The sequence below is a fragment of the Suillus paluster genome (genome assembly GCF_016628075.1).
Source record: "Suillus paluster strain FC165 chromosome Unknown EDB91scaffold_49, whole genome shotgun sequence".
Taxonomy (NCBI): Eukaryota; Fungi; Basidiomycota; class Agaricomycetes; order Boletales; family Suillaceae; genus Suillus; species Suillus paluster.
Genome location: NW_024537609.1, coordinates 96,877 through 207,042, shown reverse-complemented (window position 1 = coordinate 207,042; position 110,166 = coordinate 96,877). Strand labels below are relative to the sequence as shown.

General features: G+C 44.5%; 26 protein-coding genes across 26 annotated transcripts; 9 read left to right on the top strand and 17 right to left on the bottom strand.

Annotated features, from left to right (window-relative positions):
* Positions 1-1,515: 1,515 nt before the first annotated feature.
* EDB91DRAFT_1084157 (uncharacterized protein) lies at positions 1,516-3,900 on the bottom strand (the record flags this gene model as incomplete). The annotated part of the gene is made up of 11 exons (XM_041315729.1): positions 1,516-1,902; positions 1,972-2,171; positions 2,339-2,525; positions 2,575-2,874; positions 2,922-2,987; positions 3,038-3,206; positions 3,250-3,303; positions 3,359-3,412; positions 3,463-3,570; positions 3,619-3,754; positions 3,777-3,900. 11 exons carry the CDS (start codon positions 3,898-3,900, stop codon positions 1,516-1,518), a joined length of 1,785 nt encoding a protein of 594 aa, XP_041174683.1.
* A 711-nt stretch (positions 3,901-4,611) lies between these two features.
* On the top strand, positions 4,612-5,816 carry EDB91DRAFT_1084156 (uncharacterized protein; the record flags this gene model as incomplete). The annotated part of the gene is made up of 6 exons (XM_041315728.1): positions 4,612-4,781; positions 4,831-4,890; positions 4,948-5,164; positions 5,264-5,397; positions 5,455-5,488; positions 5,526-5,816. 6 exons carry the CDS (start codon positions 4,612-4,614, stop codon positions 5,814-5,816), a joined length of 906 nt encoding a protein of 301 aa, XP_041174682.1.
* A 13,466-nt stretch (positions 5,817-19,282) lies between these two features.
* EDB91DRAFT_1010152 (uncharacterized protein) lies at positions 19,283-19,536 on the top strand (the record flags this gene model as incomplete). The annotated part of the gene is made up of 2 exons (XM_041312402.1): positions 19,283-19,375; positions 19,420-19,536. Coding segments are annotated over 2 exons (210 nt in total), but the record flags the coding sequence as incomplete, so codon positions are not given.
* Positions 19,537-20,207: 671 nt separating this feature from the next.
* Positions 20,208-21,607, top strand: EDB91DRAFT_1238450 (uncharacterized protein; the record flags this gene model as incomplete). The annotated part of the gene is made up of 8 exons (XM_041321721.1): positions 20,208-20,287; positions 20,343-20,486; positions 20,543-20,651; positions 20,732-20,856; positions 20,926-21,037; positions 21,102-21,129; positions 21,326-21,428; positions 21,484-21,607. 8 exons carry the CDS (start codon positions 20,208-20,210, stop codon positions 21,605-21,607), a joined length of 825 nt encoding a protein of 274 aa, XP_041174680.1.
* A 12,299-nt stretch (positions 21,608-33,906) lies between these two features.
* On the top strand, positions 33,907-37,020 carry EDB91DRAFT_1238449 (uncharacterized protein; the record flags this gene model as incomplete). Its single annotated transcript, XM_041321720.1, has 14 exons — positions 33,907-34,257; positions 34,322-34,485; positions 34,524-34,539; positions 34,612-34,716; positions 34,750-34,797; positions 34,847-34,998; positions 35,143-35,344; positions 35,401-35,558; positions 35,611-35,707; positions 35,760-35,939; positions 35,998-36,207; positions 36,327-36,581; positions 36,631-36,755; positions 36,804-37,020. The coding sequence occupies 14 exons, from the start codon at positions 33,907-33,909 to the stop codon at positions 37,018-37,020; spliced, it is 2,280 nt and encodes a 759-aa protein (XP_041174679.1).
* Positions 37,021-40,409: 3,389 nt separating this feature from the next.
* EDB91DRAFT_1238447 (uncharacterized protein) lies at positions 40,410-43,337 on the top strand (the record flags this gene model as incomplete). The annotated part of the gene is made up of 10 exons (XM_041321719.1): positions 40,410-40,700; positions 40,762-40,888; positions 40,947-41,164; positions 41,317-41,423; positions 41,475-41,770; positions 41,795-41,948; positions 42,081-42,174; positions 42,329-42,437; positions 42,487-42,858; positions 42,958-43,337. The coding sequence occupies 10 exons, from the start codon at positions 40,410-40,412 to the stop codon at positions 43,335-43,337; spliced, it is 2,148 nt and encodes a 715-aa protein (XP_041174678.1).
* Positions 43,338-44,770: 1,433 nt separating this feature from the next.
* On the top strand, positions 44,771-46,603 carry EDB91DRAFT_1251033 (uncharacterized protein; the record flags this gene model as incomplete). Its single annotated transcript, XM_041323315.1, has 6 exons — positions 44,771-44,959; positions 45,029-45,388; positions 45,435-45,692; positions 45,749-46,054; positions 46,105-46,350; positions 46,391-46,603. 6 exons carry the CDS (start codon positions 44,771-44,773, stop codon positions 46,601-46,603), a joined length of 1,572 nt encoding a protein of 523 aa, XP_041174677.1.
* Positions 46,604-47,386: 783 nt separating this feature from the next.
* EDB91DRAFT_1238446 (uncharacterized protein) lies at positions 47,387-51,560 on the bottom strand (the record flags this gene model as incomplete). Its single annotated transcript, XM_041321718.1, has 9 exons — positions 47,387-47,763; positions 47,813-48,094; positions 48,116-48,366; positions 48,400-48,553; positions 49,479-49,806; positions 49,831-50,076; positions 50,260-50,571; positions 50,629-50,919; positions 50,973-51,560. 9 exons carry the CDS (start codon positions 51,558-51,560, stop codon positions 47,387-47,389), a joined length of 2,829 nt encoding a protein of 942 aa, XP_041174676.1.
* Positions 51,561-54,636: 3,076 nt separating this feature from the next.
* Positions 54,637-57,300, top strand: EDB91DRAFT_1084148 (uncharacterized protein; the record flags this gene model as incomplete). The annotated part of the gene is made up of 11 exons (XM_041315727.1): positions 54,637-54,659; positions 54,773-54,864; positions 54,931-54,971; positions 55,152-55,183; positions 55,349-55,656; positions 55,752-55,861; positions 56,020-56,397; positions 56,431-56,661; positions 56,695-56,929; positions 56,983-57,017; positions 57,079-57,300. The coding sequence occupies 11 exons, from the start codon at positions 54,637-54,639 to the stop codon at positions 57,298-57,300; spliced, it is 1,707 nt and encodes a 568-aa protein (XP_041174675.1).
* A 3,417-nt stretch (positions 57,301-60,717) lies between these two features.
* On the top strand, positions 60,718-61,268 carry EDB91DRAFT_1084147 (uncharacterized protein; the record flags this gene model as incomplete). The annotated part of the gene is made up of 3 exons (XM_041315726.1): positions 60,718-60,727; positions 60,806-61,182; positions 61,233-61,268. The coding sequence occupies 3 exons, from the start codon at positions 60,718-60,720 to the stop codon at positions 61,266-61,268; spliced, it is 423 nt and encodes a 140-aa protein (XP_041174674.1).
* Positions 61,269-61,585: 317 nt separating this feature from the next.
* On the bottom strand, positions 61,586-63,737 carry EDB91DRAFT_1084146 (uncharacterized protein; the record flags this gene model as incomplete). Its single annotated transcript, XM_041315725.1, has 7 exons — positions 61,586-61,621; positions 61,648-61,787; positions 61,930-62,449; positions 62,544-62,762; positions 62,819-63,295; positions 63,367-63,436; positions 63,493-63,737. The coding sequence occupies 7 exons, from the start codon at positions 63,735-63,737 to the stop codon at positions 61,586-61,588; spliced, it is 1,707 nt and encodes a 568-aa protein (XP_041174673.1).
* A 3,696-nt stretch (positions 63,738-67,433) lies between these two features.
* EDB91DRAFT_1225736 (uncharacterized protein) lies at positions 67,434-68,794 on the bottom strand (the record flags this gene model as incomplete). The annotated part of the gene is given in 5 exon segments (XM_041320976.1): positions 67,434-67,743; positions 67,802-68,158; positions 68,206-68,457; positions 68,512-68,614; positions 68,631-68,794. 5 exon segments carry the CDS (start codon positions 68,792-68,794, stop codon positions 67,567-67,569), a joined length of 1,053 nt encoding a protein of 350 aa, XP_041174672.1. The 3' UTR covers positions 67,434-67,566.
* Positions 68,795-69,878: 1,084 nt separating this feature from the next.
* EDB91DRAFT_1084144 (uncharacterized protein) lies at positions 69,879-70,796 on the bottom strand (the record flags this gene model as incomplete). Its single annotated transcript, XM_041315724.1, has 1 exon — positions 69,879-70,796. The coding sequence occupies one exon, from the start codon at positions 70,794-70,796 to the stop codon at positions 69,879-69,881; it is 918 nt and encodes a 305-aa protein (XP_041174671.1).
* Positions 70,797-71,431: 635 nt separating this feature from the next.
* EDB91DRAFT_1084143 (uncharacterized protein) lies at positions 71,432-74,181 on the bottom strand (the record flags this gene model as incomplete). The annotated part of the gene is made up of 11 exons (XM_041315723.1): positions 71,432-71,656; positions 71,722-72,602; positions 73,042-73,071; positions 73,139-73,279; positions 73,334-73,353; positions 73,561-73,586; positions 73,626-73,680; positions 73,734-73,824; positions 73,850-73,911; positions 73,940-74,007; positions 74,149-74,181. 11 exons carry the CDS (start codon positions 74,179-74,181, stop codon positions 71,432-71,434), a joined length of 1,632 nt encoding a protein of 543 aa, XP_041174670.1.
* A 2,154-nt stretch (positions 74,182-76,335) lies between these two features.
* Positions 76,336-76,503, bottom strand: EDB91DRAFT_1002344 (uncharacterized protein; the record flags this gene model as incomplete). Its single annotated transcript, XM_041312251.1, has 1 exon — positions 76,336-76,503. A coding segment is annotated over one exon (168 nt), but the record flags the coding sequence as incomplete, so codon positions are not given.
* Positions 76,504-76,650: 147 nt separating this feature from the next.
* Positions 76,651-77,307, bottom strand: EDB91DRAFT_1251022 (uncharacterized protein; the record flags this gene model as incomplete). The annotated part of the gene is made up of 1 exon (XM_041323314.1): positions 76,651-77,307. One exon carries the CDS (start codon positions 77,305-77,307, stop codon positions 76,651-76,653), a length of 657 nt encoding a protein of 218 aa, XP_041174668.1.
* Positions 77,308-78,642: 1,335 nt separating this feature from the next.
* Positions 78,643-79,413, bottom strand: EDB91DRAFT_1000979 (uncharacterized protein; the record flags this gene model as incomplete). Its single annotated transcript, XM_041312235.1, has 1 exon — positions 78,643-79,413. A coding segment is annotated over one exon (771 nt), but the record flags the coding sequence as incomplete, so codon positions are not given.
* Positions 79,414-79,883: 470 nt separating this feature from the next.
* On the bottom strand, positions 79,884-81,328 carry EDB91DRAFT_1084142 (uncharacterized protein; the record flags this gene model as incomplete). Its single annotated transcript, XM_041315722.1, has 4 exons — positions 79,884-80,063; positions 80,109-80,164; positions 80,243-80,962; positions 81,016-81,328. The coding sequence occupies 4 exons, from the start codon at positions 81,326-81,328 to the stop codon at positions 79,884-79,886; spliced, it is 1,269 nt and encodes a 422-aa protein (XP_041174666.1).
* A 2,831-nt stretch (positions 81,329-84,159) lies between these two features.
* On the bottom strand, positions 84,160-84,630 carry EDB91DRAFT_1147087 (uncharacterized protein). The gene is made up of 3 exons (XM_041319276.1): positions 84,444-84,630; positions 84,340-84,391; positions 84,160-84,274 (listed from the first exon to the last, which is right to left on the bottom strand). Exons 1-3 carry the CDS (start codon positions 84,590-84,592, stop codon positions 84,194-84,196), a joined length of 282 nt encoding a protein of 93 aa, XP_041174665.1. The 5' UTR covers positions 84,593-84,630; the 3' UTR covers positions 84,160-84,193.
* Positions 84,631-86,659: 2,029 nt separating this feature from the next.
* EDB91DRAFT_1251019 (uncharacterized protein) lies at positions 86,660-87,481 on the bottom strand (the record flags this gene model as incomplete). The annotated part of the gene is made up of 2 exons (XM_041323313.1): positions 86,660-87,387; positions 87,445-87,481. 2 exons carry the CDS (start codon positions 87,479-87,481, stop codon positions 86,660-86,662), a joined length of 765 nt encoding a protein of 254 aa, XP_041174664.1.
* An 831-nt stretch (positions 87,482-88,312) lies between these two features.
* On the bottom strand, positions 88,313-90,971 carry EDB91DRAFT_1238445 (uncharacterized protein; the record flags this gene model as incomplete). The annotated part of the gene is made up of 10 exons (XM_041321717.1): positions 88,313-88,375; positions 88,397-88,414; positions 88,530-88,538; positions 89,400-89,606; positions 89,628-89,721; positions 89,773-89,962; positions 90,025-90,099; positions 90,147-90,336; positions 90,385-90,581; positions 90,635-90,971. 10 exons carry the CDS (start codon positions 90,969-90,971, stop codon positions 88,313-88,315), a joined length of 1,380 nt encoding a protein of 459 aa, XP_041174663.1.
* A 1,026-nt stretch (positions 90,972-91,997) lies between these two features.
* EDB91DRAFT_1025911 (uncharacterized protein) lies at positions 91,998-92,479 on the bottom strand (the record flags this gene model as incomplete). The annotated part of the gene is made up of 2 exons (XM_041312632.1): positions 91,998-92,165; positions 92,219-92,479. Coding segments are annotated over 2 exons (429 nt in total), but the record flags the coding sequence as incomplete, so codon positions are not given.
* A 1,066-nt stretch (positions 92,480-93,545) lies between these two features.
* Positions 93,546-94,221, bottom strand: EDB91DRAFT_1238444 (uncharacterized protein; the record flags this gene model as incomplete). The annotated part of the gene is made up of 2 exons (XM_041321716.1): positions 93,546-94,009; positions 94,059-94,221. 2 exons carry the CDS (start codon positions 94,219-94,221, stop codon positions 93,546-93,548), a joined length of 627 nt encoding a protein of 208 aa, XP_041174661.1.
* Positions 94,222-94,439: 218 nt separating this feature from the next.
* Positions 94,440-95,952, bottom strand: EDB91DRAFT_1238443 (uncharacterized protein; the record flags this gene model as incomplete). The annotated part of the gene is made up of 6 exons (XM_041321715.1): positions 94,440-94,531; positions 94,707-95,073; positions 95,146-95,257; positions 95,328-95,605; positions 95,663-95,734; positions 95,785-95,952. 6 exons carry the CDS (start codon positions 95,950-95,952, stop codon positions 94,440-94,442), a joined length of 1,089 nt encoding a protein of 362 aa, XP_041174660.1.
* A 1,405-nt stretch (positions 95,953-97,357) lies between these two features.
* On the bottom strand, positions 97,358-98,566 carry EDB91DRAFT_1084137 (uncharacterized protein; the record flags this gene model as incomplete). The annotated part of the gene is made up of 6 exons (XM_041315721.1): positions 97,358-97,597; positions 97,792-97,804; positions 97,873-98,125; positions 98,158-98,249; positions 98,306-98,495; positions 98,560-98,566. 6 exons carry the CDS (start codon positions 98,564-98,566, stop codon positions 97,358-97,360), a joined length of 795 nt encoding a protein of 264 aa, XP_041174659.1.
* Positions 98,567-99,500: 934 nt separating this feature from the next.
* Positions 99,501-103,416, top strand: EDB91DRAFT_1238442 (uncharacterized protein; the record flags this gene model as incomplete). Its single annotated transcript, XM_041321714.1, has 15 exons — positions 99,501-99,824; positions 100,156-100,527; positions 100,589-100,782; positions 100,837-100,887; positions 100,922-101,003; positions 101,054-101,155; positions 101,226-101,634; positions 101,694-101,885; positions 101,935-102,073; positions 102,156-102,261; positions 102,358-102,530; positions 102,561-102,695; positions 102,726-102,829; positions 102,890-103,130; positions 103,326-103,416. The coding sequence occupies 15 exons, from the start codon at positions 99,501-99,503 to the stop codon at positions 103,414-103,416; spliced, it is 2,715 nt and encodes a 904-aa protein (XP_041174658.1).
* Positions 103,417-110,166: the final 6,750 nt, after the last annotated feature.

Genomic DNA, 110,166 nt, shown 5'->3' with positions numbered 1-110,166 from the left:
TAGCAGGGCTAGTCCTGTTGAGATGCACTTCGTGCATTGTCACAGAAGGAGGGATGGAGCGGACAGGGAAACAGGGGGTCAGACCAGTAGTAGGGACATCTTTGAACAGTATTGGGAGTGGCTGAGTCAGGTATATGACAATGCCACCGTCTTCAAAATGATGGCCTTCGATTCTGATGGTGGGCACAAGATCGAGGATGTGTAAGGGGAGCAGAGAAGGGACTCCTGAGGACCAGTAGTTCCAGATATTGTCCAGGACTGAGGAATAATTGTCTGAGTAAGAGCAGAAAAAATTGAGTGACTATGAGAATAAACAATGAAAGGCAAGGTGAGTTCTCTGCAAGATGGGGTGGATGGCCCTCAATGCAGATGCCAGGCAGAATATGAAGGATGTGTACCTCTTGCATCTCATCAACAACATTTGGTACAGCTGAGGACAACCTCATAGCCAGTCCGCCCTGGTACTGCAGTGGGTTAGCTGGCAGCTGTCTCAACCAGGTATGAGACAGATCACTAGTTGTCCTCAGGGAAAGGATGTCAAACCCATGATCAATAATCACCCAGGGCCTTGATCATTCCAAAGATGAAGTAAAGTCACAAGGACAGACATGACAGTACATATGGTCATGCTGTGGGTGGGATGCAGAAGGCCATTGGGTCATTGAGCCAGGGGGTAGCGAAGGTTAGATATTGACAAAGAAATTGGGAGGGAAAGGCAGACACGACCATACATACAGTCATGCCATCAGGAAGGTGGAAGATGGTATAAGGTCATCAACGACAATGGACTCGATGGTACAAATGGTCAAGCCCATGTGAGTAAGGAAATATAAGGATGAGGATACATAAGAGTGAGGAAACTAATCTGGATAAGGATACATAAGACTTAATGACTTTGGCGATGACAGTGCACAATAGTCACAAATAACTTATATAATAATTTCATTCCCAGCCACATTGATAATTTGTACTGTCGAGCTTCACTTCATTGTTCCACACATTCTCTGAGCTCAATGGTATGTACCGTCGAGCTCATTGTACTCAATCACCATGTACCATTGTCCTTTTCATCACTGGGACTTTGACCACCACCTTGCGACCTTCAAGCCAACATTGAATGCCACACCTCGTCTGCAATGCCTCCCAACAGAGCACATCACCTTTTTCTTCGTTTTTCCGCTCGGCAATCCTTTGGATCACGCGGGTGCAGTGATATGCATAATTTTGGTATGCAGTTTGGCCTATAAAAGCCAGTGCCTGACATCCTCAATCCAGCTGTCAACTTCTCAACCATATGTGCGGAGCAGTGGCTCATCGTGCATATCAGTTGACTTGCCTTTTATTTCCAACAGCTATGATCCTTTAGATTGTGTGGATCCATCTATTCTGTCAACCCCTCCACCATACATACAGTGGAGGGGGCAGCGACTATCCATACCCTCTATGCATGTCGGTCAACCTCTGTGATACATTGCCATACCTATACCACATATCCTACACTACCACCACTTTCATCTATCTAAATGTCTCATTCGACATTTCCAACCTCTGAACTTCCCGCTCAGTGAGATCAGAAATCCATTCACCATCATATTGGCCCTTGGGTAATCCTGTCATCGGGCTCCATGAAGTCTCCAGATTACTGGGCACACATATCCTTTTCATTGGCTTTGAGCCCTGGGGCAAGAAAATCTCAACCTCCAATACTCTCTGATGGTTGATAATATTCAGTTCTTTCTCCACCCCACAATGCCATGGCATATTCTTGACCCAGAGTACCGTTTTCACATTGTTCTCCATGTCACTTTCTTCTGAGCTCATCCCATTGTCTCCCACCATTTTGATTAGCTTTTGAAGCCACTGCCAAGTTGGGAGATCCTCTTCAACTTCATCCTTTTTCAGCTCAATGATGTGATGGAGAACTTTTGTTCTTCACATGTATTTCTTTGATGGCATTAGTATCTGAACAACCTTTTGGACTAGCCAATCATCTTTCTTACTCCTCTCCAAATCTTCAAGGAGCATATTGAGAATTCTCACATTCCAGGGAGTTTTAGATCCATTTGCGAGATCAAAGGCAAGTTCCTGGTGGTCAGGGCCTGGACCATTTTCATACTCATATGAGTTCACGACATCACGAGTGGCTGTCTTGTGGCCCAAACAATCGGCATCTTGAGATATGTTCAATTTTTCTCGGATGAGATGCCAGACTTTATCCTGCTCCATGCTCAGTAGAATTCTTTGTGTCGAAGTTCTAGCTCACCAGAAGGAAGTCTCTTTCATGGCTCGACTCTGCAGCCCTTTCTCTTCTAACTTTGTCATCCTGCATTTTTTTTACCTTTCCTTTGAGGACTCCGCTTCATGACTCTCAGGAGATCCTTGTCGATGAGGATGTGTTTGAGTGCTGCCTCTACACCTCTGGAGACTGCATTCTCCATTGCAGACATAGAAGCATCGCCTGATTGCAGTGGCTCTGGCTTGACCATGTGTGATTGTTCTGGACACATTTCTATAGGGTCATTGTCCTGTTATGGTGTGAGTGGAAAACCAGTTCCAACCACATCCAGTACTTACATCTGCCACAGATACCAGACATGTCCTGCGCATTGTTCCATGTGCCTTCTTAATCCTTTTGATTGCATCGAGGGATGGAGTGTTGGACTGTGGTTTCTGAGGCGTTTTGGCCTGCTGCTGAGCGCTCCTGGGGGTGGTGTCTGTGTCCATATCCATAGCTGCATCCTGTTGCCTACCGCATCTCGCAAACTGTTGCTCCATGTTAGTGAGCTCAGCCTGTTTTTCTGCCTTCAGGTTTTCTACTTCTAGTTGCAGCCTTTGTTCTACCTCGGCGCCAATGGATTTCTCATGTTCTTCTAACTGCTCAATATCATTAGTAATTGTCCTGGTCTATTGTTTGCCCTCACCTCTTTTTGTCTTCTTTCGGTTAATTCTGCTTCCTGGCACTGCTGGTGATGTTGTTTGTGAATTACCTATCAGCTTTGTAAACACATGTCTGACTGAGCAGCACAACATAAATCACTTCAAGTTCATTTTCAGCATACTTCAGTTGCTTCTCCCACTCTCTCAAAGCTGCTTCCAATTGCTGAGCCTGCTTGCCAATGTCACGTGCATGACACTTGTGTTCGTCTTCTGCAAGAAGGTATTGTTCCTGAATGTGTTCTTCAGCTTGCTGGCGCACTTGCCAATAACTAGCAAATCAGCAGTGATGCATCCACAGAGTCTCGTGTGTACCACTTCTGCAAGACGGTGTTGTTCCTGAATGTATTTCTCAGCTTGCTGGCGCACCTGCCAATGACCAGCAAATCAGCAGTGATACATCCACTGAGTCTCTCATGCATACCACTTCTGCATGATGTTCTTGTTCCCGGAGGCATTCTTCAACTTGCTGGTGCACCTACCGATGATCATCAGCGGTGATATATTCACTGAGTCTCTTGTGCGTACCATCTGTCCTTCCTCCATGATTTTGTTAATCTGTTCTTCTTGTTTATATACAGTTGTACAAAGTTCTTGTGAATAGTCAACTTCATGAAAGTGTTGTTTTTCAGATGCCTGGATGGGTATGAGTCACTGAAGCTGATTCATACTATCCAAACGTACCGGTTCATTTCTGACCCTCTTGTCAAGTCAAACTGCACTGGCCAAAAGTCATACCTCACTAGCTGAAAGACATGCTCCACTGGCCAAAGGTCATACTGCACTAGCTGAAAGTCATGCTCCACTGGCCAAAGGTTGGCTGCGAGGATCTACAAAGTTACCAGTAGCGCTCTCACAACCATTGTCATCATCAAACAATTTTGAGTCATGAGATGTTTGTGCGTCTTCCGGCCCAATGGGTGGGCACCGTGTGTTAGTGACATTGACACTCATAGGGTAATCCATCGTTTAGTCACACAATAAATGCCGCAGCACAAGTTGGTAAAGGTAATTGCAGCATCGTGAAGGGCAATTGTACAGTACTCTGAGATAATTGGAAGTTGTTACTTGAAAACAAAAGTTCAGAAACAAAAAGTCTTTGATAACAAATGAGAGGTGCAGATAAATATGCCATGAGCAGGCGACTACAGTAGATCACCTTTATCCGCAACAATGCCTCTCTTTGCCACATTTTTCAAAAATCAACACAGCCACAGTGTCGTTACAAGACACTAGCTCATTTAACCACCTACAGTGGTTCCGTTCATGCACTTGCCATTTCTAATGATGGGCATATTCTTGTAAGTGGTGGTGAGTAGGCAGGGACTCAGCCACAGCTAGTGCTAAAAACAGGTAGGCATAAAGGGCATGAAGCTCTGGGATATTAATTCTCGCAAGGAACTCCCATGTTTGTCTCATCATGAATCCTAGGGAACAGTTAGTTGCGCAGTCTGGGTCACAACAAGGCAAACCATAGTAGAGACCCTCTGTTATGGAACAGGCCTGGGTTATATCACATTTTTGTGATGTGGGTTCATAGATGTAAGCATCCAGGCATGTCAATTGACCTTCTATTAACAATTATAGAACAATTTTCAGGAGATTTGCACAAGGAGACTTGGATCAGGTTTTGAGATTACTTGCCTGTCATGTCATCCAACTTCTTCTGAAGGCAACATGCAGATTGCAGTTGGAACAAGAGACCAGATGGTTCAAGTTCTCATGCCAAATACGAGCGTGCAGCTCCAGTCCATCTTTGCAGTGCAGCTTGAAAATACAGTACCCAAGTCTGTAGCATTTGTGGATAACAGAGCCATCTATGTCTTCAGGCTGTATGATGGCAAATTGTTAGTCCCGCTACTGCAAAACTTTTGCCTGATACTAATGATCGAACAGCATGAAACTGGAGGATGAAGATGGTACTATAGTGGAGGAGATTAGCTGTAAATCAATGATGTAAGCTGCCACTGCTCTCAACATGCACGTTACTGACATTATCTAGTGGCCATGCAGTGGTGAACCAAAAGCATGGGGTTTTGTCATAGACAACGCAACTGATGGCTTTACATTGTATCACCTCGAAGGCAAGGGGGAGCCTGTTCGAACATTCATGACTGCTTTGCCAAGCATGTCAGTCCCAAAGCAAGTGGCATTTGGAGAAGAAGGCAAGGTAGTTGCAGGAGGAAGTGATAATGGACTAGCATATATATTCAATAGGAAGATGGGGCAGGTACTTGAAACCCTCCATCACATAGATGCTGGTCTGGTACAAACAATAGCCATAAGTATTAGAATTGGGCACAAATAATGTCACTGAACTGGTTTTCAGACACACAATCTTGATGGCCGCTGCACAATTGCCTGCACTTCGCCGGCATCAGGGCAGGAGAAAACTACAATCAAGATATGGGTGTGTGACTATGCAGCACAGAAGGTATCCAAGACTCCTCCACAGAACTATTGGTCTATCTTGTGAACATTGATGTTCCTGACACAAATACTGGCACTGTTGTCGATGAGTATGTTCCTGGTAAACTATAAAGACGTGATTTATGTAAGTCAACCATTTGTTTGACTAAGTCGCACCTCAGGACAGAGCAATTAATAATCTGCACCAGTATATGACTTCAGCAACAATGGTTAATGCAGCTGTCAACTTTTCCCAACATGTCAAAGTGGCCATGATCTTTAACAACTATGAGTCCTTAGACATGCAGAGGGAAGGCCAAATGGAAGGACCCACGGAAGGACCCAAGAATGACATCAGGATGCTCCAAAAATTGGCAAAGAAGCTCATGGAACTAGCTGAAAAAGCAGGTGGAGAAATCAACAAAGAGAGACACAAGGGCCCAGAGGTGAAAGATCACAAGACTAATCAGTGAGTAGCAATGGCAGATGTAGATAGGAAGGACGTTGCTCTCGTCCTAGCATAGTATGGTTGCACCGTTGCAGAAATAGATTGACCTATGTGTGTAGAAGGTGTGGATAGTCGCTGCCCCCTCCACTGTATGTATGGTGGAGGGGTTGACAGAATAGATGGATCCACACAATCTAAAGGATCATAGCTGTTGGAAATAAAAGGCAAGTCAACTGATATGCACGATGAGCCACTGCTCCGCACATATGGTTGAGAAGTTGACAGCTGGATTGAGGATGTCAGGCACTGGCTTTTATAGGCCAAACTGCATACCAAAATTATGCATATCACTGCACCCGCGTGATCCAAAGGATTGCCGAGCGGAAAAACGAAGAAAAAGGTGATGTGCTCTGTTGGGAGGCATTGCAGACGAGGTGTGGCATTCAATGTTGGCTTGAAGGTCGCAAGGTGGTGGTCAAAGTCCCAGTGATGAAAAGGACAATGGTACATGGTGATTGAGTACAATGAGCTCGACGGTACATACCATTGAGCTCAGAGAATGTGTGGAACAATGAAGTGAAGCTCGACAGTACAAATTATCAATGTGGCTGGGAATGAAATTATTATATAAGTTATTTGTGACTATTGTGCACTGTCATCGCCAAAGTCATTAAGTCTTATGTATCCTTATCCAGATTAGTTTCCTCACTCTTATGTATCCTCATCCTTATATTTCCTTACTCACATGGGCTTGACCATTTGTACCATCGAGTCCATTGTCGTTGATGACCTTATACCATCTTCCACCTTCCTGATGGCATGACTGTATGTATGGTCGTGTCTGCCTTTCCCTCCCAATTTCTTTGTCAATATCTAACCTTCGCTACCCCCTGGCTCAATGACCCAATGGTCCTGGGAACGAAATTATTACATAAGTTATTTGTGACTATTGTGCACTGTAATTGCCAAAGTCGTTAAGTCTTATGTATCTTTATCCAGGTTATAGTTTCCTTACTCTTATGTATCCTCATCCTTATATTTCCTTACTCACAGGGTTCGACCGTTTGTACCGTCGAGCCTATAGTCCTTGATGACATTATACCACCTTCCCAACGGCATGACTGTATGTACGGTCATGTTTTCCTTTCCCTCCCGATTTCTTCATCAATATCTAACCTTCGCTACACCCTGGCTCAACAACCCCAATGGCCTTCCACATCCCACCCACAGCATGACCATATGTACTGTCATGTCTGTCCTTGTGACTTTACTTCGTCTTTGGAATGATCAGGACCCTGGGTGGTTATTGATCATGGGCTTGACATCCTTTCCCTGAGAACCACCCATAATTGGTGATTCATCCATACCTGGTTGAGACGGCTGCCAGCTCTCCCACCACAGTCCCAGGGCGGACGGATATGAGGTTGTCCTCAGCTGTAGTTGGCATCATCGCCACATTCCTCATCACCATTCAGCTATTGCAACTTTGGTTCAAGGTAAGCATCCTTCATATCCTGCCTGGCATCTGCATCAAGGGCCATCCACCCCACCTTGCAGAGGACTTGTCTTACCTTTCATTTCTTATTCTCATGGTCGCTCAAATCTTTCTGCTCTTACTCAAATGATTATTCCTCAACCCTGGACAACATCTGGAACTACTGGTCCTCAGGAGTCCCTTCTCCGCTCCCCTTACACATTCTTGATCTTGCGCCAGCCATTGGAATTGAAGGCCAGCATTTTGAAGACTTTCAGCTCCCCTGCATTCATTTCCTAGTTTGGTAGTTATTATTGAAGGTAACATTTTCATACCAGACCCACTGTTGTTATTGACATTCTGTTGTTTTCTAGCAACCATTGTTGTTATTTTATTGTTTCATCACTACAAATTGTTGTTGTTTTTGCCTCCCTGCACTCAGACCCTGCCACTTCATTGTTTCCCATACATTATCAGTGATCATCCAGAATCAAGTTCCATCGCTGACAAGAGGCTGTCTCATTGTGGCCGCCTCTGCCCTTCATGCCCACATACCGTGTAGTTTATAAATGGTGCACTTGCCAGGAGTGCATCAAAAATGGTGGTTGTACTGAGGATGGTTCCCCTAAGGGGGTGCTCGTTGCAGAGCGTCTCATGGCAGCTCATCTCCAACGTACCCAGTGTGCACAAGCCAAACATGTTGCACTCGCTCGTGCAGATGGCTCCATCGGCAAGGATGATAACACAAATTTGGTAGCCTCTCAACTCCACACACTCATCCTGACTGACAATGATCTGCATATCGCTGCCTCTGCAAGGACAGGCACATCTCATGCTGTTACTCCTGTACATGGCCCTGAGCCAGAGCAACCCAATCCTACTTCACCATCTATTCTAACTCTAGCAGATGATCTTGAGCGACTCAAGTTGTTGGATCCTTCTGTTGCATGACCCAGTGGCACATGTGCTCATACTTATGCCCCTGAACACCCGGAACACCCCAACACCACACCACTAGTATCTATTCCAGCTCTGGTAGATGGTCTTGAGTGACTTACTTTGTCTGCTCCTTTGTTGCACGAGACACCCAAAGGTGCAAAAATTGGTGGACTGTGATGGACTTGAAAGTTCTCAATAATATCAAGTTGTGTGTTCAGCGGTGCTTTCGCTTATTATTTGCTAGTAATTCCAATGATATTCATTGTGAGCTACCTTTGCTTCGCAAAGCTGTGGAGAAAGTGAAATGAAAGGCAGACCTTGTGGTCGCACGGAAGAAGGAAATCATGTTGGAGATAGACGGCTTAGAAGCCCAGTTCAACAGTCACAAGCCGTCCGCAAGGGACTTACACACAGCAGTTGAGTTTGATACCGGTGAGCGTTGACCATCTTAATCATGGTACTGTGCTCATCAATCAATAGACATTCACTATGAATCCCCTGTGAATTGCTATGATGAAATTGCACAAGTCGCATTATTCATCGGTGTGATGTGTAAAGTCATCATGGGGGTCAGTAGATGAGGCTGTGACTTCATCATGGGACTCATTTTAGTCTTGCTATTCCTCATATTCTGGAGATCGGATGGCACCCTTAGCTCTTCCCATGAAAATGTGCTGAGGCAAATTCTGATGACTTTTGAAACCGTGCTCACAAAATTCCATCTCACCAGGAAAACCATCATACATGCGGTCTGCCCCAGCTGCCATTGCACTTACGGCCCCCATTATGCAGAAGGCTCGACTATTCCTACATATCCTGAACGTTGCACACATTGACCCACACCAGAGGCCAAATGTGGTCAGCCAGTACTTGAACATGGCCGCGATGGAGTACTCTGACTGAAGAAGACATTTGTGTACCACAATTTCAAAGACTATCTTGTTGGTCTCCTTTCCCGTTCAGATATTGAAGCTGCAATGGATCAAGCTTGTGATGATTTGCAGGACTCAATCAACTCTCCGCATCCACCCTTGATGAAAAACGCATTCAAAGCTCAATTTCTTCGTCAGTTTTGTGGCCCAGAGCCAAGTTCACTTTGTATTGATAGAGGAGAGGAGGGATGTTATGCCTTTGCCCTACACATTGATTTCTTTAATCTGGAGGGTATGAACTTGCATGGTGCCAGCACCTTGTCTGGAATCATTTCTATGGCATGCTTGAATGTGCCATCAGATATCAGGTACAAGCCTGAAAACTTGTATCTCACAGGTATCATCCCAGGTCCAAAACAGCCTTGGCTCGGGGACCAAATGCAGGAGAGTACCTTGCCTGTTGTGCATTGAGCAAGTGCAGTTATGTTGGTGAGTCACTGGCACCTCTAGGCTGGACAGCCATGACCTATTCAGATTACCTAATGAATCACTTCATTCAGCTTTCATTGAGAAATTGCATAATTCAATTGGGTTGCCCATCACGTGTTATCCAAGACGAAGTGAGCTACATCTCTGTCAAGATGGCAACCATTAGTAGCACCATTGATGTGTTTCATAATGCAGGTCCTGATGAAGCCAGGTCACAAGACATTGTGTTTGTTGATGGGAATGGTACATATGTGAGCAAGCTGGGACTCGGTGTGCAGTACTAAATTGATACTTATTTGTAGACATTGAACTGGCAGATGTTATCAAAAGGCAACAGCTTCAAAGACATGACACTCACACAATGTTCGAGAGGCTTATGAAACTACACTCCTTCACCCGACCTGGTCTCATGCAAGATGAATTCCGTCATTTCCTTACAAGGTGCAATTGCTGTGAGCTCATCATGATGAGGTGCATGTTTGAGTGCCATGACTGCATAGGACAGGAGAAGCAAGGAGATGTCAAAATCATTGATCTGACTACAGGCAACATTTAGTAGCAGACCATTTTTTTTACATGTATGCACCTGATAAATAGTCATGGCACGAAGTCTTGTACTATGAGTTGTCACAATGATCAATTACACACATAGCACATACTACTAATCAATTTGTTGTTCCGCAAGTGAATGATGACATAAATATTATATATATCAAAAAACTGAGTACTTCAAGAAGGAGGTGGGAAAGGCTAAGGTACAAAATGGAGAACAAGTGTACAGCATGTCAATGTGAAAATAAATTATAGTACACACCCTGACCACCGACCGATGGGACACCATCCTGTCAAGATGCATATATGTCTGAATCAGGCACCACACTCAATACATCACTATCTGCATCATCAAATATCATGCCTGCAGGTGCATGGCCAGACATGTGCAGTGCACCCTGGGAGATACCAACCCCAGTGTCAGCTTTGCGAAGTTTGTGACTAATACATTGTTCCATATGACTGTAGAGTTCTTTTTCGATCATGACACACTTCAGACGTCTCCAGGCATTGAGCACTTATGAGAGCAATGTTGAGATCACTATCATGACATGTCTCCCAGTATGGGGGAGGGTATAAGGATTCCATCTAGTTGATTGTCATTGGTTATAATACTTTAGTATCTAACAATGGCACACACAGTTTGTGGTTCTTGCACAGCTTTGTGGGAGATAGGTGGAGAGAGGTATGCATCTGTTAAGACTGTGCTCAGGGGTAAGGCGGAGTCTGAGGGGCTTGGCTTCAGCTTGTGCACTGTGCCCCTTACCTGAGTACCCCTAATTTCGGATTGTAGTCCAACACAAGTTCTACGAGCTCTGACAGGATGTCAGAGCGGAGGTCCTCCAAAGGAGGGCCGATGGACTACTAGATGAGCGCATGTCATATACCTGATCTGACCACTCCAATATTAATATCCGCTCCACCTTCTGACAACCTGCGCTCCATCCAAGTACAGTCCGCATCCGCTCCTATGCTTCTGCTCGACCACCTGACAGGTCACCTTCTAGAATGTCTCCACTCAACTGGAACCTCTTTCCCCTTTTAGATATATACTTTCCCCTTTGGTACATAGACCCTTACTTCCGGATCACCGGTAATTCCTCTTACCGCTTGATCACTGATCCGACATGTAAATATTGATATCCGCTCCAACTTATGTCTTTGCCTGTGTAAGTACTTACAAATTATATCCTTGGTACATAGTTTTACAACATAGTTCTCCTAATCACTGCCTCACACTTGGAAGTATATAACATATCCTGTACTTAGATATTTTCCTCAGTCTTAATATTACTTGTCTTCTCGCAGTTCCTACTTGTGAGAATTCTCAGTAGGGCCTTGCCTCCTTTGGACACAAGTTTCATCTTGTTGTCACCTCCGACTTTCTGCTCCGACTTAGAGCTGTGCTCTAAGTCTCCCCCTTTACTTCTCTGCCCCTATCAATCATCCCCCTTGCTCCTATCCACCCTCCACCTTATCCTCCACCTTCTCCACTCCGCTCCTAGTTGGCCTGCCACTATTAGCACTTACCTCCCGACCCTCCAAGCGGACCAAAGCAGACCACTCATCCTATTGTCGGACAACAGCAGACCCACTCCAAATTCGGGGCACGTACTTGGCTAAGGGCGTAGTGCAAGAGCTGAAGCCAAGCTCTGACCCCTCCGCTTCTTGAGCCTGGCATGGTACCTAACAGCACAGGAAAGTTGGGTGGAGGTTGGTCTGCCTGACAGGAGAGAGGCAGAGGACTACCATGGTCAGAACCAACAGTAGAAGTGGAGTGGATAAGATTGTTTGGACAAAGTCCGAAGCAGAGCAGAAACAAAGAGAACAGATATACAAAAGTACTGGGATCAAGTCTGATGCGCGGGAAAGGCAGCCGAGGCATGGGAAGTCGGATGAGTGGAAGAGGCGGCTGACCTAGGGAGTCAATCCCCTAGGCTGGTAAACAGGAGTTATGACAAGAGCTGGCTCAAGTCCAGGGACAGAAGAACAGGGCTTAGAAAAGGTAATATTCAGACTGAAGATCTACAGACAGATGTACATATGTTTATATACTCTAAGTAAGTAGCATAGCATAGCATAAGGCTATGTGCTGAGTGTACAGAATTACTAGAAAGATGACTGAGACATACAAGAAAGAGGCTTGAAGAACAGTATGTACATGATGGATCAATAATCACTTGGGTATAGGGATTACTGGTGATCCGAAAGCAGGAACTATGATACCAAAAAGAGGTAGGACCAGTTGAGTGGTTCCTAGTCTAGAAGTGGACCGGTGAGGCAGTCAGACGGACTAATAGTCGGGTGGACTGATACAAGAGAAACTGGAGGAACCAAGTGGGTCAGAAAAGCGGAGATGGTGGAGGGAGTAGGAATAGGATTGGGTGGACTGACAGAGCGGAGGAGCGGAGCTCCAGATAGGGTTGGATGGTAGATAATTGGTTCACAATTCAAACTACAAATCCAACTTAGTAATGTTCCCCAAGTATAAATCAAATAAGCCTGTGAATTTGTCACATTGCTATCCACCAGTTGACAGTGAATAGAGTCATGGCATGATGGCATGCTGACCATCTATTCATATTTGTACAGTACGATTACTGGATCTCTCCCAATTCAAGCTGCAAATCTAAATCAGTAATACAGTCATCAATCATGTAAAAAAGCCTGTGAGTTAAAGCTGTGTGTGAAACTAATGAAAATTTTGGGGTGCACGTGACCAAAAAAGAAATCCCCTTGTAAACCATTCAGACAATGCTTGACACCAGCAGATATTGAAAACAACAAATTTTTACTTTGTTCCATTGCCTATACAACATGGTTAACAGATGAACAAGTGAAGATATGAAAGAATGTGCACTTAGCCTCTGGGATCAAGGTTAGGAGCTTGAGGATATCTGTGAGGTGCTCGGTGTTTCTCAGGCTAGCTGCATTCATTAGCGAAAGATCTTTAAAGAACTCAGCACTGTTAGGGCCCCTTCTCCACTTGTCAGCCACACACGAATAATCATGCAACCTCTCATGACAGTGATTGAAGACCTCCGCTGAAGATTCAGACCTCTTCTTTGATGCTTGCAGTCGAACATGACATCATCATCAGCTCATCATCCTTATAGCACAATCTCAATCAAGCTGGCCTCTCGCAAAATGCTTCAGGAGATTGCATCTGAATGTGATGATGTCCATTGACAGGTGTTCAAAAATAGTCTTCAGAATGACTTTGTTGGTGATGGCTCGGAGTTTGTTGTCCTTGATCAAACTAGCAAGAACAATGTGGGTACAACAAGCACAGCAGCGAGAAATTGATCTACTGCACAGTTGGGTCTTTGCTGCCTGCTGCCTCGCTTGAGAACAAGCACGTTCGACCCTAAAGGGGATTGCTACTGGTGAGTACTAGTCTCTGTCTAAACGACCCTAATCAACCCTACCACAGGTAGGATGAGGATCTGCAAAAATGTGGAACAAGCAGAACTCAAGTGGAACTCAAGCAGAACTCAAGCAGAATGAAGCAGAACTCAACTGGATACAATGTGGAATGTACAGATTCATCAGAACTTGCAGATCAAGTCAAAGGAAGTATATCACAAGATTAGATTGATAGTGGGCATAAGTCAAAACAGTCCTCTAGTAAGGTGAAAGGAAAGTGGGAGAAAAGTTGGAAGGTAAAAGATGGGATTCAATAAAAAACACCCAAGCCCTGAGTACCACTACTTATAGGGAACATTATTTTCAAGGAACACTGAGGTATGGGTATTAAGTTCTCAGGAAGCGGAAGTGAAGGCAGGCAGTGCACATGGGCGCAATACTCCGCAATAGGGGTCCATGCCATAAGGGCATGTGTCAGTGTGATCCGGATAATGTTAGAAGCAATGGGAAGAGAGATACAGCGTACCAATGAACCTGGAAGGATGGGGACAGGACATGAGAAGGTTGTCCAAAGTGCGGGTGGGTTCCAAAGGATGCTCGGGAATGCAGAACCCATTAGATGATGCACGGGTAATGCGGAACACGTGGAATATGCGGAACTGATGTGAGATGATGCAGAAAGGACAGGGTTTTACACCTACAGTGGGGGAATTCCCCACAATGAGCATACTTACTACTTATGCGTGGTGTTACAGATGAGCACCCTATGGACAATGTGTGCAGCTTAGTGATGTATTTGTTTGAGGAGACCACTATTTGCTATGTGCTGCCATGATGGTAGACAGCCATCTTGCAACACAGCTGTTGAAGGCTCGTTTGATGCACAAGAGTTCTACAATTTCTGATTTGTCATTAGGCTGTTTGACAGCTGCTGAGAACGCATTATTTTATCGATTTTCTTTTTGGTCATGTGCGCCCCAAAATTTTCATGAATCTCCACACAGCTATAAGGGAGCTCATCTACTGCCTGCAAGTTGCCGCAATCAGTTCCACTTCCAACATTTTGTAAAAACTTGCATAACTCTGCCTCAATATAATATTTTACCCCACTTATGATTGTATACTCATTCTGAAATACATAGTTGAATGGTCAAAATTGGTGGAGAAATGATACTGACATCTGATCTGATAATCATCAAACACCGTGGCTGTTGAGCACTCAGCAGCCAATACCGGAGTTTGCTTTAGGGAGACAGTGAACATGATGTCACTACCCCATTGAACATGGTGTGACTGTCCAATGGAGTGATTCAAGGCTATTGATGTAATGGGTGCCAGCGATAGTCTAGACTTGTGATAAATGATAGCACAGAACCAAGTCTCCTGCTGACCATCATTTGTCAAATGTTGAATTTCCCCTGACAAGTATTCATATTTGTACACCAATCTCGAGCCAGGAATCCAAATTAGTACTCACTCCCAGCACAGAATGAAATAAGTCCATCACTTTTGTTAAAAGAATCAATGAGTGGCACATGCTGGCCAATGCTATTCAATTTTGTGAGTGCTTATCAAGGAATATTAGCTCCTGGATCATACACATGTCTGACTAACCAAGCTTTCTTTTGATGCAAGTACCAACTTTAAAAAAGCTGGCTAAAAATGTAGTCCAACAGCCCAATTCACTGTCTGAGTAACTTGTAATGTCCTCCAAGTCTTGTTCTAAAGTTGGCTACATCTACACACCCCCTTCAAATTTAAACAAATATGTCTTGGATATTTTTTATGATATTCTTGGTTGACTCATGCTATTCCAGCAATTTGACTTTGACAATGTCAAGAAATCATTCTTCAAAGTAGCCTATATAAGGGAGGATATCAAACAGACTTTGGGTGTTGAGACTGTCTTCCCTCCAGTATATGTGGTATTCATATCTCAGTCTACTCTAAAATTCCTATTAAGATCCTTCACAGAATACTGATGAGCTTGTGATGTTGGTAAGTGTTCCCACCAAGGGTGATTAAACTGCTAATTCACTCCTTGTGTTTCCCTGGCAGCCAACTGGATTTATCGTCCCAGAATGGTGGAAAAAAGTGTGCATGTATACAAATGAGGAACTTGTCACACTACCAGCCATACAGGTATTTACATTTAATATTGTGGCAAATGCAATGATTGATTCTTTTGATAGAAGGTTGTCAAGCCAGATGACACAACAATTCCCTTGAGTTACAGCACAGATTTCGGTGACAACGAATTCATGTCAGCCATCAGTTCATTAAGTGAAGGGATATGGATGGACAATGATACATCAGTGTTTGAAGCACCTTCCCATGCCCATCCTACTAGTATAGGCTTTGGGCAACTCTCACTAGCTCCAGAAACACTACCAGCATCCCAACCCCCTGCAGTTGTACCACTGACATATAGTGGGACTGCACTCTTGCTCACCTCTCTCATTCCACCACCGATGTTCACCACAATGCCGGACATCGTTGAGGGGCACTATATCTTATGTGACCCCTAATAGTTCCATATTGGCATCAAGCACACCCAGGAATACCTCAAGAAATACTTTGTTGCAGTGTTGGTGTGCCTTCAAGATGCCAAAACTTGGGGCAAACATTACTTACATACAGTGGCTCAAAAAAGTGTCCGAATGTTTATGCATTTTCAAGTAATTGAACAATAGCAAGGCAGAACCAAACAATGACCAAAGGGTATAGGGACATGTCTGAAAGCCCTATATCATGGCTCAAGTCTGGGATATATAGCGTGTGAACCCGACCATATATGGGCAAGCTATGGTAATTCTAAATATATGACTCATTCGGACACTTTTTTGACTTTTTATTGAAATCACAAAATCAGACCATTCATACATAATACTCTTAATTAAAGCCATGTCATAATGATAATATGGTCTGATTGCAATATTATTTGAATATATAAACCCACATAAGCTCATGAAATTCAACATAATCATCATGAAGCCCATCTCCTCTGCTCACAAGGATAATATCCTTGTTCTCTTTACCTCTGGTTTATCTACTAGGCAAATTGCCTCAAAAACTGGTCTTGGAAAGTCTACTATTACTACAGTCATAAAGCAGCACATGCCAGAGAAGGAAAATCATCAAATGGGATGTCCTCCCAAGCTTACTCCACAGAACAAAAGAGCTATTGTTCACCAAATTCTATCTGGCAAGGCTTCAAATGCTACCCAAGCTACCAAGTTCATCAATTCCATCATCACCACTCCTGTCTCCACCCAAACTGTCAGAAACACCCTCAGGGCAGCCAATCTTAAGGCTGTAACTAAGAAGAAAAGACCTCCTCTCTGTAGCTCATGGGAAGAGAAGACTGGCCTTTGCTTTAAAGCACCAACATTGGAGTGTGGAAGACTGGAAGAAGGTTATTTGGTCAGATGAAATAAAAATCTATAGAATGGAGTCATATGGCCAGGAATATGTGTGGAAAAAGGACAGGAGAACCATTAGGAGAAAGAGAAGTCAAGGGTACACTGAAGTTTGGAGGAGGAAGTATGATGGTATGAGGTTGTATGGGGTGGAATGGTGTGGAGATTCTTTGTGAAGTGGAAGGATGGATGAATGCAGAGCAGTACATCTCCATTCTAGAGGAGTGTCTACTCAAAAGCATGCAGGAGTCAGGAATTGATGAAGAAGACATTATCTTTCAACAAGATAATGACCCCAAGTACACCTCAAAACTGGCTACAACATGGTTTAAAGACCATGATATCAATGTTCTATCATGGCCAGCACAGTCTCCAGACCTCAATCTCATTAAACATCTCTGTGAATTACTCAAAAGACTACTTGCTGCCTATCAAGATCCTCCACAGGGGCTATTTAAACTATGGGAGAGAGTTGCAGCAGAGTGGACAAAGGTTGCTAAAGAGGAGTATCAAAAATTGATAGAAAGTATGCTTAGAAGGATTACAGCAGTTATTAAAGCCAAGGGGGGTAGCACCAAGTACTAGAATCATAGAATAGTCTTGGTTAAATACAAAGTCAAAAAAGTGTCTGAATGAGTCATGTATTTAGAATTACCATAGCTTGCCCATATATGGTCGGTTTCCCACGCTATATATTTCAGATTTGAGCCATGATATAGGGCCTTCAGACATGTCCCTATACCCTTTGGTCATTGTTTGGTTCTGCCTTGCTATTGTTCAATTACTTGAAAATGCATAAACATCCGGACACTTTTTTGAGCCACTGTATGTTCAGCTTGGAGACAACCAACTCTTACAATGACTGATGTTGTCAGGCAGTAGAAGAGTTGATTACCATCTCAATGGGTTGTGGTCAAGCACTAGAGAAAGGTAGGTGCCAACATGAATAAGGTCCTCTATCTCGAGTCACTCATATTATATCAGGGCTTCAATGTAGTCAAACTGGCCAATGAAAGGACTTTGATATCATTGATGCTATTGGATTGGTCTGTATTAGTTCTATTTTAGAAGTTTAGATGGCTCTGAGCATACCTACAGGTAACAAGCGAGTGGTGGGCATTCATCAAGAGTTTGAAAGCCAGCTCAGCTGCCTACATCAACAAGTTGGACAGGGCTTTCATTGGAGGTTATGATCTTCAGAGCAAGCCCCTTGAAATAATTGCAATTTATATCAATGGTCTTACTGGGTTGACGTCCTACAGAAGTCTGGCCTCATCAATTGACTTTACCCATGACACACAAGGGGTACTATCATCTTGTGAACATTTTCTGATCATGTAACTGATATTCAGTGTTTCAGAGACTGTATCGTAGGTTGGCAATATTAATATTGATTGCACAGTGGCTATTGCAACCAGTTCACAATGATTGTTGCTTGCTGAATCTGTTCTTTGATGATTATAATGAGGTTCTGGAACAACTCATATTGGTGGTATGTACTGTTGTTGACAACTTGTATTTGACACACACTCCTTTCTATAGTACATAGTGATGTTCAGGCATCGCCTTGCTACCAACCCTGGCACTTTACACACTGTGGACATGTGTGATGAGGCAGTCCACCAGTTATATTCCCTCAGGATGGCCTGCCAGGGCACTGGTAATGAAGCAGTCAAATTAAATTTCTGGATCACTACTCATGATGGAGAAGTGGCTGGTTGGCTGACCTGTGAGTAAAATTGCTTTAAGTCTTCCCTCACTATGTCTCATGTGTGCATTGTAACCAAAATGCACTTGTGTTAGCAGACAGCCTATGAGGCCCTAGTCGGTCATAGCTGGCATGACTGAATGTTCTCAGGCATCAAAGACAAAGAATGTGTCATGGTGTAGACAATTTTTTTCAGAAGGCTGTCGCTTCAAAGAGCTGCAAGAAGGTTTGGATGTGATCAGTAGTGTTGGTTTAATAGTTGACATAACAATGAAGGAACAATCTTCATCTTCATTTTAGTGTTTGGTAGGGCAGTCTCAATGAACTCATGGTCTCACATGAGCTATTCCATCTAAGCTGTATACAACGAGGATGTGTTTGTGATACCCACTTCCATCTAGACTTTGACTATAATCTGCACACTTTGCAGCCTGCAGTGGAGCAAATTCAGAGTGACAAGTGCCCTGTTACTGTTCCGAACTTGTTCGGCTCTCACCTGCCTTCAACATGTAAGGCATAAAGCCGACTGTGCAACAACAATGCTCTCTCCCAAGGTTGGTATCGCTGTAAGTCAGGAGTTAGACAGTTGACACACTAGTTATCTCTTGAGCAGGTATATATTTTAATGGATTTCTAGAGCAACACGACCTTCATACAGTGCTCTCATACATCATTCAGACACTATTGGCTGAGTCTGCATTCGGCAACAAGCTCTTGTCACCAATGAATATCCAGATACCAACAAAATGGGTATCTCAGGGGTTAGTGAACAAGTAACTTTCACAGTTGTGGAAATTAACCCTTCATAGTCAATATACTCCATTATTGCAACTACTTCAGGCTCCCTGAATTCCATATACACAGCACTTATCATCCCGCTCACGAATGTGGCTCCACATTTCAAAAACCTGTCTATTGTTGCATCTAATCATGAACAAACCAAGATCTGCCCACTCACATCTCCACCTTTGGAGAATATTCCATCAACAAGACCAGGACTATACCAGCTGTATCAGAAAAGGTGAGAGGCAAGATGAAATCTTGGTGGTCATTGTTGTCAGACACAATGAACATAGATTGCATAGCTACAGCATTTTGCTTGAAGGACAGGAAATGCTCATGTCAGACTCGGAGGAATGGTTGATCAACAAGGTAAGCTGGTATTGATCCTCCCTCCATTCAGCGTCCTGATCTCATATCCCTGCTTCACCATGATGATCTGTACTGTCCATTTCCCTGCTTCAAATTTCAATCCCTGCTTGCACCTAGTAGAATCGAGATTACCACAAATCTGAGTTTGGACTTCTTGCCGAGTCCAAGGGATATTTGGCAGTGCCCATCCAGTGAAGTATGTATACAGCGGAGCACACAGCTATACAAAATCTGTATGTGAGTCCTCTTCACCAATGAGAGTGCTCGCTTGGCCACTTAAGGCTGTGGTAAGTCGTTATTTCATTGACCACTATTGCTAAAAAAAGATTTGAGTTGCACCCAACTGCACCAAATACTACTGTAGCTGAAGGGTATTTGAGTTTGAACATCACCAGGGCTGTGGGACTCAGAGCTGATTCTTGTCTTGCCTTGCATTGCACTTGTCATGTCTGAGGAACAGCAATCTTGCAACCAACATCACCAACAGGTTGATGCCTTCAACTTGGTCCCAGGAAAAGGCCATGAGTGATTTTGTACTTGCAGGAGGCAGCTACTACTGATGACTGGGATTATAATACAGGAGTGCAACTGATCTGTTGGTACACTATGAATGTCATTTCAGGCGAACAATCCATGCTCTTTGCAACTTCCAAGCCCTTCTCACCAATGGAATTTTATGGATGGGAGAATTGGCAGAGATTCCAGATGAAAATTTCACTGCAGAGTATTTTATTTTCCTGCAGCGCTATATGCAGTGTCTAATCCTGTGTATTTTACAAGGGAACAGCACGAGCACCGTATTTTTCAAGAGCTCCTCAAGTCTGTAGCAGGCCTGGAAGAGCGGCTGATGCAAGGTGGAGATGATGAGGTTGACCTCATTGCAGAGCTGGCAAGTGTCATGGTTTATAAATCCTCAGGTTAATGATTTATCCCACATTATCAGCTCACCAAAGGCGCATCTGGAGCAAGATCACCCCAAAGGGACAGAGCCTTGTTCCCCCTCTTACCCACAATGTGAAACTTGGCCACAGTTTTCATCATGAACGGACAGGTGTGTTGCTCTGTCTAGCTGGCCTTGACTGGTCTAACTTAGAGTAAGTGATATGTCCCCTGTCTATGGTGTAAAAACTGATGGGGTACAGGACAAAAACCAAGTGACAAAGTGGTGAAATGATTGTGACTGGAGACCAATGGCCATTGTTCTTATATGCTGACTACCATTATGACCTGGAGGATCCATGGAATGGCTTATTTCGAAGTGCCTTGCTAGTCTGTGTATGATACATGCCTCACCTTCGCAGTCGCTTCCAAATTTCTTTGTACTCAACAAGATTCACAGGCATACAAACATGTTTTCATGTCTCTCAGTTCTGTGGATAGAGAACCAAAGGCAACTCATTCAGGCAATGCCTGAATTCACAGAATGACAAGAGTTACTCTGCCGTCCATTGCATACATTGCAACACAGGCATGTCTATCTTTCAGATCCCTACTTTTCTCTGATTGAACATTCCTTCCAGGTCTGATTCGTGCTCACCTCATCCCCTGTGTTCTCACATACAGACACAGTCACCAACTCTGAATGGTTCTACAACTCCATCTTAGATATTTTTGAAGACCCAGATGAGAAACAAGAGGTGGATGACCTTGTTGTTTGGTGGAATAGGTGATCGATGGCTTGGAAGTAACATATTTGTTCTGCTAACCCTCAAATTCTCTAGGCAAATTTTTCCTTCATATTCAACTGCTCAATGTCCTCTTGTTAAGAATAGTGCACTGGCAATAATTCGAGAAAGGCATGCAAGAATGAAAGAGTCAGGTTCAGTCTCTGGTGCGGCTGCTTAAGTGTGTAATGTACAGTTGGCACATGGTAGTAGTTGATTATACCTGGCCAGAGCTAAGACAATCCATGTTCTGTGATCCCACCTTTATGTAGCTTTTGATGCTGATATTGTGCTCTTCAGACTGAAACTTGATCATAACATCTGCTCATCTCTCTATGATTTTACCAATGATGGCAATCCAGATGGTCTCAATGCAGCAATATCATCTTGGTAAACTATGAACTGTGTTGGCTGCCTGACACTGCAGTTATAGTGCACATCATTTTGAAAGTCTTGCTCCGAATTCATCACCCATAACTTTGTTGGTCACAAATGCAAGAAGTGTGTATGTGGCAAATACTTTTAAGAATGATGCCAATTGGACATAGGTTTGTGACACTTGTCTTTTTGATATGTTTCATAAACATGGGCATCCATTATATACTTAGATTCTACAGTTGATGAACATCACAACTACACTGCTTAACTGTTATGACCAACATTCACCAATAATGATGAAGGCGAGCACACAACCACTAGGACTCAGTCAAGAGGATAATGAACAAGATGGTATTGAGCGTGAACGTCTAAGTCACTACAACAGTAGGAAATGAAGAGGTTAAGTCTAAGGAGTACTTACGCTAACTAACCTACTTATATACATAACATTGAATAGGAGTCTGAAAGAAATCAGCCAATGAGAAAAGAGTTGTACGATACTGTGGATGACTAAGTATGACATCATGATATATAAGCAAATGAGTAAGACGGTTACTAAATAGAAACCCAAGATCCGACCAGTTCTTCTTTGGGAAGTGAGATTGTTCTAGCCTGTGGAGTAGGGGAGCCAATCAGAGAAGCAATGGGTGATATATGACGAGGAGTCACGTGACCGGCTTGGGTACTGGAAGTAGCCGAAGGGAAACTGAGAAATGAAAAATGGTTCGTATTTGGAATTCGTGACATTACCCCCTTTCTAGGATGAGCGTCCACGTGAATGTAAGATGGTCGTATATTTTTCTGTCTCCATTCGAGGAAATCAGGGGTCATCAGAATTGAAGCAGAGATTCACACCGATTTAACCGCATTGGGGTTTTCTGCATAAAATTCGGCTACTATGAGCAGCACATTCTTTACATCTTCTTCCGACTGCCATGTTACTGCTTCTATTGCATATCCTTTCCATTTTACTAAATACTGCAACTTGCGTCTGTATAGGCGGCTTTGCAATATTTGCTCTGCTTCATATTCTGGGACTTGGTCAACAATCTCCGGCGGTGGATGCTTTTGTGGTGGGCGATCAACAAGTTGAGAGGTTTGATGCGGGGTGAGCAGCGATACATGGAAGACTGGGTGAATGTGATATTTAATGGGGAGTTTTAACTTGTAGTTTAACTCGCCAGTCTTCTCTTCGATTTCGAATGGTCCCAGACGGCGGTTGGACAATTTCTGGCTCGGATGACATTGTTTGATATTTGTCGCATCTAACCATACCTTGTCGCCTGGCTTGAATTCTGGTGCATCTTTTACTTTATGATCATAAAAGTGCTTCATTCGATCATTCGCTATTTCTAGCATCGCCTTTGTCTCTTCTTGTGCCTCTTTCATCTCAGCTACTCTTTGATCGGCTTGGGGAATCGTGTTGGAAGAATTAGGGGAAATCGTGAACTCGAGATTATAGCCGTAGACACATTTGAATGGGGAATGTCCAGTAACTGTTACAGAGTTGTTATGCGTGAATTCAGCAATTGGAAGCCAAGAAACCCAATGAGATTGACGGTAAGATGTGAAGAGTCGTAGGTACTGCTCGACTTCTTGATTAACTCGTTCTGTTTGTCCGTCAGTCTGTGGGTGATATGCTGTTGACATGGACCACTTGGTTCCTAGTCTGTTCAAGACTTCCTGCATGAACTTGGACACAAACTGTGTTCCCCTATCCGAGATCACCTTCTTTGGTGTTCCATGTAACTTCCATACGTGATTAAGAAATAAGTCTGCGATTCCCTTGGAATTAACATCTTTGGTGGTCGGAGCAAGGTGTGCTTGCTTTGTGAAACGATCAATGACTACCAAAATACTGTCTTTGCCCTGGGAGATGGGTAGATCGGTGATGAGGTCACAGCTAATGGTTTGCCATAGCCCTTCTGGAATTTTGTTTGGCTTCAATGGTCCGTGGGGTTTTGACGGTAGCACCTTCTTTTGTTTGCATCGATCACATCCATCTATGTAGTCGTTGACCCACTTCTGCATCTGAGGCCACCAATAGTTCCGCGAGACAAGTTCAAGAGTCTTGGCATGTCCCATGTGTCCTGCTGCAGGCGAGTCGTGGAAGATCTCTAGCACTGAGTGATGAATTTCCTCATTATTGGGAACGTAGACCAATCCTCTGAACAGAATAAGTCCATCCTCCGTATTCCACTCTTCTCAACTGCATGGGGGCTTTCTTCAGAGTTTCAATAGCATTTCGGACTTCCGGATCTAAATCGGTACAGTTTCTGATATGCTTCAACAGCGAATGCTCTCCTTCTATCAGAATCTGACCTCTTTTTGCGGCTTTGATATGAAAAAACTCTGGTTTTAAAAGCACGTGATCGGAATTGTCATTTTCTACTCTACAAGTTAACTTCTGGCTTGTCATGAAGTACTTGAGGTTTTTATGGTCCATCCAGATCTCTACCGGATGAGGTGTGCCCTGCACATAATGCCTCCACTCCTCCAATGCGCAGATGATAGCTAAAAGTTCTTTATCGTGAATGTCGTAATTACGCTCTGCATCCTGCATTGATTTGCTGAAAAAGGCCACTGGATGCCATAGTCTGTCTTCTTCCAATTGAAAAAGTACGCCACCAGTAGCATAGTCTGATGCATTGCTCTCTATCTTCTGTTTTTTATTTGCATCTGGCATAACTAGCACTGGTGCAGAAGAGAAATTGTCTTTGAGGGTTCTGAAAGCCTTCTCCTGTTTGTCCGTCCATTCTCATGGTACATTCTTCCTGATGAGTTCATTCATGGGCCTGGCAATGTTCGAGAAACCGAGAATGAATCGACGATAAAAGTTCGCAAATCCCATGAATCGTTGAATGTCCTTGACACAGGTAGGAGTGGGCCATTCCTGAACCCATTTAACCTTGACCGGATCCATAGAGACGTGTCCATCTTTGACGATCAAACCAAGAAACTCCACTTCCTTCTTCTCAAAAGAACACTTTTCCGGTTTGAGATAGAGATCATTGTCCTGTAGTCTCTCTAGTACCTTGCGTACCACCTTCCGATGTTTCTCTACATCATCGTTGGTGAAGACCAAGATGTCATCAATGTAGACTACAACGACCTTGCCTTCCTTCAGATCTTGGAAGATTTGGTTCATGATAGTTTGGAAGGTAGCTGGAGAGTTTGTCATGCCAAAGTACATTACGACTGGTTCATGGTGTCCAAAAGGAGTCTTGAAGGCGGCCTTCCACTGGTCTCCTTCTCTCATTCTAATATTGTTATAACCCCAACAAACATCCATTTTCAAAAAGAGTTTTGCACTGGAGAGACGATCAATGAGATCTTGAGAACGAGGGAGAGGGTATGCATTTTGGATGGTTTTCTCATTCAACCTCCGATAGTCCATGACGGGTCTGAGTTTTCCATCCTTCTTAGCATCAAAGAAGAAAGGAGCTGCTCTGGAGATTCGCTATCTCTCAGTCGTCCCAAATCATATTCCTGCTTCAACCACTTCTCACATGCGTCATTTTCGGCAGGGGACAGGGGATATGCTTTCGCATTGGGGGGAAGGTCAGTAGGATCCTTGAGATCTACTTTATGATCCCATTTCTTAGACTTGGGGAATCGAGTAGACTCTTCTTCGGAGAAAACCTTAAGATAGTCATGGAGCCAGTCTGGCACCATTTCTTCTACGGGCTTCTTTTCCTTCTTCTTTTCCTCCTGCTGTGCTAACTCTGACGCAACAGAGCTTTTGTATCTGATCCACACGTTTTGTGATGAATCTTCATCCTCGACCTCCTCCATCTGCACATTCATGGTAGCTCCGTGTCCAACAGTAGTAGCAAGGTCCAATTGTTCTTCTTCCTCAAGCTTGACAGGTATAGTACCCACATGTCTGTACATTTTAGAGCTGAGGCTGTTTGACTGAACCTGATGATGGATAGAGGTTTCCTCAATATCCTCATCTTCATCATCTTCTGCCGGTATCAATTTGGGCAACACTGAAAGGATTGAACTGTTCATGGCTGTTTGCTTCTTTGCCTTGGTCTTTTTGTCTTTGACCTTGACTTCTTGACATTTAACTGGGCAACGGTCTAATGCCACCTTCCCTGCATTCCAATCAATACTGGGGTTGTGGTATCATAGCCAATCTATGCCAATGATAACATCATCGGTACCTAGGTCTGTGATTAGAAAGGCCACTTCTTCCTCATGATCCCCTATTGTAAGCTTTAAATCTGCGTAACTTGTAATTGGTCTGGTGGAATTGTCTGTTTCATCAATATTATAGATCGACATTGCTTGCAACAACTGCTTAGTCTGGACTTGATTCTTTTTGACAAATTTTTCACTAATGAAAAGGTTTGTTGCTCCGCAGTCTACTAGAGCATTGACAGCTGCTTTCTTGTGTTTCCCTTCCAACGTAACTGGCAAGTAGAAATGGTCTTGTTTATTCCCAGAACAAACTTCTGATACTTCTGCAAACATAATTGCCGAGTCACCGAGAATGGAAAAACAATTTCTCTGATCTAAGTCTGCAGTCGACTTCGATCTCCCTAAAAACCCTTCTGCTCCTCTTTCTTCGCTGGGTTGTACATACTGGAGAGGCAGATCCTCTCATTTACGATGCGGTTAATATCTTCCAGGGTGAGTGCTTTCACCGCTGGAACTTCTTCGGTCTTGCCAGCACGGATGGCTGGTCCTTTCCTTGAGGGCGGGGTCTGCCTCCTGCTCTGGTTGCATTCACATCCATTGTGTTTCCTCCCTGTGACGTGGTCTTGGGTGCTCCAGCTGGTGCGGGTGGAACAGCGGAGCCTTGCCAAGGTCGTCGTGGTGCAAAGTTCATCTTCCTCTCGTCGTCAAGCTCCTCGAGGTTCTGTCCAACTAGGAGCGCCTCCCTGATCAATCCCTCCAGGTTATCTTTCCTGTTAGGGTGGATGTTGGCCAAGTAGTTTTTAACTCATTGGTCCAATCCATGGCGGAGTTTGCGCATCAATTCGTAGTCAGAGAATTGACAGAAGGCGACCTTCTGGCGGAAGATGGAGATATACTCCCCGACTGTATGATTGCCTTGTCGGAGAGCTTCCAACTCTCTTGCTGCCTTCTCCTCTTTGTTGACGATGGTCCACATGACCTTCATATCCTTGACAATGCTGTCGTAGGATCCGGTGTAACCGCTGAGAGCCATGAGGGTAACACTTTCCGCCCATTTTGCTGCGGCTCCCCAACAAAAGGAAATGAGACAGGTACATTTCTGTTGTTCTGTCGCTCCAGGGTAACTGGTGAAATAGATGGTGAGCTGGGTGAGGAAGGTGTCGACATCAATGGAGTTTTTCTCGCCCGTGAAGTCCATTGGTTTTGCCATCTTCAGATCAGAGCCTGAAGTCCCAGATGATCTCCGTTGTAGGCGAGGTTTCCAAAAGCGTGATCTTGTCTTCTGTGTCCCTCAGCCTGATTTTCAGGTAGTTGATCTCGTCGTCCGCGTGCACCAGGCCTGCTTGCAGCTCATCGATCTCCTTCTGCAGACTGCTTATCAAGTGTCTGGTGTACTCTCTTTCTGTTACGACAACGGTGTTGATTGCGCGCGAAATGTCCTGATGGGTGATGGTACTCGACCCGGGCCCGGAGATGCTGAAGGGTGCAGAAGGGCCTGCGATTGGGGTGGTGGATGATCCTGCAGGTGCCAATGGGCCTAATGGGTTGATCCATCCTTGCGGCGCTGGAGAGTGGATTGCACCCCTTGGTGGAGTCGCTACTCTTTGTACAGCTGGGGGAGCGTCTATCACTTCCGTATCCTCTGAAGGGACGATCCCAGTTTCTCCTAGATTCTCGGACATGGAAGAAGGAGCAATGGGAATCCAGACAGGAAACATTGTTGTGAAGTGCGAAAGCCCTAGCCTCGACTAGGCGGGATCTGTATGGCGGGGCAATGATGACAAAGGTGTGAATGTAGCGCGTGTAGCGGTTCGTCAACCTAGATGAACTCGAGAGGAGTTCGCGAAAGATGCGGTGAACTTTGGGTCTACTTTTAGCACCCTAGGTTCCTATCGTAATGTATTTAGACAGTGAGAGGACTGTCACGAGTGCCGTTCTGTTACGTAGAAAGCAGATATTGTAGCGTACAGTTAGCAGGGTTTTGGGCCTAACTGCAGACGTGCGGAAACAGGACCTAAGTGTCACTGATCCTTATGAACTGGTGGCTTGTAGTAAGACAAGGGCCTGGTTCACTTCTACTAAAGATGAATTGTAAAGAGATTGAGATAACAAACGCGTTGGGGAATGATGATTGAATTTAAATGTAATCCGCGGAATAAATCTCAGCAGAATAGCACAGTGAAGTTTGTTGAGAATGGTGACGTCCAAGACAAAGTTCGAGTCAGAGTGGTAAGATAGACTTAACCTAATGTTATGACCAACGTTCACCAATAATGATGAAGGCGAGCACACAACCACTAGGACTCAGTCAAGAGGATAATGAACAAGATGGTATTGAGCGTGAACGTCTAAGTCACTACAACAGTAGGAAATGAAGAGGTTAAGTCTAAGGAGTACTTACGCTAACTAACCTACTTATATACATAACATTGAATAGGAGTCTGAAAGAAATCAGCCAATGAGAAAAGAGTTGTACGATACTGTGGATGACTAAGTATGACATCATGATATATAAGCAAATGAGTAAGACGGTTACTAAATAGAAACCCAAGATCCGACCAGTTCTTCTTTGGGAAGTGAGATTGTTCTAGCCTGTGGAGTAGGGGAGCCAATCAGAGAAGCAATGGGTGATATATGACGAGGAGTCACGTGACCGGCTTGGGTACTGGAAGTAGCCGAAGGGAAACTGAGAAATGAAAAATGGTTCATATTTGGAATTTGTGACATTAACTTCCTCGCCACACAGACACTTCCATGCAATCCCCATCACCATGATGATATTTTGAGAGTTCTGCCAGGCCAAGCATCCATTACAATCAAAGGGATTACAGTCCATGGATGTATCAGGATTGCAAGGCATTGGCAATATATATATAATGGAACCTTGATGAGTGAAATCTCACCCTTGTATATTTGGTGTGTCCTGCCATGTCTATCCTACCATATAAGACTTAACAAAGTGACCTATCATTATTGCACTTATTATATTGATTCTACATGCTATAATTATTTATATATCAATATAATTTCACCATTGGATTTCTGATGCAGAGTTAACACTCTGGGCACAGCCCAACCCATCTAGTCGCACCACACAATAACCTAACACCAGCTGGACTGGCTTGGCTTGGCCCATTCAGGCCCGGCTTGGCCCGGCCCACAGCTTGAAGCTGGACCATGCTCATCACTACCCATATGTTGAGCACTAACGTTTCGGAGCACGGACCAGGAGGAGGAAATGAGATGTCAGAGTGAGACATTGCAAGCACAACCAGTCTATGTGACACATGACATTGTGATGTTGGCTGAGACATAGTAATATATTCCTATGCTACCATTTATTCGTATCACTATGCTAACCTATTATACAGTATCGAGTACAGTGTTAGAACATCTCAGTCAAGTATCTCAATACTGAGATGTAAGTCGTTACTATTATTTCCCTTTTGTTATAATGAGCTAACATACCCATAGTATACATTCTTAACAGGTACTACACTAGTTTAGGGAGTTGAGTATCTCAAGACTGAAAATATATATTCTTAACAGCTCCTTGTTCGTCCCTGCTTGCCTAAACTTGCTTTACCATATCCTCAGCAGAAAGCCCTGGCGCATCCACAATCAACATCAGCCTCATTCTCATGGCTTCTATGACAGTAGCTAGGCCTCGGTTTGCAGCTATGAAGTTGTCTGAACGGTGCATACAGCCCTGTATGACCGCAATTATTCATAATTTTCAACAGCCCAAATTAGTGCCTCCAAAGTCTGGTTCGGTCAGGTTCATGGCCCTATATCTGTGAACCCTGAACTCGACCATCGGTCAGGTTCAGGCATGGTGGCAGAACCTTGGACTGAACCCCTTCAAACACGTTCAGAAGGGTTCAGAAGGGTTCAGAATGTGTTCGAACTCTCAAACCATTGTTTTAAATCCAAAAGAATTTTTAAAATTACCAGAAAAATGACAACAAAATTGTATGAATAGCTACTAGAACTCTTCACTGATGACGACGCGGTTATCATAAGGAGCAGCAAACTCAGCCTGGGATGTTGCCGAGATATGTCCTTGATGGTACGCACTCTTGAGCAACTGAAGAGCCTTGAATGTTCCTGGCTGCAAACAGCTGCAATATGCAGTCCCAGTAATGCTGCCACTAGAAAATGCACGCTTGGACGCAACAGCCAATCCCTGAATGGCAAGGTAATCCTTTGCGATGCAGGAGATAGTTGGGTACTGGACAGAATGGTGCTTGAAAAGTTTTTTGATCATATTAGTATGCAAGCAACACAAATCAAACAATGAGATGTACCCCCCACCAGCCCACTACATTGTCAACATCCTCGAGCCGTGAATCTAGGTAGTCCTCAAGTTCTTGACGAGGCCTTCATGTGGCTGTGTCATTCATGATATGTGATTTGACAGAGCTGCACATCCAACCATGGCCATATGAGCCTTGGCGAGCAAGTGAAGGTGGCACAGTGACAGATGGCTCTGCAGGAGCCTGTGAGGAAGTACTGCGGTGATATATATTGAACTATGTAAGATTAGTATACAATTGACACAGGCGAGCAATGATGAGTGATGTATGACTCACTTGAGGGATTGCATCCCTGTTTTGAAAAAATGAGGGGCCCATTTGTCTTTGGCATATGTGACCTTGTAGTTGGGGTTGAGCGCTACACCAAAAAGGTCAATGTCATTAAAAGGCATTAAAATAAAAATGATACATACCAAGACAAATAAAATAATTGTCTGTGTTGTCAGTCTTACCATACCACTTGCTGAGATTAACAACACCAGCTTCAAAGCGGCTGAATTTTGATGAATTGGCCATGTTTTGCAACGTCTCTTGAAGATATTCAAGCACCAGAATAGTTCACCATACAGTTGGTTCACAAGTTGCTGAGAAACTCTGCTGAGCATCCACAGGTTCCTTGGTGCACAGCACATAAGCATACTTAGATGTAAATGATGAAGGGAAATGATGAACCTGAAGGACTTCACGCATCAACTCCAACTCCATCCATTCTTGTGCTGAAAGCCTGAAATTGGAATATGATTCATCAGCAAGCTGGGTGAATCTATTCACTCCCTGACAGATCGAGTCAGTGATATATTCACACAGTCAGTAATAGACGACTTACTTTGTGCATTTGAAAAATGTGCTCCAACATATTGAAAAGAGAGGCCCAACATGTGCGAACCCATTTCAAAAGCTCCAATGGGGGCTCGTTCACCTCTGTGCAGCACTTTTGAAGGAAGATGTGAGCTTCAGGAGACTTCCGTACCTAAACAAAGGTGTTATGTCAGTATACAATAGCAGATTGATTAGCTTACCTGCACAACAAACCCAAGTGCTTTGCCTGGTGTCACTGACTATGAATTCAACACTTTCCTCATCCTCATCATCTTCAGCCTGAGCCTGAGCCACCTTCTTGTGCAAGACACTTGCTGGTGTTGGAGCCACCTCCTCAATGAAATGTTTTGCTGCCAAGTGGAGTGTGTCCCCCATACAACTGAATACTTGTCAGTAATCTCAACTTCAGTATCTAATAGACATACTTACCATACTCGATGCTCAATCAGTTTCCACTTCTCACCAGAAGGGTCAATAGAGTCAGCAACAGCCTCAATGGCAGTATCATTGTTAGTAGCATTGTCAGCCGTAAACCACCCAAGCTTTGTGCAGATACCATATTTGTCAATATTTTCAGTCAAAATCTTCCCAATGTTTGCACCACTGTGATTGCCATGAATGGGTGTGAATGCGAGTGGCTCCATCTTGAGTTCCCACTCTTGAGGCTTTTCAGCTGGGGAATCAATATAATGTGCAGTAAGGGATAGGAAAGGGTGACCAGGCAAAGACATCCACAAGTTGAACATCATAGAGATTTTGCTATTGACATGCTTGAGCTTCTCTTTCACATGCTTGACTACTAGATTTGTATGTTTGAGTATTTCATCCCGAGTTTTGGTATGGTGGGGAATATCTTGGTCTGAAAGCAACGGCCAAAGATACTGAAGAAGGCAGTGGAAGGGTCCTTTATCTACAAGTTGAAAGGCCTGTATGTATAAGTATCTTATAATTATATAAAAAATGAAAGTCGCTCACCTTGTCCTCAGCAACAATGAGTTCGATGATGTAATCCATAAGTCTGGACTTTGTGAATGCTGGAATCTTGGGCAAAAGAGAGGCATCCAAGGTTGCCTGAACATCAGTCATCTTGCAGCCACAAGGTATTGCACAATCATGCATCACGAGACCCCACTGTTTGCAGTGGTCCCAATAAACTGGGAAATGGCACTTGGGATTGCATGCAATGTGCATGCATCAAGTTGAGATACCACCCTTGAAAAAGCACTGGTGTAGTGCGACATTGTTGGCCTTGCATACCTCACACCACCACCCATTTTTGCGCTCCTGGGTGTGGGGGTTAACACGACCTGTCTCAAAAGTAAAGACTGTAGTCAAGTCAGCGCTGCATTCATCCTTCTTGAGAGATTTATGGTCTTCACGATCCTGGTCATCAAGCTTCTTCATCCTCTGGTAAGCCTCCTCATTCTCATTCTCATTCTCATTCTCATTCTCATTCTCATTCTCTTCTTCATCCGTTAAATCCTTGAGTGGTGGGGCTTCTTCATCAGCGTCCTCATCTTCGTCCTCAGTGCCAGCAAATGCTTGCTTGGGTGTGGGGGCACCCTGAGGAGGTCCTGGAGCTGACCATTTGGCCAGGATACTACTGCCAGCAGTCTCATGGATCTTCTCCATAGGTTTGACAGCTTGACCTGAATGACGTATGAAAGAGTTGAGAGTCCCATTGCATGCAGGAGGGGGAGGGGGAGGAAGCATTGGGGAGTCATCATCGGCATCATTGTACCAATCTATCTCACTAGCATCTTTCAATGAGCCATCAGCATGACATGCAGATGACATAGTGGTAGCAGGTAGCAAAAATGTCCAACTTATTCAACAAGTAAGTATATTTCAACTAAATTTAAAATGGTTACGCACCATAAAGCACCACATGGCAGAACAGCGGTGTGGTGAATCACAAGTGTGGATAGTTTGTCCTGAAACAAATGACATTAAAGTTAGCAACAAACAGTTAATTGTGACAAAGAGTAAACTTGTTGTGAACATACCGGCACCTCATGTTGGAAAAAAGTCAAGGACCATTTTAATGCTGCCAGCTTCCAACACTGGTCAAATGCCTTAAAAGGTGCCTTTCAAGGCACTGGCAAGTGTCTCAACCATACAAGGTTCCATTATAATAGATTCTCATGCATTATGTGCTATTATTAGTATTTCTGGCTGACATTGAATCAATAATCAGCCCATCTCAAGGTTCTCTCTGAGTCTGCCATCACCCTCTCTGCCATTGGTTAGCAGCCTCCATCTCTGTTGTACATAACAAGTCCATACCTATACTTTATTCATACCTGTTGATTATTTCCTGGATCCGATGGTTCCAACTTGTTCTGCTTGACAAGGGAGGTAGCATTCTTCAGAAGGGGCACTAACAGGACAGATGACATGTACTCACTGTGACACAAAATTCAAGGCACAGGGCATCAAGAACCACGAGACCAGCTGCAAGAAGCGCCTGGAAGCTGAAGAGGAGCAACAATGATTCAACTGAGAGTATGAGAAAGGGTGACAAAAAGGTAAGTCATCTAATTGTGTACCTACAATATTGCAATCATTTAGTTGATATTATATTTGAACTTCCAGCAAAAAAGGCTTGCAGAGCCCTTAGACTTGAAATCAGCGAGGCTGGCCCAGTACCTCTGATCCAATGTCTGATGTGAGTGACGCTCACAATGCATTGCCTAAGCCTGAGGAGCAACTTGAATATGACTGTAATGCAGGAATTACAAGCCCTGGTAAGCACATTGACTTCATTAGCATTGTTAATTCAGATGCCAACTTATTTTGTACAGTATTTTCCAATGTGAGCATGGCCATTAACCCTGCGCCCGCGGCATCTGCACAACTCCCCAGTGAGTTCAAAACCGAGTACCATCCTCGTTCTGGTCGCCCAACTCTCTTCCAACCCTTCAACAAATTCCATATCTCCTCACAGGCACAGCACACGCCTATTATTGATAAGGAACCATGGTGTCCCTTCAGATCGCATGGGGACTTTGAATTTTCTGAGATCGCAATTGAAGCTGCACTCAACAAATCTCAAATCAACACACTCCTCAGTCTCATCATGTGCATCTCTGAAGGTAATGCTCAGATAACCTTGAAGAATGAAGCCGATCTCTCCAAGGCATGGGACAATGCTGCAGTCGAATTAACACCAGTATGTCTTGTCTTGACTCTCATGTGATTATATTGCTTAATGCTTTAGCTAATTAATTAAGTAGTTCTCAAAACATGAAGTCAGTGTAACCTACAAGAAGAATGAGCAAGTGTACAAAGTTCACGCATGGCCTATTTGGGATTGGGTGCTCAATTTATTAGATAATGCATTGCTTGCACCACACTTTGTCTGGCACACGTGTCATGTTTTCAAGCACAATGGCACAAGGTTTGAGCACTTCATTGACGACCATCGACCACAGATAGGTGGTGGGACATTCAAGTGTGTAATAGTCATTTATCAAATCAAACATATAGATTCACACTACTTGTATTTCAATGTAAATGATATTAGTCTTCTCTTCCTGATATTGACGGCTCCATCCCATTCTGTTTCATTCTGTATGCTGACAAAACAAAGTTGTTGTCCCATGGTATGGTCAAGGGGTACCCAGTCGTGGTATGATGTGCGAACTTACCTATACATATCCAGAATGGCGAGGTGTTTGGTGGTGGCCATGTCGTCGGATGGTTGCCTATTGTGAATCTTTTTTTTTCCGTCAAACATCAATTCAACTTGTACATCACAGGTTCCTGAAGATGCAGGCAAAGAAGGTAAACTTGGATATACAATGCTGAAACATGTTGTATGGCATGAATCGTTCTTCAAACTTCTGGAGCTTGCAGCACAGTACTCGAAAACTGGGTATACACACAAGTGCCATGACGACATTTTGCAATGGTGACTCCCCATCATATTAATTCTTTCAGCTGACTACAAAGAACAGTAAGTCCTTCCAACATGTAGTCCATATTGCTGCTGATTCCTATGATACATACCCCATCACTATCACTTCTTTGAGATGGCTAATTAATTATTTAACAGGTGCATGATGCCACTCATACATGGCCGTGGCGGCAAGTGGCCTTGCCCAGTGTGCCTTGTACCATTAGCTGAGCTTCATGACTTGTCAAAGACCTACCCCCTGAGATCTATGGAGGAAGTGAAGGAAGCACTTCGTGTTTATAGGCACAGCAAAGCTCAAGGTGAGGAGCTATTGAAAGCTCTTGGATTGTGGCCTGTTGAGGTACACTGAACTTTTTTTGCATGATTTGAATTTGCTGATATTAAGAATGCACTTAGAATATCTTTTGGATCATATGGTTTTCGGATCCACACAATGCGCTCAGCTTTGATCGAATCCACTCGTTGCATAGTTGTATTTGGAAGCACCTACTTGGAGAACTGAAGAAAATCCTCACATCGCTTGGACGTGAAGCTGAGGCAGCATTTGAGAAGCTGTAAGTCATTAATACCAATCCTTTTTTTTTCACAATCTCCATCATTTCACAGGATTGATGACTTCCCTCAATGGTGCAACCTCAACCACTTCAAATCCACTATCAATGTCTTGTTCTCCAATGGAAACAAGCACCGGGACCTATCTAAAGTGAGTTTTTTCCGTCGTTTCACCATCACACGTGTCACTCATGATTTTGAAGCAATCCCTTTATGCACTTTTGACTATCCTGACTGCCAGAACCTCCCCAGAGGGCTACCAGCTACTTCACATCATCAGCACTTATCTCCAGTTGGATAGTTTGATCGGCCTTGATGTACATACTGAGGGCATGCTTGCGGCAATCGAAGCCAAACTTCTGGTTTTTGATACAGAACTTAAGGTGAAGTCCTTCCTTGTCACTTCATAGCTACCCATTCCCATTCACACATTCATTTTAGGCCTATGTTACATGTGCCAAATCATCTGACATTGAGAAACTGAAGCTTGACTGGAATTTTCCGAAAATGCACTTATGGAAGCACATTGTTCACGATATCCAACATAAGGGAGTAGCACATAATTTCAGTATGCATCTCAACAAAAAGATGCATGGCCCCCTCAAGGACACCTACCACCATCGAACAAACAGAAAGGACGTCACAATGCAGGTAAGTCTGCAGTTCCTCGTTACTAATTTTAAATTGTACTGATTATGATTTTTTCATAGATCCTTCGTGTCGACCACCATAAATTTGCCCTGATGCTCTTGAGGGAATGCGTCAACTAGGTTGACGAACACGACCAGTTACAAGCGCTTGGTGATGATCTTCCTGATGAAGATGTTGCTGTCACCTTCAATGGTCATGTGAAGCTGGGTGCACCAACACAGCATCCTTTGTCCATCCTTGATCTTGAGAACTGCAGCTCAGTGGATCATGCATTTCAAGTTTTCCAGAGGAAGTTTACTGAATTCATCAACCACTCTCTGCCTACCTATGGGCATCAACTAACAAATTGGATTACATTTCCAGCTAATTATCAGGTATGTAATAATATCTTTAAATTCAGTTTCTTATTTATTTGCTATGCAGATTCACGAACACCGCTATCTCAAGGTCAATTACAAGTCAATGGTCAACTGGAAGCAAGTCACTGATCACCTCCGGTGCGATCTGCAATTCCATGGGTTGCTGCAGTTCAACCATGCCCTCATACAGTTTACGGCAGAAGAAACAATCTTTGTTTGACTGATCTTTTTGTTTAGATGTTGTATCTCGAACTTTGGGTCCTTCAAGTTTGCACTCATTCAACCTTACACTGTGAGAATCAATGGTGCTCACAGAACAGACCGTTTCATTAAGCTTACTCATGTGAAGGCCGTCCCTAGGGCATCATCAATATTCATCCCACTCAGTTCTTTCATTCAAGGCGCTGTTTTGGTTCCTGATCACTTTGGTCACCCCATTTCAGGTACCTCTTAGGTTGTATTATACCTATAGAGGTTTTCACCTAGGGGGTACTTTTCAGGTGGTCTGGCCATGTTTGTGTGGTCTTTCCCCAAGTGTATAGGGTCCAAAATGAAATGTATTGAGCACAGTCCAGGGGTCAAAATAATTTTTGCATGGGAAAGACTGCCAGCCAACTTTAGACCACACATACATTGGGAATTTCCCATGGTGTAGGGGTGTCAGGGGTCCTATTATGACCAAAATTTTTGGACCAAAAATTTGAAAATTGTGGTTTTTTTTGGTCCTCTCACCAACCTCAGGCAGCACTTCTTGGTGGTAATAAAGGGTTCACAGACCTGGTTTCTATATTATGGCAACAGGACCCGACCTCTCTATGGCCTATTAATAGATTTCGTCTTTAATGATCCCCAGTGGTGTGAAAAGGAGGATGAGTGTGCAGGGTTTCTGAGTGGATCTGATAGGCAAATCATCAGGGAAGACTAGGGGCGAGCAAGATAATATGGGATATGGATATGTATCACCAAGTGGCTTGTACAAGGCTAGCCTGAGGGCAATCGTCACAGCGGGTCTGGTGCCACCCATAATGGCCTCGTGCTTTATCAATTAGCCTCTAGGGAGTCACACATTCTGCACTGTTGGCTCTGAGGAGCCTCAATCGGCCTACCCTTGAACCTGATTGTAGTATTCTCTCTAAATTGTTGCATAATGAGCATACTCTAGATATGTTTGTACTACTACTAACAACCATGATGCCTGGCAAGGCGAAACTATCTTGCAAGTCTCAAGTTGTATCTTTTGGCCTTGGCCACCATTTTGTGAGCCCATAAGCCCTATGATAGATGCTACATACTGTATCACACTATATGGTATGTATGTAATCTGATGTGTGTGCGGTCATGCCTTTTACAATGGTGTGTGCTTTTGCAGGAACAATAGTACCATCTTAAGGCATCTGGGTGTAGTGTTACATATTTTTGTTGAGTTCTTTCTTCCTCTACATTTGCTGTTTGTTCTCCTTAGGGGGAGGGGGGCCTTATGTCTCTGAATGATTGTTTAAATATCTTCATGTGAGCAATGTACTGGTGTGGTCCGACTTCTGCTCTGAGTGCATTGTGCAGTTGGGTAACCTCCAATATATGACAGAGCATCATTTACAAACACTAAAAGGTTTAAATGCTCAATCTACCTGGAAAGTTGCTACTTTCATGGCAGGCTAATCTTAGCTCATCCAATAACAGCAAAATGACCATGACTCTGTCTAGTCCTCAACACTAGCCAACACAATTTTCTTCACCACATACATGATTCTTGATGTTTTCTGGTTATTATACATGCTCTAAAGAACTAAGATACTTGACAATAATGATTTTTAAGGTGGATTTCACAGAACTCACAGAGCTTAGTAAAGCTTGGCAAACTTTGGCTAAATCAGTCTTGATATAAGGTTGTAGTCTGCAGCTCGCACTGGCATGAAAGTTGAACTTTGAAATGAGACTTATATTTGGGGAAGGGAAAGAGGCAAAATAATGAGCAGATCTGAGGTAGCAGAAAATAAGCTACATAAAGTGTCTCCCATACCTCATATCTAACTCTGACAAAGAAAAATGTAGAGCTGTGAGGGTGAGATAGTGAGATCAAGCCAATATGCTTGTGAGGTATCAAACACAAGGACATAGAATATACATTGAAACAATTAAGAGAGTCATGGGGGAAAGCCAACATGCTTGTGAGGTATCGAGCGTCAAACACAAGGACATAAAATATACATTGAAACCATTAAGAGAGTCACCAGGGAAAGCCAACATGCTATAGGGAGATATGGGAAGGACCACAGTGGATGGGAAAGACTACATACAGATATGGGAAGACCCAAGGTAAATAAGAAAGGATTGTAGGGAGGGACCACAGTGAGTGGGAAAGGACCATATAAACATGTGGGAAGGACCATGGTGGATGGGAAATGGCCATAGGGGCATATGGGAAGGACCACAGCAAATAAGAAAGGATCATAGGGAAGACCACAGTAAATGGGAAATGACCATAGTGAATAAGAAAGGACCATATAAACATGTGGGATGGACCACAGTGGATGGGAAATGGCCATAGGGACATATGGGAAGGACCGTGGTGAATAAAAAAGGACTATAGAGACATGTGGGAAGGACCATGGGGGATCATGGGAGTTATATGAGTTCGGTTTCCATTATGAACTGAGGGATCTTGATCGCCACTTAGTCCATAAATGTTGGGCAGAAGATCCGACCAGTCGCGAGCAACTCCTTCATTCCAGATTTCCAGGCAAGGCTGGTTTGGTCATGTGGTCAGAGCCATTTCCAGGGGATAACTACGGCATGTGGAATAACACCTTAATTGGTGTTCTGCCTTACCTGGAAAAATTCCAGGAATTCTTCTGTGCTTGGAATGTCATCCCGCTGCTTCTGGTTGTGCCTCTGACCCCAGAAAACTTCACCGATACCAAGTGTTGGGAAGTCATGCATGCTGCGACCACCTTTTATGTGCAGACATTCTTTTGTCATTTTGGCAGGCCTCCCATCATTCCTCATCCCCTCCCTTTGTAATCAATATCATATTTGTACTACACACTTTTTCCTTTACATTTTATGTTTCTTCTATAAATGACAAATGTACTATTTTCCATCACTTACTACTCGCTGTAACACATCAGATAAGGTTATATTTTGTGTTCGTAGGCAGCATACCTTGCAATGTTTGCTAGTCCCAATTTGGTGGCATGGTGAGTGATCCTTCAGCTACATCAGATCTGATATATTTTTGTAGGCACATTATTCCCAAGTCATAGCCAGCGACTGATGTCGTTCTGCTTTTGTATTTTTGATATTCATTTTTTCTTGTACTAGATACTAACATCACCCTATCTTCCTTATCTCCACAGCCATCTATCCATCTATTCATTTATGCAAATCAGGTTTGTATTTTCAGAAAATTGTGTCAATGCCGTCTCTGAACATCGTGGCAGGCTATACTATTCTTGTACTGATATGAATATCATCCTATCTTCCTTATCGACCATCACATTCACTGTATGCGAATCAGCATATGTTTATTTGCTCATGTTTCTACTGATACATACCTTACGATACTTATGGCAGAACGCTAGAAAGTGTCCGCCATGTGGATTAGATGTCAGGTTCCTTTAAGAACTTTATCTATGTAGTAAGTTTTTTCTTTCTTTAATGTTAATGTTATGTTATCCCTGATTAAGTCCTACAGTCTGCCCATCACTCAAATCCTCAGTACTAATTCCCCTCAGTTTGATTCCCCTTTGTACTCTCCCAGACTGTGCACCTGTGGACAGCTCCTCCAACTGACTCTGCATTGTTGGTGGTCTTCTTTGTGACTTCGAGTCCACAGCATTCATTATGGCCGTTTGTCGTCCAAAGCCTCACCGTCATGAGGCATCAACCTCCCTCACGCAAGAAAAATCCCCTTCAATTCTGCAGCCGGTCACAATCATCTGTGAGCCTTGGATGAACACGGGATGGCAACATCCTCATCAAACTAGACAGCTCAACCTATATCTTCCTGCCCTGCCTCCCATGTTGGTGCTGCCCGGACACCGACACCTCATGCAGCAAAATTTCTGCCACCCACACTCCCTACATTTCTCCAATGATCCTATCACTCGTCATCTCACCAGCTTGCAAAAAAGGGTCAACCAGTGGCACAAATGGTCACAAGACGTCATTCTGTCTCTGCTTGTACCATATTTAGCCTATATCCAACAATCTTCAACTGCTACATTATACCAACCCGCCAGGACAACCTCAGCAAGATCTTGGAGGCTGCCGAGCTGGATGTAGGACTCGAAGTATTACAGTTGAATGCATGCACTTTGATGGTATGTTATTTTTCACTCTTCTGCACAATCTATCTTAGGTATACTCCAGTATTGAAAGCAATTGACATCATTGCATGCCCTTGTTTCCCTGCCCCCCTCCAGCTCCTCTATCGCAGTCTGTTTCCATGCGCTCCTGTCACTCCCTCACTCACAGTGGACTTGCGCATTATAGAGTTCGTCCATCTGCTCTTTGTACGTCAGTCTCCCAACCAAACCGCATGGTGCGATGCGGTGGAAACCTTTCTAGATGGAATGGGATACAAGTTGTCATGCAAGGTTAGCTTTTCAAATTCTCATGCGTGCAGTGATGCTTAGTCTTTGATCAGAACAACTTGCGTCATCGTTTTGGCAATGCTTTTCACTGGTACTGAGTACTGACCATCATGGCTCGCGATCACATTTCTACTCTCATCACCGACGTTTGAAAGGGCCAGGCACATCTCCCACCAATCGATCAGCCCAGTGAATACCTTTGTTCTCGTTGCCTGCTGTGTTTCGGAGGAAATACTTACCACAGATCAGATGATCATTCTATGTAAGTCTGTGTCTCAGCTCATACTGTACTGTGATTAATTGGTGACACCAGCCCAGACATTATCATTTGCATAGATGCTTGTTTTACCCAAAAATGTTCAACTAATCCTCATGGTGCTGACAGTATTGACCCTCCTAATCCAACTCCAATGTTCTTTCTATCAAACGACAATGTCAAAGCGATGGAGGATTTCATACAGAGTTGTCATGGAGAGAGACATCGAGCACGGGCCTCTAGAGCGGAAGGTGATGAGGATCACTATGAAGAAGGGATGCATGTGCCAGTGTCTGTGTTGAACGGATGTGGAGAATCCTTTGTAGCTGCAGATGAAAAGCGTGAAAAGGCAAGTATTTGTTTTTTTACTGACACAGGCCTGATGGCCCTGCTATGTAGACATGACTGTGTCCTCTGGCTTGTCAACCTCACATCAGTGGGAGAAAAGCACCACTATGCCCTCACTCTCTTGGACCGCTTTTTCAAGCATTTGCCCCCTTGGATGACTATAGGACTTCTCTATGACATTGGGTGTCAACTCGAATGAAGTTGCCGAAAGTGGAAACTTCTGGACAACGACACTCTATCGTGAATATCCTTTGCCGTTGCGGTATTCCATGCATATGGTCACCAATGGCCCTGTCAAATCATGTATCACCCTAGGAAGCGTGAGGGTTTTGGGCTGTCTGATGGTAAGGGTTGCGAACGGCTGTGGAGTTCTCTTAAGCAACTCATCCCATCGTTACAGGTTTCTGGAGTAAGTTTACATTCACATATTATATATCACATTTCTAACTCTACTGTAGTTCCATCAACGTCTTTTCATCCTCGATGTTCAGATTCGCCACCTGGACACAAAATCCATCCAAGGCTATGGGCATTGGCTTCATCGGTGATGGATCCATTGCCAGACGAAGAAGAACGCAGCTCTGGACAGTTTACTCGACTTAGACATTGATGAGGATATGCTTCGTGCTGAGTGGAAGGCGCAAATTGCTCACCAGACACGACCCACCCCACGTAAGAGTTTAAGTAGTGCTCTCACTGCCTTACTAATCATATTGTGTAGGGCAATCCAAGAACAAAGCGGCGGAGGTCATTACAACTATCCTTGCGCTGGAGAAGACCCTGGATGCTTATGAGATATCTGTCCATGAGCTAAAGATGCAGCTTTATGTAGGCAGTGTTTCTAATATTGCGGAGCTTAATTTGCAGCTCTCCAATGCTCAGTTACAACGTGCCAAAACTGCTGATACCCTTCGATGTTGTAAAGCTGCTCTTGGAATGCAAGAAAAGGCCGATCTTGAGAAGATGAAGAGCGATACTTATCTGACAGTCCGCTTGAATGCTCATGCGGCGAAAATTTGTATTCGGGACCATCTCCCTCAATGCAAGTTTGAATTGGAGAGGCTGGGGAGATTGTATCGAGCAACAGTTAATGGTACATTAATGCTATTTGACTTCACTTTCAGCATGTCTCATGTATTTTCAGCGGAACACAAGATTCACGCGAGCACCCAGTACTCTATCAAACGCTGAGAACCCGGGGTTCTCAAATTGGTCTCCACTTACAACGGCCTATGTACTCAGTTGCGGTCTCTGATACGCCAGCAGAGAGCTCCCCCTTCTGCTGTTCCACCTCGCCCTATTATACGTGAGGGCATCTTTCTACTCGACATCAATGATGAGATCTGGCAAGATATTGGCCTGGACGAAGACGGTATAAACCCACCAGCATGGTTATTGGATGAGGCCACCAGGTCTGGTATTCATTTACAGCTTGAAGTGGATCGGTGCGTTGAAGAAGAAACTCATTTGATGCGAGAGCGGACCATCATGCAGGAGTGGATGTTTGCAGAGTGGGAGGCCATACAAACTGTGTTGAGGGATGCGGGTATGTCTAGTCTCAGTATACAGTGAATCGCACTTAATTTTTCAGCAGCTGATGATCCTGTAATGTCATTCCACATGCGGGCCCACGCAGACGAACTTCTTCACATTTGTGTCATCTGAAAGAAGAAAGTTCGACAGATCCCTTGCGCATGGCCAGTTGAGAGTTGGGGTCCTCAAAATGAAGATATACTTTGAGCTGCTTAAGACCAGGTGCAGCCGTCTTTTTTCCAGTATGAGGATGATGACAAGAGTGTTGGAGAGCAGGAAGAGAGTGATGAGGATGGCGATCTGGCTTATTATGAGGTTGGAGATGATGAACTAATGGATGCAATTGAACAGGTTGCATTAACTGATGAGTACAGGTATCAGGATGAGGACTTTGTTGATGACATTGAGGATACTTTTATGCCTTCATCGCCTACCAAATCTTCACTTAAAAAAAGGTGCTGCATGTAACCCTGACACTCTTACGTGGCATCATTATTTAATATGTATGTCACCCCAGGAAGCTCTGCGCTCGCATCACCCTACTAACTGAGTCTTTCAGGAACTCCCGCCTTTGTCGCCACCAACACCATCTTCCCAGTTTTTGTCTCCCCCTCCTATTTCACGCACATCAACTCCTATGTCAACCTTGGGTTATTCGCACATCAGGGACACAACATATCCCTCCCGCTCTCGATATGAGCATTCACATGATGAACCACATCAATATCAACATGTATTTGACTGATGCTATGCCAACATATAACTCAGATACTCACAAACGGACATGGCCCCATTATGAATCTGCTCGGGAGACTGAAGATCTGGAGCGTGAAACGGTGGAGGAGAGGCACCGTGTCAGGGTCCATGAGAAGCGCATTGCTATACTTTGTTGGTGTTATTATCTAGTACATTTATTTCCTGTCAAACACTCCATGTAGATTAAGCAACTATACAGATAGTGCTCTTCGCCAAGATCCATTGCTCAACTCGTGTAAAAAACTTGGACCAGTAATAAACCTCTTTCTCTTCGCCCAACACCATCTATATTAGGTCAATCTCTACCTGCAGGTTCGGTTACTATTCTCGATGCCACGCACTCAACATGTGCAAAAAATTGGTGAGTAAACCACTTTCTCTTCACTAAATAAATGATCTAATTATGCCATGTATTAGGCTAGTATGCCACCAGACTCTCCTCATATGAAAAGTGAGACATGCCCTATTATGTATTGTTTGTGCGCACTAGCATACAGTTACCTCAGTGGCAAGTTTTGACGCACTCAATGCGGTCAACATGTTTCTAGCAACATAATTGTTCGGCGTGCAAGTTGATGTTTGTTATTGAGGCTGTCAGCACCCTTGGGACAATATTTATATACAGTAATTGTTTGTCTCATCATTGTGTCCTGATCACTAACACCAGACGCCTTCCTTCTACCAAGTTTCAGAGTTTAATACAGACTGCCATCATCATGCCATGCAATCCTAGACCTGGAGCGGATGATGGAGAAGATTTCAAAGCTGAAATCAATGCAGTCATGTCGGACAAGTCCAATGGCCCTGACAGATCAGACAGCAAACAATCTGGGAGTGACCTTGACCAGTTGAGGTTGGTCTTGGCTGTCCCTGGTCCCAATGCCCAAATGCACGAGGTTCGAAAGGTAAGCACACTCACAATGCTAGTATTAGAGTATGTCATCTGATATTCACTTATATTGTAATATATGTAGGTTCTTGCCATAGCCCAGCAAGCCTACAATACGACACAATCTGAATTACGTGTCCTCAAGAGACAATACCTCATGCTATCTGCTGCAGTTCCTACTTGTAGCCGCAACTGTGTGCTCAAGAAAATGTCTCCGCTGGACTCCAGTATCAGCCATCAAGGTCAGAGATATGCACTGTACTGTCACTTCTTGGTCGTAAATGGCCTGTTTCCAACAACACCTCAACCTGGTGTTGACCCACGCAGCACTACTCACTGGACCTCTCCTGAGGCAAAGCTTAAAGGTGTGATGGCTGAACTTTACCTGATCATACCCAAAGATCTGCACCAATCAATGGAGACCTACCCTCGGTTTGCGTCCTTGGTAAGTCTATTTTGAAGTCCTGGACCATGCTCATACTTGTCATTAGTTTTGTGTTGCAGTCAGCTCCAAGAGGTCGAATATCCTGCACAGCATCAAGAACTGTGCAGGTGTCATTTTCTCTTCTTTCAAGCTTGATCTGAATCTTTTTGCCAACCAGCCTTCAAAGAAGCAAAATAATAATGATCTCCTTGTCTTACTGAAGAGGAATGGTGAGGGCGACTACATCTGCCTGGCACCTGTATTGTTTGCAAAGCCCAACACCATGGCAGCTGACGATTTTCTCAAGTCTGTGGTCCTCATCAAAGTAAGTACCACTGACCGTCAATGTACAAGTGCATCGCCTAACTCTGCTTATTCTAGATTGTTTGTGTCGAAGTCTTTGGGAAGGCAATGCTTGGTGGGAAGACCCAGGGCCATCCAAAGGGCAGGGGCCTGTGTATGGGCACACAGAGTGTCTCAGAAGGTATGATTGCTGGTGCGGCTATCTTGGCAAGTTCATTATATGTTCTTTACTTCATATTGCTGATTGCTCACTTACAGGCACATTTCTTATTGACACATGACGCCGAACTTACTGTGATTGGAGCAGAGACCAAAATCAACTACCAGAAGGACTACAATTTCTACTTGGAACGCCTACTCAAAGGCACACCATGGGCAATTAGTGTGATGGACTATTTCAATAAAGAAGTCTTCAATACTACCACAGCACCTAGTGCACCTACATCACTGTACTGCCTGCCACGCCTCGCACCTGGGAGGATGACTTCTTACAGGAACTTGACAACTTGGACCCTGTCACCTGTAATCCTTTGCCAGCTCATTCTAGTGCACGTGCACCTTCTCCCACCCTTTCCATCCTTTCCACTCTCTCTGCCTCAACACTAACCACTGCTGTCATCCATAATGACCATCCTGTCCCCTATCTCAACCACCATGAACTTCACTTCATTGACTCAGATGTCCGTTAGTCAGATGCGTGTCACATCTGCTTCTATGCAGCTGCATTTTGGCATCAATCAATTGTCACTTGCCAACAATAATGTTGGCAATTCTTTGGCTGCAGTGCCTGCACCATTGACCACAGGTTCCAAAGTACCTGCTCGTCGGGCTCATGTTTCAGCACTGGCAGCCCAAGAAATGCCTACAGGGGCTCCAAAGGCTAAGCGTGTTAGTGGTCACAGCAAGAAGGCAACTATGAAGTATACAAAGTGATAAGATTCCATACTATTGTTTTGGTCATCTTAGCACTTTATTTGTTTTCTCATCATGTATTTAGGATCAAATACATGGTCATGTTTCATTTGAATCATATCTACAGATACTACGAGTCTTTGTTGAGATGCCTTTGTCATTGAATGACTTAGTCTTTGCTATTACTGCCTGTTGCATTATAAGGCCCTTAAAATGTGCATATAGGGAATTGGGTTCCTCAGTATATGTCGGCCTTTTGGCCAAGGGGTAACTATGCCCCATAATACTAGGATTCTACTTCCTAAGGTTTGAGGTCAAGAGTTCAAATATGCCCCAACACCATAAAATGGTAGCAATAATGATAGTAATGTAATAACTACAACAGTGAAATAAGTAGAGTAGTCAAATAACAAGGTGGTACAAGGTGTTAAAAGATCACATGCATCACTCAAATGATATTTTAAGATTGTTTTCGGCATCATGATACCTTACAATGCCTTTTAAGGTCCATCCCTCACATGTCACAACATAGCCACATCAGCAAAACCCCAAAAATGATGTAGTGCCCTAGCCAAGTACAGCCACCTGTGGTAACTTACAGCATCCACAGTGACATGTAGCAACTGACTCAAATCTAATATTAGCACTTGATTATATTACAGCAGGTTACAGCATGCGCTTACAGACAAGTCTTAGTGGTCCAGTAATATAGTGGCCTGTAGTGTGATACAGTGGTCACAGAGCATGAATTTTTATTTCAAAAGAAAACTGGTATGGACAAGGTAATACATAAAGCTAATATTACTATGCTGCTGCATTCAACTCAGAAATAGTATGGTAAAAATCCTTGTCGATGTACTTATTGAGCAAAAATGATTGAGTGAACTTAGAGCTGTTTTGTGGCATCAGACGAGTGTCAGCGACAGGACCAAAGCGGGGAATAATGTGAGCAAAGGAGCGAAGTTGATCTAGGGGAAGGATGTCCCCGAAAGGCATCACTCCTGTACGTGTAGCACATTTTAGAACATGCATCTGTGTAGTGCAGTCCAGTACCATTCCGCATTGCTGAGGTACTATGTTGAGACATTGGACATAAGTAAGGAAATGTGCAGCCCACGGGAGAGTTCTGCCTGGTGGTGAGACTGGTAACATAATGAGGCGAACCTCAACAACAATGTGTCCTAGATTTGTACCTCAGAACAAATAACACTGAAGAACATATCAAGTTACCTTTAAGCCCACTAGCAGGCCATTGTTCTGTGCCATCAACAGTAAATATGGCAGCATTGTAGTGGCCATGCTTCCAATGGGCATCTGGCGGAGATGCATTAACCATCAGAGCAGGAAGGAGGGCTGACCCACTGTGGTGTGGTGTCTGCTGCACACGTACTTTGAACCAAATATTGAGATGCTGGAATGGAAGATTCATGGTTGGTGATGCTCGATGTTGTCCTGTCAACTTGTGGAGGTTTTGAACAGTCTGACCCTCCCATTGAATGTAATCGGCGAGTGCTGCTCACAAGTCAGGCAAACAGAACTTCTCAGCGACATCATTGATAGCTTGGCATCGTAATGAGGGGTCAAAATTGAGATGTATGGCAGTGGAGCCAATGATGAATGTGCGGAGTGGTCTGGGCGCTGTGGTGGACAACAAGGCAAATTGTGCCTTCTTGAAGAAATTTGATACAACATGTCCTGTCCACCAGAAATTACTAATGGCAGCCTGGCTATCACCTGCTTCATTGGCATTCTTGTCATCATCGATCCCATCATCCGAATCATCTCTATATCCAGCAGTGGCAGTGTGCGTCTGAGACTGCGATTGCTGAGCAATAGATGTCGCAAGATGAAAATGTTGACATTTTTTGACGCAATCCAGATATCGACATATCTGGGGATCATAGTTCTGGATATTCGTAGACTCTGCTGGATCCTTGATGAGAGTTATGTGAGCTCGTTCTGTGGTGTCAGCTCACCTGTCATATACCTGATCTGACTGCTCCAATATCGATATCCGCTCTGCTTTCCGACCCCCTCCGCTCCATCCATCCTCCGCTCCATCCAATCACAAGTCCGCATTCCGCCCCTACGCTTCCGCTCAACTGCTCAACTGATCCCCTTCCATAACCTCTCCATTCAACTGGACCTCTTTCCCCTTTTAGATATATACTTTCCCCTTTGGTACATAGACCCTTACTTCCGGATCACTGGTAATTCCTATTACTGCCCAATCACTGATCCAACGTGTACATATTGATATCCGCTCCGACTTATGTCTTCGCCTGTGTAAAGTACTTAAAAACTATATCCTTGGTACATAGCTTTACAACATAGTATCCTGATCACTGCCTCATACATAGAAGTATATAACATATCATGTACTTAGATATTTTCCTCAGTCTTAATATTACTTGTCTTCTCACAGTTACCTCTTGTAAGAATTCTCAGTAGGACCTTGCCTCCTCTGGACACAAGTCTCAACTTGTTGTCGCCTCTGACCCTCCAACCCTCCACTCCGACTTAGAGCCGTGCTCTAAGTGTTCCCCTTATTTCTCCACCCCCATCAATATTCCCCTTGTCCCTTTCCCCATCCTCCACATTATCCTCTGCCTTCCCCGCTCCTACCAAACATTCCCCCTGCCCCTATCCACCCTCCGCATCACTCCCCACCTTCTCCACTCTGCTCCTAGTCAGCCCGCCGCTAGTAGCTCTTACTTCCCAACCCTCAAAGTGGACCTAAGCGGTTCACTCGTCCTATCGTCGGACAATGTCGGACCCACTCCAAATTCAGGGCACGTACTCGGCTAAGGGCGCAGTGCAAGAAATGAAGCCAAGCCCTGACCCCTCTGCCTCCTGAGCCAGCATGGTATCTAACATCACCACTGTATAGGGGAACTGACTTGATTTGTACTCGGCACAACACTTTGCATCAATTCGAGTTTTGGAATGTACCAGTTGTCAAGGATGTTTTTGCTCTTGGCACCCCGATGCCCACCGTGCGCAATAACTTCATGTTTGTGGTTGTGAAACGTCTTGAGAGCATCAAGGATCTTCTGACATTGCTGCTCATTGATGGTTATTGCTTGAGATAAGTAACAGAAGTCCATTAGTGCACGGACAGCTATGATGACGCCCGGAGGCGCAGCATTTGTGATGACAGCAACAAGGTAACACTGTATGTCCTGCTGCGCTCTTCCAGTGATTTGCTTGAGCTTTGAGATACCCTGTTTGAAATGTCAGAATGTCACGAGTGGTTGTAAGACAGAAAAACAAAAGTCGAGCTCCTCCACGCTGACAGTTCTAATACACCACTGTACATCATGATCATAGGATTCGCGATGCCAATGATGCAAGGCCTCCGGAGTCAGAAACAAATTTGGATTTGTGAATGGCCAATCGCACCAGAACAGATCAGCAACACCACTGAGGCAGTTGGGCTCACATGCGGCAAAGAAGGCTTTGACATTTAGAGGGTCACATATAGATTTGATGCTCTTGAGTTGCATAAGGGTGGTTTTGGCTGTGCGCAGGGGGTGTTGGAAGGCATCACTGAATTGCTTATATGAAGCCGTGGTGAGTGGTGAGGTCTTTCCTCGAACACTGGCGAGCATGGCCACCTCGGGTGTATCCACGATATACGAAGCCAGGGGAGTGAAACAATATCTAAGGTTCCTGACTGGGTCTGACATCATATGTCCAATGTGTGCAGCCCGCTTGAGTGGCTTGAGGATAATGTCAAGACACTGATGGATTAGGTGAGCTTCTAGAACACCTTGCATATGTTTGACCGGATGCAAAAATTCAGTGATGGGAAGCAGGGCTGTGAGAAGAAAAGTGTGTGATGATGCCTTGTTTCGAACTGCCATCTTGATGTTGGCAAGACTGATGAGGAGGGGGTGAGTGATGTGTCTGCTGGTCATGTTTGTGATATTGGTCTTATCAGAGGAAAGTATTACACCAAGCAATGTAGAATCCTCTGGAAGCTTGAACTGCGATAGAGCAATAGAAGTTAGACAAGTAATCACACTAAACACTAAGGTATGAACCTGCATCGTCCAGGCTGCTTTGCCAGTCATCCATTCACCATATATCCGTACTGTACGCTCCACCATGGTATATATGCATTCAAGTATGAGGTTGATATCCTTGGCAAATCTTGGATTATTGAAGAGGGATTCAATACAGTCCAGTGGATCACACCAATACAGGTGCACAGGTAGTTTCATTGGATGATCGGTGGAAACAACACAATATTGCCACTTGGGACCAGAGGGTAGAAGCTCAGCACAACCCTGTAGCTCTTTTGCTGTGTGAAAGGAGAGCGGTAAGGCTTTGATCTGTCAAGGACTTGATTTCAAAGCTGATCCAGAGTCAGTGAAGGAAAACATACCAGTTCTATCCCTGGGAAGCGATCTATGGCCGCCATACTCAATGCTGAGGACAGTAGAAAACTAGCGAGCTCCCAGTCCTGAAAGGATGCAAATGGATAATACAAGTTGTTGTTACGATGATGTGCATATACATCATCATTGAACCGCTCCAGGAAAGTCAGGCCCTGTGCATGTACCCTTGCAGCACCTTCATATGGTGTAAAATGCCCTCCTGCAGCTCCACAACACAGTGTCTCTCCATTGGGGATTGGAAAATCATTCTCCATGTCCACTTCTTCATTGTGGTAGACCATATCATCCTCATCCGAGTTAGGGCCTGGGTTCCATGCTGGCGGCAGATCTAAGTCCATTGAGAAGCCATGAGGACTTTGAGTTCCAAGTCTGCCAGAATAAGCAGAAGACTGAGAGTGTGATGATGATTGTTTGGATTCAAAAGATGCACGCCGGTTCAATGAGTTGAGTATTTCTGCTGCAGTTGTGAACTCCACAGTAGTACATTGTCCGCATGATACGAGGGGCTGGCTTCGGTGACGTGTAATACCCAAGGCATCCTTGAACTTCTTTAGACAGTTCAGGCAGTCAGTCATTATGATAGCTAGTGTCTATCTAGCAACAGCATGTACCAACACTTCTAATATCACCTGCTCTTTACTTTCCTTTTTGATTTTCATCCCATGAAAAACATATGAGCAGGACTGATGAATGAATATTATAGTAGTCGTACGTATGGTACGGCGGATGCAACATGGACAACAGTTGGCAATGAAGATACTAGTACAAGTAAAGTAGTACTACTCAGGCTAGTACTAGGTGAGATGCAATGAACAAATGTCAGTGCAAAACGAAGATCACTCAGGCTCAAATATCCTACTAGCGGCGAGACAACAACTTAGCGCAAACATTCAAGATCACGGATACTGGTAGAACTCACCTTGCTGTTCATCTTCTTCTTCTTCTTCTTCTTCTTCTTTGAGCTGGCATTCTTTGTCTCCTCCAAGTCTTTTGAGACCTTCAGCTTCTTCGAGTCACGTTCAGTGGAACCACTGGCAAGAGGAGCATCCAGAGTGATGGTCTGAGATGACTTGCCAGAGACTTCTGTGCCAGTGTGAGCGGTAGTAGCACTCTTACACTTGTTATTGTATTTATAGTTGAACCAATCAACATAACGAAAGTAGGCAGTGTTGCAAATGGCGGAGGACATCTGCATAGCAGTGGCAGACCAGTTGCGTAGTAGTTCGGGTTTGGAATTACGGGCCTTGTCTATCATGCTCTTCTCGAGCCCAAACCCCTCCATAACAGTAATCATCTTGGCCTTGAGGTTCGCAGCACTTGTGTTGAGTAGGCGATCTACATTCATCATATCCACATCGGGAATGAGAGTCTGTAGGTTTGGATCATAAGATGAATAACACATAAAAAGATGGGACGTGCCCCTTTGGCATAGTGCTTGGGATCCCTCCAATCGAATCGAAACTTGCTTGATGCTTCATCCTTCAAGAACACCATGATTCTAACTGCCTTCAACTTAAACCAATTATGCCCCAAAAAAACTACAGGCCCAAACATCGTGTCAGATGTTTTGGGCAGAACGAGGCTCTTGAACTTCTTGCGGTTCATCCGCGATCCAGATTTGCAAAGTGACTTCGTGACCTCAGTGTGCTCTTCAGGGCCTTGGAATGTGCCATCCTCATCGATCGATACCCTGATTAGCTGCTTGATATCCAAGTTGTTCTTCACCATGTGCCCAAACTTGTGCATGATGGATGCGTCACTTTGGCTGAAACCTGCCTCGACAAGCCACCGAATGAAACTTTTATTGTTGCTGAACTGATCATCACAGTGCACGACACCCATGATATCCGGACTTGCTGTGATGATTCTTCATTGGGGAGCCGATTGTTTGTGAAGAATTGTGTGTTGACATACTGGTTGTTGTGACCGATCTGCGAAGAGTAGGTGATGAAGCATTTTTGAAGCCACGTGATGATAGTTTCATGAACGGGGGAGGGGCTCATGATTTCAACTTCTTGAGTGTCTGGAAAGCAGTTGGATATAGTATGTGTCGATAGCAATCAGGGCACGACGTAAGTGACCGATCTTAGCAACTGACTTACTTAGCTTTGATTTCTATATGTGATTCGCATGTAAACGCTAAGACAGCCGTGTATTCCGCTAGTGTGATATGTCGGATGGTCTTGAAGGGTGTTAGAGATACTCGATGAACTCAACTAATACTACTAGTGGCTTATGATCGTGTTTACTTGAAACCGTTAAAGTTCTTCAAGAATGGTAATACAGTGATCTGAAGAATGTGACCATCAGATCTAACTGAAAAGAGATAGCAAAATAATTCATACCAATATTCAAGCCTTCATCAGCTTGATCATGGTCAAAAGCAAGTGTTTTTATGAAAGCTGCTTTAAGGTTATCACCAAGAAGTATTAGCTGATCAGGATCAGGTAGTTCTACAGCTGGGGAAGGCCTGAAAATGTCTCCATGCAATTCTTCAAGTGGTTGTTGACCAAAAATGAAGGACAACTTGGGATTGGTTGAGGGTGTTAAAGGCAGCCAGCCTCCTGACTGGCTTGCTGATTGAGTGACATTAGAGTACAATGAGGGTGTGCTGAGAGGGAGAGACCCATGTTTGCTAGCGCCAACAGCCATGACGGGGAGTGTTAAGATGCCAACAAAGGACTATTGGCCTAGGTGGCAGCTTGACACTGGCAGCCAGCTGACATATCTAGTAGTGGACATACATTCAATTGTAAAAATCATGCTGCTCCTACTAGTAATAATCCACTTCAAGTCTGTCTTTTTGCACAATTCTGATACTGAGCTAGCGCAGTTATTGATACTGTCAGATTCAATATACAACTAGAAAGTCCATGAGCTATGGAGACAGCAGCTGAGACTTTTGAGCAAGAGTGGAGTTCAAACCTGAAACATGGCGCTCTCCACAGCAGTATACAGTGGTATACATGCATGTACAGAGGCATGTAGCAGTATACAGTGGTCTGCAGCACTACTATGCTCTGTACTGTAGCACTCTGTAGCATATTTCATGTCAAACAAATCATCCTTACTGATTGTGCAAGATTCAAATAAGTATATGAGCTGCCACCATCATAGCAGTACACGTTACAACTTAGTGAAAAGAAACTTGGATTGGAGGCAACAGGGGTTGACACGGTGTATGCTAGGTACAATTCGACAACAGGACAGGACAGACAACATTATCAACCTTTGACAGGGGCCTCCGAGTCATAGTCATAAGTGGGCTCAGGTTCAAGCATTGGAGGATCTTGTGGAGTATGTGAATTGAAGAGATATTGTACAATCAAATTTTGCTTACCTGGCATTGCTGGGTTGGCTACCGGTGGTTGACTCGGAGAATGTTCAACATCCAAGTGATTAATTCGATTATCAGAGGTGCGGCGACATTTTCGGGGCTTTGAATTCTCCAATAATGCAATGCCACTCTTGCAGATGGAATGGCGTATATAACCAATACCAATGTTGGCGTTCACGAGCTGTTTCTGAGCTTCACCTGCTTGGAACCTGTATAGCCTCCCAAGTGCATTATTCTCCTTGATGATGGAGTCTGCAAGTTTTTTTTCTGCAAGACGAACATCTTGCTGTGCTCTGGAGGCGTCCAAAACAAGCATGGCTCTAGCTTCTCTGGTGGAGTCAGTAGATTCCTAGGCAATATCAGCACTCATAGTATAGTGTGAACATGAATTGATGCATAATTTACATCACCAGTAGTACTAGTGTCGCTATCATCACAATCCTTGTTTAGCTGGAGGGTGGACACATGGGCAGCAATGCTGAGGCACAACTCTGAGATATTTGGCATGTTCAAGTGTTTCATGAGCCCTCCAGCCTTGGAGGGTATGTGTTTTGGAAGAGCACCAATAGCCCTAGGAGTTTCAGTTGACCTTGGAATACATTGTACAGACTTGCCAATGAGTGGATGGATAACGGGAGTCTGGGGGATGGTATGCTTAGAAATAGTATGGACTTTTTCGGCTCGGGAGGGAGAAGCAGGTATCACAGCATTGAGTGGGCCGGACGATACAGGAATAGCTACAGTTGGTGTCGCTAAGGCTTGGTCGTGAATAGTAGAGGGCATAATGCAATATCAATGTATCTAGTTGAAACAATTCATGAGTGAATAGACGGGTGTCTACAGGAGTATTATTGTGGCATGGTAGGTGGGAACACACAAACTTATGTAACAGTAATACTATGTTGCTCAATTCAATTACAATTCTACAGTTGCATTTTACCTCATATCATGGGACTTGGTTTAATTGGCGAGTTGACTAGGCTGCCATCTGTCTTTGCCTTTGTTTTCTCCATCAACCATGGGCAGGAAGAAGAGTCTGCAAGCAGTGGTGCTATCTGATTCCTCAGCACACAGTGATAACGACTCAGGGATCGTGACTCCACTTGTCGAGCCTCAGGTTGACTCACCTTTGGGGCCCCGGCATACCAAGTGTCCCAATGCTGGAAAGGGTGGAAAAGCCTCTCAGTTAAGAAAGGTTGGAGAGGCCGTGATTGATGCTCCAGCAAGACGTGCTGGCAAGGGACAACAGTTTGTTATACCTGATGGAGAACCGGAGAACATCATGGCGCCGTCTTCAGGGAAAAAGAGAACTCACAAGAAAGGTCAAAAAAACAGTAAGTTCTATGACGTGAAGCTAAACATTCCCTTACGCTTGATATTCCGTAGGCTGTACCAGCAGTTCAGATACCAGATCGATTGGATGGTGCAGGTTCTGCACCTACTCTGCACATTGGAGAAAATGGTGAAATGTTTGGATTACAGAAGAACCCCATTCCTCCGGGTTACATCAGTTTGCAGCCTTTGGGATCGGAGCATCCTGTGTGTCTGAAGTCTTGTATTCAGCAGGATAGACCACACTCCCATACCCACATGGAAGTTGCAACAAGGCCCACTGTTGAGCCACCTGTCATGTGTGCACCTGTGGTGCAGCCTACTATCCCATGCCCAAAGCCATCTGACCCACCTGTTCAAAAAAGTCTTTGGGGGCAGGTGGAGCTCTTCCGGACAGTGCTTCCTCCATCTTGCAACCTGGTTCTATCTCAGAACATGAAGAAACCGAAAATCACAGCGACAAGGATATGTCCAAGGTTTGTGATGAGTTAAACATGGTCGACAACAACAATTTCCCTCTGAGCAATGATGAAATGCGTACATCTCCACCTGTCGAATTCTCACTTGATAGACATGCAGATGAGAATCAGGACATCGACCACACCCAGCACCATCAAGGTCAGGCAGAACAATGGGTCAGTCGCCCTGTGCATGCATCTCAAAAGGACTACAGGCAGAACAGGTGTGAAGATCCTGGTAAACGGAGTCAACCACAAGCTCGCTCCAATGCAATCGCAGAAGTGGTAAGTAATTACTATATTTTATACTTGTCTCAGGTTCATCATATCCATCAGCCTAACATGGATTATGATGTTGTAAAACGGCATCAGAAGACTAACTGTCGTGCTCGTTCTGCATCACCGATGCACTTGCATTCAGTACGCTATTCTGGCTTCACTGTCAACCAGCCAAAAACCAAGCGCGCTTGCACCAGCAATCTCCAGTCAAACAACAATCATCAAGTGGCTGGGGACTCTGGTGACATGAAAGTTGATACTGATTCAGAGGTCTGACACACCGGTGTTGGGTGCCGCACGAAGGCAGCACAAAGTATACAGGACGGTGCCATTGTTGCAAAACGAAAGACACTTGGTTTCTTCCCGGATCTTTGGGTCAAACTGCTGAATTATACCAAGGCCTGCTTTAGGTTGCATCTTGCCATCGCAGGCCCATTCCCCACACACAAGGAAGCCCTTAGTGACACTGGTATATGCCTGGAACTAATCACAGAATCAATTGTGGCTTGGGAGGTGCAAAACCACTGTCTTGAAGCAGGTATTTTTTTCTGGCTGGTCTAATAGTAGCGTGTCACTAACTATTTTGTCCAGATTTCTATCCCCAGTATGAGTATGACATGGCCACTGTCATAAGTGTTGTTTCCATTTGAGATTCCCCCATCAATACTCAAGTCCGTGCTCTGACAGATTTACAATGATTCCATCAACTTTTGCAGTAGGATCAAGCAAATCGTGATTAACATTGTTTCTGTGGAGTACAAGCTGAGTGGTAGCGAGAGTGAGATCAAACAGAAGGCAAAGGCATTGTTGAAGAGCTCGAAATTTTTGCGTGGAGAACGTGACAAGGATGTATGCACCATCATGACCTCAAAACCCAATACTAATTTTCTAGCAGGGTTGTACTTCTAACTTTGCGCACAGCGGCCTCCACTCTGTCTGCCTTCAAGCATTCTATGACGCTGGTTCAAAATCTTTATGACAATTTCCCGAATTTCATCACACCATCCCTCACAAAGCCCTTCTCCTGGTCACGACCATTGTAAGCCTATTGAATCAGTATGTACATCGTTGTTTTTGTTATTGACTCATTATATTTCAGGTTCACAATGTTATTCACATCTATTCAATGTACAGTGGCTCAAAAAACTGTCCACATGTTTGTGCTATTTTCACTATTTACATTATTGTATATGAATGGACAGGTAGACCAAGGTTATGCTAGTGGGGTACTCTGTAGTACTCCCTTGGGGCGTAAATTTGAGCCCTTGCCCGTGGGAATCCATGGTAATGTCGTGGTGCTATAGGCCCTACAAAATGATGACTCATGCGGACAGTTTTTTGACCCTAGATTAAAATTATATAAATCATTAGTTATGACACCATAAAGTCATGCCACTATTAAATAAATTATGAAGTGGTGTCATTATGACATTATTAAACCTATTGCTAAGTATATAATGAAGTGTGTCCCATATATCATAGTCATGATCACCATGAAAACCATCTCCTCTGCTCAAAGGGATAATATCCTTTCTCTGTCTACTACTGGCCTCTCCACTCATCAAATAGCCTCTAGAACTAGTGTATGCAAGTCTACTGTAGCTAAGCTCATCAAAGAATGTCACCCAGACAAGGAAAACTCCAGTGGAGGTTGTCCATCCAAACTCACCTCTACTGATAGGAGGGTCATTATCCAACATATCACCACAGGAAAGGCTGATAATGCTGTCCAAGTCACTCATCATATCAATTCCATCATCCCTACTCCAGTTTCTTCACAAACAGCGAGGAATGTCCTTAAGGAAGCCAATCTTAGGGCTGTAACAAAGAAGAAAAAGCCTCTTCTTTCCATCACTCATAGGAAGAGAAGACTAGCCTTTGCCCTAGCCCATCAAAACTGGACTGTAGAGGACTGGAAGCGGGTCATATGGTCTGATGAGACTAAAATCAATAGAATTGGGTCAGATGGGAAGGTATATGTGTGGAAAAAGAAGGGGGGCCCTCTTACAGACAGAGAGATTAATGGAACTCTCAAGTTTGGAGGAGGTTCTCTAATGGTATGGGGAACTATGGGGTGGAATAGTGTGGGAATGCTTGCAGAAGTTGAGGGGAGGATGGATGCTGAGCAGTATGTGGACATCCTCAACCACCACTTGCTGCCTACCATGGCAGAATCAGGAATTGATGAAGAAGACATTATTTTACAACAGGATAATGATCCCAAGTATACATGCAGAAGAGCCAGAGAATGGTTTGAAGAGCAAAATATTCACCTCCTTGACTGGCCAGCACAATCCCCTGATGTCAATGTCATTGAACACCTCTGGGGAGTACTCAAGAAGAAGCTTTTAGCCTATGAACACCCTCCTAAAGGAGTGTGGGAGTTATAGGAGAGAGTTACAGTGGAGTGGGGAAAGATTACAGCAGAGGATTGTCAGAAATTGATTGAAAGTATGCCTAGAAGGATAGAGGCAGGAATTAAGGGCAAGGGAGGTCACACAAAATACTAGAACAGCTAATTATCTGTGTAAAATACTTGGGTCAAAAAACTGTCCACATGAGTCATCATTTTTTAAGGCCTATAGTGCCACCACATTACCATGGATTCCCACGGTCAAGGGCTCACATTCATGCCCCAAGGGAGTACTACAGAGTACCCCACTAGCATAACCTTGGTCTACCTGTCCATTCATATACAATAATGTAGATAGTGAAAATAGCACAAACATGCGGACAGTTTTTTGAGCCACTGTATGGCCACGTGAACACGAAGCAAACAGCCTTGTTGGGCTGTGGCTGGCATGTATGTTTTCCTTTGTATTTTATCCTGGTATTACTGATCATCGAGACAGGACCAGGGTTGTTGTTGATGGCAAACCTCAAGGCATCAAGAGTGATTCTGACTGGGTGGTCGAACTTGATTGATATAGTATACTAGTCTCATTAATCACATCATTACTACTACCATAGTATTACCCCTGCTTCAATGCTAATGTTTCCGTGTTGCGCTTGATACTAGCTGTGGCATGCAAGAAGTTGTCTGAAGCATCTGACGTGCACAATAGTAGTGTACAACTCAGTGTATTGCTATATAGCTACTAGAGGTGGTTATACAGTACCACACAGCGCCAGTAATAGTCTGCACAGTGCTATATTTAGTGATCGTGAGATATTTTGGGTAGCGACAAATTAGTTCATGCACAGCTTGACTCAGATTGGCAGCACTGTGTGTCACTGTGGCTCCACTGCACAGGGGGGGACTTCACTGTGATGCTGCAGTCACTGTATGGCACTGTGTGGTACTGCACATCACCTCAAATCACACAAGGGTTTTGCTGATGTATTCTGATGCCTTACAATGGCCCACAGCAACCATTGTAAGGTCTTAAAATATAATTGTGTGTCATTCAAATACCTTAAAATGGCCTGTGTGAAAAATGGACCTTAAAATGTCTACCAAGGATTTACAATGGTACCTGGAAATTTCTGACATAATGAGTTGCATTGCTGAAGACACCAAGAGAAGAATGCGGATGAGGGAAATACAGTTACTTCAAGTAGGCTAGAAGGGGGAGAAGACAGTAAATTGATGGGCAAGCATGATACTTAAACAGAAAACCTCACCACAAACATGAGGCTTCATTGCCACTTCGAGAATCCAAGTCGAAGTGTTAGGATAAAATTATATCAGGTTCAAACCAGTCTGGACGTGTTCAGACCGGTTCGCGTGCTCCAGGAAAACACTGAACCCCGAACCTATCAGGGGGTTTGGTCCAGGAGAAATACTGGACCTGTGACCGAACCATTGGTCTGATCCGCAAAAGGGCTGCTCAATTCTAAAAGTTCGCGTTCACTTGGGATCCAAGCAAGTTATGACACTGATTACCGACACTTACAACTCCTTGTTTGGAACTGGATGCCGGCCGTCAGCCGGTGACTTTCAGAATCCTGCGTTATCAACTTGATCAGTTCCCATCGTTCAATGCGTCGTTCAACATTCAACGGTGATCAATATGCCCCGTGCACAGTGACGAAAGCAAGATCATAGGGATATTTTAATTTTACATTCTGTTCTGGCTAGTACATTGGCCGTATCCAGGTGTGAGCAAGGCCACCTCAGGGAGCTTTTCACTCCAGATCATCAAGATCTTGACAACGACAAAGGCAATGAACGGCTCACTCACTTTTTGTGTGGGACAGCCGCGGGCCTTCATGCTCTCTCTCTGATGATATCTGTGCCTGGCTCTCATGGTCCCTATATCCAGTGGTGGAAGTGCAATGAATTCTTTGATATATCATTGAGTTGGCCTGATCGAGACTTTCATCATGAATATCGGTGAGTGTGTTTTGTTTTCGATCTTATCAACACACTGATGATCTGGTAGTGTTAGTTGTGCAACTTTTGACCACTTAGTGCAAATCTTAGAGCAGAATCCCATCTTTCAATCGACGGGGAGGAAACCACAGCGACCTGTGCACTATCAGCTTGCATGTTTCCTTCTTTGTTATGGGACTCGTGGCGGGGACTCCCTGCAAGCTGCCCATAAGCTTGGGATTGGTTTCGGAACTGTCTTCCTCTATTGCAAGCGCATAGTGCGTGCTCTGCAGGAGATCGGAATGCAAGTAGTTACCTGGGGTGATGAGGATCGTCAGAATGAAACAACGAGATGGGTTATGGACTGGTCGGGAATTCCAGATTGCATTGGGATGCTCAATGGCTCCCTCATATGGCTTACTGAGATGCTGGATCAAAATGGCCTAACATTTATTTGTCGAAAGAAATATCCCGCTGTAAGTAAATCTCAAACAGAACACTTTCTGTTAACTTACTTGATATGTAGATCAATGTTCAAGCTGTTATTGACCACGAGAAATGATTCACAGCAATCGAACTAGGATGGCCAGGATCAGTTTCGGACGTGACAATGTGGAAGAAGTCTCACGTCTGGCAACATCAGCTTGATCATTTCCCAAACAATACTCTCCTTCTCGCTGATAAAGGTCTATTCTTCTTGACCCTCACATCTTTCATACACTGACCCTGAACCAGGCTATCCGTCGTCGCCCTATGTCCTCCACCCATTCACTGAACCTGAGGTCAATGGGCAGCCACCTGCTGAAAAAGCACACCGCCGTAAATTCAACAAGTGTTTATCTTCACAGCGCATCATTGTCGAGCATACATTTGGTATGCTCAAGGGCCGTTTTCCCAGTTTGAAGGATTTGCCGCCTGAGCAAGATATCCAAGATACTTACCGTGTTGTCGAGGCACTTTTTGCTCTGCACAATATGTGCATTGACCTTGGAGATGTACCTGAGCTCATTCCACTGTTTGATAGTTCTGACCCTGATCATGACGACACTGAGGATGACCGAGCTGATGTTGATATCTCTGGCTATGGCAGAGTTGCTGGGGATGATGAACCAGAACTTCCTGCTTGGGAGTCAGACGAGTGGTTGAGGGAAGCTGGTCGTTATCGTCATCTCACGATTCTAAATGATCTTTTTCCATTATGATACTTGATAGCAATTACTGACCTCCAATAGTGAAGTAGTCCAATAACATTTGATGAGCTGCTGCTTTCAGCTTATCTGGCATCCCATCTGTAGTCAAAATCTCTTTTGCATGCCTCACCTTCGCCTCACGTTCTGCCAGTGTCATCTCAGCCCGCCCTTTCTCTACCATGTAATTATATTGTTTGTCCCCTCGGAACTCGCATTTTTCGAGGAGTTTCAAGCATGCAATGTCGCTATCTGCTGTTGCCTTCAGGAATTCGACATTTGATGCGAAAAACTCAGCAGCTTCACTGCCGATACCAGTCTGCGAAGCCTTGCGTTTGTGCCGCAGCGCAGGGACTCCTTTCTGCAATGTTGGCTTAACTTTCTTGTCACCTGCAGATAAAACTGATTTGTGTGCAGGTTGACCTGCTTTTGGCTTAGTCTTCCTCTCCGTATCACTGTCCTTGCTTTCACCATCACTACCCTCATCACTGCTGATATCGATTGTATCCGAGATCGTTCCAGAGCGAAAATCTTCCTCTCGCACAAGTCCCGGGTGCTCGCCAAGTCTGCCAACTCATGTCAGTAATGTTTCGCACAGAGGTTCAGCTACTCACCTGTTGTTGAACAGTTCGTACCATCCCTCGTCATACCATTTTTTTCAAGGTAGCCCCAGATAAGTTCCCAATATCCTTCCCAGCTGTTGGAGCATTCTCAATCTTCTCATCAAGGACTTCAACATCAGGATCACCACCGCCATTGCCAGTGATGGACTTGAAATTCAAGATATATGAAAACACTCGTCGTAAGCGCTCGTAACGTCCCTTGATTGACTCTGGGCTGCGTCGTCCTTTGAATATACGTTCAGAGACCTGTATGGTATGGTATTAGCAATTATCGAGGCAAGTCTACTTTGCACCTTTGTTACCTTTTTGAAGACGTGTTTAGCATTGCCAGTGAGGCCTTCATAGAATTCACTGTCACCACCTAGCAGGGTTTCGAGCAAAAGTTTGGTGTTCTTGTCTGACCAATGGCTTTGCTCTTGAAGGTGAGCCATGGCTTGTTCCCCATCAATTTTCGTCTTTGCCTTTGTCTTCAGCTTTGCACCTGTGGCCTTCTGCTTCAATCCTTTGCTGGCATGGGCTTCACTACTAATCCGAGTTGATGGTGTGTCATTCTCAGTTTTCCTTATCTTCTTCGCACTGTCACCATCTTCCAGGAGGAGGTTACCATGATATTCCTCATGTCCTCGCTTCTGTGGTTGCGGAGCTGTGGCTGGCAATGGTTGCTGCTGTGAATGAGGTGGGAGAGGTCTTGGATCACCTCCTGCCTCGTTTGCCTGACTTGGACCATAGACAAATTGATTTAGATCATTTGGTTGAGGCCGACCACATGCTTCGAGCACCTGGCAAATATCAGGAAGCTTCAGCTAGTCAGTATTCGTCAAGTATTCCATTCATGCTATTGGCTACTCACTTGTACTCCAGATTGCTGATTATGTTCAGGTCGGGGAATTGATTCATAGGGCTGCTCCTGCTGCAGCTGGCTGGATTCACAATACAGAATCAGTCACATACAGAGCTTGAGAAAATAATGACCTACTGTTTCGTGTCAAACCAGTAATGTTCTGCATGATAATTCTCTTGCTGTTGCTGATGCTGATGCCTTGTGTTGTGTGCAGGCACTACTGCCTGGTGCTCGTAACTGCCCAGTGGAGCAGAACATTGTCCACCTCCATGCGGCACAACATAGCCATGTGGTAGTTGCTCCTGCTGTTGATGCTCAACCCTACTCTGAAACTGATGTTGATTATATCTGCCACCATTGTTAGGATAGTAGTAATCCATCGCTGCAGTGGTGGAGTTGTTAACAGTACAATAACTATGAGCCAGACACATCCGGCCTTCTTCGGGCTTGGGACTAATTTACGGAGGTGGAAATGAAGCACTTAAGACTTAAATAACTTGTATCGTAATACTCGGATCCCAAGTGAATGCGAACTTTTAGAATTGAGCAGCCCTAAAGGTTCAGGTTCGAACCTAGGTTCAGGACCGGACTTCGGAGGCACTAGCCCAAATTACGGAGCGACTTTCTAACAGTGTTATACATAATTACCGGAATATTTCACACCTGTTTATACACCTCTATTTTTTAACCGTAACTTACGAAGTTCCATCTTGTTGACCACGAACTTTCTGTGGAAGACCAAAACTCAAACATTGTGCAGGATTTTCGGTATTATTGGGCGGCTGTGCTGAGCTTCATCGATTCAAGGATGGTCATATTACAGGGAGTGTTGTTCACAACATCTGATGAACATGCACATATCTGACGAGCAATGCAAATTTAATGCCAAGGCCACCCAGGAACCGGAGATTCATTCATGCCCCACGACCCCATTGTGCCGCACACCTCCCTTCAAGTTCGAGTCTGCGGAGATTATTATGCATTTTGGCTGAACCTTTTGCGCCTAGAGTACGGTATCTCAGCAGCAACACCTTTACGTTCACATTGGAAGTTTCAGCCTATAACACACCTGCCACTATGGCTTTGCCTCATTCTCTTGCACAAACACCATCATGTTTACTTCCCCCTCCATCATGTTTGCGCTGGTCAGCTTCCTCGCTGGCGCCAATGTGTGTGTACAGTGCCCAGCCACAGTGAGGGGTGGTGCCAAGAAACTACACGCTACCATCACAAACAATGACTTCACATATTGCAAGTGTGTTACACCCACACATCTTCATTGGACAAAGTAACTGATAGGCCGGCAGCTACGATGATCTCCCGCTCTACCTTGCCACCTTTTACTGTATGTACTACAAAGTAAGTGCTTTCTAGGTATTGTGCCCCCTCATTGTTCTCGGTTTACATGCTAGCGATCATATCAGGATAACGGAAAGTTGGGGGATCAGGCTGAGTCTGATTTTTGTCCGGCTGCAGCAACTGTGAAGGATCACTGCTCAATGTGATGTGAAGAGGTGGGGGAGAGAATACACCCAACAGGAGGAGCAATTCTCATCTGCAAACAGCCGGGTATATGCCAGTACTTAGATTAACATCTGTTACGAAATTTGTGCGTTCCTTCTTGACTGATCACATGAGACCAAAGTCAATAGATTACTGAAGCTAGCGGCCTATCTTGCGTCCTCACTTCTTCACGCACACGTTCTACTTTGACCAGGCAAGTCCATGTCTTCCGAATCCAGACAACAACGATGATGACGACGATGCTGATGATTCTGGAGAGGACACGGAGGGCAAGCTTCAACCGCTCACATTCACGATGCCTAGCCGATCACATTCTCATCACTTGGACGCGGGTCTGAATGAAACACAAAACCAGACTAATACACACTAGAAGAATTGAAAGAGAGAGGTGGGTGGATGGCAAAATCGGTCAGCGACGCGCAAAAGGAGAGCACAGAGAAGAAGAAGGAGTGAGACGTCGTTCTGCAACTCGTATTCCTTTTGTGAGGGCAAACTTGGACTATGCTTCACTATGAGGGTACAAAGGTCAGGTTTCGCTCGAGATCTGCTTGCAATTGAAATGACCAGCTCATTCTGCGCTTTTTCTCTATTTCAATCATCCATATATTTTTTCCTTTGTCTCTTTTCTCTCTGTATGTTTACAATATACTTTCCAGTGAACGACAAAATAATACAGTCTTCTACTGCATCGCAATCTGTATCAATTTTCAGTTTGTTGGGACGAAAAGCGGGAGCATGAAATTGACGAGGATGCTGGGATTCTGAAATTCATACTGATTGTTCAGAGCTGCACTCGAATTTCCCTTTCATTCTTCCCCTTCATCATGGTAGACTGATATTTCCGCATGGATGTTTCTTTTCTAGTTCTACCTTCCAGATGAGTGCATTGCCAACCACCCAGCTATACTCGTCGATGAAATCAACATTTTGTCTGATGTTCCTCTACCTGTGACTTTACTTAGCGAGTTTTGTTGCCGGCGTCTGTGAATTCATGTTGATAACCAACTGATAACTGACAATTATCAAACTAAGTTAGGACGCTAAGGAGACACTGGAGCAACTCTGGTGCTACATCTGATGACATGTTTACTGACACCAATCTCCCCACTCACTTTGATGGAGTGATAAAACAACTTTTTTTTGTCTTACGGATTCCATACTGTCAACGTTCTTCATATTGTGAGCTCATCTGAATCAACCTACTTTGGCTCTCTGGGTCTTCTGATGCAACCCTCCTGGCTTCTACTGGTATGTCATCCATCCTACTCCGAGGTCTCAGTAACCACAACCGAAGCGATAGCCATATTGAGCCTGGTACCCCTTGCCGCCCCATATCCTCGGCAGAAGCCCTAGCACGTCCACAATCAACATCAGTCTCATTCTCATGCCTTGTTTTTGCAGTTATGAAGTTGTCCGGACGCTACAGATGGCCATGCATGACCACAATTGTTCGCAATTTTAAACAGCCCAAACTACGGAGCGACTTTCAAACAGTGTGATAAAAAGAATATTTAACACCTGTTTATAAACATCGACTTTTCAACCATACCCCACGAAGTTCCGTCTTGTTGACCATGAAATTTCTGCGGAAGACCAAACCTCACACGTTGCACAAGATTTTGGCATTATGGGACAGCCGTGCTGAGCTTCGCTGATTGAAGGATGATCATATTACGGAGTGTGTTATTCACAACGTCCGATGAACAGGCACATAACTGACAAGCAACACGAAGCCAAGGTCGCCCAGGAACTGGACATTCATTAATGAATTGCACCCTTTGAGTACCTGCCACATCTACTTCTCATGACGTTCACAGAATCTATGGAGATATCATGCATTTTGGCTCAACTGTTTTCACCTAAAGCAGGACATCTCAGCAACAAATCGAACCACACCTTTACATCGCCTATAAATCACCTGCCTGCTACTATGACTTTGCCTTCCACAACCTCCATGTTTAGTTCCTGCTCTATCATATTTGCGCTACTCAGCTCACTCGCTGGCACCAATGCGTGTGTACAGTGCCCAGCCACAGTGGAGCTCAGCGGCAGTACCAATAAATTCTACACTACATTCACACAATACCAGTTCACATATTGCACGTGTGTTGCACCCACACATCTTCATTGAACAAAGTCACTGATAGGCCGGCAGCTACAATCATGTCCTGCCCGACATGACCAGAGACTACTGTATCTACTACACCATAAGTGCTTTATAGGTACCGCGCCTCTCATTTTTCTCGATTGACATGCTAGTGATCATATCAGGATAGTGGCAAGTCATCAGGACCGTATGCTTTTTGCCCGCCTACAGCAACTGTGAAGGATCACTACTCAACGTGATGTAAAGAGGTGGGGGAGACGAGATTTTGGACGCCTACCTGCATGCCACAATGGGAGCTGCCAAAACTCGATACAAGATGAGATTTACACATTACTAGCATATACATTATGAAATAGTGTACTGTATAAGTTGGTAGCGCCAGCTAAAGTGGCAAAACCCGCTACCCTTTTTTTTTTTCACATTTCAAGAAATTTGTTCTCCCTCAATTAAGGAACGTTGCCACTCAGTCTCGAAACTCTGCATTTGCCAGCCGCTAATAATACATACAACCTCATCACATAATTTATCTTACAATGTTACCTGCTCGCTTAAACCTCAGAGAAAGCGTGTTCTGCTGTTCAAGCTTCCCTCGTCCTTTTGCCCAATTGGACACCAGCCATGGCGTCTGCAGCACGTGATTTGGAGGATGAAGCGCCTCCATCATAATCAAATCCATTTGGTTGAGAGCTAAATGGCTCAACCTCGAACTTGGAGGGATCCATAACACAAATAGTGTGTGCGTTTATTTGGTAAATCTACATTGTCAGTTCAGCTTTTTTTTTTCTTTCTAGTTTTGGATTCAGTAGTTCTTACCCGGTGTTCCTTCCAATTGAAAGCATGTAGAGTCGCCCTGATCATGACGAGAGTGCCGCGCTTGAGGCTAGTGTACCACTCCTGAGGTGGGATCAAGACATTTTCCACATTCCTGATATCAAGCTGATGGAGTTTGGCATTGACATGCTGAAACAGGTCCCCTCCGTAATCTGGGAGCACGGTAGGCTCATAGAATGTGTTCGTCGTTATGGCACTCTCCTGCGTGGATTCTTTGTTACTTCCATTTGCAGTTGCGTCAGTAGACTTGCTCTCAGCACCCTCATTAGTGTTGGCAATCGCTTTTTTGGCCACTCTCGGGCGCTTGCCTTGCATGGCTTGTTGAGCGCCTTTTGGAACCTTCGAGAATGTCAGCACAATCACGTTGTTTATTTATTAAATCTCACTGCATATAATTGCTCGGTGTTGACCATGATGAATTCTGGTGCACCCGTTTGGTTGGTCCCTGCGTGCGTAGTCCACTCCTTTATATTAATGTCCTTGTTTTGTTTTTTCAGTTCTTTGATGTCACTCTGGACGATATCATCCAAAGTCGCGATTTGGTTGCTGAAATTGACATACATCATTTGCGTAGGTTGTGTCGGCTGCCCCAGGGTGAGAACACCTTTCACCCGTGTTCTATTGTCGATCACATTTGGCTGAATGAAGACGGTAAGTGATAGTGTTGCAATTTGTCTCTTCTTGATACTCACTGTGCTCGCTGTCCCTAGGTAATGATTGCCTATAGCTCCAAACTTGGTGCCGCATGGACGAGGCATGATTTCCCCCACTAGTATGGTTTCATATTCTGCTCTGCTGTCCTTGCACTTACTAGGAAAAGTTTCCAGTGTTGACATTGTTGTCCCGGATGAAGTCATCCTTGTAGGTAGCGTCCTCTAAAGACATTCCCTTCAGCAAAGCCATGAGCTGTCGGACTACATCATCATAAATTCCACCTTCGACATGGTTGTCATAGCTTTCTGGATCGATTTCCATTTCAGTAATGTGGTTGCAGTGGGTCGTAGTTGTCTTGGTCGGTGAGGCTTTCTAACATTCATAGGTTTTTATGGACTTTGTAGTGCTGAAGAGGGGCGCCATCACTCATCAGCAAAATCGTCAATTGTATTCTTGGCATGTGCGTTTTTTAGTCATTGAAGATGTGCATTATCAAATCGCGTCATATCTTCCTGTTGACAGAACACCCTATCTTGTGGTGACGTATGTGCTTGATTGGCATTGACATTTCATTCCAGTGTGCATTTCCGCCCCTTGTTATACTCATTGTAAGACTATCCTTCCTAGATCATCGATTATCACATATCAATCATGTCTTCTGATAGAGTTGTCACCACATGCTTCTCCTCTTGGGGCCCTCACTCCGGGTATATCCAAATCCCTGTCAGGGATGTTATTGATGGAGGCTTTGATGTCCTTCATGGCGAGAGGTACTTCGGTGTCCGTGCTGATGTTGGTGAACACAGGGTCGTTGTTTCAAACAATGATGCAGACTGTCAAGCACTCGACTTCATGGTCTTTTTCGATCGGAACCTTCATAGCAATGGCACACAGTGCTGTCCTTATCTCGTTGTCAAGGTAGCTGAAGGAGAGCGCGCTGTTGATATGATGAGGTCAGATTATGTTGCTGCTATGTTAGCTATTGAGCAGTGTGTTCAGCCCAATCATTTTATGAGTTTTGATTTATATTATATGCAGCAGGATTCTGTGTGATGTCCCAGCGAGTAAAACCGCTGAAGATTATGCTAAAAGCAAGACCACCACTCATGACTGATGTTTATATTGTACTGTCTGCTTTCGCTTTACTTGCAATTTGTGGGCGCACAGTCACCAATATCTTCATTCAGTAATTTCTTTCATTTACGAGTGTACATCTCGTCTTCTCTTCTCATTAATACATCGCATTTGTCTAGCAAACATGTAATTCCTCTTTGCGTCTCGCTGTTTTTCTCTTTGCGTCTCGCTGTACTTCCTACGCCGCCTTGATAGAATATAAAAAAAGAGTGCTACTTGTTTTGTGTCAGCGGGGAGCTTCAACCAAGTCCGAATTTGAAACTCACCTGCATCAGGTGGCGAAAACAAATGAAGGAGAACCAGAGACTCTCTCATTGTAACATTGATCACCTCCCAAGCTCCAGATCACTGCTTTAGTGTCTATGTAGTTGGCGCTGCCTAAGGCTCCGGTAGCTGTCTCCTTATGGCCGGCCACCCATGCCAGTTTTCCTTTGTCATTGGTGCTTCGCGTTATTTGTGGGCAATAATACATTTTGACACAGCGAGATTCGTGCACTGCGAGTTCAGTAATTTCCAAATATACAGTAAATCCCCTTTGCATGTACTTTGCAAGGCCCTTAACAGTGGCAAAGTTTGTTGCATTCTGTTTGTACATCCTGGGGTGTACGAGACCAGCCATATCGAGCGTCCATCCTGGGTAGGCACAGAACACAGCTTCCGCAGAAATGAAGTTCATAACAATTGTGCTGTGGAATTGGAATATAGGAGATATTGCTGACGACAGGTTTGTGACAATGATATCCACGTTTCGTCCGTTGTTTTGCAGCCTGAACAGTTTGGCCATGCCACTGCTATTGTAAGGACCAGGAGGGGGGTGATTAATGTTACGTATAACTGTGTAATGCTCTGTCTCTGTAAAGAATTGCACGAAGTCCTTGAAGTTCTGCAGAGTAGTGTAGATGTCCAAATCATTGATTGCTACTGCACCTTGTCTGGCTTGCACAAGGTTCAAAGCACATGAGCCTGACACCACGGCACCTGTGCCTTGTAGCAAACCAACAAACTCTTGAATGTTGCTAATGAAGCGAGCAAAGATGATGCGTCTGCATCTTTGAATGTATTCATCAATATTTGTGTGCAAGGTAGAAGTCATGGTGGCGAGTGATGATAGTTCCACGAGGTCCAGAGAATCCAAGATGTTTTCTGTGATCTCTTTACACAAAGAAGTGAAGCGGGTCATTTTAGACATTGTGGTTGTGAGTGTTTGAAGCACTTATAAAGGGGCTTTTGTGCACAAATATGCGCAGCTAACCAGTACCAACGGCACACTGTCACTTTCCCAATCTGCATCATCTTCGTAATAGCATTATCATGTCATTTCATGTGTCATGATTTTGTGTGAAGTCTGAGGGAGGTTTCAGGTCAGTCAGCCGCCACTTTGGAGTTTACCACACGCGATAATAGCTGTTTGTCTGAACAATCTGAGATCCAAGCTCGTATTAATGCTGAGGCTTGTATTGGACATTTGTTAAAGTGCAAGATATAGACGATATTTACGGTTGTATTATTACATCAAGTTTGGCGGCATTTGCGCATCACTCCACTGAACAGGTTGTTGTCTTGATCAGTTCTATTATCGGAATTAGATAGGTTGAAGTGTTTGACTAATAGAAGTGAGAGCACATACTGAATGATGCGCTCTGTGATCTTCTGAGACTCTTTTGTTAATATGTCCCATGGTGGGTGTCCTTGAGCAAGACTATGCATGATAGCGAGCATGTTACCAGCTGGGTGGGGTGAGAGGAAGGTACCAGCCTTCGATTTTTTATAAAATGGTCCCACATGATATGAGGATGGTATGGTGTCGAGTACATGATCGTGTTCTCAAATGAGCATGAAAGCACAGTCATCCATCATAATCGTCTGCCTAGTAATACCACAGTCGATGATATTGTCTGGCTCTATACCTCTTTTGCGGATGAATGGACGAACATTTAAATCATTGATACTGGCAATGTGGGTTCTACCATTGTCAAGATAGAGTGGAACCACATATGGGTGCATCATTGCTGCACCGAATAATAAACCTGTGACATAAGGTAGCACGGCCTGCGAGTTGTCAATTAGTCAAATATCCAAAGTTTTACTGGAAGCTGCTTCTCAAAATCACTCACATTACGGCTTTTTAATTTGGCCACACGATGATCGACGCTGTCGTCAGAGCATGCTCCTGAATATGGGTCTGGATCTCTGAATATGTTGCTCCTGCACAAGTAGTTTGTGCAGTGACTGCTGAGCCTCCATTGTAAATTCTGTCCGTCAGTCACATGTAAAGGGATAACTCCGTTATGCCATGTGACTGCGAGACCATCATCCATACAGTGCCAAAGTGTAGGACACCTCTTCCTGCAAGGTAATGTCCAACAGTTGTGAGTTTGGACCTCGTATTCACGATTGCAAAACTCTCGAACTGTTGATGAGCGAGGATGGGACAGGGGAAGTAATGTGACGTGGCTGTTCATTAATTTGGGATAGCCTAAAAAGAGGCCGCCGGATGCAACAAAGATACAGTTGGTAGATGAGCGATGGGCTAGAATGACTGGCATAACAGAATCCGTCGGGCTATTGATCAACGTCACTTTCCTACTGTCGTTTTGGATGTAGTCATAGTCATAAACAGCTACAACTGAAGGTGGTGTATAGAGTGTAGGAAATTGATCAGTGGTGAAGCCAAGGCCATCGAAAAATGCCGCGAAGTGTCCTTTTGCGTAGTGTGGTGTAGCGATGCGCAACTCATGTCGAATTATTGAGGAAGTACCATATAAGATAATGTCGAGTGCAGAGCTTCCAAGCAGAACAGATTTTGTGCAGTCAAGCATGGCACGGAGTTGATCACTTCTTGAACTGACAGCGTGCTCCAAAACATAGTTCAGCCTGCTGTTGATTACTTCATGACCCAACATTGAGAAGAGGCTGCTGACTGCGAAACATCGGACAATGTCCATGATGTCAAGAAATTGAATGATCTTCATCCAGACGTCATTTACTAGTGTCACTGAAGAAAGGTTAGTATGGTTCTTTCAGTTTTGCAAAGCTTTGGACTTACTCGTGGGTGATGAAAGTTGAAAACGAAAGGGGCATGAGTGGAGCCTTGCCGAACACCAAAGTAGAAAAGGGGCATTTCTGCTTGCTCAGCCAATCAGGGCTTAGTGATATCCATTGGTGCATAATAGGACTTGGTATTCAACATAGGGTTGGGAGTGGTACTTGTCAGTCAGTAAAGTTGATTTTGAGCTCGAACTGACTGCAGTGGGAGTATGTCGGCTGTCCAAGGCATGAGGATGAGCCGAAATTGCTGTTGTACTCCTTCCAGTCAGAAAACCTCCTCGCACGAGATATGATTGGATTTTTCTGTGAATCAATTAGGCTTCAGGCGAACGGCTGGTATGATCTGGAAGGCCTGACCATAAGGGGGTTTTAGCACAAGTCGATACTTTGGTCACGATCAAGGTGATCTGCGCTGTCTGCACATAACATTCAGAGGAGTCGCGTGAGTATGTGAAGTGTTGATTATTCAAACAGCATACGTACAGTCTGGGATAGTAAAGTGGCGTGCTTTGCGGAATGCAAAGTATTTATCATGATACTTTCTGCACGCTATGAGCACACGGCCACTAGAGTGTTCCGTGTCGCGGGCACGCAAAGTCCTCAGACCTGGTGAAGTCAATGTACCTAAGTATGTATAGTCCATCAGTCAGGAGCAATTATTAGGAGTGACGCATGTACCTGCCCAAAGAAAAAGAGATCTACAATATACAAAGCAACATCGAGGTCAAACAGTTAACACAGAACCGCAAGGACAATTTGGTCTGTGTTAACAAAGGTGACTTAAGCCGTATTCTTCGACAATGTTTGATATTGAATTCTTGTAATGCGATAATGAGGTTTGTCGCAAGCAATACGTCATACCAACTCACAAAAATGAGGGCGATAGGAAGTTATCGATCACTTACAACTTTACAGTGCTGTAAGAAAAACGCTGAAAGAACAGACATCGCAGACATCAAGCATTGCACACAGTAGAGGGAGCGCAGCTCTTCAGACGTGCTTTTTGATTTGACAAAAGATGAAATCTGAAGTAAAATGAGGACCAACAGCAGCAGTAAAGAATAAAAGAAACACATACTTGGATGTTTCCTGTTCATGTCCTGGGGGGGGAAAGTCCATGCCAAGAGAATATATTGGGTGTCCGGACAGGCCATTCAAGTTTGCTTGTGCTGTAATTTTGACAGACCCACTCACTATTTGTTGTCATATGGCACGTGAGGATCAATACTATATTGGTAAAATTGTTTGAGTGCCATCTGTGAATCCGATTAGTTTGACGCTCACCTGGACAAGATCTCCAGGCAAACAACGTCAAAGAAAAGAGATAGTCTTGTAAGCCATATACATACAATCTACAAAGAAGTGGTGCGTGACACAAGAACGCTAAACAAATTACCACATTACCAAGGCACAGTTTTGGTAAGTCTGAGTGCACCAGATTGTCGATCAAGTCTCACCTAATTACAACAAGCTCTTGGTTAGGTTAGTCGCACCTTTTTCTTTTGGGGGCGTTGTGCGGTTAGCATGTTTGATGTAGATCTCAACATCTTGTGCGGTTGGTTTGAATCAGATAAATCAAGTTTGCGTTTATAATTTTTGCTACAGGTGGATTTCGAAATCACCTTCTCCGTTTCAGATTGAATGTGGTCTACTTGATGTGCAATATTTGGAGGAGAAGGAGCTTGTCCATGTGCATAAAGACTGCCATCAATGATTGTGAAATCATGGTAAGCCAATGTTCTAACATCAGCAGTTCCAAGACACATTTGAAGTTGAATTTGCGCAGAATTTCTTTCCTTATCAACTGTACTTGTCTCAATGATTGTCTGTAAGGCCAGAATTTGCTGTCGCTTCTCCTTGATGCGCCCGTCTTCACTACAATGGCAAGAGATCTTCTTTTGGGTGAAAGGCCGTAACACTAATAGATCTTCCAGTGAGGTCACTCAAGATAACATCACATAAGGCACTTCAGTCCCAGTGCAACCTTCAAGATCTACAATCACCCATTGCAATGTTTGTCCCTGAGCCTTATGAGTTGTCATTGCAAAACCTGGCGTGATTGGAAGTTGAGTACGCTTGATTTGACATTTTTTACCACTGAATGGATTCACAAAAGATATGTCAACCATGTCCTGCAAAACTGCAGACTCATTAGATGCCAGATGAGGCAAAGGATCTGGCGATGTTGATGGTGTCTTTACCATGCATGAGATTGCATGACACTTGCCATTTACACCTTTGATGAAGCACACACTCTTTAGTTTGCCTACACAACCATTAATGATGCCAGCGTCGACGTCAAAGTTCCGATTGATACATAATTACAGGCATTCCAAGCACCAACAGAATTTTACCTAAATGTTGTGATGTCATCCCAGAATGAATCTCCATTAAGTGATTGTGCAATTCTAGCTTACTGATGATCTGCCCTTGGTGTTTATCCAAACATTTGTACCAGTAGGCTGCCTTTCCAGCACGCTTAGCATAAGCTAGAGTCGCTCAGACATTAATCGTGTCCTTGACTTCATTTGTAGGCACAATCACAGGTGCATCAAGCCATTCGGCCATCTTCCAATCTGGACACACGTTTGACAGAAGACGCATATTCAAAGTCTCGAAGTCTTCCTTTGTACATGTTCCACAATGCAGGCGACTTAGCAGGTCAACGAATGGTGAGTTATCCATGCCTTGCTGGCACATGACCGCCGTCAGTATAACAACTGTAGAAACTGATAACCATAAAAGTTTTCCGAACAATGAGTTCTGACCTTGGACTGTACCAACCATATGCATTAAAGATTTTCTGTGCAACCCTCATTGCCCAACTGGCGGTAGTTGTGCAAAATCCCTGGCAAATACAATGCTAATTCCACCGAAAATATCTGAGTTTTCTTTTGCTTCACACAACGCTTCACTAATTTGCAGCAAGAAATTACATCCTATCATTGAGACTTCGTTGATAAGAAGGTAGTCAACATTCTGCCACATAGCCACGAGATCCCATTTGGATTTTGTCTTACTTCCCCTCAATCTTCGTTGATTGAGCAGGAGAGCTGAATGCAAAGTCATTCCAGATATGTTTCGTGCAGCTACACCCATATATGACGCGAGGCGAAAATGATGTCCCTCATTTCTACACTTAAAAAATTCTTCTACCGCCATAATCACACGAGATTTTCCAGTGCCTCCTTGCCTGTTGAACTACTTTGCAGCGCTTTACGAAATGATTTACCGTCATCAATGATTGATGATTCGGCTACGATTATTGATTTACTAGGAACAACACCTTGTGCTTGCTCAACTGTGCATTTCTTCCATTGTTGTTTTCTTTTCTCGTATGCATACTGCCATACATCTTCCAGAGATCTATCATCCGCTTTGACACATTGAGCTTCACTGATTTCTACTTGTATATCTCCATCTCTAGCATGCTCAGTATTACTGCATTCGAGATCAAATTGGCCCGCGTTTTCCATGTAGTGCAGACAATCCAACACTCCATCTTGTTGTTGCACTCGCTTGATCATTGAAGATTCCTCGATTCTCATCATGTGTTCCAAAATGTTGTCTTCGATCATATTGTCATCCAAAAAATCTGCTGAACTTGTTGTGCGATCGAGAACCTCCCCAGAAATTTGATTACAGTGATTTGATGGCCGTTTGTACCTCTTAGCAAAATGGTTGTCTCGACTATCACAACATTCATGCAAGATCTGCATGTTTTTCATGACATATAGGAACCTAGGTGGGCACTCTTTTAAAAATTGTTCAAATCTCTCAGACCAAGATGCGCAGGCTCCCAACAAATCACCAGGGTTGCTCCAATGAATAAACAACATAAGCATGAGTCAACAGTATCGTTCTCTGACCTCTGGTCAATCTCGACATGGCACAGATGGCCCTATCAATACGGGCGCCCGTCTATTCTTAGGATGTCGGATGACAAAATGGTGACTTCCACTTTCAATGTGACAAGATTGAATGGGAAAGGATGGTCATGCATGCAACACATTTTTGATGAGTTTGGCTATGAAACCAATCGGATCATCTTCATATTCACAATCATGTTCATTCGACACCGAAGTCGGCGCAATTTCTTCCAGTATATCATTGCCTCGATGTAGGCCATCTTCAGATGTAAGTTCTTGCTCATCAAATGCCAAATCATCCACATGGTCTTCTTCATCCAAATATGCTTGACTACACTTGTTTATCTTACGTTTTTCAACATGGGCAACGAAATCCCACAAACACATTCCTTGTAACTCTTGCGATCTGAGGTGATAATCCTTTACTTGGTTCGCCTTTGGAATTAAGAGCCCCTTTTGATCTGTTGTGATTCCAACCTCATCAACGTCTAACGCCTGTTCTACGAATTTGACTGTCAAGCCCTCATCATTTGATTCATCCAGTGGTGATTCCAGGTGATCGTCTTCTGGATTTTCAACCTCTGTTGGTTGCTCATCTGTGCTATCACCATCAAGATTTAGGTTGCACTTTGTGCTACATCTAACACCCGGGAGCATCTCCTCAAAGTATTTTTCAAACAACGTCCAGAATAAATTCTGGAATTGATGACTTGTGTAATGATCACCAAGATCCAACAGATAGGATGAAACTTGTTGGGCTGACAGTTCCTGATGCGAAATCATCGCATGCGCACTTTTTCGGATCAACTCCTTTGCTCAAAGAGTAAGCTCATCATCTTCTGGGTCATATTCACTGAGCTTGCACCTTGCTAGGTCCAATGCTGCATAAGCAACATGCACCTTCAATTGCGACTTGGTGATGTAATCAGTGATATAGTATAAGATTGCTTTGGCGGATGCGCCTGAACCAATAAACTTGATATCCATATTACAGTGTATGGCTTCTAACATTGTCTTGTTGAAATTGTTGACCATTCCATCAAGACATCTTAAGCAAATCTCGTCAGACTCATTATCGAAATAACTAGTGTCACAGAAATGGTCTTCACTCAAATCAAACCTACATTCTCTCAGTGCAGGTGGGCCTTTCCAATATTTAAAGCACGTTGCATTGTGCTTGTGAATTTGACATGCCTTCACAAGATTATGCAGATCCTTTTGGCGATTCAAATAGTTCTCTTGTCCTTCAATAGCTTCATCAATCACAATTCCTCTCACCACACAAGGATGATGAGTTGAAGAAGGCACTTCATATTGAGGACCTGGATCAGGAGGCACCTCATTACATATACTATCATCTAAAAAGGCTAACAAACAATCTTGAAATGCAGTGTCATTCACATCACAAATGCACTCTTTGATTTCATTAGGATCAAGACCTCCCTCGAGCCAAACCATTAAGTGACAATGCAATGTACCTCGCCCTTGTGCTTCCACACAGCCATAATAAGCTTTCACGGTTCCCAGAACTCCTTCAGATGCCTTTTGGTCATTGCTGTTGAAACCAAGTATTGCAGAAAAAAACAATTTCATGTAAAGATCAAAAAATTTCGCAGCAACAATGGGATTGCATGCAACTAATATGGACTGCTTCCAGTAATCCGGCACTTCGTTTGGTAACAGCTCATCGACATTGATGTCATTTCCAGCTAAAAACTTGACGACAGGATTATAGACATCTACGGGATTAATTGTGATGTAAAAGTTTGGTAGACCTTGATCAACCATAAGACCACGGATCTGATTGCACATGACAAACCTCAAAGAACCAGAACCCGCGACATGTGATGTCACACTATTCACTTGTCTAAGAAAAGCATGAACCTTCTGTTCATCTGGAGTGAACGCAGAGGTAAGGTCTCCCTTGGCAACACGCTCTGCTACTCTGTGAACAGTCTCTGATGAAATAGAAGTGAAACCTTGAGCAATGTCACTAAAAGATGACCGTTTGACTTTAAGACTAGTATGAAGCAGTGCTGTTCGTCGTTGCAGCATGTTGAACACAATAAACAAAAACGAGTTATGTTCTTGAAAACAACAATCAGCTAGGTTTAAAAAATGCTTAACTTGGCGTTTCAATGCTAATTTGGAACTGCGATGTGGGTTTTTGAACCCTCCAACACCATAGGGAAAAAGGGTAGGGTACATCAGCAGAAATAGCTCCGGGTTAACAAACTCATTCACAGGCTGTGACGAATGGGGCACCTGAATAAATCCACCAGCTTTATCCTTCACATGACGAAGTGCAGCTGCCCTAAGTTGATGAGAAGGTGAATTAGCATCCACATCTGTAACCACTACATGCTCAAAGATCGACAGTAAGTCTGCCTTGGTAGTATTGGGTAAATCTTGATCAACACTGATGTCGTTTTCTGCAGACGTTGTAGGAACTGCGCTCAGGGAATCATAGCACAATGTAAGGATGTCTTGTCCCTTGTCACTCGCTTCACTCATAGTTTCAATGTGCACTGGTAGAACATGCTTGTCATCTGGTGAAGTCAACCTCTCCTGGTCTATAACCACATCATGATAAAGGTGATTATGTTCCTGCAACCACAATAGTGCATCCCTGATTTTTTCTCTTCTAACAACGAGCGGGCGTGCATGTTGTCTTAACCATTCAGGTGTTGGTGGGCTTGAACCGACAAACAATACGCAAATGGGCATCACAATATCATCCATAGGTGGGGGAAGCATGTCCAAAATGGGAGAGGTCCGCTGTGGAAAAACGATGATGTTGCCTTTAAGACCACGCTGGGCATTTGGGATCCTTTCGCTCTCTTCACATAAGTGTAATATAAAACATTTAGCTCTGCACTTGGCAATCATCATCTCTTCAGCTATCATCAATCCTTGAAGTGCTGAGGGGACGGCACCAATATAATTGTGATTTGCTAGCGCTAAAGGCAGTGTCTTCCCTTTGCACACAGCAGTGCCACACTCTTTACAAAATTTAGCAGAACACGCGTTCCTTTCATCAACACCGGAACAAAACCCTGCATCACTGTAGAGAATATCATTCAACAGTCCACCATAAGATTCAGTAGGAGCATTGTGACATGAACGCATCTCGGAATCAAAACCACCAGCCATCCATGCTGGGTCAACAATGCAACCATTATGAGCACGGAGATCGGGCCATTTCAAAGCAGTCAAGTCGACATCTTTTAAACTAAGTGTCTGACACTGTGAACGATTGTATTCTCCAGCACAAGCGAAACACACGAATGTAGACAAAGACTCGGAACATGTTTGCTCACAAAAAACTTCAAGAACCCTTTGTTTTCGCTCTGCAGATACTAACTGAGGCCATTGTGAATGTATGCGATCATGATTGCTTGCCCATAGATCATATTCCTGTTGTTTAAAGGCACGATAGGCTTGATTTTTTTGCCTTTGGACAAGGAAGTAACATGTGCTCGGAGCAACTTTCGTAGTTGAGACAAAGTTGCTGCAGCCTCATAGGGAATTGCGCAGCACTTTAAGATACGAAGCAAAGGTTTCCTACCAATATTTCGACGTACTGATTTTAACAATTGGATCTGTAATTCTGTCCTCGAGTCAAACGATTCAGTTTCTGCTGAATTATGAGGTCGAGTCCAAAACCCATCAGTCATATGAGAACATGCTACACGATGGTTCTTTGCATTGGACGCACACATGCCCTTCGACATGTGGTTAATGATCCTGTCCAATAACTGATCCTTTGTTCCGACAAAGCATAAACCATGCCAAGACGCTACAGCTTCCAAACAAGGCTTGGACATATATTCCGCCTTGGTGAACAGTGATTGCGAAGATTTGGACACAGCCTCATACACCCCTCGGTTACGAAATATATTCAATATACCGATAGCTTTTCGCCTGTAATGGTTTTCCTGACCAGATCCGCATACTAAGTCACCGCAGATACTTTGGGCAACAAGCCACAAATTAACACCTGGTAGAGCCGGCGTGTTATACGAAGTCAAATCATCCAAGATATAATCAACTAAATCAGAGGACGAACTGAAGCCTGCAGCAACCTCACGACACGCAGTATAATCACGATGTGCAGAACGGATATCCGAAGTCACGCACTCGCCATGAAGTAAATGTTGCAACAACAAATTGCATCGCTCTTCTAGCTCGTGAGACTTCTTAGGTTCCAAACCGTGAAAAGCACATGCCTGATTGAGCAGCGACACATCAGATGAAAAAGGCCCGATACTGACTCCAGAATGGGACAACCCAAAGAATATATTGTGAACAATAGACTCTGAACGTCTATGAGACGACGAAACTGCCCCGACGAGGGACGAAGACTGGGATTTAACCAAATCATGCGTATCAGCATCATCAATATGCTTTGCATCACCGCTAAGTATACAGGTAGTTACTGAAGCAACCAAAGATCAGTAAGCATCAAGAGGAACTATAAAATACAGTCACCTTCAGGGTCAGACACAGAACTAGAGTAGGGATTGTGAACGGGATTCATGTCTTCGCGGCCAACCGTGCGCCACGCAGCAATCCAATTCATCCCAACCAAAACATCAGAATCAAGAACAGACGCGATCTCGAACTCGACGTCGGTGGTGAGCACGCGACCATGATAAGAAGCCGTGAGAATATCACTGAAACAAGAACCTGCTAGTGGGGCGGAATGACCAAGCAAATGCGCAACTTCTAATGTCACATAGCAGCATGGAGACGCTGAATCGAACGCGACAGATACAGGATGACGACCGATGAACGAAGCCATGGTGAAAGTTAGAAATGGCGCTCTAATTAACCGTAGGGGTAAAACGAAAAGCAAAAAAATGAGTGCTGGGAATCCTAAAGGCCTGGGCCGATCGATCAACACAGCCTCTAACCATTTAAAGCAAAAACACAGCCACGACAAGATCTGTCAAATCTACCGCAAAACGGAGAAATTAGTGAGGTATAAGACCCACTACACAAGGTAGCGGGAATAAGCATATATGTGCATATCAGGGTACGCGCGTGTCTGGTACCTAAAGCAGGGCCTTCAAATTACAACGAATGAGAATATCCCCCAGAACACGACCATAATATGATGAGAACATGATGATAATGTGATCGTTCTACTTGCATTTGCATTTCTTCGTAATCCCCTCAGAATGTGGCAAACATTTGGTTCGAATCTTGAGGTTCTCGCCACATCCTCATTTCGTGCAATCTCGTTTTTTCCCCAGTGCCACAATGTCTATGCAATTTACATGGTGAAGATCGTAATATTAATGCTACAAGTGCGGATGAAGGTGGAAGTGGGTTGATATAGATGAACAATCATGATAATGTCGTGTTCCAGTCAAAGTGCAATGCTGATGCCGGTGATGATGATGGTGATGATGATGAACAATGTAAGTAGTATGTGACAGCGACTCGATGAAGAATATGAAGTGATGATTTGAAGTTCAATAGTTATTCAATAGATGTTGTATTCGAGCGTAAATGAGGGCCACGCCAGAGTGATCTGCGGGCTAACAACATGTCTTGATCCTCTAACAGATTGTAATTTAAGTGCTGGCAATGAGCATACACCCAACTGTCTGCAGACGATCATTGCTCCTCTTGTTGGGTGTCTCGTCTCCCCCACCTCTCACATCACGTTCAGCAGTGATCCTTCACAGTTGCTGTAGCCGGACAAAACTGAGACCCGAGTACAAGCTTGCCGTTCCCCTAATGATCGCTAGCATGTCACCGAGAACAATGAGCTGCACAATATCCAGAAAGCACTTACGGTGTTATACGAACAGCCCACTCCTGAGTCATTGCCAGGCAACTTGGCATCATCGTAACTGCGAGCCTATCAGCTACTTTTTTCAATGAAGATGCGTGGGTGTGACACACAAGCACAATATGACGTGATCGTCTGGGTAGGTCGCGGATAGGTGCGAGGTACCACCGTCAACCTTCAATAGGGATGGGCACTGTAAACACGCATTGGCGCCAGCGAGGAAGCTGAGCAGCACAAAGACGATGGAGGGGGAAGTAAACATGATGGAGTTTATGCAAGGGAATAAGGCAAAGTGATAGTAGCAGGCATGTGTTTTATAGGCTGAAACTTCCAGTGTGAACGTAAAGGCGTTGCTCGCTTTGCGGCTGAGATGCTCTACTGAAGGCGAAAACAGTTGAGCCAAAATGCATAATAATCTCCGCAAAATCAAGGACAACTGTGAACCTCATGAGAAGTTGATGTGGAAGGGCGATCTGCAGCACAATGGAGTTGTGGGGCACAAATGAATCTCCGGTTCCTGGGCGGCCTTGGGCTTCGCGTTGCTCGTCAATTCTGTGCACGCTCATCGGACATTGGGACTTCCCAAACAACACTCTTCATAGATGACCATCCTTGAATTGACGAGGTTCATTACGGCCACCCCATAGATGCCAAAACCCCTGCGCAACATTTGATTTTTGGTCTTCTGCAGAAGATGGTCCGTGGTCAACAAGATGGAAGGTACGAGTAGGATCACAAATAAGGCAGATATGGATCGTGGACGTGAAAGCTATTTCTGCCGAAAATACGGGCGGAAAAAAGTACCAGGCTGAAGATGGCTATCGCTTTGGTCTGGTTACCAAGACCTTGGGGTAGGATGGATGACAGAGGCCAGGAGTGTTGCGTCAGAGAGCTAAACCAGGCTGATTTGAGAAACTGGCGATAAGAAAAACGTTGAGAGTATGGAATCCGTAAGACAAATAAACACTTGTCTTACTGCATCAAAGCGAGTGGGGAGATTGGTCCAGCGTTTCAGGGAACATTCAGCGAACGTGTCATGAGATGTGTTTAACAGGTGCTCCAGTGTCTCCTTAGCGTCCTGACTTAGTTTGATGATTGTGAGTCATCAGTTGGATATCAGCATGGATTCAAAGGCGTCGGAAACGAAACTCACTGGCAACAACCTCGGCTGTCGCAGATGCGTCCATTACTCTGCTAGTTCCCGTGGTATACTTCGTACTCTCCTGCTACATTCTGGCTGCATGATACCCTCTTCCTTCTCCACTTTCTCGTACGGCGATGGTCCACCTCATTTTCCACGTGCCATGATCGCAGTCCGAGTGATGGGAATGCGATTGACCTGGCATCGTGAACGTGAGTGGTTGAAGCTCGTCCTCCATCTCCTCTCCAGTATCACCAGCGTCGTTGTCGTTGTCGTTGTTGCTGGGATTTGAAAGACGTGGACTTGCAGTCATGCCGGTCAATGTAGAATGTGTGTGCGAGGAGTTTGAGGATGCGAGATAGGGCGCTAGCATACTCTGGTTCCATACCATAGAGCCTTCGATGACTTCTGAGTCAGTCGGAAGTGAAAGGAGGGGACCAGCCGCTAGAGTTTGGAGTCAAAAAGTGTAGCAGGAGCTGTAGTGTGGCTCAAGGAAATGTGCTGGCAGCGTGCATCTCAGGATCAGAAGTTGATTCAGAATTTCAAGTAGTACTTGGTCAAAGTGCCTGCCATTGATTTTAGTCTCACGTGATCCGTCGCGCAGGTAGTAAGACGTGACTACCTATTTGGCAATTTTCGTAATAGATGGTGATCTACCCAGCTGTCTAGTCGGACGAACGTTGCTCTTCCTCTGTTGGGTGTCTCGTCTCCCCCACCTCTTTACATCACGTTGGGCAGTGATCCTTCACAGTTGCTGCAGCAGGACAAGAAACAGACTCAGGCTGATACGCCAACTTTCCGTTATCCTGATATGATCGCTGGCATGTAAACCGAGAACAATGAGGGGGCACAATACCTAGAAAGCACTTACGGTGTAGTACATACAGTAAACAGTGGAAGTGTAGAGCGGGACATGATCGTAGCTGCCGGCCTATCAGTTACTTTGTCTAATGAAGATGTGTGGGTGTAACGCACTTGCAATATGTGAACTGGTCATGTATGTTGGTATCGCGTAGTTTATTGACACCACCGCCGACCCTCACTGTGGCTGGGCACTGTATACACGCATTGGCGCCAGCGAGGAAGCCGAGCAGCGCAAACATGATGGAGGGGGAAGTAAACATGATGGAGTTTGTGGAAGGGAATGAGGCAAAGCCATAGTGGTGTTTTATAGGCTGTGACTTCTAGTGTGAACGTAAAGGTGTTGCTCGCGTTACTGTTGAGATACCGTACTTTAGGCGAAAAAGGTTTAGCCAAAATGCATGATAATCTGCGCAGACTCGAACTCGAAGGGAGATGTGCGGCACGATGGGGTCATGGGGCACAAATGAATCTCCGGTTCCCGGGCGGCTTTAGCTTTAAATTTGTGTTGCTCGTCAGATATGTGCACATTCATTGGACGTTGTGAACAACACTCTCCGTGATATGACCATCCGTGAATCGATGAAGCTCAGCACTGGCCGCCCAATAATACCGAAAATCCTGCGCAATGTTTGAGTTTTGGTCTTCCGCAGAAACTTCGTAAGATACGGTTAAGAAACCGAGGTGTATAAACAGGTGTGAAATATTCCGGTAATTATGTATAACGCTGTTAGAAAGTCGCTCCGTAATTTAGGCTGTTGGAAATTGTGAACAATTGCAGTCATACAGGGCCGTCTGCGCCGTTAAGAGCTGCAAAACCGAGGCTGGCTACTGTCACGGAAGGCATGAGAATAAGGCTGATGTCAATCGTAGACGCGCCAGGGTTTTCTGCCGAGGATATGGGGCAGTAAGGGATACCATGCTGAAGATGGTCTATCGCGTGGGTATGGTTACTAAGACCTCGGAGTGGGATGCATGACATACCAGTAGAGGCCAGGACGGTTGGCAACCGTCCTGGCCTCTACTGGTACATCGGAAGACCAAGCCAGCCAAATTAGGCTGATCCTGAGAAGCTCGCGATACATCAGGAAAAACCTCCCGAGAGAAATTCAACTAAATTACAGTAATGTTTGATAATATCTGGTTATTATCACAAATTATCGGCCTTAGGAATATTATGGTGTTTAGATTTACTTTTTTACCCCCTTCTCCATAATGTATAATTATGTATAATTATCGAAAATTAGTTGATATTCCAAGCAATTGTTGAACAATTACGGAAAGTTTATGTCGTACTTCCATCACGCCCATCAGACAGTGTTGCGAGAAAAAAGACTAGCATTACCTAGAAATCTTGGGTGGCAAAGTCATAGGTGGCCGCTGGTGTTCAGTAAAGCTTGAGCTCTTGACAGACAATCAAGATAGACGGCCTGTCAGTCAGCAGGTAACCTGGCAGTCTCAAGGGATGAGGCTATACTGTTAGATTGATACATTCAAAGTGGACTATAGGCCTAAAACTAGGATACATTATCTAGTTAAGTTGTCCATGATCCAGATTGATATATCCTTATGGTGGATCCCAAACGTTGCTTCTCGGAACTTTCCAGGCCGTGTTGAGAGGGGTCAGATACCAAACAAGAACAGGCCAACCCCCCGCCGCTGCCAGGCCCCTCATGTGCCCTTCTTTCTGATCCGCGGCTGTTGGTGGAATTTGGAATTTGGATCTTCGACTCGTTAGGGGAGAACACAGGTACCTGACCTGGACCAGGAACAAACAGGCACGTGGCCAGGTTGCTGCAGTGCTGCGCTGAAGACTGAGTACTGAGTTGTGCCGTATCACTATCATAGCGCAAATTCAACATTTTGTCACGTGATGTACGTATTCTCGCAGCTAAGTTCAAGTTCGCAGATGAAGGGCGCAGTTTCATGTCATCTTGAATGCGGATTGCAAAGGCAGACAGGTACTTATGATAACATCGGAATTTCATTGCTGCAGCGCTGAAGACTGACTCGGAGCTGTGCCATCACTATCACAGCGCAAGTTCAACTTTGTGTCACGTGATGTTCGTATTCTTGCAGCTAAGTTCAAGTTCACAGATGAACGTTAACTTTCGGGCGCAGAGGGGGGCAGCTGGAGTGTTCTCGTGTGTAAGTGACACAAATTGAAATAGGAAGAATGTTGATTTTATTATCAAGACAACGCAATGACGAATTAGTGCATGAACTATGTACAAAGGTAGTGTGGAAGGTGTGGTACAATTGGACCTTCGAAACATCAAACCTTTCGCCTCCTGTTCATCGTTAAAAATTTGCTCAGCTGACTAGACAAACTAGAAGATGTTATCGACTGACCTCTTTTTGTGGCCTGAGACGCCAGTTTCAACTGCCACTCCACGACGCTTGCCAGCATTATGATCATCGCCAATGCTATTGGCAATAACATTGCGCAAGGAAGGAACACACATGCGACCGGTCCTGCGTGGATGCAAAGCTGGCGTAGGAGGCAGAGTGGTCGAAGGAGGTGCGGGTGAGCTCTGTGGCACCGAGATTGGCAAGGACTGAGATTCGTTCAGAGGTAGTGTTGAAACCTTGGGGAAAGTGTCTGCGGGAAGCTGAGATGAAGAAATCGATGGAGTTGCGGGGGATTCGTTTGGAGGTAGCGCTGAAGCTCCAGGGAAAGTGTCTGTGGGAAGGCTAGGTGGAGAGAGTGGTGGAGTTGTCGGAGACGATGGTGAATTGAGAGCAGATGCAGGACTGTGTGGGTAGGGAGGTAAGAGCGGCAAGTCTGGATTCCCACCTGACATGTCAAATGCATCTATTTGAGCGGTGAGTCCCTCCCAGAAATAATCATCTTGCCAGATGTCGGTGGAGTTTCCAGGAAGGTCGGACTTGGATGCATCTGGGATGCTATCCAATGGCGCAGTAGTAAGCGAACTTGAAGTCACATGACTAAATGTGTCATCGTGTCGATTTCCTAACTCTACACGATCGCCGCCATCACCATCATTCAGATCTTCCACACCTCCTACCTTTGCCTTTAAACTTGGTGCAGCATCTGCTGTTGATTTGGATAGGTGAGTCAGACAGGCTATCGCTAGGAAACATCTGAACTTACGATAGACGCGGTACAGGTAATCTCGCAAAGGAGACATGATATTGTTCTCGAAGTCCGGATATACCTTGCCAAAGTCATTTCCGAACTTCGTTTTACCTACATGGAAACTTCATACCCAAGGTGAGTACTACATTCTACAGATTAGCGTAGTTGACTTGCCTGTAGACATCAATCAATCCACCAAGCTCTGGAGAAGGGCCACTTGCCAGGAGGGAGAACAAGAAGCCTGTCGCATCTGCAAGTCCCTTCAAAAATTTGTTCACCATAGCGGCAAGTTTTTCTAGATTTCTATGAAGTCGTGTTAGCTGATTGACAGATCCAAATTTCTGAATCATTACTTTCCGTAATCGTCTTCCGACCACATCCCGACCTTCTCATTATCTTTGCGCATCTTTGCATCCTCGATGTACCTCCGCACCTCCGCCTTAACCTCATTGGTCTCTACTTCGTAGAGGTTCGCTGTCTCCTTTTTGACGATGGCGACTTGCATTCCATTTGTGAGTGCCTTATTTTTGGCTTGCAGCGCTTCAGCCTCTACCTTTAGTTTGTTATCGACTATTGATTTTACGCGCCTCTGGTAGTACAGTTTAGAATACGCCTCAACTTCCTGAAGGGAGCGCGTGGGCTTTTCGCCCTCGGTGACACTCTTCAGCACTGCGCTGAAGACGTTCGCGGCCTCGGCCTTTGCTTGGCGACCTGTCTTTGTGGCCCCAAGGCTGTTTTTGAAACGGTTTTCTAATTTCTGTAAGCCCCCGTTAGTTTGATCGCTTCAACGGGTCATTTGTTGTGACAACATACCTTTTTCCTGTCAGCTTCAGCCTGATCCCACCTGGGTTGCCCAATAAGTAAGGCTTATAATACTGGGCGATCATGTGCCTCGCCTAGGCTTACAATAGTGAATTGCATCAAATCCCAACACCGGCATTAAACACTACCCTAAATACTGTGATACCTTAGGCGTAAGTACCAGCTGGATGTGTATATCGACACCAGCATTAAATATCGCCCTAAATAATGGCCTGTATACTATGTGTCGACACCGGCATTAAATACTGCCCTAAATAAACCTAATATTTTGTAATGACCGGGAGATTCTGACGACTGTATTATCATTATCTAAGGTATTCCTATCCTTAATATTCCCACTGTGTCCTCCTCCTCAACGTTGACGTTGAGCTCACCAATGTCGAGCTCTCTTTCCCGCACGTCCTCCTCCTCAACGTTGAGCTCTCTTTCCCGCACGTCCTCCTCCTCAATGTTGATGTTGAGCTCGCCAACATCGAGCTCTCTTTCCCGCATGTCCTCCTCCTCAACATTGACATTGAGCTCGCCAACGTCAAGCACTCTTTCCCGCATGTCCTCCTCCTCAATGTGGGCATTGAGCTTGCCAACATCGAGCTCTCTCAGAGTCTCTTTCATGCTTGCTCTTGCAAACGTCGAGCTCTCTCTCTTTCCTGCCGGCTCTTGCGAACGTCAAGCTCTCTTTCCCATGTGTCCTGGTTTCTTTCTGCATGCATGCGTGCTCTGTCTGCCTCTGTCCATTCTCCCCCATCCCCAAGTGCCCTGCCCTGCCTGTCCATTCTCCACCATGAGCCTCACTATCCCGCTCAGCGCGCCACGATGATGGCCTTATCATATTATATATCCCGCTCGCGCGCCATGATTGTGGCCTTATCATACTATGTATTTATGCTCGCACGCCACGACAATGGCCTTATCATACTATGTATCCCGCTCGCGCGCCACAATGATGGCCTTATGAATAAAATTAAATGACACTATACTACCCAGAAGGATATGTGAAGAGTTGTGCAAGTAAAATGATAGTACAAAGTTTCCATAGTGCAAAGTTTGTTGAGAGTATGAAATTCAGTGGTTTAAGCAGGCCCACTCAAAAGCCAATTCAAGCTCACAATAGCTTGTTCGTAATCAAAATCAGGAAACAGGGTGTCAACAAAACCTGTACTATTGGGGGATGAAGGCAAATTTGGCCCATTGGCGCTAGTTGACGCCAAAGGGTGAAACGGATCAGGTTGTCCAGCCTGTGAGACAGGTATGTCGTTGAGAGGTACACTGTTGAGTGTCGAGTTGTTGTGAGAGGATACAGTAGTACTATCTATGTCATCCTTGTCCTCAACAGTAGCAGGGCTTGTGTATGCCTTCTTGCGGGGCCTTGAGGTCACATTCTCATTGGGAGAAAGAGCGTGGCACCGCTTCTTACCCTTATCCGAGCGAGGCCGGCAGCGGTGTTCGACAACCTCATCACTGCTGAGCTTGCTGTTTCGCTCCTCATTGAGCTCCTGGAACTCCTCGTTGTCTAGCTGTCACCAAGCAGTTTCTCCAGACCTCCATCTCTCTTTAAGGTTCTCCAGAGCGGTGATTCCACTGGCCGCTTTGCTAAGGTTGTCGAATGGGATCTCGTCAGGCCACCCCTCAACTATGACCTGATAGCGTGAAACAACATTGCGCCAATAATGTACCCACTGCATTGTTGCCTTCGGGTTCTTCGTAATTTGCTCTGTGAAATACGAGTGAGCAATGAGTGAGAATGTGAAAATTTGAGGGACCTAAGTAACTTACGAAGTTTATTGTTGATCAATTGACGGATCTCACCGCGAAGATTACAACAGCGTTGTTGATGGTTTTTAGCAGCACCTGCAAAGAATTAGTGATATATCAAAAGGAGCAACAAAAAATCTCACCGCGTATACCATGAAGTGCGAAGCCTTCCATCTTGGTGACGAACTCTTGGTTATCAACATCCATCACAGACTCCATGAAATTATCAACACCCTCTGTCGCAAAGGCAATTCCATGAAGGGGGAGATCAGTCGAGCCACGCGTCATATACAGTATCGTCTCTGTGCCCGTCTGGCACCTTAAGCTATTTAACTGCGTGAATTTGTTAGCCAATGTTGTCAAAAATAAAGAAATGTACACCTCATTTTCAATGGTCTTGAGGGTTTGAGTAACGTCGTTGACCTTTGACTTCGTGGAGATACGAACTCCATTGGTCTTTGTAGCCCTGTGTTTCTTGTACTCCTTGAGAATGGAGTCTTTTTCATCCTTGGAGAGAGTGTGGTACTCCACACGATGCTCGTTGATAAGCTCTGGTAGTAATGCCTTGCCGGAGGGCCCTTGAAAAATGTTCATCAATAAGAATAGAATAGACTACCGAGAGAAAAAATACCATTTTCCTTGTCAACACTCTGATTCTTTTTCCAGCAAAAGGCATTCCAAGCACTCAATTTCAAGCGCTTGTTCCGCAAAAGGCTTTGGCCCATGTACAGTTCGTGTTGTACCTGACAGATACTCTTGTGGTTAGAGGCCGCGATCGCCTTGACAGATTTGTTGATGTCGGCCCAAACATTGTGGATGGCAGTCTTGAAACAGTGCGATTTTTCATGATGCGAGGCAGTAAGTATAGCTCGCGCTTCCTTGCTCAGGTGGACCCTTGGACGGCGACGTCCTAAGGGTTGGACATGCATTTTGCCACCGCTCAATGGAAGAAAAGACTGAGAACTCATTGCCTGATATTCTGAATTAGCTCGGGGGTGTATATAGATTTTAAAACACAAACACATGATAGATTCAACTGTGCCAGAAGGGTTGCATAATACGCTAGTGATCTACATTTGCCAAACAAACATGACAGGGCTGACAGATTACTACACGAATAAAAGACCAAAGAAGTAAAGTGTGCACAGGCAAACCACAATCATAAGCCACAGTAAAATTTTCTTCAAGATTGATACCAACTGACAAGTCATTTAGCAACCACCAGAGTGTACTGTATTAAGGGGTCTTCGCACCTTGGAATTCACACCCAATGTCTGCAACTGTAGATCAGCATTGAGTGCCCTCGCAAGGTTGGCAGCTTGCTCGAAAGTAAAGGCCCATTTCGGAGATCTAAGAACAGTTTCCCAACGGCTGCTGCGTACAGTCGCCATTAGCTCACAGAGCTTGGGAATCACCTCATCGCCCATTTTGAAGCGATCAAGCACTGCATCGGTGTGTGGGCCGATGCTAATGATTGGTGAGCCATCAACAGGAAATTTATGAGGGAGGTCAGGGTACATGAACCCCGAGGTCCGTTGTTTCGGTCCATCGCTAGTGTCATCTTTGACGTTCTTCGGAAGTGAAAACAAATTGGCATATTGATGCTGACGGGCCTTTGGGCTTCCAGCGGGCACAGTATGGGCGCCTGAAGCAAGTGCTATGGCATGTTGAACAACTGCTGACTGCTGGTGAGCGCCGGAACTATCCTTTGACTTGGTAGTAGACTGAGTCTCAAAGTTGTAGCTTAAAGCTTTTGAAGGGCGTGCAGAACATTGAATATGGGAGCCAGTGTGAACAAGGGGGTTGGTAAAACTTGAGACCCAGTTGGGTTGACTTGAGCAGCTGGATCTATGTACAAATCAAGTTAGTATAATAAGGTGAAAAATTAGAAATGCAAACTGACAGCGATGAGGAGCTTGCACGCCCTCAATACGGCAGCGCTCTGTAAAGCGTCGAAGATGGGGCATTGCGAACTCCTCACAAAATGCTTGCACCAGGACTGATACATCCCCTCCGATTCGTTCAGGGACCTCATGAAGCTCGCGAGGTGTAATATAGAGATCCACAGCAATACGTTCAGCCGACAGAGTGCTTGTAGCGTTAGACCCAGGGCAGCAAATGAGAAGTGAGATTCCACCATCTAGACGGTCTTGCATGCAAACCTAGGATACGTCCTTGAGAAACTGTACAGACTAAAGTAAGAAATCAAACTCACTGCATCAAAAATGTCTTGGAGTGCAGCCTCCACAAATTCCTCGTGTGTGATCATTCTTTTATCAGGGGATGTTAGCGCCTCGTTGAATGCAATGTATGAAGGGTGAAGTCCAGCGGGGTTCCTTGTATGATAATGTGTGCCATCCAAATGTGAGTTGTGCCTAAGCAAAGCATGGGCAGCAGCCTGCCGTTCTGAATTGCTGTAACCTGGTGTGAATGAACTAGAATGAAGAGCTGTGACACTCGCAAGTGTGAAACGCTGTCTAGTGAAGTGATCTAAGTCTGATCTACGCGCATCGGTGGCTTCAGCTCGTCCTGGTAGCACTGAGCTTGGGGCATTTTTGAGGGTCGACATGTGTGTCGAAGAGTGTGGAAGGCAAAGAATGTGTGAGTAGTGAGGCGTCCAAATTAAAAATACCGGCACTAGTATACATGTAGATAAGATGAGAGGAAAGAGAAATAATCCATACCAGCATGCACCTCAGCTGGCCTTGCATATACATGGTATATGCAGCAGGTCATTAATTGTGAGATGAATGGCAGGCTAGATCATTGATGTAGGAGTTGTCAGTCTTGTATTGGTGTAGTGCCACAAAGTAAGTAACGGCCAGTGAACATCGACGTGTTGACAGCCGTCATGTAAGCAAGTAAGCCTCAATTACACTAACACTTGCATGTAAAGACCTTCACATAGATTTAACTGGTGAACGTTACCTTGAACATTGATGTGTCGACTCTTGCTGTTCTAAAGCAGATCTGCAGACTGCTGCTCTCGCTGTTAGTGAACATCGACGTGTCGACAGCTGTCATGTAAGTAAGCCTGACTCAATTAATTACTCTACATTATATACTTTCAGACTGCCGCTCTCACTGTTCTAATGCAGAACAATGTTCATGTGCTGAACCTCCACATAGACTGCTCACAGTTCCGACAATTAAAAAGGGTCTTTCTTTCATGCTCGTCCAGGCCTTAAGAAGATTCAAGGCTTGTATATTAACCCCTCGCTTCGAGGACAGATGTTCTGCGGTACAAAAATATACGGTCAAGAAAGTCGTCAATCAACAATAGATGCTATGAAATCAGCGACATCCTGTGTAACTTGCAGTTGTTCCTCATGCTCCAGCACATCCTCATCACCATACTCAGACGAGATTATATCACGAGCCGCTTCAGCTTCTGTGTAAGTTGTGACTTAGTTGATGTAAAATTATGAAGAAAACATATAGTACACACCATCCAAGTGACTTCTAGCTCGTTCTGGGATAGAATGGGGCTCGTTGATGATAGCCCCAATCTTGACACCGATACCTTGAGTACCTGAGAAACCTCATTGAAGTTCAATCTGATCCAGCCGGAAGGCATGTATGGCATTGACACCAATCTGCGATTTCCATTGCCTTTGTAGCTCAAGACTTGGCAGAGGATTGGAGACAAAAAGCTCGTTAATGATGGCAGTTGTTTTCGCTTCCTCATCATGAATTGATGTGCGAAGGTGCCTAACCTCTACATTGAGACGCTCAATCTCCTCATGTGCACGACGGAGCTTAAAATATTTGACAGTCGCCTCCCGATGAGCAGGCTTTGCCCAGTCTAGCTCACAAATATCAGCGCGAGACTGGCAGAGTAAATCGAACTTGCCCAGGAAGGTATATTCCGTGATGTCTTTCCAAGACAAAGACGGACGTGGGGGAGCTAGTGCAGCTGCTTGTACGTTGTAATGGCTCAGTGCATTTCGAATTGCTTCAGAGTGTCGTTGCAAGGCCTTTCCGATTTGCTGACGTAGTTTGTAGCCTTGCAAGTATTAGAATCAAGAACAAATAACAATCAATTGAGTCCATACCTGTGCCTGAAAGTGAAAGCTTCGAAAGTTCAAACAAACGCATGACAACTAAACACTCGAGTTCATCTAATGCAACGCGATATCGGCGCAGGGATGTTTCTCGCTTGTATTTATTGTAAGTATCCTCCCCGATCGCCCACCGTTCTTCTACTTGAAGTTGCATCTCCACATGAGCGGTAAGTGCTTCCGCATTCTGTAGTTTGGCGTATGCAGAGTCAACACGAATTCTGGCCTGGGAAAGAGCAGCCAAAATCTGGTTAAGGTCGCCAACTGGAATTGTCGTTAACACCTGATTGCCAGCTTCTTGGGCTAATTCCCACTCCAAACTTGGGTGACTGAGTCAGAGAAAATCTATGAAAATGATCGGTGTAATACTCACTGTCACTCTGCTAATTCATCGAGGACTTCGACGTAGCGGATCTGAAGGAGTTCTTTTGGAGGTGGAGTCTTGAGGCTGTCCAGATATAATCGTTCTTCAGAGTGAAATCAAATGAAGTCAGCATCCGTCAAGCCAAGATTGTCTTTCAGGACCGAAAGTTCAGCTGTAAGGGTGTGGATTGAAGTTAGTGCTTCTCGATAATGGTTCCATAAGAAATTGCCTTGAAATGTAGAAATTAGTTACTGTTCGGTTCGAAAGGAACACCATACTTAATGCGGCATATTTATCTGCATCCCAGAATGCAAAGTGTTCCTCAATGGTCTGGTGCCGGTGGAATACAGACGCATGCCTAGTACTCCGTGCAAGTTCATTCGAGGCTGAGAACACATGCTCACACCCCTCACCTTCCATATGACCTGTCCCATCAATATACATCGGGTGCCAGTCTAGCTGGCACCGCCGGTTATGAGCGTGGCCATGGAACACACCCACCATCATCTGCAGGTTGAGGGCATGTGCACATCGTCCCAAACTGCTGTTTGCCATTGTCTTGGCAAACGCACATCCAATGTCATATGCGCAGCCCCCCTTTTCCCCCAAGACAGACGTCAGACAATCAAGCAGAGCCAATGGGTACTTTGCCCTGATAGATATGGTGAGTGCCATACAATGACAAGAAAAATACACTCACAATTCACCGCTTCATACCATATCGCAAGCGAGAAGGACGAATCGGTGCCGACACGCTGCAATAAAGATGCCTGATTCCTCAAACACTGCAAACATTTTTTTATGTTGCTCAGGGCCAGCATTCCTCCACCTGTCCATGCAGTTAAATTCGGAACCTTGAGTCTCGTGCCCAACATCCTCCCAGTCATCAAGCCTTGCACGGTTCGAGGTTCCAGACTATAGCTATTATGGCAGTATTGTACAGTATGACATAGAAATCATGTACTGTTGGCGCCCTCACATCATTCTGAAATTTATCAACGGCTATTCGGTCAACCCAGTAATCCGAACGAGCCTGCCATGAGTCTTCTTGTGCGGCTGTTCCGTAAGTTGATGACGCCCATCTTTTGAGGCTGTTGTTGCCATCTACAGTTGTGAGCCAATCAAACACAAGTGGGCGCTCGCCTTCCAATTTATAGAAGCAACAGGGACATGCATTCTGAAGTCACCAGTTTGGGGCCGTTCGGCCGAGAGCTTCATCTAGGCGACGCTTTACACGATATAGAATCTCGAGGTAGACATCATAAGCGGCAGAGAACTGGGTGTTTAAATATGGGCAATAAGGCACCTATGGGCAGTATGAGACCACTTCGTATTGATGATAATGAGAAAACGTACATCATGAAGGTGGCAGAGTGTTTTGCATTGGGCTTGAATGCTAAATCGTGGGCAGGTTTGGTGAGACTGGCGGTATGCTGCCAGAGTGCGCAGGGAGATGGCAACCAATGGGTACAGAGGAGAGCAGCCTAGATAACCGTAATAAATCAAGGTTTTGTTTGGATACATGTGCGATGGTCATGGCCGTAATGTTGTTCTCTGTCGACCTATTGATCATATGATTGAGACACTGATTGATGAAATTAGTAGCACGCACCAAACATATTGACTAGTTCGATGTCAGCAAGCGAGAGACAATTACGTTCATCAGACATCATGACAGTGTCCAGAATACTCGGCATGCCATTGCCTTCATCCCGAGCACAATAATCCAAATACATGTCAACAAGGACGTCGAGTTGATTATCCCAATTTCCAGTCTGGATCTCAATGTGATCATGACGGGTTCAAGGGTCCACATAGCGACTACAAGAAATTGATGAGTGAAAGCAGCATGAAACAACAGTACACACCATCCTGATAACAATGCGACTTGTTGTGATAGACCAGCAAATTCCTCATGCTCGCCACCCTCGTGGCTGAGATCCATTCCTTCTTCCCCCGGCAGCACTGGAAAGTCGGCATTGAAATTAATGCCATTGTCAGATATCATCATCATGACTGCATTCCGATCCTCAGTCGACATTTCTGTAATCTGAATGAGCTAGATAGAACTATTAGTTGAAAAAGGTACCTTGCAATTGCATCTGTCTTTTCATAGTCGCCTCCTCCTTGCGCTGGCTTTGTTTACCTGCCGTCAATACTCCAGACAGCCGGGTTGAGCCATGATAGTGATGTTTGATGGTAGCGCATGACAGTCCTGAGACTTTCTTTGAAGAGGCGCCACAGGAGGCCATGTTGAACAGATATAGCGAGGCCCGTGTAGTGGAGAATGAACAGGCAGGCAGGGCACGTGGGTATAGGTGTGGGGGAGAATGGACGTGCAGACAGAGCACAAGGGCACGCAGGAAGAAACCAGTCTCGGCTCGATGGCTATGAGCTCTATGTTGGCGAGCTCGACAATGTTCAGGATGTAGAGCAAGCAGGGGGGAGAGAGAGCTCAATGTTGGCAAGCTCAATACCCATGTTGAGGAGGAGGATGTGTGGGAAAGAGAGCTCAATGTTGGTGAGCTCAACGTCAATGTTGAGGAGGAGGACGTGCGGGAAAGAGAGCTCGACATTGGTGAGCTCAATGTCAACGTTGGTGAGCTCAACGTCAACATTGAGGAGGAGGACACGTGGGAATATTAAGGATAGGAATACCTTAGATAATGATAATACAGTCGTCAGAATCTCCCGGTCGTTACAAAATATTAGGTTTATTTAGGGCAGTATTTAATGCCGGTGTCGACACATAGTATACAGGCCATTATTGAGGGCGATATTTAATGCTGGTGTCGATATACACATCCAGCGGTACTTACGCCTAAGGTATCACAGTATTTAGGGTAGTGTTTAATGCCGGTGTTGGGATTTGATGCAATTCACTATTGTAAGCCTAGGTGAGGCACATGATCGCCCAGTATTATAAGCCTTACTTATTGGGCAACCCAGGTGCCTGATCCATGACGATGATCTCATCCCTGGTCAGGGGCCCAATGAGGGGCAGTGTAGTTGGCCTTGGCTCCGGGAATACTTCAAGCCACTCTCCCACCAAGTCGGTAAAGAAATTCGCCCAGTTTTTAGCTTTGTCTGATTGTTTTTCATGGTACTTCTCATACCATGGACTCAGCCATTCCTCCTGTTCGGAAGAGGTCCATTTCCAGGGTGCCATCTATATCAGGTGTTATGCAATGAGCCCTGTCATTTCGAAAAAGTTCACGTACATTGCTTCACACAATCATGGGATGGGTATGTTTACTTGGCAAGGGTTGAACAATTACAGTTCAGTCATTGGGCCCCCAAACATCCCACGCACGGGCCATGACAGTAGCAAGCGCACCCATATTTTATAAGTAGCATGCGCACTGGTAATTTGACTCTATTCATGTGCGTAGTCAATTATGTACCGACTACCGAGATGCTCAAATCTTGATCCCCTTCTGATACATCAGCTCTCCCAACAAGTGTGCCGTTGTAAGCTCGGGAACTCCTCCAGACATTTCAAGGATCTGAATGTCCTCCAAATACGCAACACTAGTCCTTAGGAATCGCGAGACTGAGTATGCAGCGTGCCACTCAGGTGAGACTCCACAAAAATTGAGAATCTGGTCTTGAGCAGGGATTACACGTTTGAGTAGTTTTTTGATCTCGGCAATTGAGTTTGCAATTATCGAGATATCACCCTTAGTCGTGCGATCATCTGGGATGCTCTCGACAACTTGGCCAGTTCACCCTCAGCGAATTTGCATGGGTCAGCACCAATCAATTTGAGCATGTCATCCTTGGCGTGTTTGATAGCGAGTAAGCAGCTTGGAAGATCTGATCTATTAGATGAGTCAATAACTTGTGTTCCTATTTTTAAAACAAGAATAGAACTTACAGTGTGTCAATTTCATCATCATCACTGGAATCGTCGGTGTCCAGTTCAGATTCATCGTCATCGTCACAACCATGCAAGGCTTTCTTTACAGCTCTCGCAATCTCTTTTGATAATGCATCTGCTTCCTTGTCGCATTTCTTTATGCACAGTATGAAGATCCTTCCGCCTTTGTAAAATATCGCCTCTATGTCTTCACAAGTTACAAATGGGTGTCAGGAACAGTGTCGGGAACAATTCATAAAACTATGACATACTTGGCATAATAGTGCTGGTGCTTTTCTCTTGCAGCCTCCATCTTTGCTTGGAGTGTTTTATGAACGACCAGACGAGCCATTGATGTTTGTTGGAGAGTGTTTAAGTTGACAATTGTAGTTGTGGTGGTTCAAAATTTAAAGGTTGAAAAGAAGCAGAGGTGAAAGAAGCTTCTGGAGTTTGCCTCACTCAGACGCATAGCTGGAACTTGGTACGACCAAAATAAATACATTGTATTATATGTGCTGTATATCCTATTGAGTCATATTATAGCAGAATGTGTACTGTATTAATTAAGTAGGCCTTCCAGAGTCGTATGTACAAGGTGCTTTATTTCATCACATTATTGCTGTGAATGGTGGCAGTAATGGTCGTACTAATACTTATAAGTACCACTACAGGTAATCATTACTGTCTCGATAGCGCTCTTCAGTCCGACCAAAACTCATTGCTTGACTGTTTCGGGTTTTGGGTGATTAAAACTTAGCAGAATGCATGCAGTATCAACTATGTAGGCCTTCCAGAGTCATACAGTGGACTTTGTTTCATCAATATGACCACTATGAATGGTGGTGGTAATGGTCGTATCACAATATTAGTGCTCTTCAGTCTGACCAAAACTCATTACTCAACCATTTCAAGTTGTAGGTGGTTATAACTTAATTTCACACAACTGTCAGTGTCTCTGGCTCTCCCACCTACTAGTAAGCTTTCAATCTCATCCTATAAGGCCATGACTGCAAATTGGCGCAGTCTCTGTAGTTGTACATGTGTTATTCAATCATCACTTGATCATGCTCGCTCACAAGTTCATTATGTCAATTTGTAGCTTCTTTGATGGATTCGTAATTCTACATGCTTGGATATATCAACAGCACGCATACCGTGAGGCAACTGTGTGACAACGTCCACTACACCTTCAACTGTTTGCTCACAAATTACAATGGTGGCTAGAGCAGGTGGTCGTCCCAGCAAGAAGCCCCGTCTAGTTCGCTCAAGCTATTCTCTGCCACATTCTGTTGGACAATCTTCTCAAAATGTCCACCATCACCGAATATTGACCGCACAACCTACTGGACAAATAAATCTATGCACGAGATATCTTGATGCAGTCCTACCTGCCAGTGACGTCTCTGACGCTGAGAACGATGATGGTGCTAACAGTCACGACATGGATCCCTGGAACGAGACTCAATACAATGACAGTGAGCCTCAGGCTCATGACGATGTCTTTGTTGTGAAAGAAAAACAAAAGCGGACTGCTGGAGTGAGTAGAAATCCTTTCGATTTTTCCCAAAGAAAACAATGAAACTGACTTCCATGTTATCTATTTAAATAGGATGATCCAATGGGCCTCTGGGTGCATGAATGCCAACATTATCTAGACGAATTCATTCGATTAGAAGGGCGTGGAAGAATGCATCATGCATGCCATGTCTGCGGAGACTCAGATGCACTTTATCGTTGTGAAGATTGCTTTTCGGTCAATTTATTTTGCTGCTCGTGCATGATTACACTGCACCAGAATTTACCGCTTCATTAAGTCAAGGTCAGCATTTTGAATATTCAGTGTTCTTTTTCTGATATCATCATTTTAGAAATGGCAGGACGGATATTTTCACTCTGCAACTTTGAAGCAACTCAGATTGCGCATCCAATTGGGAGACAACACTGAGAAACCTTGTCACAATCCCAAACCTGCCAGAAACAATGACTTTGTCATAATTGATGTCCATGGAATACACGAGGTCGCACTAGACTTCTGTGATTGCGCAAATGCATCCTCCCACTACAGACAACTTCTCCGCAGGCGGTTGTATCCAGCAACTTCAACTGACCCAAGGACCGCTGCAACATTCGCAGTACTCGAACATTTTCACCTCCTATCGTTTGAGTCCAAAAGCTCTGCGTATGAGTTTTACCACTCCCTCGCATGTGAAAGTGATAACACAGGCATAGCACCCATCAAGGTAAGATTCATTCCTTACTTCAGTTGCACTGTGCCAGCCACTAACCAATCTACGCACACAGGATCGCTATTCAGTTTTTTTGAGAATCATGAAACAATGGCGGAATCTCAAGTCATTGAAACGATCAGGTCGCGGTCACGACCCTGCTGGAGTGGGTGCGACACAAGAAGGTCAATTAGCAGTCCTATGCCCTGCATGCCTGCAGTTTGGAAAAAATGTCCCTAACGACCTGGAAGATATCAGTCCAAACCAACGGTGTGTTTCCTTCTATCTACTTGTTCTAATTATTCACTGACGAGCTACTCACAGTTGGCTTTACTCATTATTCTTGGCAATTGACGCCAATTTTCAGTCTCAAGCGTCGTTTCATATTGAATGATGTCAAGGATCCCAGACTAAGTCATGGATGGGGTTATTTCATGGAAGAACGACAGTATAAGGCACACCTTCACAATCATGCAGACAAGGTGCAAGAGGTACGTCGTTGAAACTGAATATAATTCTTGTAGACTAATATATAGTTTAGAAGAGCTCGTGTGTCAGCCACAATGCCATCAACATGGCAAACACAAAAACCTCCATAGGTTCAGTTGTTTGCGCACGGCATGACATGCGGCTGGCTAATGGTGTTGGTGATTTATAAAAGGGCGAAAAGTAAGTGATTTCAAAGACAGCATTGCAACAGGTACTTATGATAGTCTGTCGGATATATCAAAATGGACTACATTGTCTTTTCTGCCCTATCTACTTTTTCATCCGCCCCCATAGTCAACTTTTCATATGATATTGCCTGTCAGTGGCATAAAAACCTCTGGCGATGTGTTCCAACTGCCCTTCCCTTGCAACTCCAGCCCAATCACACACAAACCACCTTCAACTTCTTCATACCAAAGTTCCATATCACCGCTCATATTCCCACTTGTCAAATTAACTTCTCCTTCAACTGGACGCCAGGAGTTGGTCGGACAGACGGGGAAGTGCCAGAGCGCGGATGGGCTGATATCAACCATATTGCTGCCAGTACGAAGGAAATGGGTCCTGGCAGCCATAGAGACATTCTTGATGACCATTTCGGGGACTGGAACTGGAAAAAGGTGGCTACACTTGGTATGTCTTCAAAAAGGTTCTCATTGACAGGAATTAACTACAGTTTTGTTATTTCAAAGGTCGGGTCTTGCTCCATAAGATCAAGGAAGCCGTCAAAGCCGAAAAAGAGCATCGACACGCCCTTACAGAGTTGGAAGAGTCCATCAAGGACTCAGACCTAGGTGTTGCCTCGCTCACCACTTGGACAAGCGAAGTCGTAGCATGGGAGTTGGACCACACGAAACCAAATCCATTTGAGAGCAGGATTACAGGTGATTTTTTTCATCTTCTCTCAAGTTCATAGTCTCATCAAAATTTCAGCTGTAACCCAACCTGCTGTTCGTTTAGAGCTGGTAATGCAAGATACACAGGATCTAGAGGATGGATCTTTGGTTTCTCTCCATTCTCATGTGACACCGAGCATTCTTATCAGTACTGGTCTAGATCTCGAGCATGCACAGTAGGTGGCAAGTGGATTTTGAATGGTACTAAACTGATTTCATTTGTAGGCGGTGACTCCGTGTGGATAACGGGAACTTGAGTCAACATGCAACAAACGAGCAGCAAGCAAATGCCCTGGCATGCAGCAATAGTCTCCAGCGTCGAATTGAAGCATGGACCGAGATTCAAGTTTTATACATGCCATCTGTATCTTGACTATGCACTACTGGTATTGGCCTTGCTCATCCACTCAATAGTACTCGATCCAGCAATGAAGAAGAGAGTGGGTGTCCAGGGCCGAAGCCCAACTCTGCCAAACCCGAAGATTTTCAGCTACTATTCCCTTCCGACATCTGCGACTTCACAATGTGCGATCCGAAGCTTCTTCAAATGGAGTGGTCCTTGCATTTTGCGCAGGCCAACGATGCTCTGGATGAGTGTCGTTCCCATATTTGCCTTTGCCATCAACTCTTGTGGTTTAAAAGCTGACACCTACGTGGACAAAGTGCAAACACTCGCGTGCAGAGGACTGTCCAAGCCGTGGAGAAGCGGCTGGTTCTCAGCCATGATAAATATTCACGTGCTCGTAGTGCACTGGTTTGCCTTTCAAGGCACCTTGATCGTGTCGGGTGGGATCACAAGTTTCAAGTATTGAAAAAATCCGACCTCAGACCAATAGGCGATCTTGGGGGACAGACTCAGGGCACGGCAATCATGTCGTGGATCTGGCTTACTCATGGGATCTCTTCACATGACAGCGAGGGGCTGCAAGACTGTAAGTGCTTGCGCAGCGATGTTTTCATTCAGAGTTGTACTCATTTTATGATGGATTTAGCACTCCGCGTTGAATGGTGTAAGACAAGGGCTCGACATACCAGATGGTTAGAAGAAATCCAGCTACTGCTAGTAGAAATGCACCGCGTGTTGGCATTCTTCACATGGGAAGCCAAATGTTGGGACGAGCGAGCAATCCTTCGTGTGGTGGACCGATCAGAGGATGCAGAGGGGTTGATAGCATATGGAAAGCGCCAGGCTGCTATCCATCGTGCCTTGTCTGCGAGCTTCTCTGAGATGTGGTCTAACATTGGAGCTCTGGTAAGTGCAGGTTTGGATGATGGTGCAGAAGACCAGGAGGATGACGGACCGTCTATTAATGAACCTCCCCATGAAGATCTTGATGGGGTTGATTAATGTCTATTCTGTACCTTCATATGTAGTCATCGTTAATCAATCTTGGATCTCAGATTCTCAAAAATGCTCGATATTTACAGTGCAGCCCGGGCACCCTCCATTAAAGCAATGTACCGGTTCTTCACCGGTTCTTCGGATGGAGAATCATGGCGCGATCTCAAATATGCATAGACCACTAGCCTACAGGGATGTATTCTAGTTTTAGGGCTATAGCCCATAGTGATATATTCATACACCAAGATGGGGTGAAGGGATAGGTGTTACTAATAGCCTATATAACATCAGTATGGTATACATGCCCCCCAGAAAAAAGGAAAAGGTTCTGTCAATGAACACTATTAGCGTGAGGATCGGAATCTAGGCAATAAACACTTACAAAGACAGTTTGGCCAGAGCGAAGAGGCCCGAAGACTTACATACTTGGGATGTCGTTGGACTTGAAATGTGATGCAGTGGTGATGATCCATGGAAGAACGGTTCAAGAACCTGAGCAAAAGCTTTGAGGGAATTTGAACCACAGATCATGTGACTGTGAGAGACAAATATTCCACTTTGTTTATTTGTTTACACATGTTGATAATCATAGCTGACCTAACCAGCAACTCTCATTAAACAACTCTCTGTACCAGGCCTACTTAGTGTTCCAACCTCCATCACAGCGCTGGGTGCTCCCACTGTCTATTGCCAATGGATTGGCAAGCATTGTATGTAGTGTCTAGGCAAGAACATGGGTCCATGTAACCTGCACTGGTTGCAGGTAACCGCTATTATGAACTTACTGGCAGTTCTGAGGTTTACTGTATTGCAATCCACGCTCATCTCTGTTGGTCTGCAGTTGGCGCCAGTTGTTTGCTGTGCCTGTTCACTTGTCTTCATTTGTCTCACCTGCTGACACTTGTCTGCTGATGTATGTGTGCGTATTTGGTGATCTATGTTGTTTGTTTGTCACATTGTTTGTGCATTCATTTGCGTTGTTTGTTCATTTGTTCGAGTTGTTCATTTGCATTGTTCGTCTGTTTGCATTGTTTTTGTTTGTTTGTGTCATTTGTGTGTCTGTGTTTGCATCTGTGATCTAGGTGCGCACTTTTCATCAATCTAATGCACTACATCGTTGACAAGTACTTACATGTCTATTCAGTATTGTTCAGTGCATACATGGCACTCTTTTGTGCTTGCTTGCACTGGTCTGCACCTGCCACTGCTTACTTTCAATTGTCTGTGCCTGTCTTTGCAAGTTTGTGTTTGTCTGAGCATGTCGCTGCTTGTTCCCAGCACCATAGGTGTGTTTTTTAAATCTATGTATGTATGTACTTTCATGCACTCATCCTACTCAGTTTTGCATGTTTGTGTACATTGGCACATGTCTGCGCCTGCACCCGCTTATTCCTGCATGCTTGGGCATGTCTGCATGTCTTCGTTTGTCTGTAACTGAGCGCCACTCGTTTTTGCATGTCCGCACCTGTCTGCACCTGCCCCTGCTTGGTGCCGCTTGTTTTTGCTTGCTTGCATTGGTATAGGTGCATTTTTTAATCTATGTATGTATCTACATTTATTACTAATTATATATCATTTGTAGGTGTTACCCGCGGGTAAACCCCGCACAGGTGTGGGTAGGGGTCTGAACTCATCACACCTGGCAAAAACCTGTGCCCATCAGAGCGGGTGTGGGTGTGGGTATGGGCTCTGGTACCTGGGGGTTTACCCATGCTATTGCCTGGCTACTAGTGTTCATCTTATACTGAATTTTGGTGGCATTTTCCCATGAGAGTGGATGAGTGATACGGTTCTGGATGATTGTAACACTTGGTTGAACTCATATTTAGATAGATACACTCTCTATATCTTCAAATAATTCTTGACATTTCATGATAATCACATTGTTCATTATTGTCCTTTAGCGGTTTTCTTCCTAATACTTGTAATATTAGACTATTAGATAGAATTATCTGAATAACAACATTTTTTGCTCAGGAGGGTTTTCCTGATGTAGGAAACACATTGAGTATGGAATTCATAAGAAGAAAAAATTTCCCCTATCACTACATCAAGGTGAATGGGGAGATTGCACCAGCTTCAGGAAATATTTAGCGATGTGTCGCATCAGGGAAAACCTCCTTCGGGAACTTCAGGAAGATTCACAAACTCATGTTGAAAAAAAGTTATTGTTGCTATCAGGATTTGGAGGCCATGGACTTGCTGGCATGCTGGTCAAAGTAGAACGTGTGTGCGAAGTTTGAGGATGTGAGTTAGGATGCTAGAATGCTCTGGTTCCATACCATTGTGGGGAATGTCCCCACTGTAGGCCCGTATCCCGTATAATTCCCAAGCCTTACCAGTATCTTTCCGTGTGTTCCGCTACCGTTCCGCTACCCATCCGCATCTTATCCGACCTGTCCACTACACGGAAGCAAGCGGAACACAATGGAACCAAGTGGAACAACCACGTACCACATGCATTATATCCCTTTAGCCTTCGGAATGTCCTCCTCTGTCCTGTCCCTGTCCTTCCATCCTCACTGGTGAGTCCTCGCTACGTTCCCTGTGTTACTGACATGTTGCTATCTCATTTGACATATGTTACAATACTTATACGGATCTTTCCGCTACTCGGAACCGGTTCCTTATCTCACAGCCTCACTCGGTTGTAGCATAGCGCTTTTCAGAACCCCTTCCTATATAGATAGCAATAGATGGGATCTTAGTTTTTTACCTTTTGATAGACTCGACTCCACTTCCACTTACAGAGTACTTCCCAGTACTCCACTCACTGTTTAAAATATCTTCCTGAATCTATTCCTAATCTCATTGCAATGCTCCTGCATCCGTGAGTTCCATTTGAAACACCTGACATCAGATCCGACAACTTGGAGCAAGTACCAGACACAAGCCTGGTCCGACTTTGCCCAATCTTCCCCATACAGGCTTGTAGTTTCCTTTTCCCTCCATTAGTTCTGTTTGTTCCATGTGTTAGTTCCGTTTGTTCCACTTGTTGCGTGTTAGTTCCACTTGTTGCACATTAGTTCTGCTTGTTGCGCGCTTGTTCCGTCCATTGCGCGCTTTGTTCCGCTTGTTGTGTACCTTCCGCATCAGTGCATTCCCAGTCCTAGTAAGGACCGGAACCCTTCAGGTCACTTGACAGAGTCTAGTCTTTGCTTTCCTCGCACTTACTTGAGGACTCATTACCCAGTACCAATCCCCTTGGGACAAGTATTAGTCTCGCACCCTTGTTAGACTTCTGAATCACCCCAGAGTCTATTTTCCTCACCCACACTGGTATGTGGCCAGCAAAATGTTCAAGAAGGCCGGGATGCAGCTGTTCATGCTGTCGGCTTGGAAGAATGAGGACAGAAAACTCCTGGTGTCAAGGTGTGTCAATACACCTTTATGACCGAACAACTGGATGTCTCAACAACCGACAGCCATGACTACAATGACAAGTTTGGCAATGGGGAAAGTTTCAGCAAGACAGGCAACTGGCAGGTGATATTGCCAGAGTGGGAGCCTTATGTGTCAAAACAGGATTGGTATGGGATCTGCAAGACAAGGAAGTGGAGGATGACGCCATGGTAAGGAAGGGAAGGAAGGACAACACATATGTCCTCAAAATAGGATGCAATTGATTGCCCATCCTCCAAGACCATGGCAAGATGGATTCAGACATATGGAAGGCTGTTGTCTGAGCATTCCTAAATTGGTATTATTGTGAGGCAATCCATTTGACTCTTTGGATGATCTGAGTGAAGAGGACTTGGTCAAGATTCACAATTGCATTGTGAAAAGTTGTTTCACATCTATCAACAACTTCAAACAACAGTTTTGCAACTGAATTCACACATATGATTTCAAACCAGGAGCTCTGGTCCTGTCATATACCAGATCCAACCTCCACTCTGTCCACCCTCCACTTGATCCAGTCAGCTCCCACATCTGCTCCTGCGGTCCCACTTGACTGCCTCATTGGTTACCTTCTGTATTGTTTCCATCCAACTGGAACCTCTTTCCCCATTCACAGTACCTAACAGGTCCTTGTCCTCAACAAGAAAATCAAGGCAGTATCAAATGCCAAATGCAAGCCCCATTATTTCAGTCCAATTGTCATCATTTCACAATCAAAAGGTGGCTCTTACTGACTTGCAGAAGTTGATGGCTCTATTTCCTGCCTCAAATTCGCTGCTTGCCATCTCATTCCCTATCACCCTCACTCCCCAACTTCCCTTGACATTACTTAGAATATCAATACCAAAGAACTTGCTAGTGCTATTTTAGATGAGGGATAGAGGTTTTAGTTTCATTTTGGATTTGTTATCTTGCCGTTTGTTTGTTTTCCTTGAAATTCTCACTTATTATACAATTTTTTTTAGTTAGAAGATCGACCAGGGATGGTCAATATTTGAAGTAGGGAGGTGATGTAAGGACATTATGTCCTTTACACACTGACCATGTGTCACGAATTCCAAATACGAACCATTTTTCATTTCTCAGTTTCCCTTCGGCTACTTCCAGAACCCGAACCGGTCACGTGACTCCTCACCCTGTCACACCTTCACCTCTTCACATATCACCCGTGGTTTCTCTGATTGGCTCCCCTACTCCATGGGCTAGAACAATCTCGCTTCCCAAAGAAGAACCAGTTGGAGCTTGGGTTTCTATTTAGTTGCTGTATTACTCATTTGCTTATATATCATGATGTCATACTTAGTCATCCGCAGTATTGTACGACTCTTTTCTCATTGGCTGATTTCTTTCAGACTCCTATTCAATGTTATGTATATAAGTAGGTTAGTTAGCATAAGTACTCCTTAGACTTAACCTCTTCATTTCCTACGCTTGTAGTGACTTAGACGTTCACGCTCAATACCATCTTGTTCGCTATCCTCTCTGACCGAGTCCTAGTGGTTGTGTGCTCGCCTTCATCATTATTGGTGAACGTTGGTCATAACACCATGCTTCAAAAACAAGATGCATGAACCATACGTTCAGAGTTGTCCACATGAGTCACTGAGTCATGTGGATATATCTCTTTTCATCTTACCATTCAGTACCTTACCTTGTGCTCACATTACACAATCTCTGTTCCTTCATCAAGTATTTTCACGCTCAATCCGGCTTAAACAAGTATTTGAAAAATGTATATATATGTTAGGTACCATGCTTGAATGGAGAAGTGGAGGGGTCAGGGCTTGGCTTCAGCTCTTGTGCTGCACCCTTAGCCAAGTATGTGCCCTGAATTTGGAGCAGGACCAACAATGTCCAACAATAGGACAGGCAGACCGCTTTGGTCCACTTTGCGGGTCAGGAGGTAAAGGCTACTAGCCACGGTCTGACTAGAAGCAGAGCAGGTGAAGCAGGGGAAGCGTGTTGAGGGAGAGGGAAGTCAGGGGATTGGTTGGCTGGGTCAGAGAGGTAAGAAGAGTGAATACTTAGAGCACAGCTCTAAGTTGAAGCGGGGGATTGGAGGTAACAACAAGATATACTTGTGTCTGGAGAGAGCAAAGTCCTATGAAGAATTCCCACTAGTAGAGACTGTGGGAAGACAAGTAATATTAAGACTGAGGAAAGTAGCTAAGTACATGATATGTTTTATATACTTCTAAGTAGGAGGCAGTGACCAGTAGTCCATGGTATGAGGCTATGTACCGAGTATACAACTTGTAAGTATTAACACAGGTGAAAACATAAGTCGGAGTGGATATCAATATGTATGTGACAGATCAGTAATTGAGTGGTTATAGGAAATACCAGTGATCTGGGAAGTAAGGTTTATGTGTCAAGGGGAAAGTATATACCTAAATGGGGAAAGAGGTTCCAGTTGAATGGAAACAATTCGGAAGGTAACCAATGAGGTGGTCAAGCAGGACCGCAGGAGCCAATGCAGGAGCTGACTGTATCAAGTGGAGGGCAGATGGAATGGAGGTGATGGGAAAGCAGGAGGGGTGTAGGGTCGAGTGGAGCAAATATCAATATCATCAGAGCGGACAGATCTGGTATATGACAATATACTACCAATGTACACTCATACCTACAGCAAATCTTACAGTGAGATCCCTGCTCCAAGTACAACCAAAAATCCTCTTAAAAAGTCCTCATCTCCAGTCCTAGACCAATCCCTCTTTGTGTTACCTACTAACATGTCTCATTTCTATCTTTTTTTGATCCCAATTCCCTACTGAACTCACACTCAGCCTTACACTTGTCAACACACACCAAGCTCCAGAGTATGCAGGACATACCATACCAACAAGCCATTGGGTCATTGATGTACACTGCCACAAGCACTAGACTTGATATCGTTTTTTCAGTGGCAACACTGTTGCAGTTCATGCAGAATCCTGGACGACCCTATTTGGAGGCAACAAAGCAAGTATTTTGCTACCTAACATGTACTACAGAGTATGGAATAATGTTAGAAGGGTTGGACATTGGCCTCAAGGCATATGTAGATGTGGATTTGGCATCTCAGCCTCACTGTCACTCAATGTCTAGGTATGTAGTAATGCTAAATGGTGTTCTGGGCACTTGGAGCACGCAGAAACAGCCCATCCTCACTCTGTCCACAGCAGAGGCAGAATATAGCATTGACCACAGTTGCATGCAAGGTCCTTTACTTACAACTTCTTGTCAATGAACTGTACAAACCCACATGCCTCCCCACTCCAGTGTATTGTGATAATCAAGCAGCAATCACCCTTGCATCCAATGTGAAATTCCATGCATGCACAAAGCATATTGACATCTGTTTCCACTTTGTCTGTGCACACATCAAGAATGGGACATTTTCACTAACCTATTGCCCCACTGATGACAACATTGCAGATGCCTTCACCAAGGCCCTGCCCTGACCACACCTTCAGAAATTGTGCTCCCTGATAAGCCTGGGTTGCGCTTGAGGGGGAGTGTTGAAGTCAGGAATGTTGGAGACAT

Bases quoted from the DNA above. Each gene is read 5' to 3' on its own strand.
- EDB91DRAFT_1147087 (XM_041319276.1), bottom strand. From the start codon at position 84,592: ATGTTTACTTCCCCCTCCATCATGTTTGCGCTGCTCGGCTTCCTCGCT. The intron at 84,392-84,443 runs GTGCGTTACACC...ATAGGCCGGCAG, and splicing joins GACCAGTTCACATATTGCAA to CTACGATCATGTCCCGCTCT. The intron at 84,275-84,339 runs GTAAGTGCTTTC...CGATCATATCAG, and splicing joins TTTACTGTATGTACTACACC to GATAACGGAAAGTTGGCGTA.